The 107,332-nt window shown below is 34.1% G+C and overlaps 14 protein-coding genes across 16 annotated transcripts; 9 read left to right on the forward strand and 5 right to left on the reverse strand.

The window, feature by feature from the left end:
* Positions 1-6,329: 6,329 nt before the first annotated feature.
* On the forward strand, positions 6,330-7,124 carry LOC140803691 (elongation factor 1-alpha-like). The gene is made up of 2 exons (XM_073159585.1): positions 6,330-6,403; positions 6,515-7,124. Exons 1-2 carry the CDS (start codon positions 6,330-6,332, stop codon positions 7,107-7,109), a joined length of 669 nt encoding a protein of 222 aa, XP_073015686.1. The 3' UTR covers positions 7,110-7,124.
* A 10,843-nt stretch (positions 7,125-17,967) lies between these two features.
* Positions 17,968-20,379, reverse strand: LOC140842572 (heavy metal-associated isoprenylated plant protein 6-like). The gene is made up of 5 exons (XM_073210571.1): positions 20,235-20,379; positions 19,948-20,107; positions 19,065-19,288; positions 18,872-18,962; positions 17,968-18,715 (listed from the first exon to the last, which is right to left on the reverse strand). The coding sequence occupies exons 1-5, from the start codon at positions 20,241-20,243 to the stop codon at positions 18,129-18,131; spliced, it is 1,071 nt and encodes a 356-aa protein (XP_073066672.1). The 5' UTR covers positions 20,244-20,379; the 3' UTR covers positions 17,968-18,128.
* Positions 20,380-24,500: 4,121 nt separating this feature from the next.
* On the forward strand, positions 24,501-26,420 carry LOC140842576 (uncharacterized). The gene is made up of 3 exons (XM_073210579.1): positions 24,501-24,774; positions 24,866-24,928; positions 26,091-26,420. Exons 1-3 carry the CDS (start codon positions 24,581-24,583, stop codon positions 26,191-26,193), a joined length of 360 nt encoding a protein of 119 aa, XP_073066680.1. The 5' UTR covers positions 24,501-24,580; the 3' UTR covers positions 26,194-26,420.
* A 750-nt stretch (positions 26,421-27,170) lies between these two features.
* LOC140842575 (uncharacterized) lies at positions 27,171-28,896 on the forward strand. The gene is made up of 5 exons (XM_073210578.1): positions 27,171-27,337; positions 27,448-27,568; positions 27,724-27,827; positions 28,401-28,532; positions 28,672-28,896. The coding sequence occupies exons 1-5, from the start codon at positions 27,335-27,337 to the stop codon at positions 28,696-28,698; spliced, it is 387 nt and encodes a 128-aa protein (XP_073066679.1). The 5' UTR covers positions 27,171-27,334; the 3' UTR covers positions 28,699-28,896.
* A 7,919-nt stretch (positions 28,897-36,815) lies between these two features.
* Positions 36,816-38,419, reverse strand: LOC140803575 (transcription factor RAX1-like). The gene is made up of 3 exons (XM_073159478.1): positions 38,163-38,419; positions 37,842-37,971; positions 36,816-37,604 (listed from the first exon to the last, which is right to left on the reverse strand). Exons 1-3 carry the CDS (start codon positions 38,296-38,298, stop codon positions 36,926-36,928), a joined length of 945 nt encoding a protein of 314 aa, XP_073015579.1. The 5' UTR covers positions 38,299-38,419; the 3' UTR covers positions 36,816-36,925.
* A 9,614-nt stretch (positions 38,420-48,033) lies between these two features.
* Positions 48,034-50,510, forward strand: LOC140842577 (S-adenosylmethionine synthase 1-like). Its single transcript, XM_073210580.1, has 2 exons — positions 48,034-48,201; positions 49,030-50,510. The coding sequence occupies exon 2, from the start codon at positions 49,037-49,039 to the stop codon at positions 50,207-50,209; it is 1,173 nt and encodes a 390-aa protein (XP_073066681.1). The 5' UTR covers positions 48,034-48,201; positions 49,030-49,036; the 3' UTR covers positions 50,210-50,510.
* A 4,047-nt stretch (positions 50,511-54,557) lies between these two features.
* On the reverse strand, positions 54,558-61,094 carry LOC140842578 (uncharacterized). Of its 2 annotated transcripts, XM_073210582.1 has the most exons (18): positions 60,842-61,094; positions 60,629-60,696; positions 60,185-60,291; positions 59,284-59,329; positions 59,014-59,183; positions 58,698-58,815; positions 58,515-58,597; positions 58,313-58,372; positions 57,851-58,099; positions 57,080-57,176; positions 56,567-56,617; positions 56,235-56,315; positions 56,067-56,138; positions 55,911-55,973; positions 55,558-55,707; positions 55,173-55,230; positions 55,027-55,079; positions 54,558-54,929 (listed from the first exon to the last, which is right to left on the reverse strand). In XM_073210582.1, exons 3-18 carry the CDS (start codon positions 60,283-60,285, stop codon positions 54,840-54,842), a joined length of 1,542 nt encoding a protein of 513 aa, XP_073066683.1. In that variant the 5' UTR covers positions 60,286-60,291; positions 60,629-60,696; positions 60,842-61,094; the 3' UTR covers positions 54,558-54,839. The 2 variants fall into 2 exon arrangements, with proteins under 2 accessions (XP_073066683.1, XP_073066682.1); XM_073210581.1 differs by lacking the exon at positions 60,629-60,696 and having other exon boundaries at positions 60,842-61,093.
* A 1,140-nt stretch (positions 61,095-62,234) lies between these two features.
* Positions 62,235-68,418, reverse strand: LOC140842579 (uncharacterized). 2 transcript variants are annotated; one of them, XM_073210585.1, is made up of 13 exons: positions 67,847-68,418; positions 67,640-67,712; positions 67,438-67,527; positions 67,298-67,342; positions 66,998-67,078; positions 65,697-65,784; positions 65,536-65,594; positions 64,234-64,344; positions 63,930-64,066; positions 63,785-63,824; positions 63,580-63,642; positions 63,309-63,502; positions 62,235-62,939 (listed from the first exon to the last, which is right to left on the reverse strand). In XM_073210585.1, the coding sequence occupies exons 1-13, from the start codon at positions 68,344-68,346 to the stop codon at positions 62,447-62,449; spliced, it is 1,974 nt and encodes a 657-aa protein (XP_073066686.1). In that variant the 5' UTR covers positions 68,347-68,418; the 3' UTR covers positions 62,235-62,446. The 2 variants fall into 2 exon arrangements, with proteins under 2 accessions (XP_073066686.1, XP_073066684.1); XM_073210583.1 differs by having other exon boundaries at positions 65,536-65,618.
* A 4,505-nt stretch (positions 68,419-72,923) lies between these two features.
* LOC140842581 (uncharacterized) lies at positions 72,924-76,010 on the forward strand. Its single transcript, XM_073210586.1, has 4 exons — positions 72,924-73,062; positions 73,134-73,211; positions 73,320-73,421; positions 75,748-76,010. Exons 1-4 carry the CDS (start codon positions 73,060-73,062, stop codon positions 75,823-75,825), a joined length of 261 nt encoding a protein of 86 aa, XP_073066687.1. The 5' UTR covers positions 72,924-73,059; the 3' UTR covers positions 75,826-76,010.
* Positions 76,011-80,519: 4,509 nt separating this feature from the next.
* On the forward strand, positions 80,520-83,620 carry LOC140842582 (ACT domain-containing protein ACR10-like). The gene is made up of 6 exons (XM_073210587.1): positions 80,520-80,910; positions 81,352-81,570; positions 82,140-82,245; positions 82,394-82,730; positions 82,921-83,205; positions 83,294-83,620. The coding sequence occupies exons 1-6, from the start codon at positions 80,757-80,759 to the stop codon at positions 83,429-83,431; spliced, it is 1,239 nt and encodes a 412-aa protein (XP_073066688.1). The 5' UTR covers positions 80,520-80,756; the 3' UTR covers positions 83,432-83,620.
* A 1,530-nt stretch (positions 83,621-85,150) lies between these two features.
* LOC140803693 (uncharacterized) lies at positions 85,151-87,193 on the forward strand. Its single transcript, XM_073159587.1, has one exon. It carries the CDS (start codon positions 85,151-85,153, stop codon positions 87,191-87,193), a length of 2,043 nt encoding a protein of 680 aa, XP_073015688.1.
* A 3,800-nt stretch (positions 87,194-90,993) lies between these two features.
* On the reverse strand, positions 90,994-94,114 carry LOC140842583 (probable pectate lyase 12). Its single transcript, XM_073210589.1, has 4 exons — positions 93,787-94,114; positions 92,005-92,911; positions 91,683-91,885; positions 90,994-91,266 (listed from the first exon to the last, which is right to left on the reverse strand). The coding sequence occupies exons 1-4, from the start codon at positions 93,924-93,926 to the stop codon at positions 91,071-91,073; spliced, it is 1,446 nt and encodes a 481-aa protein (XP_073066690.1). The 5' UTR covers positions 93,927-94,114; the 3' UTR covers positions 90,994-91,070.
* A 5,629-nt stretch (positions 94,115-99,743) lies between these two features.
* Positions 99,744-101,576, forward strand: LOC140803762 (carbonic anhydrase Nec1-like). Its single transcript, XM_073159644.1, has 7 exons — positions 99,744-99,847; positions 100,097-100,308; positions 100,398-100,504; positions 100,609-100,726; positions 100,806-100,973; positions 101,102-101,155; positions 101,448-101,576. The coding sequence occupies exons 1-7, from the start codon at positions 99,772-99,774 to the stop codon at positions 101,532-101,534; spliced, it is 822 nt and encodes a 273-aa protein (XP_073015745.1). The 5' UTR covers positions 99,744-99,771; the 3' UTR covers positions 101,535-101,576.
* A 4,316-nt stretch (positions 101,577-105,892) lies between these two features.
* On the forward strand, positions 105,893-107,004 carry LOC140803769 (zinc finger protein ZAT5-like). Its single transcript, XM_073159652.1, has one exon. It carries the CDS (start codon positions 106,031-106,033, stop codon positions 106,814-106,816), a length of 786 nt encoding a protein of 261 aa, XP_073015753.1. The 5' UTR covers positions 105,893-106,030; the 3' UTR covers positions 106,817-107,004.
* The last annotated feature ends 328 nt before the right edge of the window (positions 107,005-107,332 follow it).

Here is a 107,332-nt window from a genome sequence, read left to right on the forward strand (position 1 = left end):
TAAATCTTGTATTCCTTGCATTTGAAAACCGAGGTTAACATATATAAATAAGGTTAAGTAAAATAAAGGACGTGGAATCTTCTTCTTTCAGACAAGAACTTGTTTGGGCTAAAAATAATTTAATTACAAGCCCAAGTCAATTCTGAAGCCCAATTAAATAAGCCCATAAAAGAATAATTCTTAATCGATTAAAAAATGAGCACTGAGCGCGGAAGAGAAAAAGAACGTGGGAGGATAGTTAGAAATCGTGGCATTAGGGGAGCAGATAGTGGAGATCATGGGGGAGTGGAGAAAGAGGACGCAGCGGCCAGGAAGAAAAAGGAATCGGCTAACACAACGAGAGGGAGACACAACACAACTCTTCAACACAGACAAATCTGCAAATACTCTCTGCAAAATTTCCAATATTCAAGCAATAGTCTTTTTCAAGCTTTCAAGCATATTTCTATTTACGTCTTCTCGTTTGTAGATTTCAGCAACTTCATATTTTATATTTTTATGTCTTGTAAATTTCTACAGTTTATTGAAAATATAAACGATGTCAGAGATTTATTCCTCAAATCCCAATAGTTTTCTTTATTTTGGCGTTATAGTTGTTTTAGGAGATTAGAACCGACGATCAAATTTAGAATTCACAATCGCTTGTTTTTAGAAGTTAGATTTTATCATTTTCACACAAATCGGTGCACTTCGCACCTGGCACGCCCGCAACACCAAATATTGTGCAAACATATTTTTGGCACGCCCGGTGGGACCATCACTATGCCGCCAAGAAGGAAAGAAAACGTCAATCAAAGAGACGGGAAGTTTCTACCAAGCCAGGAAGAGACTCATGCTCCACAGATAGAACAATCGGCTTCTGAAGAGCCGACCAGGGAGTTGGATTTGCATCCAAGTCATGTTCCAGAGGTATATGCTCATATTTCAAATCATTTGGTTGAAACGTTGGCTGCGATAAAATTTGAAGAAATATCAGAAGCACTGTCCAAAGCTGTGTCTGATTGCTTGAAGACAGTATTGGGTAAACCGAACCAATCAACCAACAAAGAGCAAAATACCATTGTTAAAGAGGCTGATCAGGGGAGTAATCAATTCACTGAACTCGACCAGGGAGCAGGACACTCAATGGCTGGCGATCCTCGCCGCCCAGAGTTGGCACTCCCAAACCAACGGGAAGGAAGTTACACACTATCACATAAAAAGGAGAAAACTTTAGGTGGAAGAGTTCGGCCATATCCACGTACAGGTGGAGCAGGGAGTTTGAAACAACCTGTCAACCAAGTCCATGCGATTACTAATCCTTTGTATCAACCAGGAATGGATGATGATATACCACACTTGGGTTATCATGGAGTTGATGGAAGTTTCCAAGGATGTAATGTTGGTTACAGTACAGAGGCTCAGACTCGGGGGGCAAACTATTATCACCATCTGCTCCCCAACAAAAACGCAACAATGATCGATCTTGATATGGTGAGAGAAACTGTGCAAGAAATGTATGGGCCGGCTTTGAGACAAATTGGCCGCCTAGAATTTCACAAGCCATACCCCAACCACATAGATATCAACAATCCATTTCCCAGATGTTACAAAGTACCAGATTTCAGCTTATTTTCTGGAGAAGATAGTCAATCTAGCCTTGAGCACATTGCTAGGTTCACTATAAGGTGTGGGGAGCTGGCAAACTTGGAAAACTTTATTACTTTGAAGTTGAGATTGTTCCCAAATACCTTTACTGGCACGGCATTTTCGGGGTATGCCGCACTTCCTCGAAACTCAATCTTAAGTTGGAAAGATATGGAGAAGCAATTCCTTACTCAGTTTTACCGAACTGAGCCTGAGGCGTGCATCGCTGATTTGTCAAAGATATCTCAGAAAAAAGGAGAAACAGCTGATATGTTCATTGATAGGTTCAAGAAAGCAAAGAACAAGTGCAAGGTGTTTCTGTCAGAGACTGAGTTTGTCAAAATAGTACAAAAGAGGCTAGACTTTGAGCATAAGAAGAAGTTTCAGGATATGGAATTCAGAGATTTCTTTGAACTTGCAGCAAAGGTTGGGGAGTACGAGGAACTATTGACAGATGAGTCGTCTAACAAGAAAACAACAATGGAATCTTATTACCAGGAGGTGGAAGATGTTTTGGCAGAAATTCGATCAGCTGGTTCATGCACGGTTCCCCTGCTAAAAATGAAGCTGACAGAAACTGAAAAGAAGAATAGCTCCCAACCTCCCAAGGACATGCAGTACACATTCAATATTTCCAAAACAGATGACATATTTGATTTTCTGGTTAAAGAAAAGTTCATCGCTTTTTCACCTGATCATCGGATGCCTACTAAAGATGAGCTGAAAAGTCGAGAATACTGTAAGTATCACAACTCATACAATCATTCCACTAAATTGTGTTGGGCTTTCAAGAATGTTCTGCAGGAAAGAATCAACAAAGGAATATTGAAATTCCCTAACAAGCAAGAGTACATGGCAGTGGACAATGACCCATTTCCTCCTGCGGCATCGGTAAACGTGAACGTCACAAATTTGAGAAATTTGTTGAATGACAAGAGAAGAAGCCGATTCTTTGCAATGAAAGACCGAATAATTAAGAAATGTTGGATTCCGAAAGGTCAACTATTTGAGGCCGCTGTAAGGTATAGTACTAATCAACTAAGAACATTTCAGCAGCGTTTTCCCAGAAGTGTTGGTGAATCTGCGGCCTCTAGGCCGAAGAACCAATATTTATTCAAGAGACCAGTGCTTGAGAATCAATTGTTTAGAGGGGAGTCGTCTCGCAATCAGCACCAGAGATACTCGAACAGGAGGAACGTGAACAGAGTTGAACCACGAAAGATAGAAATCAGGAAGAAGTCACTTTATCATGATAAAAGTCAGCGTGTGAATGAAGCTCCGGTGAGAAAGACTGTAGAGGTCAGGGAAGCTCGACCCAGATTTGTACGTCCAGCCAAAAAAGAATTCACCCACGAATGGAGAGTGGCCCAACACAGAAAATTCCCTAGGCCACCAACTCGAACCCAGAAAAGAAGGCTGTTGAGGGAAAAAGCGGCTGCAAAAAAGGAAGAACTTTCTAAGGTAGACAATAAACCCATACATGATATGCCAGTCATCGAATCACAAGCGGGAAGTAGGTCAAACTTTGGTAGGTCCGCCACTGAAGATAAGTGGGTCGACGAAGACGATGATTTACCGAGTGATTATGAGAATCAAGAAAGGAAAACATTCAGTTTCTGTATAGGGAAGTTCCACATATCAGTGGACTGTGCCACAGGATTGACGATACTACCAGAAAGGTTCAAACTTGTCGAGGAAGAATGCGGGGAGTCAGTGTCTGAAGTAGCTGTTGAAGAGATGAAGGTTTGCAACAAACTCCCCGAAAGAGGTTCAGGAGTTATTATCAGAGAAGATCACCCTAACAAGCCTAAGCATGTGATTTTGGAAAAGACAACAGCCGATATGACTAATGACATAAGGTCTTTATACATCAAGGCTCATGTGAATGGCAAGCCAGTGTCCAAAGTGTTAATCGACAATGGCTCGGTAGTGAATGTCTTGCCAGTGAGGATGTTTAAAAATTTGGGCAAAAATGAAGAGGACCTAATCTCCACAGAAGTTTCTGTTGCTGCGTTTACGGAAAAAACCACCAAGAACATTGAGTTTTTCCCAGCTGATGTTGTTGTGGGGAGTATATCGTCTATTTGCGCATTTTTTGTTGTGAACTCATCTGCCAACTTCCAAGCTTTGTTAGGCAGATATTGGATCCATGCAAATCAGTGCATCACATCCTCAATGCACCGGTTCTTTTTATTTTGGAAAGGAGATTACGTGGAGATTGTGGAAGCCGATGCACAGCCTTTCCAAGCTCATGCCAACACAGTGGAGGCCAGATACTATAACGGGGATTTCGGGCCCATAAAAGTCTGTGGCAAGGATAGAAAAAAGAGTCTAGTTTACATGCAGTCCCTAACCCCAAGTTCAGTGTTGAACCAGATACTTAAACCTACTGTCTTCGGGCCATATAGGCCGATGATTCAGCCGACGATCGAGGAGATCGATGATTGAATACAACCAAATGGAGAAAGAGGTGGCTGCAGCCTTCGTGTGGAAAGTCTACATGCAGCAGGTTTCGGATAGAGTATGCGATGAGGAACAATGGAATATCCATGGGACGGAAGTGGTTTATGAAGATGAGTTCGAAGAGGAGCATGAAAAAGATGAGATTCAAGTTGACGAGTTATTAATGGCGCCATCTCAACTGGAAGATGGCCAACATGAGGTACAAGACCCGTTAGAAGAACCAGAGGAGCTGAGAATCCAAGCGTACATTGCTATAATGTTACAGAAATATAAAGTAGCGAGAATCTACAACAAAAGAGTTAACAAGAAAAGCTTCCATAAGGGGGAAGTAGTGTGGAAGGCTATACTGCTTTTAGGAACAAAAGATAGGAAGCTGGGCAAGTGGTCTCCCAATTGGGAGGGACCATTCAAAGTACATAAGGTGTTGGACGGAAACGCATATTGGCTATCAAGTCTAGATGACCAATCACACAAAAGATGCATAAATGGCAAGTATCTCAAGCCTTATTTTCCAAGTATGAGGGAAGAAGTAAGAAAAGCTTGCCAGTAAAGCAATCACGAAGGCTAATCTTGATTGGGGAGTTGGCATTCTTCAGTGGGGTTGGCATTCTTCAGTGGGGAGTTGGCCTTCGGGGCCACTTTTGTATATATTAAGTTCCTGATTTCAAGGTGTCATGTGACGTAGGCCCTAGGGCCACTGAAATAAACATATTTTGTTTATGATTCAACAATAAAATTGATCGGGGAGAGTGGGACAATAAGCCACCTTCATTCATTATGTTGAAGGTCCATTATTTCACTAGGGAGTCGGCCTTATGGCCACTTATTTCCAATGTTTTTATTGTACCAAAAATCATGGTGGAATAGACCATACTGCCATTATAATTGGTTGTTTGCATGTGCAGTGACAGATTCATAAAGTAGGCCTTGAGGCCACTTAGAATATGGGAGGAAAGGAACACAACGAGCGGGGAGTTGGGATCACCGAACGGAATAATGAGTAATAAAAGAAGAACTGAAGAGGACAAAGGCAATATGTAAACCCCAAGAGGACCCAGAAATTGACTTTGGAAGAAAAGTAGGCTGACCAGCCATTTTTGTATGTTCTAGCTTCATGTTCATGTTGTAAGATTTTATTTGAAGTAGGCCTTAGGGCCACTAATGTAAATATTTGTTGGTTATGATTCAAAAATGAAAACGATCGATTAAAGTTGGCCAGTAGGCCACTTTTATCATATTGGATCCATTGTGTTTCGATAATCAATGAAGGGAGAGAATAATCTCGAGTGGGGAGTTTTAAGCCAACATATGATTTTGATTGAAGCTATTGAAATGAGTTGGGTTATGTGGATTAAGAACGAATAGAAACTCCTTCCCAACATCCAATACACAACACCCCATACAAATCCACCTTCATTCCACATCCATTACCCAACAACCACAACACCAAACCAGCAGTCAACAAATCAAAAGCGGAGTCACCGCATGCAAGAACAATAAGTAAACGTGTATGCGGGAAAGGGGTCCGACTGAAGTGCAAATGCATATACGTGTATGCGGGAAAGGGATCCGACTGAAGTGCAATGCATAAGGTAAAGGACAAGGGAGTTGTCTGGAGTGGATGCAGCAGGTAAGAGCACATAAGATCATATAAGAGTTAAAAGGTACCTGTGTTTCAAAAAGCTCCAAATGACACCAAAGCTTATGTGTGGAATGCACTGGAGAACCGAGGCCAATCAATGGCCAACCCTCAGTCAGTGTTACCTGCCATCAATGAACTTACCAACACCAACATATCGAAGCAGGAAACAAACGTGATAATGATGATACACACAAAGATATGAAATCGGGGAACATTCAACTAACAGAGCAAGACAACAGAAAAATAGATAGCCATGAAGAAATGAAAGTTTTTACCGATCTTCGGCAATAACCACTGACCTTGGAGAAGTTTTGGACCTAATTGGTGGTTGGCTGGAAATCAACACACCTACAGCAAAGATAAGGACATATCAGACTCCCCTGTCAGACACAAATGTAGATGCGGGAAGGCCATATGATGGCTTATGAAGCTCGCATACATTGCTTCCACGAGGTAAATGCATCAAAATAGCCAATGTCATATCTAATTCAGTGGGTGCAACAGATGAAGCCAAAGGAGTGGTCAAGACCGAGACAGATGCATGTAATAAGTCCATGCAATAGCCATCGCACTACTACCATGATGCAAAGGCTAATAGATGGCCAAACAATGTCAAGTTGCCCAACTCCTCGCAAGAGTTCGAGATAAACAAATGAGGAAGGACAGTGGCATGTAAACATCTACAAGGATCCAATATGGAAATAACATAGAATAACATGACAATGATCACTGCCATGGCAAAACCGATCGTCAAACCCTTAAATTTCTCCAGGGAAATTGAAGCGCCTCAAGGTTAATCATACAAAGCAGAAAGAAGGAACGTGAGCTTGGAATCACAATTGATATCGCTCTATGGAAGTTTGATACCACCAAGTATTATTGCACTGTCATCGATGCTCCTGGACACTGTGACTTTATCAAGAATATGATTACTGGTACTTCCCAGGCTGATTGCGATGTTCTCATTATTGACTCTACCACTGGTGGTTTCGAAGCTGGCATCTCGAAGGATGGTCAGATCCGTGAGCATGCATTGCTTGCCTTCACTCTCGGGATCAAGCAAATGATTTGTTGCTGCAACAAAATGGATGCCACCACACCAAAATACTCAAAAGTCAAATACGATGAAATCGTGAAGGAGGTGTCTTCCTACCTCAAGAAAGTTGGCTACAATCCTTACAAGATTCCATTCGTCCCAATTTTTTGTTTTGGGGGAGATAGCATGATTGAGAAGTCGACCAACCTCGATTGGTACAAGGGCCCAACCCTCATTGAGGCACTAGTTCCTCGTGTACACCACAAAAGCGAAGGAAATAAAATTGCAATTCAATCAGGACGACTAACATCGTTCAACATTCAAAGAGCCGGGAAACATTGAATAGAGTTCAAGAAACGAGGAAGTATCCATGGTCGTCGTTGAATACTGACCCGAGCGGAGGAGAACTGACTGAAACCCGAGTGGACGCCCATGGACGACTTAGAGGCGCCGGAGAAGAACCTCGAACCAATGATAGACCCTCGGCAACCACAGCAGGGCCGGCGAACGCGATGGGCGGCGAGATGGAAGCGACGGCCGAGACAGAGAACGCGCCCGCAGTGCTTGGTTCAGAAGGGCGCACCGGAGAAGAATCTCGAGCCATCGGTAAATCTCTAGGCAGCGACGGGCGTAGGTGGCGGAGAACGAGCGGAAGAAATTTCAGAGCAGCGGGGAGCGAAGGGCAAAGCGGCGAGATGAAGAAGACGAGTAGCAGGCGCGAATTGGATGGGGGAGGGAATTCAAAAGACGATTAGAAAATTCAAAGCCCAGGGAAAATAAGTTTGAGTGCTCGGCCCATTGGTGGAAGCCCAATTCATAAAACATTTGTGGGATACTAGCTATGGAGGAATTGAAAATTGGGTTACATACAAGCATTTTGGCCCAATGGGCCAATGCTTGCGGGGGGCAATTGTTTGGGCTAAAAATAATTTAATTACAAGCCCAAGTCAATTCTGAAGCCCAATTAAATAAGCCCATAAAAGAATAATTCTTAATCGATTAAAAAATGAGCACTGAGCGCGGAAGAGAAAAAGAACGTGGGAGGATAGTTAGAAATCGTGGCATTAGGGGAGCAGATAGTGGAGATCATGGGGGAGTGGAGAAAGAGGACGCAGCGGCCAGGAAGAAAAAGGAATCGGCTAACACAACGAGAGGGAGACACAACACAACTCTTCAACACAGACAAATCTGCAAATACTCTCTGCAAAATTTCCAATATTCAAGCAATAGTCTTTTTCAAGCTTTCAAGCATATTTCTATTTACGTCTTCTCGTTTGTAGATTTCAGCAACTTCATATTTTATATTTTTATGTCTTGTAAATTTCTACAGTTTATTGAAAATATAAACGATGTCAGAGATTTATTCCTCAAATCCCAATAGTTTTCTTTATTTTGGCGTTATAGTTGTTTTAGGAGATTAGAACCGACGATCAAATTTAGAATTCACAATCGCTTGTTTTTAGAAGTTAGATTTTATCATTTTCACACAAATCGGTGCACTTCGCACCTGGCACGCCCGCAACACCAAATATTGTGCAAACAGAACTCATGCGTTACGTCGCAATATGTTACATTTGAAAATCATTTAACATTAAAAAAAATTGCTAATATGGACAGATAGTTGAATGTAATAATTATATATTGCCCAGATCAGCAATCTTTTTTTTTTTTAAAAAAAGAAGAAAAATAATTGAAAAGAAGCACATTATTTATTACTAGAAGTTGTCACGATTGGAGAAACAATTAAAATTCCGACGCAGCGCCAACTCTGAACGGGACCCCCTCACGTCTACTCGTGTTCGTGTGTGCCCACTAAGAATTTTTCTTCCTCAGTTAATTATTCCACCAGATTCCCTAAACCCGATTCCATTTCATACTCCTATCCATTAAATAAATTGATACCTAAAGTCAGACTAAACGTTACACTTCAATCGGACCCCTACACTATATACATACATACATACATGTATGTCATTTTTAATTTCATGGCTGCGGCAGATCTTTTTTAAAAAATAAAAATAAAAATACAAAATCTATTTGGCCATTAATTTTTTAAGAATTAAAACTAGTATTTTTCTGATAACATGAAATTTTTATATTTATTTATTATTCATCCCCGCTGGAATTGATGGTAGCTAGCTAGGTCTATTTGATGCCTGCATGTCATGTAATAATGATGCATTCATATATGACATGATGTATATGTATGTATCATGGGACATATATCATGTATATATGCCCATAGTTACATACATGGGGAAGAAGCCAAGACCGAAGGTGGTAGTGGCAATTTGCTGAGTCAGAGGCAGTGGAATTAGGTCAAATCTGAACATTTTCTTTCTCAATTATTTATATTACTTTATATATATATATATATATATATATATATATATATATATATATATATATATAATTTTAATATTATGTTCACCAATCATCTTATTATTCGAGTTTCATAATGAGGTATCATTTATCTATTGAATATAAAGATATGAAGATGGGCATGATGGATGAACAACATATGAATATATATACATACATACACATATATTCGAGTTTGGCCTGAATTCGATAAATTTAAATAAAAATCAAATATTTTTCGAAACAGGTTGAATCGTTTACACTTCTGGTTCATGAGAAGTATATCATTTCTACTTATATAAATATATACTATTAACTAATTACAATTAAATCTTTTAGAGCAATTAATTTTTGTATGTTGGTGCAACATAAAATTTAGACAAAAAACATCCCTCGTATCTTCTTTTTTTTTTTAAAGCAAAATAAGTTACAAATTCAAGTAAATATTGCATCTTCACCCACTTCTTATCAGTTTTTCATCAAAATTAATTAAACTATCACACTTTTCAACTATCTAGAAAATAAAAATAGCTCGATTCGGTTTACGTTGGAGTGGTTGACACTTGATATCCATCTAAGGATAAAAATAAATAAATAAATAAATCTTGATTTGTATAATCGTGTATCCTATCTTTAAACTCGATATATCTAGTTGGCCATGATTTGATTGAATTAGGAATTAAATTTTTTACTATCAAATAGAAAAGGTATAGTAAAATCCAAATAAAAAAAAAAAACCAATTAAAAGCATGAATTTTTATTGTAGGTTCCGTACGTCCATTTCACCAGAGATCATTTCTAAATGAGAAACAATTTATTCGAACCAATCTTTACCCCTTACCTCAGGAAATAATTATAATATGTTTTACAAGATCGAATTTTTTTTTCATTTACACACTCGCGCGCGACACACACATATATAAAATCAACGATCGTGTTGCGCTCACATATACACGTTGAGTTTGTTAAGCTATATTATTCTTATTATCGAACAATTTTCGTTTTACTAGAAGATATATATAGTTGACGGTAACAACACAACTTCAATCTTTTATTTTAAAAAACAAAATTTTCAATTTTTAAATCACACAACACGACAATTTAAACACTGCATTTTGATTATTCTCCTATCTTGAAACTGGCCACAAGTCATTGTAGCTAATGCTTAATAAATTAGCAACTATTATAAATGATCCAGATGTTGAATATTGATAATCTGCTGTAATTAGTCATGCATCAAATCATTATATAAAACAATATTGGTGTATTTATCAGTGTAGTTAGAGGCATAAATCGATCTTAAAAGATGATGGAAATAATAATAATAATTAAAGAATAATTTGGTCACGTTACACCCAGTAGATACAGACAAAAGAATTAATCGGAAGGCACTCAACTTAATCAACGTGCGTTGGACCTTTTCCCGCTATGCATTAATTATAGAATTGAATGGGTTAAGTGTAAGTGCTTGTACTGTTTTTTTCCATAAGAATGTCTAATCCGACGAATTCAAATCTATCCATTTGAATTGAGTGAAAAGAAAATATTGATATACGCGAAGAATTTTTGGAGCAAATCAAGAAATTTTAGATTGTGGTGTAAAATCATTTGACTGGCATTTTAATTTTTGGTTGGAAAATTAAATGAAGATCCATGTGTTACTTAAATAGCTAAAACCATCTATTAAAATTAGATGAATTAATGAAATCCCGTGTTTTTTTTTTTGAAAATTGAAGAGTAGATCTATTGTGAGAGAATGAGACGAATCGACCAAGTTCATGTCTATATCAGTGAAAAATAATACTTTTGGGCAAAAAAAAAATAAGTTTTCATAGTTTGGATAGAAGATTCATCTTATAAAATTATTATGTGAAACGATCTCGTGGAAATTTTTGTGATAACTGAAATACTTCAAAAAAATAATGAGATAAAACCCCGTATTTTTAAGTTTGTTGTTAACACACTCAGGTTACGTTGTTATGATTAGAATAACGAACAGGGTTTGATTTATTACTATTTCGTCGAGAATTCGGATATAAATATTAAAAACCAAATTATAAATAGTTTTACTTCATTAATTTCTAATATAGAAATAATTTCAAGGTTTAGTTTATTGATATTTCACAAAAGTCCATTTGTAATTAATTTAATTATAATGACACATGGGACCAGCTTATTTTTCATGAAATTAGAATTCGGAGCCTAGAAAAATTAGGTGCATGCTCCGAAGAAAATCTTGATTAACGTCGCAATGATCTCCTTTAATGGACATAATTAAGTGTCGCTATTGAACATACGTGATCCCATGCATCACTACTTTGTGTTTAACTTTTGCACAAAAACTTTTGTGTGACGAGCTTACGAATCAATTTGGTAAGACATATCTCCTATTTGAGTCGTTCAAAAATATTTATTTTTTATGCTAAAAAATTATTTATTATTGTAAATATATTAGCATAGTTATTACTCTTACGGATAAATACATGTGAGATCGTCTCACATGAGACTTACTGTAATTTCCGTGAGATCGTATCACAAACATGACACAAATGTCATGCGTACGGCAAATATTAACTTTTTTTTTTTTGGCTCTAACCAAAAGGCCATATAAGAATACGTCATGGATCAATAGCTGAGAAGATAACTTATTTTTATAATTTTTTTTAAAAAAAATTCAGCTTGTCGATCGTTCATCCAACCTGAGTCGATAATGAGTTTTTTTTTTTTTTAGCTCAGTTCAATAACTTGTTTCAAAATTTTATACGAGCAATATTTTTGTTCGGATTAAGAGACTGTTTAACTAGTGAAATCACAAAGAGACCGACGATGTGAGATTTATCTACGAAAGATCATATGCTATACTAAGAGAAATATTCCTGTTATAGCCCAACCACGTCTTGATAAATAGGTTTATAATAATAATAATAATAATAATAATAATAATAATAATAATAATAAATATTTTCAAATAAGCTTTGCTTTTTTCTTGATTTGAGATGTTCGGAAGAAATAAAACAAACAAACAAAGAAAGAAATTGTTTAGTATCAAAATTCCTTTGACAAATCAGTTTTATCGTTAAGTGTTTGAATTTTTCTTCCTATTTCAAATTCCTCAACTTATCATATATTATTTTTTATTAACATTTGGCTATACATTTCAAAAGATAAACAATAAGTAATAAAAAAATTTACAATTGTAGCGCTTTCAATTTCCAAATCAAGTGGCTATAAATCCTTAAGGTCCGGTATTTCTGACATGTTTAATATATGTTATATCGGGAACGATATTGAACCCCGTATATTTTATTTTAGATGTTCGTGCGATCACCTGAATTTAAAAAAAAACTTGCGGACCAATTATTTATTTTTGAATATATAAGACTTGGTGACTACTAAATTTTTAGGCTAGTAAAGAGGGTGGCGTACCATTTATCGATGGAACTCAATATAAGACTTGGTGACTACTAAATTTTTTAACTTGGATGCTAAAGTCACAAGTGAATTTATGACGTCTTTTGCAATTGAGCATAGTACATATCTCTCGTCACAAACTCTCAACCAAATAGTGATATCTGAAGCACGTCATACGGTAAATGCAGGATAAGGTGGACCGACAAAAATAATCTAGGGAGATTCGATTTATAAATATGTCCAATGGGTAGCTGAGATGGTTGAGTAGGGATGGTAACTTTTTCTATGAGTTTGGGATCTCATGGGAAAAACTCGAAATGGAGATGGAGATTCTCGATTTTTTCGTGTTTTGGGTTCGGGTTTGTGGATTTTTTTAAATCCTCGATGTAATTTGAGGCGGGTATATGATTATTATCCCCATCACCGAACTCGTTTCGAAAATAATATCAATAATAGTATTATCAGTATCAATAATATAATAATATTATTTTTTAAAATATTAAAAATAATAATATTATTAATATTGATATTATCACTAATAATAATAGATAATAATAAGTTTTGGTTTGAGAAAATTTCTGAATTTGTCATCATCTTGTCATATTAATATTTTTGAAACGGAGATGAGAATTTGATTTCCGAAATTTCGGATTTGAGTATTCTCTAAATCCGAAAAAACGGGGATCGGGACGGATATGGGGGTGGCAATAGAATTCAATGACTGGGATGGGGATAGCAAACCCGCCCCCGCCTCGCGCCGCCCCGCCTCATTGTCAACCCTATGGTTGAGTATAGCGGGAAATCTATCAAAAGATGGGATATTCAATTCTTTTGTATCTTTGTTTTCCTATTTTGAGCCTAAGTTAACATACAAGACTTGCTTAGTGTGGTTTACCTGATGCGTTAATTCTTTGGGTTTATCCAAAGCGCACCAAAAGATAACGGTAGCAGGTTACCAAGGTTAATAAACGAAAAGATGGTGATAAGATTATGGATATATAACAAGGAAAATAGCCTTCATGCAATGCAAGCACTAAACTATTTTCCAAGTAAAGATTGAATCGGCTCTTCAAATGTCTTACCGCCTAAAGAATAACAAAAAGGGAATGCGACACAAATAAATATACCTAAAAGTAATTGAGTTATAGTATGAAAATCCTATATTAGCACTGTGACCCAAGAGTTGACACTGTTCTATTTACTAATAATCATAGTATTATTTCTACAAAATTTTACTTACTCCTGTTTTGGGTTGGTAGATTTAGGGGGAAATTTTAAGAATATAAATGAATTATTGATTCATTAGATTTTTTTTTAAAAAAAAAAAACTCTCTACATGTGTTTCTTTGAAGCTTAAATATTTTTATGATGCTGAAAACCACGAATGTTATTTTTATATGCGTAACCATCATGCTAACGAAGTGGTTTAAAATTACCAAGCCTAGGTAAAATACAATGAACAAATATTATGTGCATACTTAATCCGAGAAAGTATTGATAAAAGAGATTCAAACTCATAAATCATGACCACTGATAAATCGTTGCCCTGTTTTACCAAATAGACACTCCTTGAAGGCAATAGACTGGGTTTGAGAAATGTGAATATTCAATTTTTTTCCCAATCGGATGGAATATGAAGATTATTCAGTGCTGGCCAGTCCAAAAGTTGACCGACAAGGTTCAGATGCTAACATGCATTGCCACTTGCAAATAATTGAATCAAAACGTAAAGCAATCGATCCAACAAGCGGCCATGTTACTTTTGTTTTTAATTATTGATTTATTCTTTTTAATTTTTCATGTCATACTCATCGTATTTGATATATATATATATATATATATATATATATATATATATATACATACATACATATATATATGTATATATATACATATATACATACATATATATGTATGTATATATATATCACATACATATATATGTATGTGATATATATATACATACATATATATGTATATATGTCATTTAAAAGGACAATTTGTAAAATCAAAATTATTTTGGAGTGTGCAAATTAATCAATATTTTAGTAACATGTGTAAAGCTCTCACTGTACTAAGGCGCGTCTTTCCAGCGTGTTTATGTCCTCACTCAAATGCACCATAGGAAACTTCTCAGAGAGTCATCCATCCCAAAATACTTCAGTTAAGCACGCTTAACTTTGAATTCTTATGTGATGAGCTATCGAAAAGAAGACGCATCTTCTTGATATGAGTAGTACTTATCAAATCTTTTAAGACCTCATTAACTGCACTGTCTCATACCTAAACAGTTTTGGAGTCTCTTTTCCTTCCGGTGTAAGATCGGTTCATTCATGTTCTCTTCGTCTAGAAGCCTGTTAGGAGCCGCTCATTGTCGTGCAACTTCATACCATAGACGATCACCTCAAACCTTCTTCGACCCCAGACCTCACAACAGGTCTCTTGATGATGAAAGAAATTTAAAATTGTGATTATTTGTGTTTATTCTATTTTAATTTTAATAACCAATTAATAAATAGGACAGATATGAATTATAAAAAGAAAAAAAAAACCCAAAAAATAATCTACCAATCTCATCGCTCTTAAAAATATAATACAATATAATGTAGGGTAATAATTTTCACTTAGTCTCATGCTTAGAATTTTCGGACTTGAGACGAAATTAAAAAATTAGGCATATCAAACGTTACACTGCATTATTTTTTTTTTTTTATATTCCGTTAATGAAATCCATTCCAAATTTCATCTGATATTTTCTGTTGTTTGAGAAAATCTCTCACATAATCGACGAGAGGACTAAAACTAATGTCAGAAGAATTAACTTCAATTTTATTCATGTTTTGTAAGTTTCCAGTGATCATACAAATTGTGTTGAACTCACAAGTACTCTAATCGTCTCTTACCGTCGAATATTTTTCGAGCCGCTCTCAACCAGTACTATTTCACGTACTTAATTAATAGTTTTGAAACACTACAAATCGTAAGGTAGATCAACATCCAAATTAATCACATTGCATGCTTAGCCTTTGATAAATTAATTAATGTAATTATGAGAAGCCAAGTTCTTAGAGAAATCAAGGGCAGCTACTAGAGGTTCTTAAAAGTCAATATACTTGATAACACGATATTATTAATTATGACCAAATATGTAGAAAACAACATAAATTATTAATTAAACAAGATAAATATGGTATTCGTCGTTAGTGGTTGGAACGTCTTTTAACTTCCAGATCTTATTTTCCTCCATGAAATTAATAAATTAATTGAACCAAATTAAAGCTGCATGAATTTCGCCCCCTCGTACGATATAATATTAAATCTAACATGTCATACGTACGTAGATGAAAACTATACGTCGCTATTGCATGCATGCGCGAGTTTGGATAATGCATGTCCATATATATATATATATATACTACGATTTTTTTAAACGATTTAAATTTTCTTTTATGTTTCTTGATGAAAATATTTAATTTCATTATTGGTAGAATTTGATTTGTGTGGGTCACATATAACTTCTTAGACTAGCCAAGGGCCGTCTTCAAAAAATTGGAGATTTAAGGGTGTCAATTCAGGTGGGTTGGGTCGGGTTGAGTAAAAATACTATTTAAAAATTACTTAACCCGAACCCGAGTCAATCCAAAAACTATTAACCCGATAAACTCGATTTTTTTTACAAATTAAATAAAATTCAAAAATAAAATAATAACATCTTAATTTAAAAACATAATAACAAAATCTCCTCCATATATATGATTTAAATTTGAAAGTCTAATTATAGAAAAATAAAATATATTTACTAAATCAAATAAACAATTGTTTGAAAAAAATGTTCAAAATAAATATTAAATTGTGAAAATTTATGTTATAAATATGCAATAAATATTTTTCAGAATACGATATATAAAAATGTAGGCAATATTTATAAATTATATTTTTTTAAAAAAATTAAAATTTTCGGGTCAACCCAAACCGTTTATTTTTTCGTGTCACCTATCGGGTCCAACCCGGTTTGAGCCGAACCCGAAAACCCCAAACCAAACCTGATTTTTTTTTGATTGAACTGTGTCGGGTTGGTAAGTCGTGTCTGATTTTGACATCCCTATGGAAACCCTAGGCTAGCGGCAAATACACATATATGGCAATCTCGGATTTAGCTCAGATTATCTAATTTTTAATTATATATATTAATTTGATAAATAGCTTAGACAGTTCAATTTAAAAAATTAAAATATTTTAGAGTTTAAAATTATAATTCGAATATATTAATAATCATGACTCCGCCATTTTCTTAGGCTAATTTTTAGGGGAATATCTTATATAATTTTTTTATTAAATATAAAATTATTATATACCAGCATATAGTTAAATACACATATTATCACCAATTATTAATATAATTTATATACTAACAAAGATTGATTGCTGATATGAGATGTAATGGATATAATCACAAGATAAAATGTTTTTCAGATCGTTATAGAAAATTAAATACTTCTTTTATTTTTTGTCAAAGCTTTTGACAAGAAATGATCGATACAATCGATTCACTTAATAATCAAAATTCCTAATTCTTGCAACTAAAAAGAATGACATAACCAATTGTATTGAAAGAAAAAAAAAACAACTCGACGAACTCCCAAAGATTCATCTCACGAATCAGATATGAATATATGTATAATACAAAAAGAAAAAGATTCACATAACTAAAGAACCGTAATAATCGATTTTTGTTTCAAAACAAAAACATATTGTATTTTAAATACTAATATATGCAAGAAACAATTTTGATCGAACCGAATAAGCAAATTACAAAATTCTAGAATCTCGGAAACCAAAAACCAAATCAATTGAAAATAAACACACAAACCGATTCAATAAAAAATGGAATGATAGTTGACCCGATACGAGAAACTTAATTCACCTGAGTGAAGCAATTTAACGAAAGAGAATTTTTAAGAAGAAAGTGTGTTCTTTTAAGCAAAGAAAATAAAAGGAAAAATGAAAAAATAAAAATAAAAATGACCACCGTTTCGAATTTTCAACAAAATAATTGAGAGTCCAATAAATTTTTTATAAAAAAATCCAAAAAAAAAAAAAAAAAAAAAAATAATAATAATAATAATAATAATAATAATAATAATAAAAAGATTTTTAAAAAATTTAGAGACCCCAACCAAGGGAGGCCCTAGGCTGCCTCCCCTTGGAGCCTGCCCTGGGCTAGGTCATAGCATGGAAAATGGCTCTTATCGGAAGAATGAAATTCCATGATTATTAATTTGATATAGATAAAATGTTTTATATATACATTGTTATTTTTATTCATTTAAATTAAAAAAATTGTCAATTTGATATTTTTTGTTTGTTACTTTCCGGTTTCTAAGTCATTAACTAGTGACAAAAATATAACAATCGGCATACAAAGTCGTACCCATAAAACAAACTAATTCATTAAAAAAAAAAACCGGCCAACCGGCCCGGCTCGAATATTTATATTTTAATCTCTATATCTTGCTGCTAATTTTTAATTACAATTAATAATTAAAACTCTCCCCGGCTTGGAATAAGATCATTCTCCAACGTCCTTTTTTACATAACAAAACAGCCATTCGGATTTTCGTCGCTAAAAAATTGATCGTTGACGTACGTCGGTGGCGGCGGCGGAGGTCCATTCGTATACTGGACCATGTAACCAGTGTTTGGATAGCCTTGGTGATTATACATCTGGGCAACATAATGATCTTGGTAAGAATAGTTTTGGTTGTACATCGGAGGCATTGTATATAATGTTTGTGGGTTGTACCCTTGAATCTCCATTTTGTTGATCTCAACCTTTTTCTCCTCTCCGTCAGCTTTCGGCCCAGCTTCTTTCTTGTCACCTCCACCCTCTTTTTTCTCGCCTCCGCCAGATTCTTTCTCCTCCTTATCTCCTCCGACGCTAATTTCTTTGTCTTTCTTGTCTCCACCGCCGCTTTCAGCTTTGTCTTTCATGTCGCCACCGTCGCCTTCTTTTCCCTTCTTCTCTGGGGCGGCCCCGTCGTCTTTCTTGGGTGGTGGAATAATTTCGACGGGCCTTTTCAGTTTCTCTTGTAAATAAGTTTGGACTTCTTTTGGCTCCGTTGTTCCTGTCAACGTGACCAGATCCTTGTCCACATCCGTTGTTACGGAATTCACACCTATTAAAAAATACATTAGCTTATAAAACGTTAATATATTGTAAAAATTGATACGAGGAATGATTATAATTAATAAAAAAACAATAATCTTTAATTAAAGATTAAGAAAAGTTTATTTTATATCGATATTAATTCTATATAATTGAGCCAACTCACCATCGACGTGCTTTAAGATGATCCTCTTTATTTTAGTTGCGCATCCGTCACAATGCAACGTGAGTTTCATCACAACAGTGCTAACAACAGGCTGAATCATAAAACCCACAAAACATAAATAAATATTTTTTAAATTGTTATAAATCAACAAAACAAATAATAATAATAATAATAATTTTATGTCTCTAATTACCTCCTTTGGTTTCTTTTCTTCGACCTTCTTTTCTTCCACTTTCTTTTCAGCCGGTTTCTCGTCGGACTTCTTGTCGCCGCCGCCGTCCTTCTTTGGCTGAGGAGAGATGAGCTCCACCTTCTTCTTGGTTTTTACCTCAACACTCTCCCGAAGCCATGAAGGGTCCACGTTTCCGGTCACCGTCAATTTGTTGGCAACCCAATCTGCCTTTACTTTCTCCACGCCTTCACAAAACATAAACATTTACCACATTATTATTATATTTTTTGGGGGGAAAATATGCATTTTATAGATCATGGTGAAACTAGAGGATGAGTTTTTTTAAAAAAAAAAAAAAAAATTTGACCAAGATTATTTCTCAAATTTTCACCAAAAAATATATATCACGATGAAATTTGTCTGGCAAAAAATCAAATTGAATTTGACCGTTACTGTTCTTTATTAAAAGGGATTTTTGTTTTTTTTAAAAAAAATTCTTAAAATGGGTGTTTCTTGAGAACTTCAAAAAAGTCATACTTTGCGACCAAATCAAGAAATCCGGTTTGACCTATAACAATGAACTATTTGACCTACTCGGTACTCACAAATAATTACCAAATTCTCGAGTTTTTGTTTGTTGGGTTAATTTTTTCCAGTGTTACTCATCGAAAATTTTACTGGCTAAATTATTATAATATGTCCCTCCCAAAATTTTTTATACGTTTTTCATTTTTTTCTTTTGATACATTTTCAAGAATTCACTTTCCGAATGAAATAAACATCTAAAACATAATTTTGGGTGGAGAATATATATAAATTGAGTTACGATATATTAAAAAAATCAAATAACAAAAATTCTTTTTAAGAGAAAAAAAAGAAGAAGCAGAAGAAGAAATTATTGTACCTTCAAAATGATTAACAGAGCGTCTAACTTTCTTGGCACAGCCTTCGCAATGCAAGTCCAGTTTCAGCACCACCGTGGTTGGTCCCTCCTCTTTCTTTCCTCCGCCGTCAGCCGTCACAGTGGGAGCCTTCTCACCGTCACTCTTCTTCTGATCATCTTTCTGCAGCAAGAAATTTAACGAAAATTTTCAGCTAAACAAATCAAGATTTCATCAGAAGAAGAGAATATAATTTAGGAATCAAACCACTAAGAAAAGAAAAATTAGAAACATTAATTAGATGAATTACCTCACCCATTTGATTGTTAATATGGGTTAACTATTTTCTCTCAAGAATTAGAAGTAGGAAAGAAATGTAATTTGCTTGAAGGGGAGGAAATGGAGGTGGCAACGGGGGAATTTATAGCAAAAATAAATTGAAAAAAAAAATTATATTTGATTTTTAAATAGTGAGTCTCTTGTGAGATGGTTTCACGAATCTTTATCTATGAGACGGGTCGACTCTACCTATATTCACAATAAAAAGTAATACTCTTAACGTAAAAAATAATACCTTTTCATAGATAACCCAAATAAAAGATATGTTTCACAAAATACGACATGTGAATCGTCTAACATATATTTTACTTTTTAAAAAAAGCATATGGGACCACCGTAATAAAATCAAGGAGAAAAATGAAATCGAATGGAGTTAGTTTTGTATTTTTGCGTGTCACACACATGTATCTATGTATGTATGTGATATGGGTGAATGTATGACATATGGTATGATGGATAACTCGACACTCGATTCCCGTCCGAGTAGAATAAATTTGGAGCTTAGGTTTCGTGACAAAACAGCTAGATTTGACTAAGCCATGACTCATTGAAATTACTTTTCTGCCCTCAATTTCAATTTGGTTAATTGTTAAATTATGAACTTATTTATTTTTATTGTAATATGAGTAAGGTTCGATTGTTTTTGTTTTAACATAAGATCGAATATATATTATTTTTAATGTAATCGAAGTAAGATGCGGTTGTTTTTGTTTTAACATGAGATCGAATATATACATATATCCTCGTTATTTGAGAGATTTAGTCACTGCATTTGATATATATATATACATTAAATTGCCCGTTTAGGAGCTCCAAAAGCTAGAAAATAAGTGGTTTGCACCTCTTGTATCCTTTGGAAAGATATTTGTTAGTTTGATAAGATTATATTATATAATTTAAAAATAGTATCAAAATAAACAATTGATGTATGAGTAGGTCTCTTGTGAGACAATCTCGCGAATCTTTATCTGTGAGACGGGACAACCCTATCGATATTACAATAAAAAGTATTACTCTCGCATAAAAAAGTAATAATTTTTTATGGATGACCAAAATAAGATATTTGTCTCACAAAATTACGACTCGTGAGACCGTATCACACAAGTTTTTGCTTCGATGTATTTTTGGGGTAACTAAACAAATCGTCTAGTTTACCAACTCAATCTGGATCAAGAATTGAACGAATTTATAAATTATAGAGTTGCATACTCTAGTCCCTATGATATGAATAATAATTGTGACACCATGGATTGAGAGTTGAAATCCCACTCTGAACATTTGATTATAAGGTTCATGAGCGATCAATTTATTATTATTTTTATACATTAAATACTTAACAACATTGACATCTCAGCCTTACATTGAATTGAGAGAAATATATAAATAACAAGCATATATGCACCTCCACTTTATTATAAATTTCGAGTCAAACATTAATAGATAAAACAAATACTTAACAAATGGTTGGTTTCACATAAAATTGCACAATATTTCTGTTTTCTCCCGTAAAGCGATGGAAATCGTGTTATTAAGGACGATGACTTTCAACTGAGTATGTGGTAGGAACACGTTCCCCGCAGCTCACGATGCATATCGATTTTCAAGTTATTTGCAGAAAATTCTAAGCATTTTGAAGTCAATATACATCCGACTCCATAAAAAAGAATGTTCAAAGTGTGGAAAACACAATGCATGATTAACATTTTATCGGAGGTTTCAACTCCACTTATTCAAGCAGTTACACGAGAACGAGTTGTGTCCTTATTTAGCACACATATACGGTGCTCTACGTATATCTTATAATAAACATATATATAATTTCGATATTTTTTATCACATTCAATAGATAACTAACATTTCAACAATTCACACACACACACATACACACACACACACACACACATATATATATATATATATATATATCATACTTACTGGACTCGGGATGGCTTTAACGTCGATCTATTGCATAAATCCACACTCCATTTTATGAATGAAACCATCATGATTTTGTACCTAAAATGGAGCATAAATAATTATCTTCTTAAATAAGAAGTTGAATATCTTCACCTATCCATTTCAATCTATAAATTTAATAATCAAATGAAAAGTTTGTGTAATAACTAATTTTGATTAAAAAAAATAGAGTGAGTCTCATGTGAGACCGTCTCACGGATCATAATCTGTGAGACAGGTCAACCCTATCCATATTCATAATAAAAAATAACACTCTTACTATAAAAAGTAATATTTTTTCATAAGTGATCCAAATAAGAGATCTGTATGACAAATATGATCCGTGAGACCGTCTCACACGAGTTTTTGCCAAAAAAGTAACAAGAGAAAATATATGTAATCATTTGATAATTTTTATGATAACATATTTAAATTATTTTTCAAAAGCAATAATTAAAAATCTCATATATTCGATAGGATTTGAACCCAAACCATAGTAGTCTTGAAACGTTATCCTTGTCATTAGAGCACAAGATCCTTAGCAAAACAAGCATTTTTTATTTTTTATTTTTACTTAAATTAAGGTGATTTATCCCTTTGTTTGAAAAAAGAAAATACGAAAATTGGCTAGAATTGGCAATTATTAGAGTCACTTTGAAAATTAGTGACGCGAAAAATTAAAGTTGAAGCTGACATGTCTGACTTTTTTTATTACGTTTTGTGTCGTAGTTTTTTTAAGAATACAAGTATAATATGGTTTCACTACTTATCATATTAATAATGAACCCCTCAACCAAAGCCTTTGAGCTTAACCATTGAGCCAATTCCTCGTTAATTGTTTTGTGGCCAAGTTTTATATCCACTATAGCTCTAAATTTGAATCAAGATTAATTTATAGACCAAGATTGTAAAAAATAAAAATTTACTCCTATAAGTAAAATAGTAATTACGACTTCATTGTTTGATATAATTGTCTTAATTATATATATATATATATATATATATATATATATATATATATATATATATATATATATATAATTATAGTTTTTTTTACTACAATAATTTTTATTATTTGAACGGAGTCCTGGATCACAAAAATGTCTATGACTCGTCTCACAAATCAAATTTGTCACACAAATCTTCTACCTTACCTGATATGACCTGACCCATAGAAATTGTTGGGTGCAATAATTGTTCTTGCTTGGTAGAACGATTGAACCATGATATTTGAGTTCCTATGCAGTTTAAAAGATTAGAGTTGCACCATTACCACTAGCTATAGCTTTTGGTAAAGCGACAAGTGTTCGGTCCTACAGAAATATATATTTTTTTTGGTCAAAAATATTTTTGACTCTAATATGGACCGTGTCGATATATCTCAAAGATATAAATCGAAGAGACCGTATCTTGTCCTACTCAAAAAGAAAATTGTTACTCAAAAAGAAAATTGCTAATCCTGACATTTGTTTTTAGTTTGAAAACATCAGTTTGTTTTCGCTAAAGGTCCAGCAATATTTGGTTGTTTTTAGATCGTTGTGGCTGACAATGTCTTAAATTTGCTTTGAAATTCTGTATATTCTACAATGAAATAAAATATGAATATACTAATATTAATTTATATTTAATTGGTCATTTGTGCATTAAAGGGTCCGAATTGAAACAAGCACACTACCTATAATATTCAAGAAGGCAAACAAAGTTTTAATTGGTGGCCTATTGATACTTCACGATAGTGGTATCGGATTTGGACCACTTTGATATTCCTTTACATTTCTGGATTCAACTTTACGTCCACTATATTATGTAGGTAACCCAAAACCACGTCGAACTATTTGAGGGTTTCAAAAGATGAGTAGGTCTCTTGTGAGACGGTCTCACGAATCTTTATCTGTGAGACATGTCGATAATAAGTAATATTTTTTCATAGATGACCTAAATAAGAGATCCGTCGCACAAAATACAACCCGTGAAACCGTCACACACTAGTTTTTTCCTTAGAAGATTTAGATTTAGGTGCTCCACTTCTCTCATGCATCCGACGAGTTATGGATTCAAAGGGAAACTCGGTGCTTGTGCATATCCTTGTGTTAGCAGATCTTGCCTTGCTCTAGCCCGAAATTGTTTGGGTTCGAACTAAAACACGTTGGATATCGGCCAACATGGGCTTTGAATTGGACTTGGACTACTAGTTTAACTAGTGTCAACCAAGGCCCTATTATTTGTGTGGGCTGTGTTGCCCAAATAACAATTGACCCATTATATACGACATTTTTTATACGGCTGAATCCCTTTCTCAATCTAGGGTTTCTGCGTTCTCTTTAACGAGGGATCGAATTTCACTATACCTGTCAACGAAGGATGGGCGGGAAGTGCCCGCACCGGAGTGTGAAGAAGCGCCGATACTCTCATAAAACCTTCCGCCGAAACAAATTTCTGCTCAAAGGCGACGACGCGGTTTATGATGAACTTCAGAAAGCGGAGGGAGATAGGAAGCTCTTGCCCGTGGATGAAGATCTTCCGGGGATGGGGCAGTATTACTGTTTACACTGCGAGTAATTTGAAATTTTATTTTTTCCTACATCTTGTCTGATCCCTTTTTTTTGTTGGAACTGATTTTTAGCTTGTTTTCCTTTGCAACTTCAGTCGTTATTTTGCTAATACGAGTGTGAGGGATGATCATTTCAAGACCAAACGACATAGGAAGCGGTATGCGTACATAAATAATTGCTCTATATTCTGTTTTCGGTTATTTTTATCATTAACTATTCGTTTCTGCACATTCGATTCTTTTTATTACTCTGAGGTGTTTTAGTTTTATAAGAACGTGGAGATAGTGTTTCATATTATAGAGTTTTAAGGAATTGGAAGTTGAATTACTAGCTGTTATAATAGATTATTTGGAATAAGGCGGTTAGTTGTTATTCCTCGTACCTTTCTTGTAAACGTGCTTCATTATGTATCTATCAAATTTGCCGCTTTTAGGAATTTCCTTATTCAAGCTTACAAAGGAAGATTCAAGCTTAACATTTTGGTTGGAGCTTCTCGTGATTAGTGGATTAATGTGGTTGCAAAATATGGTTGTAGTCTGGATGAAAGTTGTATTATCTTAAAAACTAGTTTAGTGAAAAACAAGTCAACAATCCTATTGGATTTTAATTCTCGATATGAATATATTACACATCATTGATTTAGCCAAATATAGGTTGTCATCTGATGAAGAATGAATTAGATGGAATTCCTTAGACATCTTTGTCCAGTTGTGCACCTGTGGTCAAAGTGCAACCTAATAGTTGAAATATTTTCATAGTGGAGATTTATCTTGTCTGATACACCTAAAAAATTGGTTGATTATTTCTTTCCGTAATTCCCAAATGAATGTTAGCATCACTAACTTCGATAATCTTATGAATTTTTTTCGCCATTCTAGTGTCCCATCACACGAACTTTGAGCCAGGTGTTAAAAATGTACCCACTAATGATGGTGGGATATAGATGTGAAACATAATGCTTTGTACTCGAACAGCGTATACTGAGTTTATCTTTGATATACCAAATTCCAGAATAATTGGGGATAATTGTGAGATTATGAATTTGCTGGAAGGCATATGTTATGTTGTTTTCCTTTATGCTTTACTTTGTTGATTGATTGATTTTTGTGAATGTGTTAGTTTAGTTGATGTGTCGAAGTAAAAAAAAAGCTCAGCTAGAGCCTAGAAAGTATTTATCATTTTTGTTCTTTCTTTTGATTTTTCAAAAAACATGTTTACATAGAAAATTATGTATCCTCTTGCATAAGCATTTATGTTTGCAATATAAAATAGATTGATTGATATTACATGCTTTTTAACTGAAGTGCTATTTCTGGCAGTTTAAAGCTAATGGCGGGGCCAGCTCCTCACACTCAACTAGACGCAGATCTAGCTGCTGGTATGGGCATGCCAGATAATGGTCCAAAGTTAATGTCAATGTAAATTGGTGGCTTGGGTTAACAATATAGCACGACTATCCCGAATATCATAGATATGCCCGAGAGATTTTAGCGGTATTATGCAACAGGGTTCCAAACTAGATTATTGTTTTTGCATTTTTCAAGAATTTGTTTAACTGTCGGTTGTAGTGCTATACTATGTCAAATGAATTCGATAGTTCTTCTAAGAACTTTCATGCGATTCGGGTATATCTTCATTTTGGTGCTTCATTCCCTGAGATGGCCTGTTTATGTTGTTTGTTTGTAAGATGGAGTTCTTTCACTCTTTCTAAACTTCGGCTCGAATCAGGTTTTTTTTTTTTTTTTGGAGATATACCGGAAATTGTATCTTGTGGGCAATTTAGGAGTTTTATGTAGTACTACTATATACGTCACTTTGCGAACTCTGAATTAAGCCTTGTCAAGGATGTGAAACTCTGTATTAGGGATATTACGCGTAGGGATTAAATATTTAATTATTGGCGACCCCACTATGCTCGATCGAGCTCACATGCAATGCTTAAATTCAATTACGAAGATTTTGTTAGAAATTCAGAATTATATATAGAATTACCGAACAAAGTTTGTACCAATTTAGATGTTATCTTCTCTCATTTTTATTTTTTAAATTGATAATAAAATTAACATCCAGAGGATCTAGCTTTCAGCGTACGTAAAAATTGTATTTTTTAAAATGATAATACGTGCAAAATCAATAAAAATTGATCAAGTCTTATCATACAGGTCGATCCGGTTCATATATATATATTGAAAAATAATATTTAACGAATGAGTAAAAGATTTTTCTCATAAATTGAATCGTAAAAGGTCTTATAAGAGTTTTTAATTTTTTAAAAAAGGTAATAAATGAATTTACTTAACGATAATTTCATAATGTCGAAAACAAACGAATCTAACAAGTTTACTTCTTGATAAAGCTTCATCCATTTTTTGTATTGGGCCTGGTGTGGATTGTCGCGGGTCAGCCCGAATAGAGCAGTCAAGTTCACAGCTGCTGAAAACTTAGACTCAGCCGCAGCCATGGTTCCTCGAGGATGCATATATACTAAGAAAGTTAATCGATCTAGTTAAACCCTAATCCATCCATACCCACGAAGCATAATTTCTTCAGTCAATCCGCAATCATGGTAACTATTTCGTGATTTTCTCTCTCATTTTGTCCGAACTTGTAATTTTTTTCAAGTTTTATGTTTTTTCCTTAAAAGTACTTTGATTTGTTATGCGTGTGTGGGTATAGACTGGAGAAGCTGTGAATCCCAAAGCATATCCATTGGCAGATGCCCAGCTGACCATCACAATTATGGATCTCGTTCAACAAGCTGCAAATTACAAACAACTTAAGAAGGGTGCTAACGAAGGTAAAATTTTCTCTGTGTTATTGCAGAAACATTCTTTTCAGAAGTGGACCCACCTGCTCTATCGGGACTGTCTCTATGTTGTCGTTATTTGATCGCTATGTTTATTGATATAATTTCGACGATGGAATGCATATCTGTGTGTTTGTTTGTTGCAGCAACTAAGACTCTCAACAGAGGAATTTCCGAGTTCATTGTTATGGCAGCTGACACTGAGCCTCTTGAAATTCTTCTTCACCTTCCTCTTCTTGCTGAAGATAAGGTAACTTTTCTAATTCAGAATTTTTTTATTTTTTTATTAATTATGGGGGTGGGGTTTGGGGTGGGGAGTGCGACTCGAGGCCAAAGGCCTTGGTCTCCTAATTCGGAAGTTTTGTTTGAAATATACTTCGAAAATGGGTTCTCGTAGTTGTTTCTCCCATGAAGCCAGAGCAAAATGACTACCCTTTTGTGTGGACACAATCTCTGACTTATTAATCATTTCCAAAAACCATGCAATTACACTTAAAACTGAAGGACCGTAACATAGTGTTATACTTATGATGTGGCCGCAGGTCTATTTTAATGAGTTGAAGTCAATGATAATGGACAATCTTTTTCAAAAATATTTCTTTCTGCAGGCATTACGTAGGTTGCCATACTTAATGGTTTAGATTTAAATTAAATAATTAATGGAACTTTCAAAACTTAATTAGCATGAGGTATGAGTTACTCGGAATGGTCCGAGTACAAAAATATACTTCAAGTGTTACTCCAAATTTGATATTGTTTGGTTGTGTTGAGTGGTTATTTCAGAGGCTAAACAAGTTATCCGACCTTTTGCTTTTGAGTGCAGAATGTGCCTTATGTTTTCGTTCCATCAAAGCAAGCTCTTGGTCGGGCATGTGGAGTTACCAGACCAGTTATTGCTTGTTCGGTGACGAGCAACGAAGGAAGCCAGTTGAAATCTCAAATACAGCAACTGAAGGTAATTTGTGGGGGTGGCTCCAGCTTTTTTTTTTCTTTTGTCTGTTTATTCATAGATTTGATACGATATATTCAGAATTCGTACTAGTTGACGTTAATTTATGATATTTTTCTTTCTAAATTGTTATTGCCTGATGCAGGATGCTATTGAGAAGCTTCTGATATGATTGTGTGATACTAATTCCAGCATGATGGACATCTTGTTCGACCCTGAGGCTTTGACTGAGTGATTTTTCCGGTTACATGAGAACATCTTGTGTATCGATATGGCATGAGAAATGCAGTAAACTCATACTGTGTTTGTTTATGAAGTTTATGTATCATGACTCCACATAAACTGATTCTTGAATAATGGTTTTCTGTTACATTCGAGCAGTATATAAGTAGTATTGAATATATATAGATGAAGAAGGCATAAACACATAAATAAATATAAAAATGACTCAAATTCGGTAGATTGACTAGAATTTGAGAGTAAAAAACTTGATAAAAGTACGAGTTGAATTGAATTCGCGATTAATCGACGATAAAAATACAGATTTTTTTTTTAAATGCTTCATCCACAGGCATTTCCGAACATGAAAATTGAAATGATTGTGATTATGCACCAAATACACAAGTGAATGAAAACTAAAAGCTTCAAAAGCAATGGTTTTTGACAAACTAGCAGCTGTATAACTAGACTTTGAGCCACATTATACTTAACGAGATAATGATGAGACTAATATCCCTTTGTCCTATTTTTGTTCTTTTTGATTTGCTTCTCTTTTTTTTAAGTCTGCTTTTCCATTTGTGCGACCACCACGTGAAGTTGGCCCATAATGTTGTTTCCCACGTCTTTGTGTACTCAAACCACTGTCTTCGTGAACATGAAAGATGCTCAGACATGGTCTCCTTCAATGAGTTTGATCCACATGCTGTGCTTCCCGTGTGTGTTATTTCTACGTTTCATCATCGATGCTGCACTGTTTCTTGCAAGGATCAAATTCATGAAGGAACGTTGTTTCCTTCCCTCGGGTTACTCGTTTATAAAATTCCTTATTAATAAGTATGAAAGAAAATAAAATTTATTTGTTCATCACTTTTATCAATGTAGAGCAAGGAGTTAAATTTGACTAGGTGTTTGAAAGGGTAAACTACAACTATATATATTAGATATATTTGTGTAAACTTATCTACAAGATTACAACAATCGTTATTTTAGCTAATAATCATGCTATACACAACATCAAAATTCCAAGAAAACAAGAGAGCCAGGAAATCAGTTTGAGATGTATCTAAATTTCTCAAGTATACTTCTATTCAGTTGTCATTTAGCTTAACTTCATTGACCTTGATCGATGATCGTGTAGTTGAAATGAAGCTGCTGTAAAACCTGATGCGGTGCCATTAACGGTAGTGAGTAGTTGTAATTGCATCATACGCGCATATATGCCATCGGGGTGATGTTTCAATAGATGAAAATGAGAACCTTGTTTTGCTACTTTCTCATCGTCAAGAACTGCGATGACGGGTGCATTTCTGATAATTGAAAGTCTGTGTGCGACTAAAATTGTCGTTTTTCCTGCACAGGAGCGCTCCAAAGCTTCTTGTATGCACCTTTCGGACTCGGCGTCAAGTGCACTAGTGGCTTCATCGAACAAAATTATCTGGGATTTTCTCAATAAAGCTCGAGCAATGGCGATTCTTTGCTTCTGTCCACCAGAGAGTTGTATTCCCCGGTACCCAACAAATGTTTTGTAACCATCGGGTAATGAGGATATAAACTTGTGAGCATTAGCAAATGTTGCTGCTTCAGTGATTTCTGATTCAGTGGCTCATGGCTGACTCGTGCCCATAAGCTATGTTTTCGTAGATGGTTGTTGCAAAGAGGCAGGGGTTCTTGTGGTACGGCAGCAATGTGGCGTCGCAGTGACTTCAAATTATACTTCCTGATATCTTTTCCATCAATTATAACACGCACGGACGAGGGTTCATAGAATCTCTGTATAAGGGAGATGACTGAACTCTTACCACAGCCACTAGGTCCAACGAGGGCTAATGTTTTCCAAGCTCGGGCTCGAAGATTCATGTCATGAAAGATCAAAACATCAGGTCGCATGGGATATGAGAAATCCACATGTTTGAACTCTATTTCGCCTCTCATCCGATCTGTGATAGATATGGTGCTTGGATCATCGGGCTCGATCTCAGTTTTACGTTCAAGAAGGTCGAAAACTGAGCGCATTGCACGCCCCCCTTGAATCAGGGGCGAGGGTCAAAGTTTCGTGAGACCAACTCTGTTTAACATTAAACATATAAGTACACTGTACACACACAAAGAGTTATAATTTTTTTTCTTCACAAAAACTCTTGTTATACCGTCTTATAAACGGATATTCGACTCAACCCAACTCATGAAAAAAATTAAAATTTATGTCAAGAGTATTATTTTTTATAGATCCGTGAAACCATCTATGTTTCATTTTATCTTTTTGTTTTTGTTCCTTATTTCTTACATTGTTCCTTATTTATTTGTAAGATGTTGGTATTCATGCGAGAAAAATGGCAGGGAGCAATCATATGCATGTTGTTGGTTTGTTCGACCCTACCCAGTGTCTCAAAATCATTGAGGACTTGACACTTGTCAAATTTTGACACGTGTCGACTCTTTATTGTATGGGTTGACAAGTATCAACTCCACAATGGTTTGGAGCACTACCTATGTAGGTTGGGTCGAACGCACTAATTAAACGTCCATCGTTGTCTTGTTCAATGAATGTTGTAGGTCGGGCACGAGACGAAGAGGACATGCATGGGACAGCCTATCATGAAATAGAGCATTTGCATGATGGAGAATTAAAGCCACCATTAAATGTATTTTATGGATTAGTATATTTTTCTACGAAAAAATATATAAATTGAATTTCTTTTTTAGAAAAGAAAATAATTTTTCCTTGCGTGTTCGCCTTTCCAACCGAATTTTTTGCAATAATATGAATGTATCTTCTCATAAATTCCACTAGGTAGGTTTTGTGGAAGCAGCACAACACCCAACGTCCCAACCTTTTTTGGTACGGACCTAAAATACTCCACTCCTCCTTACCTTGTCCGAACAGCTGGGCCAATTTGGCGTGGTGTTCATTCGATCGATTTGGTTTTTAGTTTTTTATTTTGATTTTTCGATTTCAATTTTAGAAATATATAATTCGATATCCGAACAATTTTCCATTCAGTTTTTTATCAAAACGATTCGATTATTTCAGTTGATTAATTCGATTTTTGAATAATTATTTAAATTAATAATATAAATATATTATCAAATATAATATGTTAACTTTTTAAATGATTTTTTAATAAAATATTTACATATAAGATCTAAATTAATTAAACAAATAACAATCAACTAAAAATTATTCAAAAGAGTTCTTCATTCACTAAATATCATATCAAAATTTTATAATATAAATAAAAATATAAACAAATTATTAATTTAATGAAATTTTGGTTTTTTCGGTTTTGACATATAAAATCCGAAACCGAATCAAATAAACTTCGATTTTAATATTTATATCTGAATTACAAAATTCGGTTTTCGGTTCGGTTCATTGTTTGGTTTTTTCAGTTTGGATTTTCGGTTTTTCGGTTTATCCGAAGTTTCAACACTCCTAGTCGCATATGAGATAAATAAATGTCACTAATTATTTTGAATTGCCATTCGTTCTCTTCTATTAGTGAAGTGTAATATTACATAGGTTATAATGAAATTATCCTCACTTCAAATAATGATATGCCCTGATACCAAATAAAATAAGAGAGATTTATGGATTCGTCGAAATTGTACACAAATTTCTCATCCAATAAAACTTTTTTTATGTATGTTTCTAAAGTTTATGCTACTTTTAACAAAAGAAACATGTAAATTATCTTCATTGAAATTGAAATTTACGTATAGTCACATAATGAATAGGTAGGAATGGGTATTTGTCGCTTTACCAAAAGTTATAGATTGTGATAAAAATACAACTCATATTTTAAATTGTACAATAATTTATCATGTTTAAATTGCTCTAACTAACAGAGACAATTATTACACATAATAATATATATCTCAATAATTACATTTCTTGTAATAATGAGAATCAGACATATGATCTAGGATTTGATATCAATTGTAGGACCAAACGTTTGTCGTTTTATCAAAATTTATTGATGATGATAATGTTGCAAATCAAATCTTTTAAACCATACAACGGCTCATACAACACATCTCGATTGTTCTACTAAGCAAATACAATTATTGTACCGAACATAATGTTTTCCTATTTCCCGTTGTTGTGAATCCCCCTATTCATAAAATATGATATCCTCCAATGACAAATTACAAACAGCTGTTATTTAGAACAATTTAGTACTTCATCAATAATTAATAATCACATTATCCGACAAGTCAGTGAAGAGGTCAATTTATTATTATTTTATAAAAAAGTTTGCTTAATTTTCTTAATCAAAATTTTTTAAAGGAACTAAAGTTTTATTAATCATATATCTTTGCTAAACTTGTTCTTTGTTTGGCGATATACATCTGTCATCAAGTTAACCAGGGGCGGCTGCCGGATGCGCCTGGAAATTAGGACTGGGATGAGAGGCCACTCGCCAGGTACATTTTTATTAATATTTGGAGACAAAGTTTTATTTTTTATATGAAAAGTTAAATGGGGAAAATGGAATTTGTGTCCATTACAAGCTTTTTTTTTTTTTTTTATACCATTTTTGTACTCTATGTCATCAATTTTCAATAGGGATAATGCCCATTTTCGTCCTTTTCGTTAACCGCTTTTCTCATTTCCGTCCCTCATGATTTTTGACTGCTTAATTAATCCTTTATGTTTTCAAAATATTCTCGAATTGATCCCTACCGTTATCCTGACGTTAAGGTTAACGTTGACTTGTGAAAAATGGTAGAAATTAGCGACGGTTTTTCAAAAGCAGTCGCTAATTAGCGTCGCTTCTATTTCCATAAAATAAATTTTAAGTTTTTTTTAAAAAAAAAATTAATAAAAGTAATTTTTTATTTTATGAAAATATTAAACCGTCGCTAATTAACGACGGCGTTATGAGAAACCGTCGCTACTTAGCGACGGAGTTTTTAAACCGTCGCTATTTAGCGACGGCATTTAAAAAACCGTCGCTAATTAGCGACAATGTTTTAACTCGTCCCTCATTAGCAACGGTTTACTATTTCCATAAAATAAAAAAATTAATTTTATTAATTTTTTTAAAAAAAAATTAGAATCGGACTATGATAACAATATTAATAATCTTAACTAACACTTAAAAATTTACAAAAAATTAAGGTGAAAAAGTTTATCTTAAGTCGAAACTAAAATCATGTGAGAGAAAAAATTTTAAGTGTTGTAAAGTGATGTGAATGAAAATGGAAAGAGAGTATATTTATAGACAGTTTGCTTTATGCTTTTGGTAAAATAGCGACGGTGATTGCAAAACCGTCTATACTTCAAGGTTAATAATATTACCGTCACTATTAGCGACGGTGTTACCAAAACCCGTCGCAAACTGTTTATAAATATACTCTCTTTCCATTTTCATACACATCACTTTACAACACTTAAATTTTTTTTCTCTCACACGATTTTAGTTTCGACTTAAGTTAACATTTTCGCTTTAATTTTTTGTAAATTTTTAAGTGTGGGTTAAGATTATTAATATTGTTAGCATAGTCCGATTCTAAGTTTTTTTTTAAAAATTATTAAAATTATTTTTTTTAATGAAAATATTAAACCGTCGCTAATATTTTGAAAATCCGTCGCTACTTAGCGACGGTTTTTATAAAACCGTCGCTAATGTCAAGTCAACGTTACCCCTAACGCCAAACTAACGGTAAGGATCAATTCGGGAATATTTTGAAAACATGAAGGATTAATTAAGCAGTCAAAAATCACAAGGGACTGAAATGGGAAAAGCGGTTAACGAGAAGGACGAAAATAGGTATTATCCCATTTTCAATATCAATATTGTACAATCTTTCGATTTTTGATAATTTTAAACTCTTTTCATTGAGAATGCTGGTATGACATTACACAATACACTACTATATCACAGCGCATTAATGTCACGTCACCATCATGTAGGAAAAGAACTAAAACTGTCCAAAACTACAAAAATAGCGAACTAAGACTGAAATTTAACAACATATTACTAAAATAACAAAACAATATAAAAAAAATGTAATTTTTCTTCTGTAATTATCATCAAACATATATTGAAATAGTGGTCATTAATCCTAAACTCTATTTTCCCCAAAAGTTTCATTTAATTTTTTTTAAAAAAAGAATTAAAATATTTGATCACAAAAATTTCAAAATAAATTTAATTTTCTCATTGAATTTTATTGGTTTAAAAAAGAACTTGGTCAATAATTTTTTTATGGTGATATATATCATGTTCACATTTTTCTTGGAGTCCTAGCGTGGACTGTTTCCAATGGAATTTAAATTCAATTAATTAATGATTAATTAAGAGGACTTCAATTTCCATTTGCTACTAAAGTCTTTGTTCACCCAAGTGGGATTTATTTATTTTGACCGCAACCATTTCAAGTCAATTTTGTTCCCACTTCAAAATTAAGTTCTTTATATATACATAGAAAAAAAAAAGTAATTAATAATGGCTTGTTTAAATATGGACAGATGTAGATATTGCAACCGTTGGATGGTGAAAACTGTTAAGATTGGAACTTGGACTTAACTCAGTCCCAAAAGCTAGCTCAAGGAGGGAGGCCCTCTTACGCCCAGGAATGAACATCTGGAGCGTGGAGTTTACAAATGACCCATGTGGCCTAATTATAGGCAGTCCAACACATAACGGTGGAACCCGGGCTCTGATACCATGTTAAGATTGGAACTTGGACCTAACTCAACCCCAAAAGCTAGCTCAAGGAGGGAGGATTGTCCAATTCCATATATACCACTCAAAGGTTAATTATCTAACCGATGTGGGACATTTAACAAAAACTTGTGTGAGACGGTTTCACGTGTCGTATTTGTGAGACGAATATCTTATTTGGGTCATCCAGGAAAAAGTATTATTTTTTATACTAAGAGTATTATTTTTTATTGTGGATATGGGTAGAGTTGACGCGTCTCATAGATTCGGATCAGTGAGACGGTCTCACATGAGACCCACTCCCGTTGGAAATGGACTGTTATTTAAAAACGAATTTTTGATAATTCGATTTTCAGAGAAGTATATATTATTACAATTATTTTTAAAAAAATATAGTAGAAAACACAATGGTTGTGATTATTATTTTTGAAAATTTCTTTTTCAATCCATTTGTACTCTATATATAGTCAAATTGAAATTTTAGTATGGTATATTTAAATTTTTTTTTTGAATTTTAGTCGTATTTTGGTCAAAAAAAAAACACACGTTCCACCTATTTATGTGCAATGTAGAACAATTTTTTCTCCATTTTGAAAATTCTCTAATTTTTATGCAATTCTAACGCTAAATCATTAGATTCCGTCGAGTAGGATTTTTCTTGCCAAATTCGGAACAAAATTGTCAAAAAAATTAAATATATCAAATTGAAATTGAAATTTGACAATATAGCAGATTAAAATCACAATAGAATAGAAACAATAGAAACGTGAAAATTATATATATGGCGAGCATAATTTGGATTTTATTATTAGTAAAACGAAATCTCAATTGATCCTCGACAGGGACATTATTAAATAAATTATGTTTCATGACATTTCAATCATTAAAATAAACAACTCATGGCGGTATTAAATTATAGTAACGATTGTCGGAGAACAGAGATTAGGATTAGCATCGACCGAAATAAAATAATTAGTAAGATAATAATGTAGTAATATATAAATAAAGTCATCATCGATGCACACATAGATGTACACGATAGATATACTGGACATTTACTATGCACGTACATTTATGTAAGCATTGATAAGATGTCATCGATATATTAGACGTACAACTTTGACTTGTTTCATTATATTCAACAGGTAAGTGTTATATATATATATATATATATATATATATATATATATATATATATATATATATATATATATATATATATATATATATATATATATATTCACGGAAAACTATGTGTAAAGAGTAAGATTATCTTTCGCATTATTTTGCAGAAATGATGATTGCCCCTCGTGGTGGAACCAAGTCTCAAGCACAAAAATGTAGCTCAATATTTTTTTTAACACTTAATTTCAATTAAAATGTAAAGTAACACATCACATGCCCAAAATAAATTGTATTGAACATAGGAATTTTTTAAAATATGTACACAAAAAAATTAAGTAAAAAGAAATTAAAGATAAATTTTTCATTAAATAAGTAATATTTTTGTCAGTAGTACAACACTTGTTCTTCTGTCTTGATCCCATCCACAAATAAATCATCACTGCAAATACTGTTACTGCTAATCAGCTTCTTAATCTCCTCAATACTGTAATCCAACGGGTTCTCAAGATCAGCACCAAAGGCACCAGGATTATTAATCAAGAATTTCTGATCACCTTCAATATCAATCCCATTATTGTATAGATATTTCTGTAGATTTAGGTTTTCACCATCGGAGCTTACATCGGATGAAGTGCAGCTAGCTTCCCCTCCGAACATGATATAGTTACTAGTATTATTGTTATAATTTATCGCCTCATCATACTGTGTTAAGCTCAAGTATCCATGATTTTGAGCTTGAAATACTGAATGGGTGGTGGGATTTGAAGAAACAGTTGTGGGAAAAGCCGGAGATATGGGATCAGTACCATCGGAGAAAACCTTGATATCTTCGGAAATACTGGTGGGATATGTTGTGTTGTTACCATATTCAAATGGGGTCTCAAGAGATGGATATGGAGAAGAGATTGAAGGGTTTCGTTGGATGGGATTGATATTTATCTTGGATAATAATTGGTAGGATTTGGATGCCCCGAACAAGATTTTCTTTTTGAGCTTCGTGTTCCAGTAGTTCTTGATGTCGTTGTCCGTTCTTCCTGGTAATTGAGCTGCTATTATTGACCATCTGCATGATCAAACGAACGATGATCAAGAACCCTAAATATATAAAATCCAAGATGGATATGAAAATTCGAAATTCGACGTATGATTTAATGGCAAACTCTAGAGGTTGACACTGCAAGATTTAATTTATTTTTGGAAAAGAAACACACAACCAAAAGTCCAAAACTAGTCAAATTACCCCGGCCTCATGCTACATTCCCTGCAGCTAAATTTTTAGAGTGAGTCGATCTATATATACCTGCTTCCAATAGTAGCAAAAAGGCTGCAGATGACTCTATCTTCATCATCTGAAAATTCCCCATGTCTGATATTTGGTCTGAGATAGTTCAGCCACCTCAGTCTACAACTTTTTCCACATCTTCTGAGATCTACTCTCCAAAAGCAAAATCATATAAAAACCACCAAAAAGACTAACAAACCAATAAAATCGAAACTCATACGCTACCACTCTCGAACCTTGCAAGAATCTAATCTAACTTTTCAAAATATCAACAAACAGCTCCACTTTTGGACTTGTTAGTCGTTCGATAGAAGCCGATATACATATACACATACATACCAGCTTTGAGAGGGAGAGAAATCCAATTCCCTCCGGTGCCATGTTTCTCTATGTATTCCTTAAGTTTTGCGTCTTCTTCAGGTGACCATGGACCTTTCTTCACATTTGCTTTATCACAGCATGGAGCTCTTCCCATTTTTTCTTTCTGAAAGGAATTGAAAGGTGTTTTCACTTTGGAGAAAAAGTCTCGATGCTTTTAGAAGATGGATTTGTGTGTGTAGAAGACTTGTTCTTTGTACAACATGGTGTTACATATGTATATACTTACATCCATATATATATTTATATACTATATTATATATATATATATATATATATAATATAATCTATATATATATATATATATATATTAGAAGTGTCCTACTAATGGAGATACAGATGCACAAGTCAAAGTACGTACACTAATTTCAATTATCAATTTGTCTAATCTTATCTAATCCACCTTTAGTCATTAGCTAATACAATAATTTCCCCCAATTATTTATTCATCCACTCCATCAATGTGAGAAATACATATAATATTTAATTTACATAATTAAGAAATGAATGAATATTTCTTGTAAAGAACAATTTGAAATAATTTTACATCGAGACCCGTTTATCTATATAAATGAAACGTTATAGTGTTCTTGTTGAGAAATTTAATGCAAATTTAATAAATAAATTAATCGCAAGAAGTTTGTTCGTCTGCGAAAACATTAAAGTATCATAAAATAGCAGCCAAAGGCTCAGCTTCGGCTTAGTAATCTACAAAATAGTCGAGATCTTTGTAATGCTCAAAATATTGTTAGGGGTAGCTCGAAATAGTCGAGATCTTTATGACATCAATATTCTTGAATTTTAATCTTAGTTCATTATATTTTTTTCCTCAATTTTAGTTTTTTTGACGTTGCGATGATGCGGTGCTGATATCCCTCTAACACGAGACTGGCGTGTGGAGTGTCATATCAATTCTACCGTGAAAAAAGTTGAACTTAACCAAAAATAAAAAGATATGTTTATGACTAAGACTGAAAATATTTGATAACATAAAATTTTAAAATCACAAAGCATTAATCATACCTAACAAAATTTGCAATAGCTTGAAATCAATATTAGAAAGACATGTTCAATCAATTACTCGATTAATGTTTAATTACTAATATAAATTATAAAGTTATGTGATGATAATCGCATGCATGTTCCACATCTAAGTTTAAAAATTTATTATAATGATTAATTATGGACTGTCAAATAATGATGGCATTGATTTTTATAAAAAGTTTGACCTCTGTTCGATAGGCTAAAATAATTACTTAATTTATTTGTTTATTTTGTCCACTTCTCAACGAAACCTTGTGGATACTTCGAAAACCGTATAATATTATTTGTGTTTCGTTGTTTAGACTGCTCATGCGTAACTTCCAAAGATTTACAATTTTAAACGCATAAATCTTAAAAAATTCGGGGAAAATTTAAACGAAAAATTATATTTTTATTCGTGTAATTTTTTTCACTTTGTAATTTTTATCATTTATGTTTTCAAACTTATGTTTTAATTAAACATCTTCCGATTTTTGTCAACTTTAGTCATTTTTATCGAGATTGTTAATGTGGTACTACGCATGTCATCGTCATATCAGTGTTCCATTGATGTCACATCAGCACCATATCGGAAAAAACTAAATGTACGTAAATAAATAAAAAAGACTGAATATCAAAACTAAAATTCGACAAAAAATGTCAAAATCACAAAAAAGCAAATATACAAAGACGTAAAAAAACAATTTTCTCAATTCAAAACTTTATCAAGAACGTATAGAGACTAATGCACATGGGCTTAAATTATTATTAAAAAAGGTAGCTAAATTGCTGTCACATGCAATAAGATGAATAACGTTCATTAAACAATTATAGCAAATGATTAAAAATATAATCCACAGGGAAATTAGGAACTACTTATAAACCACCGAAAGGAAACTAAATAATTAAGAAATAATTGGGATCACTGATCACTTGTTTATTACTCTAACTAAACTTGTCATCGTAACTATTATTTCATGCATAAATTAAATTGCTCAATTAATTAATAAGTGGGTCTCATATGAGACCGTCTCACGGATCGTAATCTGTGATACGGGTCAACCCTACCTATATTCACAATAAAAAGTAATACTCTTAACATAAAAAATAATATTTTTTCATGGATGATCAAATAAGAGATCAATCTAACAAATACGACCCGTGAGACCGTCGCACACAAGTTCTTGCTTAATAAAATTCCCAAACAGAAATTATCTATAAGTCCAAATGTTTACCAATATATCAGCTTCTCCACGCTAGATTGTCTCCAAAAGAACTTAACAAATTAGAGCAAACCAGATATTTGGTGATGCATGCAAATCATCTATTGATATTGATAATCTCATCAATACACACACTCAATGCATGCACTAATTCATTTGCAGAAAACACAAGTATGAACAAATAGTTATATGTATACAAAGGCAGAAATATAAAGTTCGTCACATAAGGATCGCAAACTACAAAGTTCATCGTGTGAGTTTTGGTATAGTAAGTCGTCAAATTTTGATGCTAGTCCAATATATCGATCTTATGTTTTTCGATTTTTGATCTCTTTTTGTCAGTTCGGATATGTCCGTCAGTGCTCTGAGAGAAAAGGGCTAAAAGTGAATTAAAACCATCTAACTTGATTGGTTAAGATGAAATTTTAAATATTTATGAGATCAAACAGCGAGTTTTAGTCTGTTATCTTTGTGTTGATATTACACAAAAATACCTTCTAATGATTATTATATATTAAGGTTTTTTTTTAATACACATGGATAGTTTTTTTCTTACAAATTAAACAACGAGTTTGTGAGTTTTATTTCTGATTTGTTTTAAATTATTAAATTTGGTATAACTTAAATTTATCCGTTATCAAAATTGATTATATAATTTATATGATTTAATTATTAACGGGAATACGAATATGTTATAGAAAATGAAAAAAATCTTGACACGAAACTGACTAACAAGTCTCAACAAAGTTGGCAAAAATTAGGTTTCATTATTGATATATTGTTGTGTCTCAATCTGTTTACCAAGGAATCTTTATTAGACAAATGATTGCAATTAATCAATCAACGATTCTGCATCGTGAAACTTCTTCTCAAATCATGGGTATGCTTCCAGTATATTTCAAATAATTAATCAATTTTTTAAAAAAATTAGCCAATTACTTTTGACTTTATATATCTTGTAATTCATGTCTTCTTTTCTTTTGTGATTTTAGTTTTATAAAGTTGTTAAAATTATATCTTAGTCATATATACATCTTTATATTTTTGTCAAGTTTAGGGTTTTTAATCGTAACGATGATGCGACATTATATTGCATGTGTGTTCATGATGACGTCAGGTCAACAACATGTTGTAAAAATGAAAATTGCGAAAATATATATATATATATATATATATATATATATATATATATATATATATATATATATATATATAATATAATGCATCACCATCAAACTAATTTTTGCGACGACTTGTGTTCCTAGCTAGTTAGGCAGTAAAACTAATTCTTTTATGTGTGTGTGTGTGTATATACACTTACTTATTCAACCGTAAGAAATCTTCATTCCGATCGATTATTATTATTATTTTTCAAAAAAAAAAGATTGATAATTATAATTTGACTTTGTTTGTCAATTATTCTAATTAGTAGGGTATTAAAAGTAATATTATTTATTGTATTTTTAATCTTTGATTCCTGCACAACATTTCTACTAACTTTTGTGCCAGCGACTATCTTAAATAATGGGCATCCACCTAAAAGCTTGAAACAAGACAAATTTCTTAGCTTGCATTGACCTTGCATCAAAGTAGAGCAAAAGGCTTCATCAATTATTTATTTAATTTAAATTGTTTTAAAAATCTTGAGGGTCGGTGACAAACTTGACATTTTTTTGACATTCAACAAGCTGTAGATATTCATATTATTCGACCAAGGATAATAGCATTATACTAAATTTCTTTACTAACCAGCCATGACATATACAATTTTGTTATGTTTTCCACTAACCACATTTACTTTTGTGTCCAGCAATAAGATAACACTCACATATTGAATATACGATTTTTATATGTTATAACATTAAATATGTGAATGTCATATCATCGTGGGCACAAAAGTGAAGACAAAGATGAGTATGATTGGTGTACATCGTGACAAAACTATATAATAATAATAATAATAATAATAATAATAATAATAATAATAAATGATTTCGAACAAAAAGCGCGCTCCATGTCAATCGGGTGCTCTCCATTGATTCTTGACGTTTTCGCACGCATGATTGGATGAATCTGTCTTCACCTTTTAGGTAGCCATGTTGTTGAGTCACATGACAAGAGCCATTATTTATTTTGTAAAATGAGAGAACCGAGCATTTCTAATTGTATCATAAATCATGATTTATAGAAGTCATGCATATGATTCAAAATCGGTGAATCGTCAAATGATAGGATTAAGCATTGCCAAAAATTATAGCTAGTAGTCAAACCGTAACTTTATTTCTTTATATATGTGACTTTGCAGAATGCACTTATTTGGGTGATACTGGGTTGGACTGTTAGGCCCATGATTACGAGGAGGTGTATGTCTATCAACTGGTCTTACCATTTCTCTGCCGCCAACTATGTCCTTAGTAGAGATAATACTACCCTTTAAGATATGACATCATTTTTTTACGACCCACCTAGCCAACCAGATCAACGGTATAACGTCAGCAGCTTGACGCACGATAACTTCTCAGGAGGTCATTCATCTCAGTATTACTCTCACTAATATAAGATTAACTCAACATTCTCTCCCCATGTTTCTTGTGAGACTTGAACCGATAATCTCACTCTGATACCAACTATCATGATCAACCGACTACTATTAAGCCAAAAACTATAGCTATGAGTCAACACACAACTTTAATTATTTATAATCATGACAACAAAGAGTGCACTTACTTGGATGCCATTGAGTCGGCTGTTAGTCCCATGAGCCCGAGAAAGTGTGTGTCAATCGATGATGTTGTCTCATATCTTATAGAGATTGGTCTTAACCTTGTCTAGCCATGTCAATAACAAAGACAACATTACCCCATTACGATATAACGTCACTTTTTATGGCCCACCTAGCCAAGCTATTCAAGCGACAAAACATTAGTAGCTTGACGCACGAGAGAACTTTTCAAAAGATCATTCATCACAGTACTACTCTTACTCATACACACTTAACCAAATATCAAACACCACAGTTTAGTCATTGTAGCATACAGTGCACCAGTAATTATAGGATAATTTGTTATTATTTTCTCAATGGTTTAATCAAGAAATGCTAGAAAATCACGATATCAAATATACCAAGATGATGCATATAATTCAGATTCTGAGATACTATAAAACAATGGATGGGCCATATACGCTTCTTTTACTCCTAAGATTGAGAAAACATTTACTTCCACATTTCTAGCAAAGAGGTATCAACTCCGAGTGGATCTCATGTGAGACTGTCTCACGGATCATAATCCGTGAGACGGGTCAACCCTACCCATATTCAAAATAAAAAGTAATATTCTTAGCATAAAAAGTAATATTTTTTCATGGGTGACCCAAATAAGAGACATGTCTCACAAATACAACTCGTGAGAACGTCTCACATAAGTTTTTGCCATCAACTCCACCTTCGATCCATTATCAAGGTTTTGGAAGATCTATTATCTCATGAGCATAGATTTTCATATATATAACAATGGCAAATCTACTGTATATAAGGGATCATCATTTTTCTTCTCAATTTTCACAAATAAATTGATTATATTTTAATGTTTGAATAATTTTAATTATAACAATCAATACGTTTTTAGTTATATTTTTAAATTATCCAAGTTTACACAATATCCTCTCTCAATTTCTTATTCTCTTCTAAATAAATATTAAAAAAACACATTTCAAACAAGTTACAAGAGGAAAAATTTTATGGGAGACATCTAAAATTGCTTATAAAAAAGTTTAATTTGGTTAAATTACTCTTTTCTTAGTTGAAAAAAATTGCCCCTTAAGTTTTAATCTTTTCGGAAATATTTTAATTAAAAATTACAGAGGGCGCAAAAATTATGGTTTTATTTTGATTTGAGTGTTCATTACGAAAAAAAAAAAGAAAGAACAATATAATGGCGGAGTTTGCCAAAAAAAACTTTTGAAAAAAATTGTAAAAGAACATATTATAGCACCCGTCCAGGCTAATATTAAACAAAGCCAATTTGGGCCCATATGTCGGCCTGATCCATAGATGGACGTCATGTCCTTACTTATTCGGGCTTCGTTCAAGGTCCTTACTTATTTGGGCTTCGTTCAAGGTCGGTTAACTGGTTTTATTCCACGATGTGGAGGAATTTATTATCTAATTTAACAACTACAAGTGAGATTTGAACTCAAGACTCGTGTGGTCTTGAGAACCTTTCCCTTACCACTAGATCGTGAAATATTTTCCGATAGAAACAAAAACAAGTTGGTGATACCCCCGGATTGACATGAGTGATACCCTCGGGAAGACCAGTGTTTTCAGGGTACTGGATGATCCCGAGTCATGGAGCAAGGTATGAGGGGTTTTTGGTCATTTCGATACTGGCCGGGCCAATGGTTACTCGGGATATCATACCCCCAGGTATTTACCAAGAGCTCGAGCTTCTAGACGAATGCTCGGGTGATGGCTTTCTACCTAGGTAGCCTCGGTAACAGCACCTCACTCAAATACATAAACACGGGGCACTTTATCTCGGTAATCATTATTGTTAAAATCACGTAAGAGATGGCAAAGTGAAAGAGACAGATTGACATATCAAAAAAGGTGTTAGACAGCAGTATATGTGCAACCATCTTGCTATAATTAGTAAGAAGACATTGAAAATAAGGTCATCGTAGACTTTATTTCTATAAATATCATGTTTGTTTAATGTTAAGGATTTTCCTTACAACATTTATTACCAAATTCTCTCTAAAACCCTTTACTGATTTGAGCGTCGGAGTGATCACGCTGGATTCTCCTCCAACGCACATTCACTTGGTTATCTTTGTGTTTTCAGGACACCATTATCTTTGCGGGAAGAAAAGAACTAGGTTTGAATATATTTTGTTGTGCTCTCATTTTCTGTTCACCCCAAACAACTCGATCCGGTGAAATTGCCCACCTATCTATTACCCAATTCACCCGGTCATCATCACAAGTGTTTATTTGGGAAGAATTATCAAAAAATAGCTGTTACATGCTAAAAAAAAGTTGTTAGTCGTGGAAATTATTGAAAAAACAGTCAACTAAAAAAATCAAAAATGGTAAAACTTATACCAATAAATGTTTAGTTGAAGATATATTAATAGTGGGAAATATGACTTGGAGAGTTTTACGAAGATAATAAAAAAAATAATACCTAAAAATAATATTAAAAAAATTACAAAGAAAATAAGTGAAACCAAATCACTTACATCCAAAATTAATAACATAAAAAGTTAACAATAGCAAATTAATGATCGTTACGGTTTTCACCGACGCTTATAGCCGTGTTTTGTTGCAATGATATATTTAAAATTAGCGAGTCTCATGTGAGCCTGTCTCGTGGATTTTAATCTGTGAGACGGGTCAACCCTACTCATATTCACAATAAAAAGTTATACTTTTAGCATAAAAAGTAATACTTTTTCATGGATGACCCAAATAAATATTCGTCTTACAAAATACGACCCGTGAGACCATCTCACACAAATTTTGTCTTCATGTAAATGGTAAGTTTGCGAATTCTACAAATACCATACAATATAACAATTTAACACTATATAATAAAAACATATATATAACATAGTTTTTTTTTTTTGAAAGATATACGACTAATAACATGAACAACTGTAAAAAAAAAAAAAAAAAAAAAAGGATTTTCTGTGAGCATATCATGAATATATGGCCATGCATCCAAGTCACATTCATATGTTTATTTAATTTAGCAAAGTCTTATATGATAATATGATTTTATTTAATTAATTTTATATTATGATAATATGATTTTATTTCGGTTAGTGCTTGATCGTGTGTGAGATGCACATGCACGATGACTTTCTAAGCACTAATTCTCGTCTTATATTGTATCGAAATTAAAGAATAATTAATTTTTGGACAACTTTTGCAAATCACGTTGCATGTAAAATACTTGAATGCAAGCTTCACCCAATTGACATATACAGATCTTAATCAAATTATTTTATAACCAACTGTTATATATTATATTAAGAACTTAGATCTTACAAAGCTTTCAATATTTCACATAAAAAATGTATTAAGAAAAAATAAAATAAAATAAAATATTATATTTCTATTACTTCCTACCAATTGGATGGAGTTAAGTAATTAACATGTCTGATCCGTGAAGTATGCGTTTTGAAAATGCGCATGCATTATCTTACTAATATTAAATACATGAGTATGTATATTATTTGTGAGACGAGTAGATCCAATCTATACATATATTAAAAAGTACAAAAAATTGTAGTTTTTCGAGTATCGGATCGGGTTAGTGATTCATATAGCATAATTGACACGTGAGACCCTCTCATATATTAATTTTTTTTTGTAAGGGCAACAAACTATTAAAAGATAACACAAGTAAATATTATAACTTTACTTCTTCTTTTTTGGTTTAAAACAATTTTGCATTGAGTTATAAAGTTTTGTAAGAAAAATTTATTGAATAGATCTCATGCGATACAGTCTCGCGAGTTTATTTTTATAAGATTAGTCGAATCGATCCATAGTGAAAAGTAATATTTTCGACATAAAAGTAATATTTTCATGGGTCGGATCGAGTATGAGATTCGTTTCAAAAAATTGACTCGTGAGGCAATTTTTTAATAGTTTTGATATGAATCAAATTAATTAACAAAAAAAAACGAACTCCAAAATTCTTTTTGAAAAAATAAAAAATTATACGAGCGTGCAGCGCATATGCCCGAATACTAATATTGATTAATTACCTAAAAAACTAGTGTTGTACTACCATAAATAAATAGGTAATAATAAACTAGTCTAAAATACCATGTAATAATTGTATTTAGAGGGTGTCAATTTAGTCGCACATTTAAAATGACTAAAATATTTGTAACATGATTTAGAAAAATATATGAATATACATATATGTGTTGCTATGTGTGTATACACACGCAAAAATGAACACGGGATTTAAATTTCCGTGGAGAAGACCTCTTCCTCCACCAATTCGACGTACAACTGGTGCTTCACGTAGTACAAGTGCTCAACGCGTTGTTGTCCTCACTGACAGTTACCAACCCCACACAAGTTGATCCACCTTTCCACTGTCATTTCCCAAGTCTATCTTCTTGTGTGAGGATGGTCGATGCTGATCTCATGTTTTTTTACGAGTAGATCTTTTGTCAGACTGTCTCACGAATTTTTATCTTTGAAACAGGTCAATCTTACCGATATTCATAATAAAAAGTAATATTTTTTCATGGATGACCCAAATAAGATATCTGTCTCACAAAATACAACTCATGAGAACGTCTAACACAAATTTTTTCTTTTTTTTATTAGGAGGATACAACTCACGTAGGTTATTTTTCGATGTACATTGATTAAATCTTTAAATTAATATAATAACATACAAATCATGTTAAATTGATAAATAAAACTAAACAAATCATATGTGACAACTTATCCTGAAAAATGTTGACAGTAAGAATCGAATTATTAAATATTGATCAAACCTTTACTTCCTCTTTTATTTAAAAATGTCAATTTTTAACCAACCGCTGAAAGTGGGGCCGTAATGAAAACTAGAGAGAGAAAGTGGGAGCGAATCAGCGGCACCCCTTTGTCTTCGGACGCACATATATATATCACCTCGTTTGCACCCACGAAAACCATTCTCATTTGCGCTTCAATATCTCTCTCTCTGCAGATCTGAGGCTTCAATTGTTATTTTCTCAAAAAGGTACGAATTCTTTTCGATTAGATCTGCTGATGATGCTTTTGTTATTGGTTAGATCTGAACCCGTTTCTCATTTATGTGTCAATGAATTGTGGTGTCGTGCTTTCGGATTGATTTGAATTTGTTTTCCTTCGATTATTGTTTAGAGCTATTTAAATTGGAGGATGTCGTAAGATTTTGTGATTTGTGATTGTTGTGTTCTTGCTTCTGAGATGTGGATCTTGTGGAGCGTTTCATTTATCGCAAATTATGGGACATTTGATGGATATTGTTATTATCACGAGTTGGCGTCGTAGGATTTCTACATTTCATATTCTAATGCAGCGTGTTGCCGATTAATACGACAAATGTTGTATAATCATTGGGAAAGTTTATTTTTCGAAACATCTGCTGTCAAAAGTAATCTTCTCCGTTAGATTTAACGTCTCTTCGCTATTTAGCATGCTATGTTCATCCATTCAGCAAAGGTACTGATCTATGAATTTCGTTCAGATTCAATTTCCTTTTTGGTTTTTGAGTATCTATGGATACAGAGGTGACCTCTCTGACTTGAGCATTTGTAGTTTTTCATATATATTTGTGAAGATCCAAAGGATTGTCACCTAGTTTACTGCAGATTGTCCTCTTTATAGCTTTTGTGTGTAATAATGATTATAGCTATCAGTAGCTACACTTTCAAGAACTATTACTTCCACTAAATGTTTCGTTGTTCCCTTTAGACTTGTATCGGAGTCACTTTGGAAAAAGAAACATTTTGTGTTTCATAGTTAATCAAACTGACTGAAGCATAGCAGAAGCTTATTTCATATTTGTGATTCCAAATGTTTTCAGGCGCTATATGGATACCTTCTTGTTCACCTCTGAGTCTGTCAATGAAGGTCACCCCGACAAGCTCTGCGACCAAGTCTCGGATGCAATTCTTGATGCTTGCCTAGAGCAGGATCCAGAAAGTAAAGTTGCATGTGAAACATGCACAAAGACCAATATGGTGATGGTCTTTGGTGAGATCACAACCAAGGCTAATGTAAACTACGAGAAGATAGTTCGGGATACCTGCAGAGGCATTGGGTTCACATCTCCAGATGTTGGTCTCGATGCTGACCACTGCAAGGTCCTTGTCAATATCGAACAGCAAAGTCCTGACATTGCCCAGGGAGTTCACGGTCATCTCACCAAGAAACCAGAGGAAATCGGAGCTGGTGATCAAGGCCACATGTTTGGCTATGCCACTGATGAAACACCAGAGCTCATGCCACTCACACATGTCCTTGCCACCAAGCTTGGAGCCAAGCTTACCGAAGTGAGAAAAAACAAGACTTGTCCATGGTTGAGACCTGATGGTAAGACACAAGTTACTGTTGAGTACAGGAATGATGGTGGTGCCATGGTTCCTCTCAGAGTCCACACTGTCCTCATCTCAACCCAACATGACGAGACTGTGACAAATGATCAGATTGCAAGCGATTTGAAAGAGCATGTTATCAAGCCTGTGATTCCTTCCCAGTATCTCGATGAAAACACAATCTTCCACCTCAACCCATCTGGCCGATTTGTCATCGGTGGCCCCCATGGAGATGCAGGACTCACTGGTAGGAAAATCATCATCGACACCTATGGTGGCTGGGGTGCTCATGGTGGTGGTGCTTTCTCTGGAAAGGATCCAACCAAGGTGGACAGGAGCGGTGCTTATGTCGTTAGGCAGGCAGCAAAGAGTGTGGTGGCTTCAGGACTTGCTCGCCGTTGCATCGTGCAAGTTTCCTATGCAATCGGTGTAGCAGAACCACTTTCAGTGTTCGTTGACACCTACAAGACGGGGAAGATTCCAGACAAGGATATACTCTCTCTTATTAAGGAGAGCTTCGACTTCAGGCCTGGAATGATTGCCATTAACCTTGACTTGAAGAGAGGTGGCAACTTCAGGTACCAGAAGACTGCTGCTTATGGTCATTTTGGTCGTGATGAGACCGACTTCACCTGGGAAACTGTCAAGATTCTGAAGCCTAAGGCTTGAGTTCACGGGCTGCAGCTTAATGACCACTTCTACAACGATACAGTTTGCAGTCAAATAAACAAGATCGGAAGGATATAGTAACAATATTATTTTTTTCGTAGGATTCCTGGGAACTCTTATTTTTTGTCTTTAAGCCAAGCGATAGTGAAACCATGAGCAAATGTGGATGCGTGTTTTCATTTTTTCTGTTTTGTTGTTTCTTCTGTTGTCATTTGAAAGTTGTATGTTCCTGTGTACTTTGAAACTCTCATACGTTTGTTTCAATTTTTTTTATAAAATTGTGTACTCGTTCTTAGTAAAAGTTGATTGGTGAATATTTATTTGGGAAAGTTGATCATGTATCGTACAATCATCTATTACATGCATACCAATTCTGCTGCTCGATCGGCTGAGATGGTTGTTTGAGTTCTAAATTTTCAGAATTTTACTTATGATGTGCTTTTTGTGATTGGCACGACATTTGATTCTTTTTGTCAAAACATATTATTTTCATCCCTAAATGTTTTTAGTACGTATGAGATGCAAATAAATAGAAGATTATGCAAATTAATAATTAAAACCAAAACTAACTATAGTCAACAGATGAAGTCCTTTGGAGAAAGCATAGATTGTTTCTTATCTAATACGGGCTTGGTCATTGCCTTGGTTATTTTCTGCAGCTGCTCGTTCTCCGAATACCCTTTGAAAAGGACTTGGTTCAGCAACATTTCTGCCATAATATAAAAAAGCCCCTGTGATTCCGTCCAGAAACCCTTTGAGGTCGTTTTCCTTGTCCTCCATCACCACGTGAACACCACCATTTTCATCCACCAAGACTTGTTTGAACTCAACAAACCACGGGCCGAACAACGAGGGATTGTAGGATATCGATTTCTCTCAACTCTATGTATCTGCAGATGAGACAAATTGTGGGAAGATTATCTAAAACTCTAATAAAATCTATGTATCTAAAGATGAGATAAATCATGGGAAGATTATCCAAAAACTGTAATAAAAGAGGTTGCATATCTGAAGGAGACTTGCAATTAATTTTTAGGTCATATATATAAACCATTATATTGTTTTTGATATTTTGTTGTAATTTTAACAATTTTTTTCCTACAAAAGTCCATACATAACTATTAATAGAATCTAGTACGCGTGTGTTTCTAATATATATGTACAAACCAAATTTAGTTTTATTTAATTGAGAACTAAATGATGAGGTATAGTTTGAAAATGATTGAATCATTTTATTATATAGAAAAATATGTGCCGATATTTTATCAGTCATATTTCTAGTAAATTCTAGGATTTAAAATCAACTGTGTCAGCGGCTGCGATAACACATATATGTGTATATGCATGAATTATTTGGAATGATTGGGCTGCGATGGCTTGGGACGAGAGGATATTTGTGATATTTTGGCATGAGACACATTTTATTTGGGTAAAAACTTATGTGAGACACTCTCACGGGTCGTATTTTGTGAGTCAGATATCTTATTTGGGTCATTCATGAAAAATATTACTTTTTATTGTGAATATCGATAAGATTGACCCGTCTCACAGATAAAGATTCGTGAGACTGTCTCACGAGAGACCTACTCTTTTATTTGACATTTATTTGTGTTAAATACTATTAGATGAGCCACTTTCTATTGGCATTGAAAATAAGTCACGTTATGACACCGTAACATTTCACTGTTCTACCACTTGTTTAATGGTTTTTTTCTCGGGTCCTATCATTTTTTGGAGATATGCTAGCTCATTGTCGGTTTCAATGAAAGTAAACAAACAAGAATAGTTAATTTAAAGAATCTCTTGATGTAGTAGAGTCAAGAATGTGAATTCAAATTCAATTCGTTTGAGTGAAAACCTTCATATATGGAAAGAGAATACTAGTCCAAAATCAAATCTATCCAACTAGTATTTCTTCCTTGTTTAAAAAGCTCTTTGAAGGTTTTGCGTCACCCGGTTTTTCGTTGATGATGAAGCCCTCCAAAACTGTTCCATCCGGCACATTTTTTATGTCTTTAATTTTGTATGTTCATCCACAATGTTAGGATCGACGGAAGTGATTTAGAGGGGATGAATAAACACCTCCTCAGTTTCTTTATATTTGTATTCAGATGACTTCTACTGGAATTAGCAACGAAGGTCTTGATTCTTGACCGTCGAAGCTTAGTAGACAATTGATATTCAATACGGAAGAAGTCTGTCGAGACTTTGTTAACAACGTAGTTCAGTAGCGTATAAAATAAAACACGGTAAATTGTTTCTGGAAGTTCGAAGGCTGAATCCTTCTACGTCCCATCTTATTTTGTTTCCAGAATTTATTCATTAGATTAGTTTGGTATTATACTATTTTGTAACTACCCACTTCAATAGGACTTAACAATGTCCCACGGAACCTCTTAGTGAGTCTTATTAGAAGTACTATTATCAGTTTACAATAGCTCATACTTGATAAAGATATACGAATTACAGCGAGTGTTACAATAGCACAGGCTGATCTCCAGAGAATCTGATACAGCTTTGCGTGTGTGCTTCTGATATTTATTTTTAGCAGTGGTTCTGAGTATAAGATAATTGATTGTATGTGAATGTTGTTTATGGCCTTTTATAGTTGATCTCTAACGGCAGAATGTGACATTTAATGCTTGTGATACGAACTTGTCAATTGTAGTCAAAATAACTTCCTCGTTTAGCCTACCGAGGAGTCTTCTAAATATTTGGTCTACGGAGTAAATGCTTTATCATTTATGACCTTTAAGTGATCAATAGTTTTATAACCAGAGTATTGAATTTATCTGCTTAAGATTTATGCTAACGTTGTCGAATTTTGTTGCTTCTGAATTTTTACTACATCAGTGCTCATCAACAAAATTTCAATGTTCCAACACACAAAATAGTTCACAAAAGAAAAAATCAAAATGTGGCCAAAAGTATAACATAACCACTAGAAATTTAATCACAACAACAACTCCAAAATAAATTATGAAACACCTATGCTGAGTATAAAGAAACGTGAGAGCGACAAGAAATTGAGTAAAAACGATAAAGGTTTGAGGTGATTTATTGACTTCCTCTTTGAGTAAAAATAGTAGACATTTTAATTGTTCTTCATAATATATATATATATATATATATATATATATATATATATATATATATAAATTATAAATAACTTTTCGTTACAATCATTCATATATATGTTATAAGATTAAGACTAGTAAAGTGAAAGGAGAGTTCAAAATATGGCATTTTTATTATTATTCAACAATGATAGCTAAACTTTACATAACATACATAAAAAGAAAAAAGTGATTTGTTTGAGATTTCAGATTTCTCCGAACCAATCATGATTTGAGTGCTTCACCGGCTGTTATTCTGCTGTGAGGATTGTAAGTTAGAAACCTTTCCAGCCGATGAAGTCCCTTTTGAGAAAGCATAGAAAATTTCTTATCAAATACGGGCTTGGTCCTCGCCTTGGTTTTTTTCTGCAGCTGCACACATTCTCAGAATCCCCTCGGCAATGGACTTGGTTCAGCCCCACTGACCACATATCTATGGCGCGCGAATATCTCTTCGCTTCAGTAAGCAGCTCCGGGGCGCTATACCATAAAGAGCCCACACGATGAGAATGGCAATCAAACTTTCTTTATAACCGTTTGGACAACCCAAAAAATCGCATATTTTCAGTTTTCCATTGCTCCGCAAAAGGATGTTCGAGGGCTTGAAATCTCTATGCATGATCCCGTTTTCGTGGTGGAACTTGACTTCCCATAGTATGGAAGTCCCAGTAATTCCATCCATAATCCCTTTGAGGTCGTTTTCCATGTACTCCATCACTATGTAAACGCCGTCATATTCGTCCACTGCAACTTGTTTAAACTCAACAAACTACGGTCGACCAACGAGGGACGGTAGGATATCCATTTCTCTCAGTGATACCTACTACATAATCCATGGGCTTCTTTCTTCATCGCCGCAATTTGGTCTGTTTTCTTCTCCCGGGCTCGGTAAACCATGGCGTATGTACCCTTACCGATCTCATTCAACACTTCATACTCGTCGGCTCTCCCATATTCGGTCTCATTCTTGAACTTTTCAGGAACTCGATTTCGTTGCTTCGCTGATCTTCATGATCGCAGGCACAATATTCTCTCTTCCCTTGATTTCACTGGAGATTATTTATGATTTTTTTAGTTATGAAAATGTTTTCATGAGGTATTTTAGATAATTTTTTAAACTCTTATTTAGATGTTCAAAAACTAAATAATAATACTAATAAATAAATGTAGATGATCTGATCTGTATGCTAACCATGCAGACATGCCAAGAATTATTTCACCTGTCAGTAAAATTGAATACGAACTCAATTCATTCGCATATTCTTGAAAATGTTGCATCATGGTACACAATATTAAATGGTCTTTATGTTGTATATATTCATAAAAAAGTTTAATTGTCCTCATGATCATATTACATGAGGATCCATTTTTCCCAGTCATTTTGGAAGACCACTTGCCTTAGCCTTTAACAATGATCATGTAAAAATTCTTCCCTACATGAGTTAACGCCGGTTGCCGTATGTACTCCCCTGGCTATAATATGGAGGTTGGTCGGTGTACAACCTGAATAAAAGTCAGTCTACTGCTCGGTCAAGTTCAGACAGCACCCCTGGTTTAAACTTCTCGTGTAATGCTTCTACAGCTGCCATGATTCTTGCTTCATCCTGCAGATGATGATGATAAGGTGGTATATTTTTTATATATCGTATGATCTGTTTCTTAAAAGGGTTTGGTATTTTGAACATAAATTGAAATCCTTGCCTTTCCTTCGAAGGTGATGATCAGAGGGCCTTCTCTTGATTCACGATATGCCCCTTCAAGTCCCAAGAAACCGGAAAAGATATCAGCAATATGAAATTGCAGAGTTCGCGCGAAGAAGACGTAATTTGAAAGTAAATGATTCTTACCGATGTATAGATCGGGAAATTCCATGCAAATTTTTGAAAGTGGTTGAGAAATTTCCACCTGCATCAGAGATGATTTGCCAGTCATATGCTAAGCTAAAATGTTATCGCTTCAAGAATATTGGGAGACAGAGTGCATCGTCGTACCAAAAAGCGATAATTCATAGCAACAAAAGCAGCTCATTTATTCAAATCTAGGATGTGGTGTTTAAATCATTGTGCTTCATAAGCAAGCATGCAGGACAGGGTACTTGTTATTACACAATAACATGATTTCATTCATTTATGTGACGTAACCTTGTACACAATACTTCACTGATCATAGGGGTTCGAGTTAGAGGTCGAAGAATCAGCTTGATCCTCCTTTAAAAAGAGATAAGATACTCACGTCAGAAAGAGCAGTTGCCAGTTTCTTTGACAAAAAATTTTCCGTGACTGAAAGCCCATTAGATGTCATCAATTCAATCAAACAATCCCATTCACAGTCCAGCTCGACCACATTTGTCGCAGTAAGAATAATCACGTTTTGGCACTTTACCTACGAAAACATATGAAGGAGCAATTGAATTTCGAAAGAGTAGGTTAAAAATTATACATAGCGAACTACTAACCAGATAAAAGTAGTGAAAACAAGATATTTCCCAAGCTAAAATAAATCGAGTACGCTAATCCATATGGCATCATGATACTCAAAACATTCTAGAGTTATCGTATTTATTCAAAGAACAAGATTCAACGTACCAATGGTACTTTCAATTTCTCGTGACACACCAACTCGGTGATGCCTTCAGGCAACTGAGCCATCTGGAAGACAAAAACAGACGAGGTTAATAGTGAACAAATGGATAGGAAAAGATAATGTGCCCTTCATTCCCATCAAACTTTAAACTGTATTACCTCATTTCTATCTCCAGAACAACTTTCACCTATTAGATGCCTTAAATATTCTTCAAACTCTTCATCAGGGGCCTTCAATAAATGATGATGCAAATAAAGGAGAGAAAAATATATAAAGTTTCACGCGTAAATCTGACAAGTTGAAAATCTTCAACGGAAAAAATGTACCATACGGACACCAAATGCTTTGGCAACACCAGCAACAGTGACATCTGAGAGTAATGGACCAAACCCTCCATGTATGAAAACCTGCAGCAACCATATCATGCTTCATGACATTTAAAGTTGAATCACAAATCTGAATGTTTCCACACAACACATTGCCAGTGGCAGATCAAAGAGAGTTGGGCATGAAACTTAGATAAATGGAATTCAAAAAAATTTCAATTTTGGAGGACGATTCTCCCCTTCTTGTCCCCATTCTAGAACCACCCCTGCATACTACCCACCTCAATACAAATCAAAGGCACAAACAACTAACTACAATGCAAAATGCTTACCATATCATTAGTAGACTTCCATCTCTCAACCTCATCGGCAACAGAATCAATCTAGAACAGTGGCAATAAATCAAAGCACGGAGCATGAGGCAACATAAGGGAATCTTCACATTTTTCTATATCTCAAATTTTTTTTAGAACCATGAAGGGAAATGTATAGGATGCAGAACATCACAAGATGATTAGTTGGTGTTGAGACTAGGTATGTAAATTTGGTTATCAATCTATACATAATTATATCCTATCAAGAATGATTCTCTACACTTTACAATTTAATTTGGACAATTTGTTCGTCATTTGTTAATTTAATATGCACTACCTGTCAGCTAAGTCAAATAGCCAATCGCGTAGCTTATGCCTTTCGTACTAATATTAATAAAAATCAACAGAGAACTCTATTTCATATCAGATGCATCCTATCTATTCTACAAAGATGAATGAAAATGTCAACAACAGAAGGATTCAAAGCTTCACATGCATCAATAATAAATGTTAAAATTAACAAGAATTTACATCATTTCGGGTCACAGCGACATGTGAAACAGCCCAACCTATGGAATGAAGCTTCCGACACAATAATGTACTCAAATGATCCTCAACAGAGCCAAACCTGAGCTATGGAGCCAACAGAAAATATTATTTACAAAATGACAGGAATCAAATTGGTAGTCGAGGTAAATCTAGATAACTATATCGGTTAAAACATATTTTTCCAATAGGATGCAAAGTAAACTTGCTTTTTTAAATCAAAATTTGTCATATCAAAAGGACCACTACACTGAAAGACTTGAGGTTTACCAGTCACGCATGCATCATAAGAGTCCAATGATGAAGCAAAAAGAATCTCCGAGGAGACTCGTAAGCAGAGAGATGAAAGAGGATAGTGTAGCACCGGTGTTTTATATTTATTTCTTTAAAATGGTCATTGATAAGGTTGCCAATCAATACTTTGTTCAACAACTGAACGCAATTAATAGCATCCAAAGTGACACTTGGGTTTTTTAAAAAATAAGTGTCTTGATGGAAGTGAAAAATAAATTTAAAGAACAAAACATATTTCACTGACTCGTTGAGCATAAATTATCATCAAATGATAGTACTGGGAGAGCACGAGCAATGAGCAGACAAATAGGAAAATGCAAGTGTGGATTCAGCCTACTTGACTTTCGACAACTATTACAAAGCCTATCTAATGACGACCTTCTGGACCACAAAAAAGGGATCACAAATATCATATGGCTTTGAAAAATGAACAAATGAAAAAATATATCAACGATGACTTACAGAATTTCATCTCCTACAGCAATAACCGAGGCTGTGAGCAAGCTTTTCCAATGTGAATTCTCACATTTCAAGCCATTGCTAGCAGCCGATAATGGCTGACAAGTAAATTTTTTGACTCTCCCTGCTCTTTCCAATCTTCCGTCCTGGAGCAGATAGGCAGGTTTGAACCTTTCTTCACTATTGCTCGACTTTCCATGGCACAACTGTGCATTAGGCATAGTGTCATGAATGCTACCAATTGAAGTGTAGCTGCAGCATTTCATAACAATACACCATGTCACCAATTATATAGACATCAAATACCATGACACAAAATATGGGAAGTTAAAAATTAAATCTCAGATTAGAACCAAAGAATTATCGAAAGAAACACTGGTAAAACTTAGAAAATGTTTGACAGAAAAAGTGCAAGAATCACACATTTCATAATAAGCTTCTGGAAAGGGATTTGGCGTAGTTTACCCTTTATCATACAGGCTGCAGTATTGAATCTTGCAGGTCAGGAGAAAAGCCCAAACATCTCTATATAAACAGTGAAAGGTAAGACCACTGAATTCAATAGAAAAGAAACACCACTTTAAAAACTCTTGTGACTTGTATCAAGAAAATACAGATGCACAATGATCTCAAAAGCATGTATACAACTTCAATACAGGAAACAAACCTGTATGACCAATCTAAGATGGGATTCACTCTCATGAAAGGTGGCCATCCAGGTGAGCTAGGGGAGAACTGATCTTGCCCTATCTGAAAATTATAATAAGACAAAGTGTAATCTCTCTGCCCGTACTTTTAACTTGTTAGTGTTTAGATTTGAAATATGGTAATAAAGAAGTTCTATATCTACCGCAGTAGGATCACCAATTCTGACACCAAGAAAAATAGCTCTAACAGGGTTAGCTTTTAAAAGAGCCTCTAAACCGGACTTGAAGTCTTGGCGAATTATGTCCATTTGCAATTTGTAACTGCCAAAGTAGAACCAAAATCATCAATCATCAGTTACCCACAGAATCTAGTTGAAAGAATAAATCTACATCCAACAATATGTAATACATGTTATAAATTCAGTATAACACAGACATAACCATGAAGGAGAGACAGGGATCGAGCGGAAAAGAAGAAAAAAAAAACAAATTATATTAAAAAAGGAAATAATCACATACGCTAGCGCAGTGTCATAGGTGAATGAGTTTATTTCGTGAAAAGCAGAAGGGCTTTCAAAATAAATTGTCCGTATTGGAAATGTGATTTCAGCATCTCTGCTGTCTCCAGTGGACATATTCTTTCCAGCCTTGTGCAAAAAATAGCCTGCCCTAAGAAGGTGCAATAAAACCTACAAACATAAATATGATGTGTTTATTTCTAGTATTAAGTAAGCAAAAATATTTCAGAATTGGGTGGCAGAAAGGGCACAAGAGTGTAAAACAACTTACGGTAGAATCTTTCCCCCCATTGAAGCTGAAGGCAACCTCTTCAAAACTGTTAAATGTGATACTTTAGTGCTTAGTTTTATTTGAAAGTTACCAAATAAAGAAATATCTCAATCGGGACCTTTCATTCTTTAGTTTCACTTAGCTCACTAGTGAACAGAGATATGATTGACTGTAAGTAGTTTCATAAATGAAAATAAACTGTTTCATTACAGCACACTCAGTTAACAAGAACTTGAGATTCCAAAAACTGATGAAGGTCACGAAGAACAAGATGATTCTTGGAATATTGAAAGGACGGTAAACTGATGATAAGCTAAACAAACGACACTGTCTCCAGTCTGAAAATTAATATTCTAACTATTGACACGTGTTTTCTGCTCCACATTCCGGTCGTAGGAGAGACAAACCAGACCGTTACCATGTTTCAGTGAAATGAACTTTAAACATAATAAATCAGAATCACTACACAAATTTCATTTTTAGCATGTGGCTTATTTCCTTTAGGTACTTTTAATAGAAAAGCATTTTAATATATACGAAAAATAGATTCAACAGCAGTTGGGCACTCCCTTTAATCATCCCAAAGATGAAATGACCTCAAACACAAAATATCCCATTTCTCAAAACAGTTTTCTTCTTTAAACAAAAACAATGAAACTTTTATCAACAAAACCAAATGTAAGCGTATCAATCACACAGCATTTTGACACAGCCACCATCAAATCAGTACCAGTGTCTAACAGCTAAACCCTCCAAAGGACTGATAAACAAAACCCAATTCAACGTATAAAAATTGAAGTTCATTCATCCACACGTCAAAACCTTCCCAACAAGGAACAGTGACACACAAGAAAATTTGTCACAGATTCTAAATTTAAAAGCAAAAGGAAATGGCGTATACGAGTATAGAGCAAGAGCTCTTTGGATAACAAAGATGGCGTTGTTGTACTTTGTCTTCAGCCTTCTATCATCGATTTCTCTCATTGCTTCATCGATCTCCATTTTTTACTGCTAGTCAAAAAAGAAATACCAAACAAAACTATATTCTTTAGCCGCAGCCGCTTAAAGTCGAGAAACTAGAAAAAAACACGGGGACAATCAGAAGTGCTGAATATTCAAATCGTGGGCCGATTAAAATTCAAGATAAAATTTAATAAATGTAAAGAGCGAGAAGATAAATATATGCTTATGGTGAATTCGTGAAAAACTTCCAGATAACCGATAAATTCACCTACCTTCTGAGGTTAAAAATGAATGGGCACCTGTGAATTTTAATGACAATTAACACGTTCAATTAAAGATTCGAACTTTATGCCAAATGAAGAACAAGGAGTTACAAACTTACAACTGAAGACTTTAACAACGTAATTTCGAAACCGGCCTCGAGAAAACACACATACACACGCACAAGCACTGTGATAAGCAGTCAACAATCAAATCCACATTCCTTTGAGGTAGAAAACAATCGGGATCCATAATTTTCACTGACAGCAAATTAATAAAGCAACAGTACCAATTTAAAAAAAAAAAATTACAAAATCAATAAAGATGGTGTTACCTGTGAGAAGTTCAGCAATGGACTTTCTTGCTCGTTGGGCTTTAAGAAAACAAGAAATGGGAACCCTGGCGGAACAACTTCTAGATACAGAAAATTGTATTAAACAAAATCTTTAGTTGATTTTATGCTCGAAGGGTTTCCATATAGAGATCATAGTTTTTTTTCCTTGGCATGGATCGTTGGCAGGATATATCCCAATTGGGCACACCACATATATCGTACTGTCTCGTCTCTAATGCCGTTTATCCATGGAATCCAAATAGATACTCTATCGGATAAAATATGAATTTTTTTTAGCAATTTTATAAGATAAAATATGTATGTATTTTTTTGCAATTTATATGAAAATATGTATTTTTTTGCTTATCAATTTTCTAAAAAGACTTTCAAAAACTACCAAATTAATAGTCAAATAAAAGATGAGTTGTTTTTTTATATATAAAAAGAATAATAAAGTACGAATAATTTCCATTTTACATTCTGGGAAAGTTACTAGTCTAACTTTTTTTTCTTTTTAAACTTTTGATAGAAAATAAATAAAAATTATTATTTCATGTACCTTCAGCGCATTTTCTTTAGATTATTCATATTGATATTATTATCCAACGTAAAAATTTCCTAACAACAAAAATCGAAATTAGAAAAATGAAAAGAGAAACTTATGGAACGTGTAAATTGAGGGCTTAGGGGCCTTTCCGTGTAACAGAACATGCGAGGTTGACCAAACTTAGGAAAATGAGGGATGGAGTGAAAGAGATAGAAATTGAGTTTTAGGTTGTAATTCGAGGGACGAACTCATTATAATATAGTAAAAATATATTATTACCCATATTTTTCTATTAAAATAAATAAATTATGTAATTAAATAGAGATTTAGAGACACAAGAACTCTTCAAGGCTTATGATTTTATGGTATAAAATGAGAAGGACAACGGTATTTTTGTTTAATTTATGGAATATATCAATGAAAACGAATTAGATGTTTAAATATATAGAGTTGTTTTTGGTCATTAAATATTTGATATTAGAATTTTCAAGCCACCCAAGGGATAATTGTAAAATGCCTCGTCAATTAAGTCAATTTGAGTGGTGGAAAAATTCAGTTAATCCAAACAATCCACAAAATGAGATTCGAAATTCCATCGCCGACCTAAGAAAAAGAGCTGACAAGTCCAAGAAACTTGCGTTTCTCCGACGCAAAATTAAAATGAAACGTTTCCCACTAATACAGAACTTGTCGTTTTAATTAAGATAATTTTTTATAAATGTCAACTTTTATTATTGTAAATAAAGCATTTTTAAATGTGTTTAAATAATAATAATAATCATAATAATAACATTACTAAGATCTAATTATTAATTCTAATTATATTGCTACGTGAGTTCCATATAATTTTATGGACAAGACAATTTTAGACCCTTAAGTGAACATGAACTCGACCGAGAAATTCATACTCTGTACCTTGTAACTCTTAAAGAAGCCTGAAAAATAAACTACAGAAAAAATGAAGCCATAGATAAAGGAACCAGCGTAATCTACATATGAAGCACAGTAATCTTAAAGGCATAAACAAAAAATTAGCAAAAAAGTTAACGATAGTCCCTCTAGGATGGTCTGGAAGTGAATATCTGCAATGAATCCTCGCTCAAACAGCCGAGCAGCCCCGAACACAAGGCACGGGTGAACCTGACATCACGAATAGGATATTTTCGAGGCTTATGATGTTCGGCAGCAGTAAAGGATGGTAAATTTTGCAGCACGAGTTCACATGTCTCGTCATCCCCAGAAGCAAACATGGGGTTCTCGGAGACCACATCTATGATTGCAGATTTAGGCAGTCGAATATCACTCACGTTAGCACAAGTTACCCCTAATGTTTGGTATGTCGAACCTGTTTTCTTGAAATGGACATGACTTCCCCGTACTCCTTGTCCGGCGACAAAAGAAGAAGATGCAGTGAGTACCGGTTGAGAGATGACGAGTTCACCGGATACCTCAACTTTGGGACGAAATGATGCGACGACATCTTCTGTAGCAGAACAATAAGCAAGAGATATACAAACTCCTTGCTCCTTGGATTCAGGTATTAAATAAGGCCTGCAAAAAAATGATATTATCTGTGATCGAATCCAATCAATTAGGACATAGGGGTATAAAACTTGATCTCGTATGTAATATATGACATCTGATATAAATAAAAGAACAAAGTACGAGATTAATTTACAAATACTGTAGACATTTAATGCAAAACAAAATGCTATGTAGGAGAGATCAAACACTCTATTACAGAATCTCAGGTAATCGCATACTTCTCCAAAAACTACAGGCTGAGTACAGCCAAAAATTGATCTGTTATCGATAATCAATCGAATCTCAAGAATTTATTCTCCCATAGAATTCCATAATTAATCTGTAAGGCCATAAGACTTTCTACAAAACGGAAATGCAGTGATTTATAAAAGATACCTATCTTCATTTGAACCAAAGTTCCAATGACATAAGCCAAGTGAAGATGCACTGAGAATACTTCTGACACCGGAACCAAGAATTGGATCAGGTGAAAGAGACTGTACTGTGTGAATCGGGTTTCCTGTCAATCCAGGCAAGGATTCCACATGTCTTGAGGTGTGACGCGTGTCAAATTGCAACACGGTGCCATTCTAGAAGATATAAAAAAGTGAGTTGGGTTGATGCAAAATAGTAGGATAGCTGATAAGAGACAGAAAATTTTAAGAACCTGCAAGCCCACATAGACGTAATGTTGACTGCACACATCCCATGAACAAGACCAGGCAGCTGTCTGAGGATTCAAAATCAATTAACACTTCAACTGGCAAAATTTTATAACAGAGAACCTACCAATTTAATAATAATAATAATAATAATAATAATAATAATAAACTGAAAAAAGTAAGACCAAACAAAATGGTGAATGTTATTACCGGTAAATTATAGGTGAGAATGGTATTATTGCTTTCTGTGCTGAAAAGACAAATCAAAATAAATGAAAAATATCCTTCAGAGAAGAAACTGAGAAGTGTACAATGATAGTTTTACCAGGTTGAAAGATGACGGAGAGACCTCTACCTAAGAATAGACAGTTTTTTCCCCAAGGAAGCTAAAAGCACAAGTCCAGAATGAGGAGAAACCTGCAAGTCCTTGACAGCTTTTGTGTCCCCGGGAAGCTGGATGTCCTCCATGTCATAATTACATGATAAGCTCATCTGAAAAGTTAAGGGGCAACTTATAAAATTAGCACATACTTTGGCTCAAAATACTCCATGTGTCATATAGAACAAGCATATCGAGGAAACTACCAGATTTTCTTACAAATAGCCAAAAATATACTATAGAAAAGATATTCAAGTTCCAGAAGACATGAAAACTTTACTTTTGTCAACACATGCAATCCTCCCAATCCTGACAGCCTTCGAGCAATTACATAAACTTTACTGGAAGAATCAATGTCAAAGAAGCGAGCACCAATGACTTGACGATCTCTCTACAAAAATATAGACACTGGTTGGTAACCTAATATCAATTTTTTTTTTACATTTTGAATATAATAATAAAATATCCGAACTGAAAAAAATGTGTGGGTTAGCATCTACATTCACGGGCATATGCACAAAATATGAACGCCTATTATACCCTATTTTATTAGCACAATCATCATAACACCTTATAAAGGAGAAAAAAATCTTGAACTAAAATGATACAATATATCAATCTAACCAAATTATAACAAATAAAATTAAATTTTCATAATTTTAGTAATATCAAGTATATTTTTGCAGATCAACAATAACTTCCTACGCTCCCCATCAAATTTAACATCATAGAGATGTTGATATGAATGAGGTCACAATCCCGCACTTGTGGAGGGTAATTACCACCATGTCAAGCAGAAATAGACCCAAAATAACAAAATGTAACAATGTGATGAAGTATTTTGCATATACATTTTAATTTTAAATCGCACGGAATGACCATCATGCAACTATAAAAAGGAAAACCACAAGTATTAAGGGATGCATGGAATGAATTTTGCAGAAAAATTAAGCAGGGCGGCCCCTTCTTCTACCACGTTCAAAACTGAATAATGCTAAGAGAGCGAGGAAACAAGAGAAAGGAATAATATACGTTGACCATAAGGCCTGATATGAATTGATGACAAATCAAATAAAAAATTTATTGTTCTCAGATAATTTAAAATATAATTGTTTGGTTGGAAAATTGTGGGGGTGCATACACATTCAAATTCGGGTGCAAAAATAATAATCTATTTCTGTAACTGAGAAATTATCTCGAGAAATCAATTGGAAGAAGTAACCTTAACTCATCAATGTAACATGTTTATTATAATCTTCACGATATCAAATGTTATTCACACAAATCAAAAAATATTTCCAAAAGTTACTTTGAGCAGGGTAGTACCAATGGAAAAAAGCAATTGTATTGTTGAGGTAAATTCCAACTAAACAGAAATATTAGCGAAAGTTGAGAATATTCTTGGAGCAGGTAAAGCAAAAATCAAAGAAAACAAAAACTAGGTTAATATGAAAACCTTCCTCAGGCATAATCGTCATTTTAAATACAAATGTTAACCTGGTACCACTTTATTACTCCAGTAACAAAGCTCTTCAACATATAGTTTGACATAAAAATTTAAAAGTTCTTGATGAGTTCAAACCTCCAATGTAAATTTACTTGAACATCCTTGGATGGGAAACATAGGCGTAACATTAAGTCCTGCAGGGGAAGTAGAATGGAATTCTGCCCTCAGGGTTCAAATATATAAATCTAAACATAGATACATGGCATAAATTATCAAATTATATAATGCAAGATTACCAATAGGAGATTCTCCTCGAAAGTTCCCATTGGACCCTGATGCCCTGTTTTCCACTTCTGTAAGTAGATTCTCTAACTCGCATGTCCTCTCCAAGAGTAAAATTTTGAGATTAAGCAAAAAAGTCAGTCATAAAAATGGAGAACTGAGATCAACACTATGTTAGGAAGAATAAAAAATTGGGTTTGGATATGAATTTGGAATTGGATTCGAAATCCCTCATTTTAGTGTTTGGCATAAAAGTTAAAATGTTATTTAAGAATTAGATGTCACAGTTAGTAATAATATTATTTAACATAAAAAAATTTATACATCGCCAATTTTTTAAAATCGTGTATCAATAACATTTATGTAAATATTCATATATTGTTTATAATGAGTTGTGAAAGAAAATTATTTTTGAAATTAACAAAAAAATGATATCGTTATTAAATAGCTAAGAATTGAAAAAAAATATGGGGTTTCAATCAAAATTTGATGAATTAAACTTTTAATATTAAAAATAATGGAGGTTTTTAATACTTATAGAACTTTTTAAGTATGAAATAAAATAAAATAAAATATTTTTATTAGATTTTTACATAAATTTAACAAAATATTACATATCTATAATAAAAAGTGTGAGAGTGTGAGAATTATAATACAAAATTTTAGGAATATCATTTGTTATTAAGTTTGAAAAAATAATATGAAATTTATGAGTTAGATATATAAAATTAATATTTAAAAACGAGATTTCATTTCGTTAAACCAAATCCCATCAAACTCCAATCCCATTTTTGGATCCGCGTGGCCAAACACTTGAAATGGAATTTCTAATTCCAAATCCCATTTTTCTCCTTATTCCAAACACACTGTAAGGAGTGAAGGCAGCCAAATAATTCAGACAGTCACGTAAATAAAGGGATAGTGACAAAAAAGTGTTAGATGTCAAGGCATGAAGCCTTGGACCCTCGCGTAGAGACATCTTTTTTCATTGGAATGAAATTTGATCAGTATAATAACAAGATATATAAAAAACTAACGAAAATGACTTTATTGAGAGTAAATTAAATCAAACCCAAGAAACTTCAAAAACCAATCTTTTTAATGCCAAAAAAAACAATGAAATAAGCAAATTCATTTTATCACATGATACAGTAGATCAGAAGAGAATCAAGCAAGAACCATATGTTTTTCTATATAAAATCGATAATCAATATATATAACTTCCTAGCTGTCCAGATATGCAACATTCAGGTAACAGAAGTAACAGGTAAGACTTTAAGAGATAAAAAATCTACTATCTCATGCAAATAGGTACCCTTTTGAGTTGCTTCACTTGATCGCACAAATCGGCTTCTCTCTTCTTCCATTCAGTTTCATTCTTTACCAAGTCAGAATTCTACAAGTAGACGTTGATAAGAAGCAGGAAACACTTAGTGATGACGAGAAAAACTCAAATTCCTGGCAGAATTTCATCTTATTAACTTCTTTCAATTGCCATGCTATCCACATCTCTATTTTCCTTTTTCACACACTCTTGGCAACAGTCAATAATAATAAACCAGGAATACCAGGAAGTAGGAACCCAAAAAAAATGAAATCATTCATGTTTCCTCACCTTTTTCTCCATAGAAACACATTTAACCTCAAGAGACTGAACTTTCTGCATATTTAACACAAAACCAAATAAAAATCAAATTTAACTATCTAAGACGTCAACTGATGATAATTTCTTTGCAGCCAAGGCCGGAGTACCACCTTTTGTAGCTCTCCATCGATAGCAACAATTTGAGATGCATAAAGTAGCCGTATGTCCTTTATCCCACATTTCTTTTTACATTGAGGACACTGCAGTATTGAAAAATTCAAGAAAATAAACACGGTAAAAACATGATTTAACTTAGTAAAATCCCAAATAAGTCCCAAAGAAAACATGTGACATAGAGCAGTATAAAAATACCTTGCTTGAGCCTCGACGAAGCAACCATTTCTTGATACAAGACAACCCGTATACATGCCCACATGGCAAACAACTAAATTTTGACAAAACAATTAGGGGAAAAAACATATGACAACACACGATTGAATTGGTCAAATATGACATAAAAATGAAAGGAAAAAAATCGTTACATCCGTAGGTGACAATAGAGAATGAATAAAAGCATACCTAACCTGGTGATCTCCCCCGGAAGACCAAGCCTCAAAGCAAATGGGACAGTACAGTCCCTCTATTTCACCCATATCCAACACTGGTTTGTTGCTTTCTTCGCTATTAAATTCACCCTCCAAAGACGCCGCTTCGCCCTCCTTACTCTCGGCATTATTCCTTCTCTGGCCACTATTTCCACGCTCACCATCCCCTATCACTTCGACAGAATTCTCAGAACCCTGACCGTTAAAATTCACTGCTTCGTGAAATGAGTTAGCTGTGACGGAACCATGGTCATCATGTAAACCCCGACCCGTCGTCGACACGCCATAGCGGTCTCCCGTGTCAGCACCGCCGTCGGTTTCTTCTGCTTCGCTATCTTCCTCGTCTTCCCCTTCTTCCATTTCTAGGACGGACTGCTCCAATACGTCCATGTCATCGAAATATGAGGGTGGCAGTTCAATTCCTCGCTCAGCATGGTAGTTCATTACATAATTCATATAGTCGGGATCCCACATTTGCAAATGGTGAGAGATACTTCGGGATCTAGGGTTTCGGGATATCTGAAATTTATGTCCGCATGGCTGGTGTGCCTGCGTATATGTAATTTTTTTAAATAATGAATTTTCATGTTAATTTGAATATTTATAAATTTAATTTCGCTAAATATAAAAATACTTAAAATTTAGATGAATATAAAATAATATTTAATAATTTAAAAATTTTACATGTTTAAAATATTGTTATTTAAAAGAACAAATCTCTTGTGATACGGTATCACGAATCTTTATCTGTGAGACGAGTAATTCCCTATTGATATTCACAATAAAAAGTAATACTCTTAGCATAAAAAGTAATATTTTTTCATGGATGACTCAAATAAGAGATCTGTATCACAAAATACGACACGTGATACCGTCTCACACAAGTTTTTGTCTATTTATTTCTCCTTGTATTAAGAATATTATTGAGGATTCAGCTATCTTTTATGATAGATTGAAGAAAAATCATTTACCATTGTCAAATAAACATAACGAAGATGTTAAAAACATTAAAAAAAAGTTAGAAATCTTTCTTGTCTTATGCTTGCAAATCTTTAATGGGATAAAACTGTTGAAACTGATGATTCTAATGTAGATTTTAGATGAATTTTAAAACAAATAGATTCCAAAACAAAGCAAATATCTTATTAGATTTTATTCTATAAATTATGATAATTCTCAGAAAAATTACTCTACCGTAGCAAAAGAAATTTTAACTATTGTTAGATGTATTTTAAAATTTCAAGATGGTTTATATAAACAAAAATTTATTATAAAAACTGATTGCAAATATACTTGTCAAATTGGGTTAGGCCCGTCGGGCCGGCCCGCCCCGCTATAAAAATTGAGTGGGTTGGGTTGATAAAATAGCAGCCCGTCTGGAGGCGGGCCAAATGGGTTGAGCCCGTTTGGGTTGCGGGTCAAGACGGGTCGGGCCCAAACGGGGCGGGCTGGCCCGCCAAAGCCCGCCAAATTAATGTAGAATTATACATTTTTAAGTTTTATATAAAAATTGTAATAAGTCTCATGCGCCTACATCACTCTCTTATCTTATTTATTTTTTATTTTTCTCATGGGCCTCGCCTCCATCACTCACTCTGGTAAAATCTGAATCTCTGTAAATTTTATTCATGAAGCTAAAAATAATTTTTAACCATAGCAGGTGTTTGTGAACCCAAGAGCGGTTTCGTTTGAAATCCGACGAGTTGGAGTGAAATTTTTTGAACCCGATGGAGGTTTGCTAATTATGTGTATTGTTGAACAGATAATATTTTATAAAATTTACAATTGTCTCTTTTCTTGACTTTATGTTCTCTTCCACGTCTCAATCTTCATGTTTGGTTTAATCACTTTGCTTTTTATGGATTATGTTGTATGCTTTCTTAATTTCTTATTTCAATGTTTTTAAGTATTTTATGAAACTATTTGATTGAAATATATTTTTCTTCTATGTTTACTGGATTAATATTTATCATTTTTTTATTTAAAAAAAAATAAGCGGGTCGGCCCGCCTAACCCGCGGCCCAAGGTGGGTTGGGTTGGGTTGGCCATTTAGAGGCCCGCCAAAATGCGGGCCGGCCCGCCCCGCCCCGCCTAATGGCGGGTTGCGGCGGGTGGCGGGTCGGCTTGCCCCGTCAGCCCGTTTTGACATGTCTAATTGCAAATCCGCAAAATTTATGTTCATAAAAGATTTTAAACATGATGTTTCTAAGCAAATGTTTCCAAGATGGCAGGCTCATTTAACTCCTTTTGATTTTGATATTATTTATAAGAACTGTGAAGATAATCACTTATCATATTTTTTAACCCGATAATATTTATCTAAATGTTCTTATTTACATATATGAGTTATTGAGTAAGAGGAGATTCCTTTTATAGAGGAAGATGTGGTAAGAGAAAACCACTTAATATCATCTCTCAACGTGGAAAACTGAGGCTTAGAGCCCATAACATTTATGATTCATTAGTCGGTAATATTGAGCAAAATGATTTGTTATACAATGCATTTCAAGAATTTTTGAAACAGAAACAGAGATATAATACGGATTCTCAGTCTCAAGCATCATATATTAATGTCATTAAAGATCTTGAATGTGATTTAGCTCTATATATAGAGAATAAATATCGAGATTTAATTCTTGTTATAGAAGAAAAATATATCCAATTAGAAAAAAAACTCCATAAAATCATAGAAATATTGTATATAACCAATACATCATATGTATATGGTTCTTATAAATAAAAAAAGATTTTATGACAATCTTCTATTATATACTAAAGTGTTCAAATTACTCATTTTTACAGTAATACTCCACAGAAGTGAAGTTATAACTTCTCAAAAGTTATTATAAAATAGATTATATCTATTGAATAATGAGTTATATCTCCATTAGTAGAAAAAGATTTTTATTCCCAAAACCATCAAATGAATTTTGAATTTAATTTTTTGGAATTATATTTAGAGTTTTATTATATGAAAATGTAAAACGAAAACATACATGGTTTTAAAAATTATTACCTAGTTCTTTATTGGTTTTTAACACGTGAAAAATATTTGGTCAATTAGAAAACATTTTCCAGAGGTTTTCATAAAATCAATGAATAATTGGTTAAATATTTCTCTGAGTATAAAAAAATTATTTTCAGAACATTGGATTGATGAAAAGACTTTATGTCTATTCTATATGGAATTTGGTATCCCATGGATATGGAGATGACAATCTGAATTTGTTTATACTAATGAAGGTATTCCCTGCTTATGGAGAGTTAGATCCACAAAAATTTGGCACAAATTCTTAAGGGATGACCCTGACACAAAAAAACTTTATGGCTTCAAAACTCTTCGACGTATGGAAGAAAAAATTTATGCACATCAGAAAATTGTAATAAACAACAAGATTCGATGAGTCTGTTCAAGATTCTTACTCAGAGATGTTATGATATCTACTCCAAAGAGAAAATGAACGAAGTATATATTGAAGAGATGAATAATGAAAGAAAGCAAGAAAATATTAATAAAAAAATTCACATTATTTTCATGACTTATCCTATATCTTTATAAGAATATTGGATGTTCAGATTCCAAACCGGATAATATATGGCTTATGAATCAAGAGAAATTTAATTCATCCATGTAATACAAATGCAGGATGCTCAAGATCTAGAGGAAGATATTCTCAATTTATCTCATATTAGTAATACATTTGATATTTTAAAAAATTAAATAAAAGACAATATTAAATATGATTATAATATGCATCTTTAATAATGACAAAGTTGGTGGAATATCATTATAAATTTTTTATTTTTATGTAACATGTTACTGTTTGTTTTTATAAAGCATTATACTATTTATATTTTTTTGTTGGAATCCGGGGTTTTATGTCCGGCTCTTCCTTCTATATATAGGTTGTTTTGTGTTCTTATAAGGACATGGTCGAGTTTGCTCCCCTCTATTGTCTCTCTGTAAACAACCCCTCTTAAAAATCTAAACAAAAGCTTCAAGTTTGGAATACAACTTTGTAAATTTACTTTCTTGTTTATTTTCTGTTTATATTATAATTTTTTTATGTTACAAAATTAGCCTAGATGGTAGGCTAAACTATTCGTGTTAAATTATTACTTTACTATACCATGATCTATATTTATTTGTAATTTGGAATAAGATTGAGATAGTAAAATATTTATTTGAGTTTTCAAATTTGATGTAATATAAGGATTTTTGGTTAAACATAAGCTAAAAGATGAACATGATAAACATAAGATTCGAGTTTTACCATGAAATAATAAATTCATGTTGTGGCCATGTTTAGTCGAAGAGATGCGTCTAAGGCAATTATGAGTGATGGCATTTATGAGTGATTTTTATGAATTTATGTTTCTCGGTAAAATAATATATTGTTTAACTTTTTGGTATATTTTTGTTAATTGTTTTTATGTTTTGTAAAATGTTTCATAAATGAACCTTATATTCAGTATTATTCTAAAATTTAAATGTTTTCTTAGTTCAATGTTTTTTTTTAATATGGTATATCAGATGGAAATCTTACGTAGTTGTATGTCTTTAGGCTATATGTCTTTAAGAACAGACTCGATAACTCTAAAAACACCACGTATTATAATCAATTTAATTCTAAGTCATATATAGATAAATTATAAATAATTTAATTATTTTAAATTTCTTAACAACTTTTATTTTATGAAAGTTGGGTTATTTATGTACATCTATTAAATTAACTTACCAAAGTAGTTAATATAAGGATGGGTGTATTTTCAGATAGTATAGACCATATATATTATATGTATAAGATACAAGTGCAATTTTAATTCGAGTAGAGATTTTGTGAGACAGTCTCACAAACTTTATTCGTAAGACGAATCAATCATTCTCATACTTATAATAAAAAATGATATTTTTAATTAATAATATAAATATGATATATCTTATAATATTAACGAGTTTTTGTTATTTCAGTTAGGTTTCATCGATAGAGGATTGTTCTTTGATATATAGTAATACAAAACAATAACAAAAACTCTTAAATGGAATAAAAGATGGACCGAATAGCCCACAGCCCAATTTGTTGATCAAAAGGCATATATAAAGTCGCAACACCGCGAACATCGTCGTTTACACGCTCACGGCCCCGAGAAATCAAACCCATCCGGCTGCTGACGGAAAAGCGAAAGATGGTGAATATCAAATCCCTCGTCGTTTCGATTTATTATATATATTGTTTCTAATTCTATAATTTCTTCTGCAGGTTTGTTTGGCGTGTTTGTTGCCACTGTTTCTCGTCCCGATCGTCAATTTATTACCCATCCTCTTCGATTCCATTATGGTTTGTATGATTCCGAGATCTGAATAAGTGGTTGGGTTTTTTTTTTGTATAAGTAGAGAGATTTTAGTTGTGTCTTGATGACGATTTTCTGTTGAACCATTATTTCAGGCGAAGCTATATAGATTGTTCGGGTGGGAATTTCGGAAGCCGGAGAGGGCTCCCCCTGCTTGCCCTTATAATCCATCTGCTAACATCAAAGCTAATAATTCAGTAAGTCATTGCTTGTTTTGATTTTTTTTTTTGCGTAGTATTGTTTTTGTTATTTTTTGTATCCCAGCGACTAATGAAGCATGACATTCACTAATTTCAATTTGAGATAATTCCCGTGGCTGGAAATTTTTTTCAGATAAAAAAAAACGTTTTTGGCTAAAAATGCTTTGATATATGATGATGAGAAACACTTTAAACTTTAGAGTCTGATAAGGATAATGCACAAAAGTTGAAATATCTGTGGACCATTTATACTTTCTGTTATTGGCTTGATAAGTTACGTGTCCATGAAATTTCTAGATGCGTGATGTATGCCAATTGTCTAAGATTATGCTGTTTTGAAAATAATGAAGCTTTTTATAACAAAGTGAAATCACGACTTTGGTAGATCGCGGGGCTAAATAATTGGGACCAATGGCTTCCCATCTAATGATTCAAATCAGTTTAATCTGATATAGCCGGGTGGGGAAAAATTCTATGTGCATTTGTCCATAAGAGACTACAAAATTACGGTCGGTGTATTGTGAGTGGTGCCGCCAAGCTGTTTGAGTATGCGACTTCGGACACGTCTTGTTGCTTTTCCAGTCGACTATGTGTTTTTGTTTTAGCGAGCATGAACACCGACCTCTTGTTAGAACCCTAAGTTTCTTCAATATATCAACCATATTCAACAAAACAAAGAAGAAATGAAGCTGCAATTTAATATCATAAACTGGAAATATAGTTCCCAGAGGAGATCCTCTGTACAAAGAGATTTCACTCTCTTTTCCCTAGCCTATACTAGTACTCTAACTCAAGAAAACAAAATAACCAGATTTCTGACACTCTGACCGTTCTCCCATCATTCACTTTTTATTTCCCCATGGGCATTACCCAAACCTTCTAGAGTAAACATTACTGTTAATGGGCTTCTGTCCAATTTTTGCCCTTCTAATCCCAATTCCCAGGTCCATAACACCTTTTTACCGTAACTTTTTTGTAAGTTATCAAGTAATGTGACGACCGCGTGAAGAAAATTCACCGGACATGAATGACTTCTGCATATAATTTTTTATGCTTTAGTTCGTATTTTTTTATTTCTGAAATTTAAATGTTCGGTGCATGCTATTTCAAAATGCAAGCGATATTTGTTAATGATTAGTCCATTTGCAGTATTAACTGTTAACTCTCCCTCCAGAAGCTCATTTACTGATTTTATCTTCCAGGCTTTATCTCACATGTGAAAGATCTCACGTTCTAGTTTTGGAAACAAAAAAAATATTTTTTTGAGATTGCATTACGATTTCTGGCAGACTTTTATGATAGTTATCTGCATTAAAAACTTCTCTACTATAGTAGAAAATGTAAGTGATTTGATGAATTAAGGAACCGTTGACAGGTGCAGTAATCTAGATGATTCTAGAGTTTTATAACATTACTGGAAGTCTTTAAGCAAAGGTCAAAAGAAACTAAGCATCGTGTTTTTTTTAAAAAAATATTAACACAATTAAATTTATTTATTTAGTTTTCTTCTGTGAAAGTTGAGCTAAAAAGGATTTCAATGAGGAAAATGTGCTGGAAGAGTTTCGGCAAGTATACTTCCAAAACGATATGTTTCCTGTGTTTTTCAAATCTTTTCCATGGTATTGTAAAAGCAAGGTCTTCAGATATTCTTTATCTGCCTCCCTTACCTCTCTTTGCTTTTCGACATTGGTTAGTTTAAGCAGTTAAAATTACAAAATCTTAGAAGTCCCTGATTAAGATCTATAATCTGTAATGACTATATTAAGCATAAGCATGGTAATGATCGGTGGTATGGCTTTTGTTGATTGCATTATTATCCCTATGCATTTTGATAATTTTTGTTTTGCCCCCGACAATTTTATATTGATTACCTTTTGGCAATTTTATTGTTCATCAAATTGTCTCTACTCCATAATAGATTACCAATTTTTATATTAAAATTGAATTAACTCAAAGACAAATTTTCCATAAAATAATCACAAACACAAAAACGTTTGCAGCGGGACGCTAGTCCTTGTAAAACTTTGAAAAAACAACAAATATAGATGGACTTCAAAGCCAGCATGGAAAATTAACACTATAAATCTTAGGATTTTAGATACTTATTTGATGCTTTTATCAATAGTAGTTTCATCATGTTCATAACAGTTAAACACTTCCTACCGCAAGCTAACTGAGATTGGGATAATTAACTCCTCTTTTTTGAGCTATGGGTATCGCTGATTCCTTCTGCAGCTACTTTGTTCATATTTAGTACCTTTTTAACTTTTAGTTTCACCTTTTGTTTGGATTCCTCAATAACCATCCCTTCTTTGTCTAAAAGGTTACCAGTGAGCCCAACCTTACCTCTTCAGACCCAGCACGCGAGCCGGAAGACATGAACGGTCACAAGCAAGATTAAATCGATACCTCTGTTCGTGTATTTAATCTCTCTGATGAAGATGTGAATCGAAAATATTGCAAGTACTTAAAAGAAAAGGTCGATGTCTTTTAGTTTGTGTTGCGATGAATCTTCGACATGCCTGTACTTCCTTAATAATGCAATTATGGAGTTCATCTATGGTAAAAAGCTACCTAACTTTAATATGCTTGGAATCTTTGTTTCATCGAATTTTTGGACCTAAATGATTGTTGATCACCCCACCAGACTTGAGAACCGGTTTATGAAGATTGAAGCACGTGCATTGACTCTTGCTTTGAATTTGATTCGTAATTGGCGACTATTCAATTAGTCGTAATTACAATTAGGATTTTATCATCAATCAGGCGCTTGCATCATTTTCATTGTCTCAGTCTTCTCTAGTCCATCTTGATCTCATTTTCATTATTGTTCTTTTTGACATTTTGTCATACAAAATTAACCTGATTTTTTATACTCCATCTATATCATTTATTTGGGATGAAATTAATCTGAATTGAAATTCTTCAGTAATTATATTTGGTTAATTTGATATATTATTTTTTATAAAAATAAAAAAGACCCTTTGGGTATCATGTGAGACTGTCTCACGAATATTAATCTATGAGACGAGTCAATCTTACCCATATTCAGAATAAAAAGTAATACTCTTAGCATTAAAAGTAATACTTTTTCATTCATGACCCAAATAAGATATATGTCTCACAAATATGATCTGTGAGACTTTCTCACAAGTTTTTGCCAAAATTTTAAAAAAAAATTACAGGCAATGATTAGTCGATTTCGTTATTTCAAAATTTAGAACCTAGTTTTAGGCGAGGTGTGATTAAAGTATGTGCTAAGCATTGGCTCAATCATGAACCAAAATTTTTGAAGTTGATGTTTATTTTTTCTTAATATATTATCTATTTTATATTTTATGAAAATAAAAATAGATCATTTATGTTTCGATTCCGAAACATATTTTTCATTTTACCACCCACATTCAAAAAATAATCGCTAGTCGTTATTTTCATGAAATATAAAAAAATTTTAAGGGCACAATTTGATACATGATTATTTATTGATGCATTTATTTTCATATAATAATTGGGGAAAAAATTAAGAGCTCAATTTTTACCCAATTGATTGATTTGATGCACGATTATTTATTGTGCCATTAATTTGTGCCTATAATCTCAAATTGTGAATTCAACATGCTACTTTGTCTCAAGTTTAATTAACTAAGCTGTACAAAAAAGATGGGGCAAAATTCTGCCGGACAATAGCTTACCTCGATATTCATCTGTGTTTATCTTCTAGCATAGTTTGATACACATAATATGATAAGTATGCGATATATAATATAATGATAAGTTAATGATGAATAAGAAATATGATATTATATTTAATGCTTGGTATGATTTTAATAAGAGTAATTAAATTAATATATTAGATTATAATGACAATAAAAATTTTTATACTTTCAAAATTGTTGCTTGAGATCTACAAGAGTCGCACTCTTAGCAATTTACATTTGACAAATCTTACGTTTGGTAGGCTATTCGCATTATATTTGGTCTCCTCGTGGAAGATACAAAGGATCTATCACTAAAAACAATTATTAATCAATCGTCTCCTCTATATACATATATATATATATACACACACACATATAGGGACGGATCTAGAAATTAAAGTTGAGGTGATTTGAATTTAATATAATAAGTCATATATACATACAAATACATATATACACACACACATATACAGGGGCGGATTCAGAAATTAAAGTTGATATGGACTTGAATTTAATATAATAAGTTAATATATATATATATATATATATATATATTAACTTATTGTTCCAAGCGTATTAGAAATACGAGAGTTAATTTTCAAAAAACATGTTTAATCAATATCATTTTTCAAAATTTATATATTATTTAAATTAATATGTAACACGTGTACGATAAGATAAATTTCACTTAGATTTAAAATTTATAGTTTAAAATTTCACTTAGATTCAAAATTTATTTGCACCAAACTCTTTTTCTGAACCATGATTATTAAACTTTGCTACTATTTCAATAGTTCTTTTTAAAAACAATAGTAATGTGCAACAGTTTGTTTTTCGTTGCTGAAATGACAACGGTTTAAGTTAAAAAGTGAGTCTCATGTGAGACCGTTTCACGAATCATAATCTGTGAGACGGGTCAATCATATTCATATTCACAATAAAAAATAATATATTAAGCATAAAAAGTAATACTCTTTCACGGACGATCCAAGTAAGAGATCCGTCTCACAAATATGATACGTGAGACCGTCTCGCACAAGTTTTTGTCTAAATTAAATCATTGCAAGAAAAGACAACAGCTTTTAAAAACTGTTGAAACAACAACCGTTCAAGAAATTGCCGCAAATTTAGACACGGCTGAATATAACATTTTCTTGTTTTGAGAGAGTAAAAAAACAGTAGGAAATTGACTGTAGCAAAATAAAATTATTATTTTTACAATATTTGCTACGTTTCGATTACATGCGAGATCCAATTAATTTAATTAATCCATAGTATTTTATAAACACTCCCCCTATTTAATTATTATCAAATTGAGTACGCTAATTCAGCAGGCTAATTAGTAAAACAACACCATAAGAGTTAAAAGTCACCAAATGAATCCATCCACACAAACCTAATAGAAACCCGACTTCTCACCCATTCTCTTTTTCAATTAACCCATCGAAAACAAACAAACAAACAAACAAACAAACAAGAACGAACAAGTGGGGTTTTATTTCATTTGTGTGAAGGAACGAATTATATTTTTAATTTTTTTTAAATATATTCGAATAAGTCAGCTCTGCACATAAAATATAAATAAAAACTCAAATATATGATACAGCATACAATTAATTGTGCATAAATAAACTAACCCTTTTGTGAAATAATTAATTTGTATACAAATATATTATTTTATATACATAATAAGACACGAATTGATTACACATATTTATTTCGTTTATAATTCTTAATAAAACGATGGCAGATTCTTGAACTTTTCCTAGGTGGCGTGGAGCTAAAAAAACAAATAAAGGAGTGATGTGCTGCCTAGTTGGGTGGCTCTATTTAAATATGAATATGAAAATAAAATATGAATTAATATTATTATTTTTTTCCCATTTTATCAACTTTATCCAAATAAAAAAATAAATATGATCGGTGGGGACATATTGCACGACATCTTGTAGTGTTTTTACGAATGGTGACATTTACACAACTTGGCCTTATTATTATATAAAATCAAATAAAATATTATGCACATATTTCAAAATTATCGAAATGAAAATGAATCGTAATCTTAATCGTACAAGTGCTTTTCAAATTTATTTTGCTTTCTTATTGGGAAAAAAAATCTAAGTTAAAACAAAATTTCAAAGACAATTATTACATTAAGAATTGGCTAATGTATTTATTTTGTTTTTTTCCATGATAATTTTGTATAAAATAATATTATATTATATAGGACTATGACTCGTATCATACAATTTTCGAGATTTTATTCAAAATGAAAACAAATGAATCATTATGTTATGAAATTACAATGTCGACTAAAGTTGTATCATAGTGCTATTTATCTTTTTTATTTTAGAGGTTGCACTTGAAACAGGTGCGGAGGTATAGCCACTTGTACTCAGGCTAAATTTTTTTTTTTAAAAAAATTTATGTAAATTTTTGTATAATTTTAGATAAATTTGATATTAGTTCGGGTATATCAATTTAAAATATAAAAAGATGTTAGAGTTTAAAATTATAGCTTGGATAACGTCAGATTCCTGGCTCAGCTACTGACTTGAAAGACTGATTTCATTAGAGAGTAACAATATTGAGATAAACATATGTGCGACAAAATATTTCAAATTGTATGTCGATTTAAAATATTTGAATTTTCCACGTGGGGTCGAGATCACCAGAGCATTCTTGACATGTTTTGAAACACATAAAAAAAATGTGATCGATTTATCTACGATAAAATCCATTTTAGGCTTTAATCAATGAATTTTCCATTTCTATCATAAAAATCTAGGTTGTTTTTGTTTTTTTCTGGAAATAATAATAACAAAGTCTATTTTCATATTTTTTTTTCCAAACACTTTTTAAATAAAAATAAAAATAATCAAATTAGAAAAAAAGATGCACGTTATTTTTTTAAAAAAATTTCTTTTGATTATCGAAACATACAAAAGAGATATTATAGATCTTTTGTGACTTGTGAGACGGTCTCACATATCTTTATTCGTGAGACAAGTCAATCTTATTCATATTTACAATAAAAAGTAATATTTTTTTAATAGATAACCAAATAGAAGATCTGTTACATGATTTTTTCATATTTAGAATAAAAAGTAATATATGATTCAATTCACACTCGTAGAAAATAAATTCCGAGATAATGATAATCATTCTCTATATTTACACGATTTTTCCGAGGTGTAGATTCACCAGATTTTATAACACCCCACCTTCTCACCAACCTTATTATAAGTGTATTTAACAGACAAAATTCTTCCATTAAAACCAATTTATTATTTTTTTGAAAAAAAATTGATATATTTTTTTAGGAAAAAATAAGTTGAAATTTATATATAAATAAAGGGCAGCATATTTATTTATTCAGGACTTCACTTTCAGACCTGTTGCTGTACAAAGATAAATGTAAAAAAACAGCTACAAAGGACTTGGTGAGGAGAGAAGCCCAGTTTGTTTTACGAGTAACGAAGGAAATCTCTGGATATACTGGGGCAAAGTTCCATTTTGTGCTTGGAACTTGAAAATGCAGTGTCAACCCAAATTGTTTTTGTTTGCATATACACAAAGATTCAATCTTTTCGACAGAATTTGAAGAAGAAGAGGTGAAACAGAGACAGGGGAGATGGGCATATTGTATGACGATGTGGTTATGATCAAACAGTCGGAGCAAGAAGGAAAGCCCAGTGTGATTACTGTTAATTGTCCGGATAAAACTGGACTGGGTTGCGATATTTGCCGCATAATTCTCTTCTTTGGACTCACTGTCGTGAGGATTGGTACGCGTTTCAGTTTAAAAGCAAGACCATATGATTTCATGTGTGCAAATTTTACGCTTTTTGTTCTTTCAGAATGCATATTTGTGCACATGTTTATGATAGATACTACACGCTGCCTTGTTTTAGGAGTTCAATTCTGGGTTCTTGAGAATTTTTCTGCATGTTTTATGTTTATGTTTATTGTTTTGGGCTGAACTTGAAATTCTTTGGATTTTGGATGATAGACCTGTGATGCACAGGCTCACCGCCAACCCGAAAATCTTTTGCCTGCATTTGACTGTGGATTTTATAATGAACGACACATGAAATTTTTACTTTTTTTTATTCGGGATGGGGACGATCCCTCGTCCCCTGTTCGGTCTTAAAGCAGTGTTTTCTATGAGATTCTTTGTGATGTGTTGCATGGTGGGAATTGTCTGATGTTGTGAGTGTTCGTTTCAGATGTATCTACTGATGGAAAATGGTGCTATATAGTGTTGTGGGTGGTAAGCAAGGGTAGTACCGAATGGGATTTGTTGAAGAGCAGATTGATGGGGGCATGCCCATCTTGTTCTTCAGTTTCTGGAATTTTGTTTTACACGTCTGATTCGCAACCTCGGAAACCTCCTGATGTTTTTCTCTTGAAGTTCTGTTGCTATGACAGAAGAGGCCTTTTGCATGGTAAGTTCTATTCCATAAACTCTCCGCATGAATTACTATATGATGTTAGCTAGCTCAGGAAGATTAAAATTTGAGAAAAAGACGGGAAAATTCATGTCACTATCGAGATTCAGACAATTATACAAGTAGAGAAATCAATTCTAAACTCGAGATCATTTGGCAGCCCATGGGAGGTCTCTTATTTGAAATATAGTGTAGATGTGCTGCAAGTCTTCTTGTTGGTAGTTTTTTGTAACTGTGAAATGGAAGTTTCAAACTAATAATCTCTTTTTTCACTGGGAGAGGTCATGCCAATAGAAACCAATATTCTTGGTTTTTTGTTGCTACTTTCAGTCTTTCGGCTTTTATCGTTGAGAGTTTTTTCTAGTATCATTGGTTCTATTGACATAAAATTTCGATTTCTTAAATTGTCGGGAAAAAGAGATCTCGAGGCGTAATCCTCTCCACTTGTTTGATGTATTAATGTGTACAATTTAGTCCCCTGGTTCTGTGAACCAGTGAAGTGTCTTGATTGAGAAGAACACTTGTGTTCGATCCATATGTTAAAATTTAGACATATTTTTTGACAGATGTTACTAAGGTTCTTTGCGAGCTCGAGCTGACGATTAAGAAAGTAAAAGTGTCAACCACTCCAGATGGGAGAGTGATGGACCTGTTCTTCATAACTGACACGAGGTTTGCGTTATTTTCGATTTTTTCACCAAGCGTGTAGTTTTTTTCCGATTGCATCTGTATACTTCTCTGACTTTTGTTGCTTGTGTTGAATTTGATGAACGTCTTCTGCTAAAAAACTTATCTTTCCTATTAATAATGATCTTTTTAGGGAACTTCTACATACAAAGAAGAGAAAAGACGATACCCGAGACTATTTAGGAGCTGTTCTTGGGGATGCCATGATAAGTTGTGACATAGAAATGGTGGGTTCTGAAATTACTGCATGCTCTCAGGGACCCTCGTTTCTTTCGGATCCTACTACCGAAGACATGTTCAATATTGAAACACTTGAGGAACATTCGAGCAATGCTGCATCTTTCAAGTGCCCATCAATTACGTTTGATAACTTGTTGAGTCCTTCTCATACGCTTGTCCAAATAGTTTGCCAGGATCATAAAGGCCTGTTATACGACGTTATGCGAACTTTGAAGGATTATAACATTCAGGTACTCAAGTTTCTTGTCTAAATTTCCATTAACCAGTTATTCAACAGCTAATTACAAGGGAGGATTCAGGAAGTTGTGAGAATTGATCTTGGGAGGAGGTGACTTTGAAGTTCTAAAATAAATAATGGATCAAACGATCAATTTTTTACTTTTTTGTTTGAGGCGGCCATCTTTTTGTTATGAATACCAGGTATCTTATGGTCGATTCACTACGGAAGGGAAAGCAGAATGTGAGCTGGACTTATTCCTCATGCAATCCGATGGCAAGAAGATAATCGACCCAAGCAAACACAAGGCATTGCAATCTCGTCTTGAAATAGAACTTAGTAGACCTCTCAGACTATCATTGATCAGCCGTGGCCCTGACACCGAGCTAATAATTGCTAATCCAGTCGAGTTATCTGGCAAGGGTCGCCCCCTGGTTTTTTACGACATAACCCTTGCTCTAAAGATGCTTGATCAACCTATATTTTCGGTAACTTCCCTTCATCCTTTCTTCAAAACATTACCATGCAAAATAATATATTACATGTTAAACACGTGAAGTTCTTCCGTTTTTATAGGCTGAAATAGGGAGGTATATGATTAGCGACCGCGAATGGGAAGTCTACCGAGTTCTACTCGATGAAGGGGACCGTGTTTCTGTTTCGAAGAAACAGATAGAGGAAACTGTTTGGAAGATGCTGATGAGTTGGGAATAATACAACCGGAGCTGCAAAATGTAAATATTTTTTTCCAAGATATGCTAATGTTCACCGTTTTAAATCAAACATCTTAGCTTTTGTATGATCTACGTCCTAGTTTAAGCTGAGTGACTCTGTAATCGGGAGATGAAAAGGTTCCCTTCTTTCTTGAGGTTTCGAATGAATAATACCTTATCTTTTGCTGAATGACGGATGTCTTGAAAACGTATCCATCAGTTAGTTACAAGGAACTTCGGTGTATATCCCTTGTCCGTCGATTCTTCACTTCTCTCGAGTTTTAATGATTTCGTGCTGCACTAGTAATTATAGATTATATTTTAAAATGATATATAATTTGAGGATATTTTTGCCCTTATAAAATTGAAACCTTAAAATTATGTTACTAACACTTTCGAACTTTTTGAGTTCGAGTTCGAGTAAATTGATATGTTCATAAGTCGAGCTCTAACTTGAAATTCAATACTAATCGAGTTCAAATTTACAAAATATATCAAACCACACTAATCTCTGGGTATCACTTGGGGTCACTTGCTGCTGCTATGCTCAACGGACATATAGCCATAAGTATTGCCATTTCAAAATACATCAAACCACACCCCCACCTTTTACTCCCCCGTAAGCACTTTGAGCCTTCTTTGTTAGACCATATAGATTATGCTCTGGGTTTTCTGTTTCTCTGCCGGGTTTTGGCTCGATAATGTTTCTTTCCGTAGCACTCTCAAATCATTCAAACACATCATCACCGCAATATACAGAAGGCAAAAAGCAGGTTGAAACGCACGGCAATCAATCAGATAATCAACTTTACCAACTGAATGTACCATCACGGAAGCCCGAACAATCGAAGTGCTCATAGATTATGCTTGCGTTAGTAATTGATAAAAGTGTAAAAAGTACACGAACCTGTTGATTGCATCTTCTCTAAAGTCACTGGTACCCAAAAAAAGAAAAAAGAGCTCCATATACTAGATTTCATCAAGTGATTATCATTCAACAATCATATAATACAATACGGTAAATATACATTTTTGGTAGTAATCAGACAACAAACAGAAGATTTAGAACACGATGTACCTTAGAATAAGATACGTGATGGAACATATGATGCCTGTTTGGAAACTGTGTTTTAAGAGCTGAAATGAGTAAAAAAATGTCTTGAGAAGAGTAACATTGCAAATAATAAAAACAAAGTGAAAACCCATAAAAGATGCGTTTAACACTAACTAACCAGTTCATGGATTCAGCAGTAGATATGATGAACAAAACATTTATTGATTGTTAGAAATATTTTTCTTGAAATGGCTTGTGTTTCAATCTTGGTTTCTTGGGATGTGATACCCTAGGGATGAACCCATCAAAATTCGGCCCAAACTCCCGGCCTATCTGTAAGGCCCACAGGTAGCCCATCAAGGGCCCATGTATTCTCTTATAAATACCAGGTCTGAGTGTTCAGTTCAGGGATTCAATTCAATATATTGTTTTCAGCAGCACCCTTAGCTGCTCCCCCCATATATCCTCAGTCACTGACTTGAGCGTCGGAGGGGCTACGCCAGGACACCCTCCTGGCCCCCTCCTAACGGTCTTATTTGTGATTTCAGGCCCAGGGTAATTTTGAAGCCCGTGTCTGGATTAGTGACGCTTGCGTGGATCGGACCCTAAATTTCCCGTGAGTATCACTTGGCGCCGTCTGGGGGAAGTTTGAGTTGAGACGTAGAGATGGTAGGCAGGAGAGGAAGCAGAAGAGTTAACTCAGCGTCATCGCGTCCTCAGAGGGGACCCGAACCGTCTTATGTTGAGGCGAGGCAGGAACAATCCCGTCCGGAGACGAGAACTGAACAACCTCGTCAAGAGACCAGGGTCGAGCAACCCCGTCCTAATGAAAATGTGGGAAACTTGACCTTGGAGCAGTTGGGCCAATTTATCACTCGGATAGTGGATGAGGCTATGAAGAGGAATCAAGAGTCTGTGTTTGTAGAGGAACAGGCCCCTCGTCAGGAGCATGAGGAAAATGTTGAAGTCCACCAGAGTAGGGTGGAGGAGACGCCACCCATACAAAGTGGAGAGATTAGTGAGATGGGGGAGATGTGGAAGGAAATACAGATGTTGAGACAACAGGTGGGAAGCAGAGCGCCGGTCCCCAAGAAAGGAAGTCCTTTTTCGCTTGCCATTCTGGAGGAAGGACTTCCCCCGAGTTTCCGACAACCGAATGTTGGAGAATATGATGGACATTCTGACCCCGAGGAACACTTGGGAAGATTCGAGAATGCGGCTTTGTTGCACCAATACTCGGATGGAGTCAGGTGCAGGGTGTTTCTGGGCACGTTGGTGAGGTCTGCCCAACAATGGTTTAATACCCTGCAGCCTAACTCCATACAGTCTTTTGAGGATTTTGCTACGGCTTTCTTGCACCGATTCGCCAGCAGCAAGAGGCATCAGAAAAATTATCTGAGCCTGTTTGTGATGAAGCAGCAGGAGGCGGAAACTTTGCGAGAATTTGTCCAGCGCTTCAACAGTGCAGCGCTGGAGATACCGGCGGCTACCCCCGACATAATGATAAGTGCCTTTACACAAGGACTGAGAGGAGGGGAGTTTTTCAAGTCGCTAGTCAAGAAACCTCCGGCAAGTTATGATGATCTGTTGGCTCGGGCTGAAAAATATGTAAACTTAGAAGATGCCCAACGGTACAGAAGGATGGAGAGCCGGCCTGGAGGAAGTAGAGTTGAGGGAGCAGATAGAGGAGGAAGGAAGAGGGGTGCGGTAGAAAGAGATGAGGACATAACCAAAGGTAGAGGACAATTCTCATCACATGTTCCTCTGGATAGGAGTCGAGATAAGGTGATGGAGGTGAGGGAGTCAGGGGAGAGGGGGGAGAAGTCGCAGAGGGTCAAGAGCAGTGCTCGACCTCCGTCGTGGGGTAGACAAGAGGGGTCCTCGTCCGGGAGTGAGTTGAGATCTCGCCCGTCTTCTAGGCGGGGTCGAGGCCCTCCATGGATACATCCGAGGATCGAAGAGCCGAGGAGAGAGGGTCGATGTCAAGATGTCCCTCAGGAGCCCGTCGAGCCGAGAAGGGGAAGGAACGAGGATAACCACCCTACGAGAGGAATGATTCATATGATCTCGGGGGGTGCTACTGATGGAGACTCTGGGCGAGCTAGGAAGACACATGGGAGAAGGTTGGAGAACTTGGAGATATCTAAGGGTGAAGACTTACCACAAGATCCCATCATCGGCTTCAGACCGGAAGACCTTCGAGACGTTGTGACTCCCCATAACGATGCCTTGGTGGTGACGGCCATCATTGCCAACTATGATGTGGCGAGGATATTTATTGATAATGGAAGCTCCGTAAACGTCTTGTTCAAGAGCACGTTGGATCAAATGAAGCTGGAAGGATTCGAGTTTGAGCCAGTCTCCACCCCGCTGTATGGGTTTGCAGGACACGTCATCCCGCCTTTGGGTCAGATTGTGCTTCCCCTATCCTTGGGAACTGATCCTCGGCGGATAACAAAGATGATAGCGTTCACCGTGGTGGATACTTTTTCAGCGTATAATGGAATTCTAGGACGGCCAGCCCTGAAGGATTTCAGAGCCGTAGCTTCCACTTATCATCAGAAGCTTAAGTTTCCTGTGGGAAAAGGAGTTGGAGTCTTGTGCGGGGACCAAAAAGTCGCGCGTCGGTGTTATGAAGGGATAGTGAGGGGGGAGGGAAAAAGATCACGGGTGGAGCTTAACATTATTGGGAAAGGAAGAAGTGAGTGACTTTGTTCCAGGGAGGTATAAGAGGAGCATAAAAGTTGGAGAAAGCACAGGGCAAGGCTTAAAAGGGACCCTGAAATGCTTACCACCTCAGAAAATATTACTCTTGAATTTATTGTTAATGTATTTCATCTTTGCATTTTCCTATGTAATTAGTTGGAATTCAATAAAACCAAGTTCTTATATTAAGTTCATGGATGTTGTTGTATTGGGAGGATGAAATAAATTTTATTTTCCTGCTAAGGCATCGCCTAGCAGAGGAGCAGTGGGGAGAGGAGCAAAAATTTTATTTTCCTGCTAAGACATCGTCTAGCAGAGGAGCAGTGGGGGGAGGAGCAAAAATTTTATTTTCCTGCTAAGGCATCGCCTAGCAGAGGAGCAGTGGGGAGAGGAGCAAAAATTTTATTTTCCTGCTAAGGTCTCACCTAGCAGAGGAGTTAGAGGGTGGCGGTGTTGAATCTTTATTTTCATGCTAAGGTCTCACCTAGCAGAGGAGTTAGAGGATGGAGGTGTTGAATCTTTATTTTCCTGCTAAGGTCTCACCTAGCAGAGGAGTTAGAGGTTGGAGGTGTTGAATCTTTATTTTCCTGCTAAGGTATCACCTAGCAGAGGAGTTAGAGGATGGAGGTGTTGAATCTTTATTTTCCTGCTAAGGTCTCACCTAGCAGAGGATTTAAAGGGTGGAGGTGTTGAATATTTATTTTCCTGCTAAGGTCTCACCTAGCAGAGGAGTTAGAGGATGGAGGTGTTGAATCTTTATTTTCCTGCTAAGGTCTCACCTAGCAGAGGAGTTAGAGGTTGGAGGTGTTGAATCTTTATTTTCCTGTTAAGGTATCACCTAGCAGAGGAGTTAGAGGGTGGATGTGTTGAATCTTTATTTTCCTGCTAAGGTCTCACCTAGCAGAGGATTTAAAGGGTGGAGGTGTTGAATATTTATTTTCCTGCTAAGGTATCACCTAGCAGAGGAGTTAGAGGGTGGCGGTGTTGAATCTTCATTTTCATGCTAAGGTCTCACCTAGCAGAGGAGTTAGAGGATGGAGGTGTTGAATCTTTATTTTCCTGGTAAGGTCTCACCTAGCAGAGGAGTTAGAGGTTGGAGGTGTTGAATCTTTATTTTCCTGTTAAGGTATCACCTAGCAGAGGAGTTAGAGGGTGGATGTGTTGAATCTTTATTTTCCTGCTAAGGTATCACCTAGCAGAGGAGTTAGAGGGTGGATGTGTTGAATCTTTATTTTGCTGCTAAGGTCTCACCTAGCAGAGGATTTAAATGGTGGAGGTGTTGAATATTTATTTTCCTGCTAAGGTATCACCTAGCAGAGGAGTTAGAGGGTGGCGGTGTTGAATCTTTATTTTCATGCTAAGGTCTCACCTAGCAGAGGAGTTAGAGGTTGGAGGTGTTGAATCTTTATTTTCCTGCTAAGGTATCACCTAGCAGAGGAGTTAGAGGGTGGATGTGTTGAATCTTTATTTTCCTGCTAAGGTCTCACCTAGCAGAGGATTTAAAGGGTGGAGGTGTTGAATATTTATTTTCCTGCTAAGGTCTCACCTAGCAGAGGAGTTAGAGGATGGAGGTGTTGAATCTTTATTTTCCTGCTAAGGTCTCACCTAGCAGAGGAGTTAGAGGTTGGAGGTGTTGAATCTTTATTTTCCTGTTAAGCAGAGGAGTTAGAGGGTGGATGTGTTGAATCTTTATTTTCCTGCTAAGGTCTCACCTAGCAGAGGATTTAAAGGGTGGAGGTGTTGAATATTTATTTTCCTGCTAAGGTATCACCTAGCAGAGGAGTTAGAGGGTGGCGGTGTTGAATCTTTATTTTCATGCTAAGGTCTCACCTAGCAGAGGAGTAGTTAGAGGATGGAGGTGTTGAATCTTTATTTTCCTGCTAAGGTCTCACCTAGCAGAGGAGTTAGAGGTTGGAGGCGTTGAATTTTTATTTTCCTGCTAAGGTATCACCTAGCAGAGGAGTTAGAGGGTGGAGACGTTGAATTTTTATTTTTCTGCTAAGGCCCGGCTTAGCAGAGGAGTTAGAGGGTGGAGGTGTTGAATCTTTATTTTTCTGCTAAGGCATCGCCTAACAGATGAGTTAGAAGCTGAGGAGGTTGAAGTTTTATTTTGCATACTAAGGCCCGACTTAGTAGAGGAGTCAAGTGCACGGGGAAGTGAGGATTATTTTCCTTCAAAAGGCTTAGTAGAGGATCTTGAAGATGGGTCGACGAGGACATACTGTGTTGAAAAAATTTATTTCAGAAATAATCACTTGCAAGGGTGATGGAGTGCTTGGGCGAGAGCATGTTTGGGCGTCGGGGCGAGCTGGCAGACGAAGGTCGAGGGGCGAGCATGGCGAGGGGCGAGCTGGTGCTCAGGTGTCGGGCGAGCATGTGGTGCTTGGAGGCTGGGCGAGCTGGTGCTTGCACTTGGGCGAGCTGGTGAGGGGCGAGCCTGGCAGGTGTATGGGCAGGCGAGGGCGAGGGGCGAGTTGGCAGACGAAGGGCAAGGGGCGAGCGTGGCATGGCGAGGGCGAGGGGCGAGCTGGTGCTCGGGTGTCAGGCGAGCATGTGGTGCTCGGGGGCTGGGCGAGCTGGTGCTTGCACTTGGGCGAGCGTGACAGGCGAGCGTGTGGGCGTGCTGTCGGGGCGAGCTGGCGGGGAGGTGTGATGGGCGAGCGTGCGCTGGTTGGGCGAGCGGGCGAGAGCGAAGAAGGTGCTGAGTGGGGCGTGATGGCAGGCGAGCGTCGAGAGGGCGAGGGTGAAGCTTGGCAGGCGAGGGATGTCTTGGGCGAGCCTGCAGCGTTGGCTTGGGCGAAGCTGGGCGAGGCGAGGGGTGCCTTGGGCGGGCGAGCAAGGTTCTGGGCGAGCTGGCGAAGGGGGCGAGGCGGGACTTGGGCGAGGCGAGGGTGAAGCGAGACAAGGGCAGGGCGAGGGCGAGTTGGGCGCTCGGGCGAGCAGGGCGCTCGGGACGCTCGGGCGAGAATGGGGCTGGGCGAGCGTGACAAGCGGGGCGCTCGGGCGGGGGCTGGCTGGGCGAGGCGAGGCGTTGGCAATGTGATTTGTTTCCAAATTTTTGGGGACTGACGAACGGTTGGAAGATAATGCAAAACTCGCACCCGATAACCCGAGAACAGCACCACTAATCGAACTTTGAACCTACGATTCAGTTCGACTCGGGAGGGGGAGACTGGTGATACCCCAGGGATGAACCCATCAAAATTCGGCCCAAACTCCCGGCCTATCTGTAAGGCCCACAGGTAGCCCATCAAGGGCCCATGTATTCTCTTATAAATACCAGGTCTGAGTGTTCAGTTCAGGGATTCAATTCAATATATTGTTTTCAGCAGCACCCTTAGCTGCTCCCCCCATATATCCTCAGTCACTGACTTGAGCGTCGGAGGGGCTACGCCAGGACACCCTCCTGGCCCCCTCCTAACGGTCTTATTTGTGATTTCAGGCCCAGGGTAATTTTGAAGCCCGTGTCTGGATTAGTGACGCTTGCGTGGATCGGACCCTAAATTTCCCGTGAGTATCAGGATGTAATAATATGAAAGTCTCAACTATGTATGGTTTCACTTAAGTAGTCTTATCTCATTCGATATTTCAACTGCTGCAGTTTCATTGCTACTTCCATTTTGGTGGACAAATTACTAAATTTAAATCGAGGCTCTGTTTAGTGATTTACTTTTAGGGGCAGAATTGATTGGCAAAGATAGTACATGAACTTGAAAGGTTTGCTCCCGTGACAACCAGATCCCAAATTCGTTCTTCTTCAATTTGATTTTTGGGTTTGTTCTAGAAAATTTTCTTCGACTTAGTAAAGCTAAATATCACAACTAAAATGCAGGAAGGAAACCATACTAAGGCTTCTCCCACAGTCATTACATGGCTTCCACTATATAAGGGAAGTTGTAGTGTCATGTAGAAACAAAAAGATCGTCAAGATCGTTAGAAAAGTTGTCAGGATAGAGGTATTAGTGTAAGGCGGCTTCTTGCTCCCCGAGTAGTCATCATAGTCGTCAAACCCGTCGGAATTTGAATCAAAGTCAGCTCCAGAACCATCTCCTGTCCACTTAACCAGTTTGTTACCCCTGCTGATAGAAAAACCAAGTTAGGTATAACATTTTGAACGATGACTCTGTTACTATGTTACGTGTGCTCCCTTAGTAAAGGATGTAAGGAGACATGGCTCGTCTTATGGACAAATTGAAAATGTTTTCAAGGTGGTACAATTGATTTCTCCCATGGCAAGCAAGACTTGCTCACGCGAGTTGCCTCATGGATCCAAAGCATGAAAAGTGGTTTTAAAGCCAACCAATGGGTATTATCTGCGGAGATAATCTGGTTCTAGTTCAAAATAATTTGTAAATGTTTGTAAGATTGTATATAGGATTCTCTTAGCATTTTATCTGAGAAGCAAACAAAATTTGTGACCACTTCTTTAAGAAAAAGAGCAAAAGCAAGACAGGGAAAAGAGAACAAAGTTAGAAAGAATAAGTAAAATGACCTGCTCCGAAGGACACCCGCGTTGAGCGTGAGCAAGTCAATATCAGCAGCTGACTTTGGCTCCACACTATAAGCCTTTTCATATTTCACTCCGACATCTTGTCCTGACGCCACAAAGAATGCTCCATTCACCATTATATCTCCTTCACTCCTCCAATTCCAATTCATCCATTCTCCATCCGAGGTATCCAACCGTTTTGTAACCTACAACACAAATTAGTTCAACAGAATATGTAATCCTGTGAAAAGTTTCATTAGAAAATGTAAAGAGCTCTTCCAATTTGAAGTGATGTTTTTCATAGAGCAAAAGACGGTTATATTACCTCCTTTGCATCGTTGTCGAAAGAGGCGATGTAGCGGTTTCCTTGGCTATTGATAGTAGGACTCGCACTCCCTCCGATCGCATACATTTCCCACCTCGTGAAGTCGTTGTTTACTACATGTATGTATCCCCTTCTACATCTTGGCATCCTCTGGATTAGTTTTTTACCAAAATGGTTAAAAGCTATGGTCACTTGCATCCCAGAATCAGGCAAGTAATTGTCATTGTGGCCTAATAACATCACCTTGTTATGGTGAGAAAAAATGCTGTTAGATATGGTGATCGAAGTGGATCCCATGATTGCATCAATCAAGCCGTCTTTACAATTTGACAACGAGCAATGATCGATCCAAATGTCCCTTGATCCAAATATTGAGATCCCATCACCGTCTGACATTGTACGCCACCCATAGTGCGTTGGGCTCGACCTAACATTCGTCTCCCCCGATTGGTAGCAATGGTGTATGTGTATATTATGAATGATGACATTGTTTATATATTGCAATGTGATGCATCCGCCCCCGGTTATATGCACGTTTGCTCCCCGGCCGTCTAGAGTCTTGTAGGAGTTGAAAATCAGCTCTTGGGAGAGATGAATGAGCATATTGGTGGGAAAAACAATCCACAGAGGTTCGGTTTGAATGACCGCATAGCGAAGGGTTCCCGGCTTTGGGTTGACCGCGTCGTGGTCTGATGAATCTGTCACGACATAGTAACGTCCTCCTTTGCCACCAAGGGCATATTGACCGAACCCAATGGCGCAATCTGCAAGCCTTTGACGGTTGAGTTGCCAGTTGGGGTCGCAACGCCAGCAGTCATCCATGGGATTGCCTGTGAAGCAAGTGGATGACTGCTCACTGTTGGTGTAGGATAGGATTTGTCTTCTTGATATAGATGCATTAACTCTTCTGTAGGATTTAATGTCAAGAAAATCCTTTCAGTGTCCAATATAAGATATAAATAAGAGTAAACATTTATATTTACTTGTCAGTATAGTCAATTTATGAAAGACAACACGCATAGGATTCCTTGCCATGCAACAGAAAACTGAAAAGTTGACGGAGGACCACACTTTAGCTTAAAAGTATAGACGAATTCAAGCAAGTGTACAGATCCAAACACGCAGAGGATGTCTGACATGGTGGAAGACCACACAGATCAAGAAGAAAAAACTTGTTCTCGTGGGGCGTGCGCCAACAAGAATTTAGTTGAAGATTTTAAGTGTGATAACAATAAATTTTAATCTTCTTACACGCAGAAGATGTCTGACATGGAAGACCACACAGATCAAGAAGAAAAAACTTGTTCTTGTGGGGCGTGCGCCAACAAGAATTTAGTTGAAGATTTTAAGTGTAATAACAATAAATTTTAATCTCCTTACCTTAAGGTGGAAGGTGATGATTGACTGTATGTCCTCATATAACTTTGCTTAAAACAGCCAAATAAGTAAAACACTGTGGAGACAAAGAAAGATAAAAATATCCCACAAGTCTGCTGCTCATATTTTGTGTTATACAGAGTTGGATAATCCAAAAATGGTTCAGACACCTTGAAAGAAGAAAAAATTCACAGATTTTCAGAAAATGCAAGTTTCACTGATGTGATACTGGAACTATCATCCTAAACAGGCACATTGCCATAGAACACTGTAAACAAACACTTTCAGTGTTGAAATAAAGTTTTTACAGCCAAATGAAGAGGAAAAGTAACACCGGGGAAACTTAAAACTGAAACCTGCACGAAAAATTTACAAAGAAGCCAAAACCCAGAAGCAAGTTCTTGCCTGTAAACATCTTGAGCCACAGATTCAGGGTCCGGGTGCTGACCAGGGAGAGTGAGATTCAGCAATGCTGAAACCTGGCAATAAAATGCACCCACAAGGAATACAAACACAATGCAGCTGCTACTTTTCAGCACTTCCATTCCACTAAACTCTGCAACTGTTGCTTCGATAGTGGGAAGTGAGGAGAAGAAGGAAGTCGGTGTTTCTCAGTTTCTTAGAAGTTCGAACATGTTGAACAGTTCAACGCTTTCTCTGAGTAGATATATTAACTGGGCAGTATATTTGTAGTTGCATTCTACAATCTTTTGTCAAGTTAATGTCGTTGGTAACAGTTAATTTATCTGCACTTAGTTCTCATAGGCCCAATGTGGTCTATCTGATGTGAAATGTTTTATTTTAAGATAACAGCATATGATGTCATATCATCATCACAACAGAAGAAGAAAAAGTTACCAAACTCGGTCAAATTTTTAGGATAAATTATTTTTTCCCCCCTTAAATTAGAAGTCTACCCGAACGCAAAAACACGACAGTTTTATTAGTCAATTTTATGATATCGATCTCTTATTTGAGTCACTCATGAAAAAAAATTATTTTTAATGTCAAAATATTACTTGTTGTTGTAAATATGAATATGACTAAGCAAAAATTGCAGGTGAAATCGAGTAGAACATGTCTTAAATTGAAGATTAAACTTTCACTGGAAAATTTTCAAATAACTAGGTCTTTTTCACTTCATGTGTAAGTGTATTAGTATATATTTTTGTTGATATGAAAGTAATGTCCATAATTCGAACCGTAATTGAGCTGTATCGTTTGGTTCAGTTTTAAAATATTTTGAATATATAAATAAATATTTAATTTATAAGTGGATCTTGCATTTTGCTATATATGAATGATGGCTGTGCTCTGCCTAAGGGAAATAGACTCAGTTGCTTTTTAACAATGTTGGTCAATATGATGGCCCTAAAGCAATTTTGTTTCTGACACTCTTTTTCGTCTTTTGATTCCGTGATTAGCTCCATTTGCAGGGTTAATGCGGCCCTATATTAAGGTTTAATTTATTAATCTGGCCGTTTTTAAAAATATAAATTCAAATATTTAATTTTCTGATATGTATCATGAGATTTTGTAAAAAAATATTTAAATAAAAAATTATATGAGCCAAAAACATTAACTTTTTACTTTAGATATGGATCAAACCTGATATGTTTTACGAATATAGATTATGATACCACGTATATGATAAAAATTGCTACTTAAAAAACTATTTTATATATCATTTTAATATTTTTTATAACTAAAATCATATAAGATATTTGTTGGTTAAACATACACGAGTAAGAATAGTGCTGGATGAGTGACTTTCTGGAAAGTTCTCATATATCAAGCTGTTGACGTTACGCCGCTTGATCTGGTTGACTAATGGTCCGTAAAAGAGTGACACCAGATCTTAAAAGGTAGTCAAAAACTTGTGTGAGGCGGTCTCACATGTCGTATTTGTGACACGAATATCTTATTTGGGTTATCCATGAAAAATATTATTTTTTATGTTAAGAATATTACTTTTTATTATGAATATGAGTAGGGTTGACACGTCTCACGGATTAGGATTCGTGAGACGGTCTCACATGAGACCCACTCTAAAAGGTAATATTGTCTCTGCCGGAGACAGTCCGATGGTAGGAAAAAGATAAAACTAATCTCTAAGGGATATTAGACAACACCAACAGATAGACACGCACCTCATTGAACTTATTAACCTAATAGTCCGACCTATTAGCAACCAAATAGATGCATTCTGCAATGTCATAAGTATAAAGAAATAAAATTAAATCTTAGCTAACATCTATAGTTTTTAGCCTAATAATAAACACTTAATCCTAACAATATTTGTTTTATACATTTGATCTTGAAACAGTTTGTTACAAATTCTTATGTCACATTTATCATTTCTTACAAATTTTTGTATTACGTGTATAATTTGGTTAGATATGTCAAATAAGAAATAAAATAATTTCTGGATTGTGACATTTTTGCGAGGAAAAAAACAGATATCCCACAAAAGTAGTAAAAAGTGCGGTACTTTTCTTTTTTATCACTTCACTTTACTACGTTTCGGATATATCATACTTTTTAACAGTTCAACGACTTGTTAAATTATTTATTTCCCTTATATTTTCTTGATAGTATTATCACTCAGTCGTTTCAAGGCTTTTAAAAATAATTACATCAGAAATTAATTATCAAAATCGATAAACTAGATACAGAATTTTCCTCTTATTAGGCTGATTATTTCTTTCAGAAAGTATCACTTCAAGCTCGACTAGCATTCTTTAAAAAATTCAGAATATTTGGATGTATAAATTCTTTAAAAAAATTAAAAGCCAAAAAACTTGAATTTCGAAGTCTGGGTTCCATTTTGTTTTTCAAAAGTAAAAAAAAAAAAAAAAAAAAACCAATTTCACTATTATAAACAAAATTTTAATTTTTTTAATTTAAAAAAAAAATTGACTTTTAAGATTGTTCTACGCTACAGTTTGAGTATTTATCTTTTATGACGTGGTCAAATGTTAGTTTTTAGATCATCACAATATATAAGTCAACTTCCATAAAAACACGAAGAAAATGAAATTGATATAGAGAAGGAAACATACTCGATGTAACATAAACTAACTAACATATTTAGTTTCAACATACCGTTATGGTAATGATCTATTGTTTATTTAGATAATCTAAGTGCATGTTTGATATAAAGAAATGAACTAAAAATGAAAAGAACATTCATATCTCATTTCTTATACTCTTTTTTGGTATGACATAGGATATGAATGATCGTTCCAATGTGATATTTTTCTTATTCATGAAAATACTCATTCCATCCATTTTGGATGAAAATTTTAATTAAGAAATTATCTGATTTCATTTATACTTTATTTCATTATATTACATCAATCATCGCCGAAAGATTCATATTTTACCACAAAGAAGATCCTTTCCCTCCCAAGGGTTAGAATTTAGACATAAAAAATAAATAAAATGTGGGGCATGTATCTTTGAAATTGGCTACACATTTTCTTAGACAGATCGCTTTATCGTATACGTTTTCAACGTCCTCGATTCTCGAATATGAATTTTTCAAGAAAATGAAACAAAAAAAGAATTAGTGGTGGAATCCTGAATTCGTGCAGAACATGGGTCCATTTTTTTGACTGTATTTCAAACGTAGGGTCCTCGTTATTGAACTTTTTAAATTATGACAAAAACTTGTGTGCGACGATCTCACGTGTCTTATTTGTAAGACAGATATCTTATTTGGTCATCCATGAAAAAAATATTACTTTTTATGCTAAGAATACTATTTTTTTATTGCGAATATCAATAATGTTAACCCGTCTCACATATTAAAATTCGTGAGACGATCTCACATGAGACACAATCATTAATTATATTGGGACTCCACCCATTTTAGACAATTTCTTGGAGTAGGGATAACATGCCACGCCTGACTTAACACACACATAGGAATTTTTTTTTTTTTTTGAGATGAGGAAACTCACATGAAAATCAATGTAAATCAAGTAAATTATACTATATAAATCATATGTGATATATTCGGTCGGAGAAAATATTGATAAAAAATAACAGAAAAATCAAATTCATAATCATATAATATATCATGTGTGACATATTTGTCGGAAAAAATATCGATAAAAAATAATAGAAAAATCAAATTCATAATCATTGATAAGTGATCTACATAAATAACGAGGTTTTCCTATGTTTTAAAATTAAAATTTTAAAAGGAGCTTTGTCAGACATTCCTTTTCATTAACACCGAATTTCGTATTGGGCCTATGCTCAGTGGTCTATAACTGATATGGGCCGTACCTCAACTCTCTCAGAGAATTCAAAGTTCAAGCCCACACTTGGGGAGGGGTGTAATTTGCTCTAAACTGGATTCAAAGTTCAAGCCTACACCTCTTAGTCGGATGTTTTCCATGTGAAAAAATTAATGATTTTTAAAGAGTTTTATAGGGTTTAAAAGTCGAGAGATATTTAATCTAGATTTTTATAAATTTTATGGAGAAAATTTCAAATTTTAATCTACGACTTTCTTGTTTGCTACCACGTGCATCTTTCTAATCAAATCCTGCAATATTGCAGGACTTGTTGATTTCATTTGTGGGAAAATAATCATTTTATGTCATGGTTGTAATATTTTTTATTTTCAAAATTTAACTTGTTAATGTTGAATTTTCGTCGTGAATGATATTGTTTTTCATTTGTGTATCCAATTGTTCATGTCTCAACAAATGAGTAATATTAAAGTTGATAGAACTAATACGATAAAACATGAGTAATTTGATCAATAGTCAGTATAGTAGCCTTAACTTAGGCTAGCTTAAACTCAACCGTTAATTTGTCATCTAACTTCGTTTTTTTTTAAATTAATTTCGATCTTATTACACCTGATGTTTGACACGTTAATAGTTATTCACGATGATATCAATATTTATAGTTACCGTATTAGTATTTTTGGATGTCACGTAAACTCTTAAAAAGCCAGTAAAAACAAAGTTAGATGACCAAAATTCACACTTTTACAAATAAAAGTAACGACAAATTATGGAACTAATTTGACGCTTATTTCCTTTATTTAATAAATTGATTCCACCTCATGGCCAATTGTTAATGTGTTCTCTCCTAGGTTCTTGTCGTATTGTGTTGGAGACAGGGAGGGAGCCTGCAAGAAGGCGGTGCGAGGCTGACACTTTTTTATTTATTTATTAATATTATTTGTATCAAAGTGTCATATTATATTTTTGACAAAATATCAATAATAATTTATTTATTTTATTGTTTAGTTAATCATTGTTCGTGGACGCCAGTCATGGAGGTAGGCAGGAGCCAGGAAGACGAATAAAGAAAAAATAAAAATAAAAAAATTACTCGCGCGCCTACTTACATAAAATATTCGTATGGTTGATAAGCAAATGATAGATTATTAAACTCATGTTTGTCTCATTTTTATGGGTCCAATTAATCAAGAAACACATGATAAAAAAAAACTTACTTAGGTGAGAAGACATCTCGTTGTTTTGGGAGGATTAAGAATCCAATTTTTAAAATATTACATAAATTACCATTTTACCCACAAAAAATCCCATTTTTTTTATTTGCACACACATCACATAAATAATTATTTCATGATGAAACTAAATAAAATTAAAAAAATAGAGAAAAAAATAAGATAAAATGCAAAATCATATTAATTTTTATTAAAAAATAAATTATTAGATAAATACATAATCTATACTTTAAAATTTTATAAAATATTTATTTATTAATAGATGAACACATGATTTTGAAAACATTGCTACAAATATCATTTTATATACCAAATTGTCATCGATGTTAGTTTAGAGTATTTTTGTCTCAACAAGAAAAAATGTAAAATTTATCATTCTCATTAAAATTTTACCAAACAAAACATTCTTTCATCACTGCACATTATATATCCTTAGCTTAAATTTTATCATCAATCCAATTAGTTATCCTGTCCTACACACCAAACATAGTCATATAGTTTAAAATGTACATTAATTTGTTTCCTCAGAAAATTGATAAAATTTTGAGATTTTTTATCCATATTTTTTCTCACCTACACTTCAAATATTTATTTCAAATAATATTCGTCCTCGCATTTGGTAAGTCAGTGCTTAAGATTTGTCCAGTTGCTTGCAATCTGCCAGTTATAATATAATTATATTTGTGTTATTGCTAAAATCGTTATATCTTTTAAAAAATTAATTAACTTCATGTTCACACGGGACCCGTGAACCCACCAATCAAGAAACTGGCAGGTAAGTTCCATTATTTTATATATATATATATATATATATATATATATATATATATATATATATATATATATATATATATAGCTGTGGTTTTGACATGATAATCGAGAAATAGAGCAAAATGAAGGCCATGTACTGCAATATTCTCGTGTTCTTAATTCTGTTTGGAGCAAAATCTGTCAATGCTCAAGAAGTAGGTATGTGATCAACGAACTTTTATTTATTTTGTTGGTTATTTCGCTATTAACTTTCGTTGGTAACAAATATATTTTATCCGTGTATTTCGTAAAATCTACGGAATGCAAATATTTTATTAAATTCGATTTCTGTAAATGTATTTTGTTTTGAAATTTAAAAAAGGAGGCAGTTTAATGTTTGGATGCAAGAATGAATAATGATTTTAAAGCCAAAGAACATATGATCATTTGGAAACTAATTATAGCTAGATGATGAACGAGAGTTCGATTACTCAAAAGATGGCGAAAAGGGTCCAACGAAATGGGGACAAATCAAGCAAGAATGGGGTGCATGCAGCAATGGAACCATGCAATCTCCGATAGACTTGTCCAGTGAAAGGGTTCAAATAATTTTAAAGCCAGAGAAGAAGAATTACGAGGCCGCACATGCAATAATCAAGAATAGAGGTCATGATTTACAAGTAAGATATATCATTTAATACTCAAATTTCATTATACGTACATAATAGACACACAATAATATTTTCAAATCATAATTGTTCGATCGCAGATTGAATGGGTTGGTGATGGTGGATGGACGTCGATTAACGGAGACGACTATCGTCTCCGATATGCCCACTGGCATTCTCCCTCCGAACACACCGTCAACGGTAGAAGGTAACGTATTCCCTCGTACAGAACGATGTTTGAATACCGAGTACGCAAATATACGTAATATTTAGTCGAATAAGAATGAATTTAATGGCTAAATTCTCCGACAGTTACGACATGGAGTTGCACTTGGTACACCTAAACACAAACCCAGACGTTGGAAATTATAAGATTGCTGTTGTCGGTGTCTTGTACAAGATTGGCAGAGCCGATAAATTTATCTCCAGGGTAATTATAATGATAATAATATTAAAATTATTAATTATAGTTTCATATATTTTTAAAAAAATATGAAAAATATTTACAGTTAATCACAGATATATCCTCGATGATGGATAAGAAGAATGCAACGAGGGACTTAGGTACAATTGATCCAAACGATATTAATACACAGAGTAAAAGGTTTTTCAGATATATTGGATCTCTCACTATTCCGCCATGTACACAAGGAGTTATTTGGACAATCAATAAAAAGGTAATATAAAACAAGTTGATATATATATATATATATATATATTTCAAACTTTGTATTATTAATATATTATTTAATTTCGTTTAAATTAGTGGGTCTAAATCAATTCTATAAATGAAACTAAATTTCAGGTGAAGACTGTTTCAAGGGATCAAGTGAAGTGGCTTAGAGATGCTGTGCATGATGTGAGTTTTCAAATATAGATGTCACATTTCTTTTTCAAAATGACATTTAGGTTAATACTTGGATCCAATTATCTATATTTCAACATACGACTAATATTAATGTTGATAATAGTAATGCGACAACACGTGTCATCATATCAACTGTTGGTATAATATCTTTAATACGATCCGAACCGATCAATCGAATAAAATAATTTTATCTCACTCCGTGTTCTCACGCACCTTCGGTGTGTGTATATTTTTGTAATATAGTGAAGTGGACCTGATTGATTGTCTTTTGTTTTATCGACAGCATGCGGAGGAAAACGCCAGGCCGTTGCAAGAACGCAATAGTCGAGACGTAGAACTTTACTTGCCATTATTAAATACAAACAACTGATTATATGAATTATGAAGGTTTATTTTCGGGTGAAACTTTTGATATCTAATGCATTTTTCAACACCTCAACAACTTATTCTTCTTCTTATTATTATTCACACACACACACACACACACAGATATATATATATATATATATATATATATATATATATATATATTATTTGAATTTACTCTCATTCATTATAATGTGCACAGACTGTAATTAATTATATCTTCCGAATTTATTTATTAATATTGTTATTGTAAAATTAAGTTGGGATTTTCGTTTTGTATTCGATTTATTACACAATGAAGACCTAAAAATAAACAATTAAGACGAACCTTAGAAGACACAGAATAATTTCGTATAGATTCTCGATCGGGGAGGTCAAATAATCCTCCCTTTTCAGTGGATTTGTTTTAATCCAGTTGGTTGATTCAGCCCACCGCCAATACAGGCTAGAAATTTGATTTGCAGATTAATCAAGTAGATTATTTTGTCTGCTTGATGGAGTTTGCAAATATTTTATTACATTCTGATCGAAATATTTGAATTTGATTGAGTATTTGAATGAAAAATTTGAAATTTTGAAATAAAATCTATACTGATATGTGTTTGAAATCCACTACGATGTCTCGAAAAATTAATAGTTGGGATTGATTTACCCAAGCGAGTAGTTCTCTTGGGAGACGTAATATTTTTTCATGGATCAGGTTGTGTCAGATATCTATTTTACAAAATTAACCAATGAGACTGTATCATAGAAGTTTTTGTAATGATCTAAATTCACGTAAAATTGTTATTATTGATTTGAAATTCTTAGATTCAAATACATCAATCAAAATACAATCTTAATTTAATTAGATTATATACTAAACTATATTTGCTTGAGTAATGTCGATTGGGATATTCAATTTTTTTGTATTTAAGTTTGTACTGGATTCACCCAAGGAATTTAAGTAAATTAATAGGTTTCGTTTGGACTAAAGAGATTGGAAACGAGTCCATATATGGGTGAATTTGAAATATTTCCAATAATTCAAAAAATAACTAATAGATATATGAAATTATTTGTCAATTAGATTTTTTCCGACCAAACTATTACATTTTAAATCTCCAATTTCAAATTCATCATTCAAATGCAACATAAAGTTTTTAAATTAAGTGGAAAAAATTTAAATTCTACGTCGAGTTGTAATTATTTGATGTTTGATTAAATTATTCCCATCAAAATAAATTGCAGATTATCAGTTTGGACAAATAATTTAAAAATGTTTTTAGTGTTTTATAAGTGACAAAACTTAAAGTATTTATTTGGAAAATTTTTTTGTAAAACATTTTTGAAAAATATTTTTAAAAAATGTTAACCAAATATAGTTTTAAAGAACAATTGTGATATGTTTTTTGATATTTTAATAATAAAAAATTCGGATTAAACAAAAATTAAAATGCTTTTATGGAATAGTTGTACAAACATCCTTAATTATTTTTGACTATAAAATCAATTTTTTAAATACTTGTTCTAACGTCTTTTTAATTCAAATTAAATATTTTTATAAAATAGTTGTCCAAAACCATATTTATTCTTAAAACAAATTTTTTGTAAAAAATTCTTTTATAAAAACATTTTATAAATATTTTTCCAAATATTAATTTTTCATTGATGAATTAAATATTTATATTCTTCGTTTTATGAAAAAGAAAAGAATTAAATGTGTTGCGTTGTGGTGTCTCCAAGTAACGTAATTGTAAAATATACGTAAGATGTGCAATTACATGTCCTAAACCCTATACTCAAAGCACGTACGCAAAGAATATCTAAAGTTTGCGTATTATTTAAAAATACATAGTTTAAAAATAAATCAATCTAAATATTTTAATAATACCAATAATAATTATTATTATTATAATTAACCTCACGTATATTTCATTCTCCTTATATATTATTACTAACTAAACATATTGTCACCAATTTTTTTCCAAAAGTATTGGAAAATAACTACTATTTGCAGTAAATTGTTTATATTCCCATTTGTAAATATATTAATATAGCTTTATATATATATATATATATATATATATATATATATATATATGGTGTCTTTCTTGGAAGAAAACTACGTGAACATGTCCTTCGTTAGAGAAGCTCACATCTACTAAATAATGTGGACTTCGATGTAGTTGGTTCCTAAACAGATTAATTAAATAAATCATTTGGACTAAAAAAATTAAGAAAAAACTGACATTTTGATTCTATATAATATAATATATATTTTATATTGGCAAAAACTTGTGTGAGACGGTCTCACGGGTCATATTTGTGAGACGGATCTCTTATTTGGGTCACACATGAAAAAGTATTACTTTTCATGCTAAAAGTATTACTTTTTATTGTGAATATGGGTAGGGTTGACCCGTCTCACAAATTATGATCCGTGAGACGGTCTCACATGAGACCCACTCATTTATATTTCACAAAAACTCTTGGGAGACGATTTCACAGATCAATTTTCTGGGTCGAATATCTTATTTGGGTAATCCATAAAAAAATATTACTTTTTATTGTGAATATCGTTAGAATTGACCCGTCTCACAGATAAAGATTCGTGAGACCGTCTTACAAGAGACATACTCTTTTTATATTTTGTTCTTTATATTATCGAAATTCAATTTTAATTCATTATTATATATATAATTGTAGTCAGTTTTTCAAGTTAATATAATGACAACGTGAGCACTCTTATGAAAAATTAGACTAAAATCGGAAATTGAAATATATGTAGTTTTCGTTAGTCTTGGAGTGCACGTAGAATGTTTTTTCCGATTATTAAAAATTGTAGTTTTCAGCATTATTGCGAAACGTGGCCGGCATGGGATTCGATCGATTTATATTTTATCCAACAAATTATTATCACTAATAATATCATTATCATATTAGTAATTAATTTTATGAAATTTTTTTCATACCAAAGATTTAAAGTCAACTCTACTGACATTTTAGGTGCCTGAGACAATTCCATGTTTATTTTAGTTTTAAGATTAATTAATGGTATTATTAAAATTATCTGGTCCTATAAAATATATTATTTTTGTTAATTTGTCTTAAAATTCATAAATAGGGTATTTTTTAAAAAAACTTTTAAATTATACATTCCTTTAATACAAACTCAAGCTATAATACCCTAAAATTAACTGAGAAAACAGATCCAAATCATGAAAGATTATTCTAGAGATATATTTACATTTTCTATATATAGGCCCGAAGTCATTGTATTCAGATTGCTAGACAGAAGCTGTAAATTAAAATATGAATAACTAATGTATAAATAAAACTCAAAAACTTTTATAAGGTCGTTTATGAGTTAATTTTGTAGAAGATCTCTGATCCGACTTGGTCCATGGGAAAATATTATTTTTTATGCTAAATTTATTAAGTTTCACTGTATGTATGAATAAGATCGATTCATCTTATATATATAGATCTGTGATACCGTCTCACAAATATAGATTTGTAAAGATACGTTGCAGAAGACCTTATTTCAATAAAATATATAAGTAGGGAAAAAAAAAACCGAAGATGAATAAGTAGTGGGGTGGTGAAGGTAGCGCAAATTCTGCGGTGCCAGCCTTTCACTCTAAACTTCCACAAGGAATCCAATAGTCATCCCAAAAAAGTAAGCAATCCCTTTGCTTCCTATCCAACCAATTCTTTTTTATTTTCCCATTTTTAAGTTTTTTTTAAGGAAAATTAATGTCATATTCTGTGCTTTATTATAGTAATTGTGTGAAGCTTATTTAAGAAAATCTCTCATATAAATATTTGATTCAAAATCACGTAAAAAAAATAGAAGTTAAAGTATGAATTAAAATTGAATTAATTTTAATGAATTTAATTTTTAATGACAGAACAATTATATATATTGTAATTTCATTCAGTTTAATTAATGCAACACCAAGTCGATATATTATTGTATGATATATTCAATGTGTTAATATATATAATAATAACAATAACAAGCTCGTGAAACGCCTAATGAGCTATGAAACAATAGAATAAATAAATAATCAATTTTGATAAAAATGGTGCTCTATTTGATTGACTTACAATCATGTTATACACCAAATTTTTTTTTCAAGAATACATCTCTTGTAAGACAGTTTTATGTTTCTATATCCATGAAATCGGTTGAACTAATTTATACTTATCATGAAATTTTGGCATAAAAATATATTTTTCATTAGTTGAGTCAGTTGAAATATTTTTTTCACAAAATTGAGTCGTGAATAATAAAAACTTTGAAGAAACATCTTCGACATATTCTATTGATGTGTACATATCTTCCATATTGCGGTTTTCTACTTTAGAACAAACTTGTAGCCGAAATTCAGCCTCAAGATCCTTCAATTCTATTCATTATAGCAATTAAATTTCCTCCTAATCCTCAGATTCAGTGATTTCCCATAAGGGAAACTCAGAAGAAGAAAGGAAGTAAAAGCGCGCGCTGCTAGAATCATGCAAGTTGACCGAGAAATGATTACGATAAAGGGGAAACGCAGCAAGCGGCCGAGGCCCTCCTCCCCGCTCGCATTGACCATATCGGCCGCTAGCTCATATAGCAGGGCCGAGCTCGGAGGCGGTGGAACAATGAGTACTGTCGAACTCTCCAGCTGTTCTGATAATTCAGGCGAGTTCACGCCGAGTAATGCGGATGAGGAGGAGGAATACATGGCTGACTGCTTGATTCTCTTATCCGGAGGAGAATCCCGGATATCATCGCAGCCCCGGGTGGCGGTGCATACGGGCACGGTGGAGCTCTACCAGTGCAAGACTTGTAACAAAAGTTTCCCTTCATTCCAGGCTTTGGGCGGCCACAGATCAAGCCACAAAAAACCCAATAATAAACCAATGCTTTCCCTAGAAGAGAAGCCGCCATTACCAAGAAACAAGCAAGAATCAACTCTCTCGCTTCCATTCTCAAATCCAGCTTTCGACTGCACTTCTCCTCCTCAAAGCAAATGTAGGGTCCATGAATGTTCATTGTGTGGAGCTGAATTCGCCTCCGGTCAGGCGCTAGGCGGCCACATGCGCCGGCACAGGCCGATTCCTCCGCTGCATGCGGCGGCAAATAGTAGCCACGGTGAATCTCAAGAAGTCAAAAGGCCGAGGAATCTTTTGTCTTTAGACCTTAATCTTCCAGCCCAGGAAGATGATCGCGCGGATCAGTCGAAGTTTCCTTTCGCTACGAAAGAAGAAGTCATCGTCTTCTCCACCTCTTCTTTGATCGATTGCCATTACTGAGTATTAGATTTGTTCTTCAATTCTTTGATGAGTGAATTTTAGCAACGAAATTGTGTATTCGTTGTTCATATAGTCTGTCGATTTACATTCATTATTCATTATAATTAGATCGAAAACTTTGTTCTTTCGTGTCTTCAAAAGTTGGCAGATAGAAGGAATTTATGATTGGTTCATTTCATTTGTACTAAATCACGTCTACTATGGCTAATTAATGATTAAATTTATTGTCAGTTTATTAATTAATATTAAATATTGTAAGAAATATTGAGTCAAGCTATTTGCTTGTATAAATCTATTTTCGATTTTGTATGTTTTTCTAGCTTTGCTTTAACTTTTAATATAGGCAAAGAGAAAAACTTTTTCCAAGTTATGTAATTTCAATAATAATTTTGATGGACTTCAAATACAATGAACACCGAGATTTCATTTAAATTTTTTTATCAAATCTTTCACAATATCAAATTCAAATAAATTCAAATGCAACCCAAATGTCTCTCCTGGAGAGGAGTGAGTTTC

This window comes from Primulina eburnea, chromosome 10 (genome assembly GCF_022965805.1).
Source record: "Primulina eburnea isolate SZY01 chromosome 10, ASM2296580v1, whole genome shotgun sequence".
Lineage (NCBI taxonomy): Eukaryota > Viridiplantae > Streptophyta > Magnoliopsida > Lamiales > Gesneriaceae > Primulina > Primulina eburnea.

Coding starts and splice junctions, on each gene's coding strand:
- LOC140842581 (XM_073210586.1), top strand. Junction 73,212..73,319: donor TCCTCTTCGATTCCATTATG/GTTTGTATGATT, acceptor CCATTATTTCAG/GCGAAGCTATATAGATTGTT. Junction 73,422..75,747: donor ACATCAAAGCTAATAATTCA/GTAAGTCATTGC, acceptor TTTGTCTAAAAG/GTTACCAGTGAGCCCAACCT.
- LOC140803769 (XM_073159652.1), top strand. CDS start 106,031: ATGCAAGTTGACCGAGAAATGATTACGATAAAGGGGAAACGCAGCAAG.
- LOC140842583 (XM_073210589.1), bottom strand. CDS start 93,926: ATGGAAGTGCTGAAAAGTAGCAGCTGCATTGTGTTTGTATTCCTTGTG. Junction 91,886..92,004: donor TCGACAACGATGCAAAGGAG/GTAATATAACCG, acceptor TTTGTGTTGTAG/GTTACAAAACGGTTGGATAC. Junction 91,267..91,682: donor GCGGGTGTCCTTCGGAGCAG/GTCATTTTACTT, acceptor TTCTATCAGCAG/GGGTAACAAACTGGTTAAGT.
- LOC140803762 (XM_073159644.1), top strand. CDS start 99,772: ATGAAGGCCATGTACTGCAATATTCTCGTGTTCTTAATTCTGTTTGGA. Junction 100,727..100,805: donor CCGATAAATTTATCTCCAGG/GTAATTATAATG, acceptor AAATATTTACAG/TTAATCACAGATATATCCTC. Junction 101,156..101,447: donor TTAGAGATGCTGTGCATGAT/GTGAGTTTTCAA, acceptor TTTTATCGACAG/CATGCGGAGGAAAACGCCAG.
- LOC140803691 (XM_073159585.1), top strand. CDS start 6,330: ATGGCCAAACAATGTCAAGTTGCCCAACTCCTCGCAAGAGTTCGAGAT. Junction 6,404..6,514: donor ATGAGGAAGGACAGTGGCAT/GTAAACATCTAC, acceptor GGGAAATTGAAG/CGCCTCAAGGTTAATCATAC.
- LOC140842576 (XM_073210579.1), top strand. CDS start 24,581: ATGGGCGGGAAGTGCCCGCACCGGAGTGTGAAGAAGCGCCGATACTCT. Junction 24,775..24,865: donor TATTACTGTTTACACTGCGA/GTAATTTGAAAT, acceptor TTGCAACTTCAG/TCGTTATTTTGCTAATACGA. Junction 24,929..26,090: donor ACCAAACGACATAGGAAGCG/GTATGCGTACAT, acceptor TATTTCTGGCAG/TTTAAAGCTAATGGCGGGGC.
- LOC140803575 (XM_073159478.1), bottom strand. CDS start 38,298: ATGGGAAGAGCTCCATGCTGTGATAAAGCAAATGTGAAGAAAGGTCCA. Junction 37,972..38,162: donor TTCTCTCCCTCTCAAAGCTG/GTATGTATGTGT, acceptor TTTGGAGAGTAG/ATCTCAGAAGATGTGGAAAA. Junction 37,605..37,841: donor TTTGCTACTATTGGAAGCAG/GTATATATAGAT, acceptor TTGATCATGCAG/ATGGTCAATAATAGCAGCTC.
- LOC140803693 (XM_073159587.1), top strand. CDS start 85,151: ATGGTAGGCAGGAGAGGAAGCAGAAGAGTTAACTCAGCGTCATCGCGT.
- LOC140842577 (XM_073210580.1), top strand. CDS start 49,037: ATGGATACCTTCTTGTTCACCTCTGAGTCTGTCAATGAAGGTCACCCC.
- LOC140842582 (XM_073210587.1), top strand. CDS start 80,757: ATGGGCATATTGTATGACGATGTGGTTATGATCAAACAGTCGGAGCAA. Junction 80,911..81,351: donor ACTCACTGTCGTGAGGATTG/GTACGCGTTTCA, acceptor TGTTCGTTTCAG/ATGTATCTACTGATGGAAAA. Junction 83,206..83,293: donor TTGATCAACCTATATTTTCG/GTAACTTCCCTT, acceptor CCGTTTTTATAG/GCTGAAATAGGGAGGTATAT.
- LOC140842578 (XM_073210582.1), bottom strand. CDS start 60,285: ATGGAGATCGATGAAGCAATGAGAGAAATCGATGATAGAAGGCTGAAG. Junction 58,100..58,312: donor TGCAGCCTGTATGATAAAGG/GTAAACTACGCC, acceptor GAAATGCTGCAG/CTACACTTCAATTGGTAGCA. Junction 54,930..55,026: donor TCATCACCTTCGAAGGAAAG/GCAAGGATTTCA, acceptor CATCATCTGCAG/GATGAAGCAAGAATCATGGC.
- LOC140842572 (XM_073210571.1), bottom strand. Junction 19,289..19,947: donor CTCTGTTAATCATTTTGAAG/GTACAATAATTT, acceptor TGTTTTGTGAAG/GCGTGGAGAAAGTAAAGGCA. Junction 18,963..19,064: donor AAGAAAAGAAACCAAAGGAG/GTAATTAGAGAC, acceptor TTTATGATTCAG/CCTGTTGTTAGCACTGTTGT.
- LOC140842575 (XM_073210578.1), top strand. Junction 27,569..27,723: donor TAAGAAGGGTGCTAACGAAG/GTAAAATTTTCT, acceptor TGTTTGTTGCAG/CAACTAAGACTCTCAACAGA. Junction 27,828..28,400: donor CTCTTCTTGCTGAAGATAAG/GTAACTTTTCTA, acceptor TTTTGAGTGCAG/AATGTGCCTTATGTTTTCGT.
- LOC140842579 (XM_073210583.1), bottom strand. CDS start 68,346: ATGTGGGATCCCGACTATATGAATTATGTAATGAACTACCATGCTGAG. Junction 64,345..65,535: donor CAAGTAAATTTACATTGGAG/GTTTGAACTCAT, acceptor ATATTTTTGTAG/AGAGATCGTCAAGTCATTGG. Junction 64,067..64,233: donor GATTGCATGTGTTGACAAAA/GTAAAGTTTTCA, acceptor TTAACTTTTCAG/ATGAGCTTATCATGTAATTA.